General features: G+C 50.8%; 1 protein-coding gene and 1 pseudogene across 1 annotated transcript; both read left to right on the top strand.

The window, feature by feature from the left end:
- Positions 1-2,869: 2,869 nt before the first annotated feature.
- ERICH1 (glutamate rich 1) lies at positions 2,870-61,972 on the top strand. The gene is made up of 6 exons (XM_007961571.3): positions 2,870-2,965; positions 17,887-18,033; positions 37,503-37,637; positions 53,545-54,207; positions 57,065-57,259; positions 61,504-61,972. The coding sequence occupies exons 1-6, from the start codon at positions 2,944-2,946 to the stop codon at positions 61,575-61,577; spliced, it is 1,236 nt and encodes a 411-aa protein (XP_007959762.3). The 5' UTR covers positions 2,870-2,943; the 3' UTR covers positions 61,578-61,972.
- Positions 61,973-62,536: 564 nt separating this feature from the next.
- Positions 62,537-69,082, top strand: LOC119619280 (uncharacterized; annotated as a pseudogene).
- The last annotated feature ends 34,097 nt before the right edge of the window (positions 69,083-103,179 follow it).

Below are 103,179 nucleotides of genomic sequence, written 5' to 3'. Positions count from 1 at the left end.
GGAGGCCTTAGTGTGTTAACATGCTTACTGAGAACTGTGTGTTGGGGCTGGGGACATGGATGCCTTGGGTACTTTGACAGGAGCAGGTGCAGTGGAGTGGTGGAGAGAAAAGATGGACGGGGTCACAGAGTCCATGGAAGACTTCAAAGTGGAGACTGGCTTTGTGGTCAATGATTTCAGCCAGTTTGGGTGTGGGAGAGATTGAAGAAACAGGGCTGGAGAAAAATACAGATTTCCTGGGAGGATTTTGTTATGGGGGAGTCCACAGTGGGCTTGAGTGCTGGTGAGAATGATGAAGTGGAGAACAAGTTCAAGATGCAGCCTCATTACAGGGATTATTTCCCCTCCTGCATCACCCATTTTCAATGGCAACTTGATCAGGTCAAATTCTCTCATTCTCTCTCTCTCCTTCTCTCGCTCTCGCTCTCGCTCTCGCTCTCTCTGTGTGTGTGTGTGTGTGTGTGTGTGTGTGTGTGTGTATGTGTGTGTTCTGTCTTCAGAAACCCTCCAGCTATTGCCTTATTCGCATGATCCCACCAGAGAATGGTGTACAGTCAATGTCTAACTTTTCCTTGAAATTCTGTGAATTTCCATCAAGCTTCTGCTTCTACCACTTCAACAAAATTCCTGTAACCAAGATCACTGATGGCCCCTGCCCTTGACAAATGCAACCGTCCTCCTCTTGCTTCATCCACATCATTGGAGACAAATGGTTTGTTCTTTGACTTGGCTTCAGGACCTTCCTTTTCTCCCTGGCCACCCTTCATGTGCCACAGCTGGGGCCCCCTCATCTCCCCACCTCTCAAAGGCCAGAGCCCCTCAGGGCTTATTCCTTGAACCACTTTCTAAAGTTCATGCCTGCTCCTTTCATGACCTCATATGCTTACTCATGAGCACCTCAAACTTGACCTGTCTAAAACTGCACACTACCACCAAACGAAGATCCCCCCAGAAAGCTCTCCACCTCCTCAGTACAACTCCAGTCTTCCAGTTTCCAAATGAAAAACTTACAGCCGTTCTACATTTCTCCTTTTCTGTCATAGCTCAATTTGATCAATCGGAAAATCTCTTTGGCTTTACCTTAAAACACATCCACAATCCAACTAGCGCCCCCGACCCAGAACCTCCAGTGCCACTATTTGGATGTGAGCTGTCAGCATCTCTTATTGCAGCAGATGAAATCTCCACGCTTCCTTCCATGCAACTCTATTCCTACCACAAGGCTAAATGACTTCTTTAAAGTGTACATCAGGCTGCACACAGTGGTTCAGGCATGTAATCCCAGCACATTGGGAGGCTGAAGTGGGAGGGTTGCTGGAGGCCGGGAGCTGGAGGCTGTAGTGAGCTGTGATGGCACCACTGCACTCCAGCCTGGGCCAGAGTGAGACACTGTCTACCCCAAAAAGAAAGAAAGTGCATCAGATAATTTCACCCCTTTGCTCTATATCGTGTAACAGCTTTCCACCCTGCTTCTTGGAACATGCCAAGTTATCAGGCTCCCTGCAGACCCTGCTCGGGCCTAGGTCTCCTTTCCTCCTGTTCTGAGCTCCCCTTATCCTGGCCTTGCTTCTGGTCCCCAAACTCAAACAGGGCAGCCGTTCTCCTGGGACATCATTTCCTTCCTGTGGGCTCTCTTTCCCTGGGTACCCCTGGTCTTGCTCCCTCACCTACCTCAAGCGTGGGCCCATCACTCTCCAGTTAGGCCCTACCAGCTTCATTTTCCTCCAAAACACTCATCTCCGTGGGTTTCTCTCCTGAGACAGCCCACATGAGGAACAGCACCTGGCACACACTTGGGAAATGTTTTGGAAGAAATGAATTCAAGGAAGAGGGTCCTGAGGGGGTGGAGCAGGAGGGCAGAGGCCCTCAAAGCTGGACAGGGAGCCAAGACGGGGTCGGGCAAGTCGGGGTGATGTGGGGGCCGCTGCCCTGGCCACTCCCTGTGTCCCACAGGTGCCTGGGGACCAGGTCACTGCCCTGGCCACTCCCCATGTCCGCAGGTGCCTGGGGCCCAGGGGCACCATCCTGACCACTCCCTGTGTTCTGCAGGTGCCTGGGGGTTGGGGTCACCGCCCTGGCCACTCCTGTGCCCAGCAGGTGTCTGGGGGCCGGGGGCATCGCCCTGGCCATTCTCTGCATCCTGCAGGTGGCTGAGGTCCGGGGACACCGCCCTGGCCATTCCTTGTATCTTGCAGGTGCCTGGGGACCGGGGTCACCGCCCTGGCCACTCCTGTGTCCAGCAGGTGTCTGGGGGCCAGGGACACCGCCCTGACTACTCCTGTGTCCAGCAGGTGCCTGGGGGCTGAAAGTCACCGCCCTGGCCACTCCCTATATCCTCCAGGTGCCTAGGGGCTGGGGTTACAGCCCTGGCCACTCCCCGTGTCTCGCAGGTGCCTGGAGACCGGCGACACCGCCCTAGCCACTCCCTGTATCCTGCAGGTGCCTTGGGGCCGGGGGCACTGCCCTGGCCACTCCCGTGTCCGTCAGGCGCCTAGGGGCTAAGCGGGGACTGCGGATCCGCAGGTGCACGCTTGGGGCTGGGGGTGGGCGCGTCTCCTCTGGGGCTCTCTGCTCCCCTCTTCTCCACAGCGTCCTTCCTAGCGTTCGCCCCCAGAGTTCCGCCACCGCGTAGAGCAGGCGCAACCAGCGCCCCCACAGCGTCCCCAGGCTCCCCAGAGCCCGCGCCGACGCCCCCGCAGCCCTCCCTCTGCGCACGCTCCGCAGCGAGGCTCCCAGAGGCGGGTCTGGAGCCTCGCGACACGCCCACAGACTCGATATAAGCCAATCCACGGCCGTGTTGTGGTTAACTGACAGCCCGTGGCAGGGTCCCGTATTCGGATTGGGCATTCTTGCTGTTGTGGGCGGGCCCAGGAGGGCGGAACCCGGAAGGCAGGGCGCTTAGGTCGGGCCCGAGAGCGGTGGACTGAGGTCCGCGGCCGGGTCATGGCGGCGCACAGGAAGCACGGTAGGTGGGGGCGGCGCGGAGGCTTTCTGCCCGGACCCCAGACCCGGCTCTCGGCTCAGACCGCAGTATTGACTCGGGACCCCGACCTCGGCCCCTCTGCAGGCCCCACCCCAAACCTGGACCAACTCTCCACCTCCACCCCAGTCCCCACCCATCCCCCGCTCTTACCCCAGACCCCGACCCCGACCCCGACCCCGGACCGCGGCCCACCCCTCGCCCATGTTGTTGCTTGTATGGCTGCTGGTCGGGCCGGCCCTGCCAGGCCCCATCTGGTGTCTGGGGACTTGGACGGGGGCGAGCCCAGCCAGGGGTTCGTGTTCTTAGCAGAGCCCCTGTAGGTGAGTGAGTAGGGGCCGCTCAGCTCTTCAGAGGGGTCCTAGCCCGGGGCTCCGGCATGGAGCCGCAGGCGGCTCCGGCAGCCTCACCAAAAAGTACAGCAGAACTTCCCTGAGCCACTGTGTCCTCATCTGAGAGAAGTAGGTCGTGGCGTTTCCCTTCAGTGGACCTAAGGTGTGAGGCGCATCCTAGTACTTATGAAATTCTGTGATAGTATTAGGCAGTACCAAAGACAGGAGCAGACTAATGCAATTGGTTAACCTGGCCATGCCTTAGAACGGAAGTGTTAGAAAATAAAGCGTGCTCATTCCTTCTGCAAACCCCAGCTCATTAACCTCACCCTGTAATCGTCATTATGATGAAAAGAGTGGCGGTTTTTGACATGAATCTTGTGTTACTTGGATTAATTCAGACGCTGATGAATTTTTTTCCTTCTCTGTTTAAAACTGATATTTTTCTCTTTGAAATGAAAAGATAGTGGCAAACTGTAGTACGAAACAATTACTTACAAAGAAAAAATTTCTCAGTGAGGCAGAATGTGGAGGAAAATATGGTCTCAAAGCTTCCTTTTTAGGGAAACACTGCTCTTGGGCTTCCCCCTCTCCTTCAGGGCCAGGGAGTTGTCACCTGATCAGCTCACAGGTTAAAAATGACCTAATAGTTTTTAAGCAGTCAGATGTTAGGCTCTAAAATGGACATTCACATATGTTAATGAGCACCAGAACTACCTTGTTCATGACCTTCTAGGGCTGGCAGGCTGTGAATTCAGTGTCGAGGTTCTTAGGAGCAGACCTGACGGTGAACTGCCTGCAAAGCTGTCCCTGCCTTCGTGGTGGGGGGCTTCTTGCTACTGCGGGTTTTCTTCTCGTTTTAAACCATAGCACATTCTTCTCTTACATTCTTTCAAATGTTTGCAACTCTTCTAAGCCTGAAATAAATGTTTTTGTCTATTCAAGAAATTATAGCATCTGTAATGTACCTAATCAACTTAAAAAAAACCTTTCTCCACTCACTAAATTAAAGTGAATGGAAGTTAATTGTTTTAGTCATTCACTAATCATCTTCCCTTGAAACGGCCTTTTTTTCAAACTATTGGATATGTGACAGAATGGTCAAGTAAATTTAGGTTGTTTAAGGACATTGTGGTTGGAAGGATGGGTTAATAAATCCAAAAGTATAAAATGTAGCTGGGAGAGAAAATATTAGTTTTCTGTGTGTCTTCCTTGAGATCGTCTGAATAGCCCATCGGCTGAGTGGCACTTAGGCTCTGAGAGGCACTGAAGGGAGGATTTAGCTGGAATAAAACTTCCCAGCATTTGTGATCTGATGGAGCAGGAAACTGGGGTGTGCTTGCGCCGAGTGTGCCTCGGGAGGAGGGGATGGAGACATCCGCTTGCAGGAATGTCTCTTTTCCTGTGGTCCAGCTCAGGGTCGTGGGGTGGTTGCAGATGGGGATTGGGCACCATTGTTGATGGTGGGAGAGGAGGCAGGTGCCACGAGGCGCAGGTGTGCCTTCCTGGAGCGGACCCCACACAGAACTCTGACTTGGCGTCGTTTATTCACCGAAGGGTGTTGGCCGAGTGTCTGCTGAGTGTGGCAGGCCCCTCAGGCCCTGGCTGCAGCAGCGGATCAGGCACGGTATCCTTCCCTCCCCGAGCTAAGTGAAGCTCTGCTGTGCTTTGAGGCTGTGCTTGGGGTTAGGGCAGTGCTTGCTGACAGAGGACACATCCAGGGGCCCATACTTTCCCCTCCCCTGCTTGGCTCTGGCACAAACCAAGAAACATGAGGTGAAAAGGTTGGCGGTCAGGCTAAACAGTGATTCTAAGCATTTTTTTTTTTCCTGGAAGTAGATTGTTTTTGCTAGGCAATGTAACCTGTTAATGAGACAGTTTCCCATAACAACGTGTAGCAAAACTCCGCAGGATTAATGGGAAGAATGTGTTGCCTTTGAAGCAGCACCACTTGAGTACAAATTTGTCAAATGTGCTCTATGTTATGCTGGTGTAAGTATAGCACTAGAGGATGTTTCTTGGGCCTACTTTGCAAGCCTGAGAGGTGTGGTGCAGCTCTGACCATGAACCGCTCTCCTAACTGAAGAGGATCCCAGGAAGGGGAAGGGCACTGTGGCCTCCATTCTACGCAGGGAGATTGGGTGACTATCTGGCATGTAATTAAGTACTAGCTCCGGTCGGGCTGTTTCTGCATGTAGGGTAGTCAGCGGTCAGGGGAGCCTGGCGTGGGGTTGCAGTGGACTGGGGAGGCCCCCAGTGTCACAGATCCCCCAGGGGCTGTGTGCTTCTCGAGGAAGGGGCCTGCTGCGGTGGGTGAGGACCTTAGGAGCTGCCCAGGTGACTCCTGGCAGGAGTGACTGCGTCTGCTGTTGGCCAGGTTGAGCCTTGGCTGCCTCCTCCTCCCTGGACGGCTCCCAGTGCCTGTCAGGGCATCTTGTGTTGGTGAGCAGAGCCATGCGGGACCTTGCTCCTTGCTTCCTTCTCGAGACCCAACTTCACACACCAGGAATCTTTGGCGCTGTCCATGTGCGGGCCTGGTGCCCGAGTTCCTGCAGCTCTGGTAGTTGGGGAGCGGTGTCTGCGTGTAGGCGTGGGTCTGTGAGCTTGTGTGTGCATATTGTCAATGTGCATGCATGTATGTGTGCCGCTGTTCCTGTGTGTGCACGTGTCTGTGTATGCCTTTGTGTGTGCACACGTGTCTGGTGTTTGTGTGCATGCATGTCTGTGTGCATTCCTGTGTGTGTGTGCATCTGTGCAGGTGTGTGTGGTGTGTATCTGTGCACGCATGTGTGTGCCTTTGTGGTGTGCGTGCATATATGTGTACATGTGTGCATGTGTATATGCCTGAGTAGTGTGCGTGTGTGTGTGCATGCATATCTGTGCCTGTGTGGTGTGTATGTCTGTGTGTAGTGTGTATGTGTGCCTATGTGGTGTGTATATGTGTGTTTTGCATGTAGTGTGTATGTACATGCATGTCTTGTGATGTGTATATATGTGTGTGTATTGCCTGTGTGGTGTCTGTGCATGTGTGGTGTGTGTACATGTGTGTCAATGTTCATGTAGGTGTGTGCGCCCATGTGTCTGTGTGTGGTGTGTGTGCCTGTGTATGGTGTGCCTGTGTACATGTGTCTGTGGCATGTGTGTCTGGGTGTTCACTTGCGTATATGTGCATGCATGTGTGCCTGTGTGTGTTTGTGCATGCACCTGTGTGTTTTGTGCCTGCGTACGTGTGTCTGCATGTGGCGTGTGTGCATGCGCATCTGGGTGTTCACCTGTGTATATGTACATGCATGTGTGCCTGTGTATGTGTGTGCACCTGTGTGTCGTGTGCCTGCGTACACGTGTCTGCGTGTGGTGTGTGTGTACATGCGTGTCTGGATGTGTCCCTGTGTGGTGTGTGCATCTCCCAGCCGTACCCTGCAACTTGCCTGTGATACCTGCCTCTCCCTTGGAGTCCCAGAGCTGAAGGTGCCAGTTTGGATTTGTTTCCGTTGGAAAGAGGCTCCTTTTTCTTCTTGCAGCGTGTTGTTGTCTGGCTGGGTGCCTGATGCCTCTGTTGGGGCCGACTTTCATTCTGGCCCCGTGTATGGGACTCTGTGCAGAGCTGGACGGGAGTCATCGCTGTCCTGCAGGAGAAGTGGGGCTGTGTTCATTGACACGTGTGGCTTTGACATTCTCTACTCAGATGCGGTAGAGCCCTTCCTCCAGAACAGGAGTTGACACCTCTTTCCCCATCTTCAAGGAAGGACAGTGTGCTCAGGAGCGCTTCCCAAGTGAATAACTGAATGAGGGAAGGGAGGGAGGGAGGGAGGGAGGAAGGAAGGAAGGAACCTCATGGAACGGGGGAAAGGAAGGAAGGAGGGAAGGAGGGAGGGAGGCAGGAAGGCAGGAAGGCAGGAGGGCGGGCAGGAAGGCAGGAAGGCAGGAACCTACCTCATGGAACGGGGCGGGGGGGTGTTTAGAGAATCCTGGCAAAGCAAGAGGCGCCGTGCCAGCCAGGCCCTGCAGGAGTGTTGATGTGTGGTGAGGTTGGGGTGTGGAGGTTTGCCCCAGCAGGGGAGGGCAGGTGCAGTGGTGGGAAGGCCAGCGCACATGGGGACGAGGAGATGCGGTACTGCGGTGGCTGGAGGAGGGCTGCAAGAGCTGCCCGGATATGGGGGCAGCTGCAGTCTCGGCTCCTCGCAGGTTGGGAGAGAGTCGTGCTTGGTGTGCGGCTGGAGAGGGAAGTGGGCTGAGGAGGTGGTGGGTGCCGAATGCGCCCATCCCTGGTGGCCGGCGCCCCAGTGCACAGCAGGCCTCGGTCTCGAGGGGGACGGCCACTGAGGTCAGTCCTGCTGGACTGCTGCCTCAGAGCTCACTCTGCTAATGCTCAGGTGGCTCATCTGTAAAGTGGGCGGCAGCACCGTGAGGACCCAGCCAGGTGACTCATCACATGCAAGGTTCTGTTGGAGTCACGAGCTGGTTACTGCCGCTGGTTCTGTCCCTTCGGTGCAGGAGACACAGAGGTGGGGGACCCCTGCGCCTGTGAGAACAGAGCAGACGGGAAGGCGGAGGGGACAGCAGGTTCGGAAGCCTGAGAGGGGAGCAGGTACGGAAGCCTGGGGGGGGGGGGGGGGAGCAGGTACGGAAGCCGGAGGAGGGGAGCAGGTATGGAAGCCGGAGGGGGGAGCAGGTACGGAAGCCTGGGGGGGGGGAGCAGGTACGGAAGCCGGAGGAGGGGAGCAGGTATGGAAGCCGGAGGGGGGAGCAGGTACGGAAGCCGGAGGGGGGAGCAGGTACGGAAGCCGGAGGGGGGCAGGTATGGAAGCCTGAGGGGGGTACGGAAGCCGAGGGGAGAGCAGGTACGGAAGTCTGATGGGGGGAGCAGGTACGGAACCCGGAGAGGGGGAGCAGGTACACAAGGCTGAGAGGGGAGCAGGTGTAGAAGGCTGGGGTGGGGAGCAGGTACGGAAGCCGGAGAGGACAGTAGGTTAGGAGGCGTCACTGCATCAGGGCGTGGATGAGAAACCACAGCACCCAAAAAGGACCACATGGACCTTCTTGGCTAGCGCAGGGAAGAGGTGGGGTCCAGGAGGCCACAATGGGGCAGCCGTGGTTCACTCGTGCTCCAGGCAAGGCGGCGTGGGTGTAGGAGGTACAGCTGCTTCCCGGGTTCTGGATTCCACATCCTTGATAGCGTTCCTCAGTGAGCGCAACCTGCCCGTGCAAACAACACGGGGCTTGTCGGTGTGGAATCCCTTACGGGTTGCAAGTTCTTTGGGCTGAATTCAAGACCTATCTAATGAAAAAGCCAATGTGTAATGAAACTGGAAAAAATAAAAATGTTAGAGTAAAAGGTATAGCTTATCTGGTGTCTCCTGATCTTCATCAAGCAGCTTGATGAAGTGCCTTCCCAGTGACCTCTCAGCATGTTTTAAGCCCAGCCTTGTTTCGGTGAGACAACAACTCCGAGAACTGAGTGGGCTGCCAGAGGGTCGTGCCCTGTCGGGGCAGTGCCAGCCTCTCTGGAAGCCCCTGGGCTGCTCTGCACCCTGCTGGGTGTGTTTGCCAGTTGCTGAATGAAAACTGTTGCAGCCGCCCGTGAAGGTAAAAGATGTTTGTGAACGCTTCATGATATGACAGATGCTGGTTAAAAAACTACAAGGAAAACTCTGGACAAAGTTTGCGTGGAATATTTCCTTTCTTCTTTTTTATTTGTAGAGATCGGATCTCACTATGTTGTCCAGGCTAGTTCTCAAGTCATCCTCCTGACGCAGCGTCCTGAGTAGCTGGCCTACAGGTGCCCGGCTTTCTTCTTTGTTCAAAGGTTAGAGTTTCCGTAGAAAATGATGATCTGGTGTATTTTCACCTCCTCCGTGAGAATCCCACGTTAGATCGGTCATGGCGTGAGGTTCTAGTGACGTCCCATTCAAGGGTTATTTCTGGTTTGATGTCGAGTGCTTGTTTTTGTTCTTTCTTTTTGATATTTCAGAGCTTGCCCACTTCTGCTTAAATAGTAGCCCGTTATTTTTCCATTTGTTTTTCTGTTATGAAACTCCTCAAGAATCTACTACTCATTGAGTTAACATACTGAATTTTTCTTTCTTGTGAAGTGATGTAATTCTATTACCACTTTATTGCTTTATTTGTAGATTATAGTCAAAGGCTAAATACCTTGCCTCATTACAGGGATAAAATGAAAAAAAAAAAAAAATCCCACAGGGATTATTGTTTTAAAGAAAGCTGTGACCGGGCCAGCATATTTTCAGCAGGCATTTAAACATAGTTTTTACTGAAAAAAGAAAATTCAAACTATCAGATTTTCAAAAAATGCAATAATCCTGATAACTGTTAAATTTAAAATGCTTATTACAATGAGACAGGCAGATGTAGAAGGAAAAAGATCAGCTAGAGCTGCCGTTCACTGAGAGCAGAATTTTTATATTTTCTCTAAACTGATGAAATAATGTGGTTTCTGTGTGTCTTGTGGTTTTAGTGGAAATGTTTTGGGAGATTTCTGTAATATGACAGGTGAAGGAGGCAGGCAGCAAGCACCTCCAAGCCAGCCATGGTGGAAATTTCTACAGTGATTATCTCCAGTCTTGTTTTCCGTAGCAGTTTTTCATTTAAATATGATGTTAGAAGCCTGCCAACTCTTGTTTGAAAATCTAATCACTTTTCTGTTTGTAAATCTATTAAGTGGAAACTAAAAAGGAATGTTATAAACCAATTTTGTTCTCTAGGAGTATTAGTCTGTTCTGCATTGCTGTAAAGGAATGCCTGAGGCTGAGTAATTTATAAAGAAAAGAGGTTTACTGGGCTCATGGCTCTGCAGGCTGTACAGGGAGCATGGCGCCAGCACCCACTTCTGGTGAGGCCTCCTCGTGAAGCTGCGGCTCTTGGGGAAGGCAGAGGGGAGCCAGTGTCCTATGGTGAGAGAAGGAGAGCAGGAGAAGGCGGAGGTCCCAGCCTCTTAAGCAGTCAGTTCTCCAAGAGCTCATCACCATGAGGTGGGCACCAAGCCATTCTCATGGGATCTGCCCCCATGGCCCAGACACCTCCCAGCAGGCCCCCCTTCAACACTGGAGCTCACATGTCACATGGGATTTGGAGGGGACACGGCCAGACCACATCAGTCTGTTTTCTCCTCCAGTGACTTCACATTGTAAAGTCACTCATGAATATTTGTGGTCTCTCTTATTTTAGTGAATCCCTGTAAGCGTGTGGTCCTGTCGGTTTTGCAGCTTCTCCTGAGCATCCACATTTTGAAATAGGTCCTTTCGCACTGATCTCATTCTTCACATCCCCAAATAAGCTGTGCAAGTATTTTCTCTGAAAGTCACACTTTCCCAAGAGACACTAGTTTATAAGGGTGATAGCAAAACTTTTGAAATTTTAGAGAATCACGAATGATCATTATTTCTAATATCTTCCAGCACCAAGAGTTTCATACCCAACTGTTAGATTTTAAATTCAGCAACTGCGTTTAGGAAGAGTTTAGAATTGAATAGGTTCACTTCCAGGGTCAAACTGTGTTTCTTTGTGAGATACATATATTTACAGTTTTTTCTAAGTGTCTAATTTCCAAAGAACACTTTACTGAAAGATTTTATTGGTATTTGGCTACGTCTTTGACTTGAAATAGCAAGTGCAGGCAGCAGTCCTTTCTGAGGATTATACCAAAGTGACTTAATTCCCCCGTGAAAGGGGCTCATTTCTACTGGGTGTTGCGGCATGTGAATTTCTGGTGGGGTGTTTTTCTGGGCCTTGGCCTTTTGTTGTTGTGTCTCTCATTTCTCAGCGCTGATTGCTTGGCCTTCTTGGTAATTTATTTGTTTTCCTGCAGGTTATTTTTTTCGATTGGCATTAAACACTCAGTCCTCTGCCTTTTTATTTTCCGGTGATTGCTTTTTGATGGGCACTAGAGTTTCAAGTTAAAACTTGCTCTTGCTGCTGGAAGCGGAGCATGTTGATGAGGTGTGGGAAGGCGAACAGAACCAGCCTCAGGCTTCTGGCAGACATGGAGTTGTTGTGACCACCAGGCACTTTCGTTTGGGCCACACAGCGTTGGGGGCTCCCGGAGCTCCTGCCGCACCAGCTGGTCCAGCGCTGTTGTTGTGGGTTCTTTTGTTTTCAACACATTGTAAATTAAAAACAGGCTTTTAACCTCTAACTTGATTTTTTTCAGTCTCCATCTGTAGCTCATAGACGTACACACACTTAGGTAAAAACACATTAGATCAAAAAGGAGCATTTCAACAAACCAAAAATGGCACATGCTTCACTGTGTTCTGGTTATTCTGGAGGGAAAAAGCCTTTCATTATGTCCTGCTTTTGGTGTTAGTCACCAAGTAGAGCTGGCCCGTTGGAAGACAGGCTGTGTTTACAAAATCAGGTCCAGATCTGCAGGAAACCACCAACAGTTCGTGGGGTCCTCATGTCATTCCTCTGACGATTCCAAGAACCAGCAAGGGCATCAGTGCCATGTAATGTGGTTTTGGTCTAAAACAGCTGATGATTTCTGTGTCAATAAACAGTGTGAGCACTGGTGTTAAAGGCCCTGAGTGCCTGGGCCAGGTGTGACACTCGACGCTTGTCAGCTCAGATGCTAAACCCAAAGTGGCACTGTGTCCGTGGGGTCTCTCCCAGCCCCAGCCTCCATCCTCTCCTCTCCAGGGCTGGGAGGAAGTGACATTTGTCTATGCATCTGCCAGCAATATTAGCTGGTGGAAAGTAATTATTAATATTTAATTTTGCTTTTTAAACTTTGCTCTTTTAAAAACTGATTTTAAAAAGTTAAAAGTATTTTTTTAAAAATACTTTATGATTTATATTTTAGCAGCTGCAAATATTTAGACATATATATTTGTCAGCAAAGTTATTTTTAGATACCGGGATATTTGTTTTAAACTGGGTTAAGATTTGTTAAAATTCTTGTTGAAGACAAAATCTCCCACTTTATAATGAGATACCCGTTTTGACATCTATTTGAGATCATCTGTTTTTGTGCCTGTTTACAGGACACTTTATGAATAATTCATTGGTCATGCATAATAAGACACAAAACCGGCCTTTGCCAATATTTAATATCAAAATCATGCTGTAACTCCTGTCAGTGAAGCGTTGTGCGGCACGCACTCGCCTTTTCGGTAACAAGGCTTTTACCAGAAGTAGCGGGGGCCAGCGTGGCTTCAGGCTCATTTCAGCGACGGAGCAGACACGGTGACCTCCAGGAGTGTGTGGGCCGCCGGGAAAGATGTTTTCCTTCATGAGGTTCTAGAACACCCATGCAAGATGGAGGCCCTTCAGCCACAGGTTTCATGAGATACTTAAACCAGTTTAGCTTAGGCTACCGAAAGGTGTTCTTTTTGCTTTAGTTTTTTTGGACGACCATGCTCAAGTTTGAATTTGAAAAGGGACATTGTCTTTCCCATGGCTGTAAACTGTATGGACCTTTCTGTGTTGACTGTCGTGAATTCGTGAATTAGCACATCCAGATCCCTACGGCCATCTTTCCACTCCCCCCTCCATGTGAAAACTCAGGATTTAAATGTTAAGGACTAAACTTCTATATTTAAATTGTAGTATTTGCTTAAGATTTTAAGCAGCCTGTTTTCCTGCATTCTTAAGTAGTTGTATGCTCTTCCTGGCATCCTGATTTGTTATCCCAGATACCAGCTTTGTCATCCTGTGCGTCTGTGGCTGACACTGGCACGGTGCGAGCATGCATCCTCATCCTTCCTCGTGGGCACCTCAGCATTCCACCTTCGGTCATGTATGTGGGTGACGCTGGCACGGTGCAGGCGTGTGTCCTCGTCCTTCCTCGTGGGCACCTCGGCGTCCTGCCATTGGTCATGTCTGTGTGGCCTGCATTTCCCTCTCGGACATCTCATTTGTCTTTGAGGGTGTCCGGGACATTCCTCTTCCTCCAAGGCCTCATTTGTGCAGAGTAGTTGGTGATTTTCAAGGACTGGCATGATGAGATTTTGTGTTCAGAAGACAAGAGGAGAAAGGTGCATGCCTAGGGCCCCGTCCTGCTTTCTAAATATTGGGCTCCTTGGAGAAGAGGCTGGTTCCAGGCCTAGGCAGAGGAAACACAAGATGAGCCTGCGGTACCTTGTAGGGCCTTGTGTGCTCATGGGAGGGCCAGGTGGGCTGGAGGGCGCTGGGTCCACACTGCGGCAGACCTTGTGGCCAGTGCCAGGACTATTTGAGCAATAAAATATATGTGGGCGGTACAGGGTGATGGTCTTTGGAACAAATGAAACATCTACGAGTCTTTAAGGTATTACATAACCCAAAGGTAATAATTCAATATATGTGCAAATGCGGGCCGTTCTTCAGTACAGAATTCCACGTGATAAACACCGAAGGAGTGAGGAAAGGAAGCCACTGAGGAGCCCACAGCCACGTCTTTTGCCGGCAGGACCCACCAGCAGATGCCGGAATTAGTGGGTGAGATTGAGGAGGAAAAGGATCTAGTCCCACGGTGTCTCCTCCATGGTGTCTGTTGGTTATAAAGGAAAGAGAGTCGCTTGGCCAGTAGAAATCCAGCAGACCTCACAGCACCTGCGGGCGACCGAGGGCGTCAGCGGAGAGAAGCATCCCAGCCGGATGTGGGCGCCAGTGCCCATCTGCAGTTCTGCAGAAGTGAATGACCTCAGTGTCACCCTGAGAACACTGGACCCAAGTTACAGCAATTCCAAAAAATAACTGCTGCAAGAGATGTCACAGTGGTGAAGGACGAGGAAAATGGGAGGAAAGTGAGGCCTTGAGGGTGGATGGGGCAGGATTGGAGTCTGGTCGATGCGTGAGCCCGCTGTTGGATGAGGGGTCACACAACCAGGGCTGGGATGGGGCAGAAACCCAAGTTTTCATGTTGAAACGGCCTCCCTGAGCCTCGCCAGGCCTGGGGCTTTCGTGTGGCAAAGCCCCGAGGGTCAGGCTCTCAGCCCCAGCAGTGGCCCCAGGCCCTGGGCTCCCGGTGAGAAGTGAGTCCAGGACCTGCCTAGGTGATCTATGGGGAAGCTCCTTAGGAGGGCGTTGGGGCCTCAGCATGTGGCCTGGACCCCCTGGTCTGCATGGTTCTGGGAACCACCCTTCCTGAATCTGCTCGTGCGGCGCCTCAGCAGGCTTGCCCGGGAATTGCAGAAATCTTAGTGGCTGAAGACCCAGAGGCCTTGGGGTTCTGTGGGCCCTGCAGGCTGCGCCAGCAGATTGATTCCTGGCATTCAGGTCGTGAGGCTGGGACCATGTAAATCTCTTCCGAGAGAAATGACTGTGTTACAGAAGGCGGAGCCTGTGACTCCCAGGGTGGCCTCTTACTGTCAGTTATGCCTGAGAAACCCCTGCCAGCTGTCACTCTGAATTTAAAGCCAGCTGACTTTAGATTGTTCCCGCCTTCTACTTCCATTTTGGAATTTTTATAAAAATTCTGAATGTACTGTACACCTATATCAGATGTTTTCATTTGAAACATGAAATTTAACAGTATTGTTAGAGAACCACTGTTACTTAGGCTATAAATATAATTTATTGCAGGCACTGGATGGAATTGAGTGAAAATGCTCCCTACCTATCTTTTTTCTTTAGGCGCATTCTTATGTTGCTTTTAGCTGAGAAATCTGCCTCAGGAAACCTTGAAAGACTGTTACCTGGGGCCCAACTCAGTGCGTTCCGACCCACACCCGTTCTGCGGTGTCTCAGTGCGCTCCGACCTGTGCCCTGGTGTGTTCTGTGGTGTCTCAGTGCACTCCGATCCCTGCCCTGGTGTGTTCTGTGGTGTTTCAGTACGTTCCGATCCGTACCCTATTGTGTTCTGTGGTGTCTCAGTGCGCTCCGACCCGTGCCCTGGTGTGTTCTGTGGTGTCTCAGTACGTTCCGATCCGTACCCTATTGTGTTCTGTGGTGTCTCAGTGCGCTCCGACCCGTGCCCTGGTGTGTTCTGTGGTGTCTCAGTGCGCTCCGATCCGTATCCTATTGTGTTCTGCAGTGTCTCAGTGCGTTCCGATCTGTACCCTATTGTGTTCTGCGGTGTCTCAGTGCGTTCCGATCCGTACCCTATTGTGTTCTGCGGTGTCTCAGTGCGTTCCGATCTGTACCCTATTGTGTTCTGCAGTGTCTCAGTGCGTTCCAATCTGTACCCTATTGTGTTCTGCAGTGTCTCAGTGCGTTCCAATCTGTACCCTATTGTGTTCTGTGGTGTCTCAGTGCGTTCCGATCCGTATCCTATTGTGTTCTGCAGTGTCTCAGTGCATTCCGATCCGTACCCTATTGTGTTCTGCGGTGTCTCAGTGCATTCCGATCCGTACCCTGGTGTGTTCTGTGGTGTCTCAGTGCGTTCCAATTCGTACCCTGGTGTGTTCTGCGGTGTCTCAGTGCGTTCTGATCCGTACCCTGGTGTGTTCTGCGGTGTCTCAGTGCGTTCCGATCCATACCCTATTGTGTTCTGCGGTGTCTCAGTGCGTTCCGATCCGTACCCTAGTGTGTTCTGTGGTGTCTCAGTGCGTTCCGACCCGTACCCTGGTGTGTTCTGCCATTTTCTTGGGGGTCAGCTGCCGTATTTCCGCAAACTCTGTCATCTGATGCTCGGTGGGGCCCAGCGTCTCCTGGCGGTGGCTGTTTAGTCAGGGCCTGCCCCACTCCCTGGGACTGTCTTGTGCCTGCCCAGCTTCAGGCGTTCTGCAACATTGCCTGGCTCTGACCATCGCCTGGGATTTCTCCGTAGCATTTTCCTAGCTCCAGACACTGGCAGGCAGCTGGGCCTAGGGAGACGACTTCAGCCACATGTCCGCGTTGGCTGCCCCAGGCCCAGCAAGGCTTTAGCTCTGAGCGCCCTGTCCTTGTTTGCAGAATTGGGTGGCTGGTTACGGTTTTGTCTTCGAATTTGTTCTGGTTTGTGAAGATGTTGGATAAAGCTCATCTTATCTGCCCACCATCTCCTCTGCTCGTCACCAGGTCGGTCATCTGGCATAGGACATTTTCTTCTTTGACATTTAAAGGAAATGTGACAATTGGATTTGTAGCTGAAGTCTTGGAACCTTCTTTTGAACATACCTGGGAGCACTGCAGTACATTTTTAGAAGCATTTCACAGACCGCCTGTTGCTCCCTGAGAGCCAAGGTGTCTCCTCCGGGCAGGTGTGCTTGAGGCAAGCCCTTTCTGTAGGGGTGAGACCCGCTCACCACGGCCAGCAGGAGCTTTTGAGGTGTCCTGTGCTAGAGCACTTGTGCATCATATTCAAAAATTAGCGTATGGGGACCCTCTCATTGCCAGGACCTCGTGAAGACCCTGGGGTCTTAGGGATCACATCGTTTCAGTTCAGGTTTTCCACTTAACCGGAGGTCATTTCCTCCCAGCAAAAGGAGCCTTTGCGCTCACTTGTTGGGAGCCGTGGAGGTGCAGAGTCTCAGGTGAGAGCCCCCGTGTTCGTGTTCACACTGCACCCTGCTTCCACTGAGCTCTGTGCTCAGGGTTTTCATGGTCCATCCACGGAGGACACGGGGAGTTCTGGTGATTGTTGCGTGGAAACGCACACGGTGTTCTTAACAGCGGGGCCTGTAGGGTGATTTCTACCACGTGTTTGTCCGAGAGGCCCGAATTAGGAAGGGTTTGTGCCTTCAGCTACAGTGTCCCCATGTAGGGCCATGGAGCCTCCCTGCCTCGCCTAGAAGCCACCCCCAGCATCTCCTCTCAGGGAGCCCATGACAGATCCCTGCACGCCTCCAGTCAGGCCAAGTCCCCGCCTCCCTGTTCCTAAAGGCACCAGGTACTTGTGTCAGGAGTGCTGATTTCTGCGGTGTGACTTTTGGTTATTCCAGAGCAGCTGTCTTTTTTCTAAATTTTATGAGGTTAAAAGAATTCATTTCATTAACTTTTCCCCGCACTTTATCCACTATGCTATTTTGAGATCAATGGCTGTTCATTAACCACACTTAACTCAGGGCAGAAATATTTATTCATTATGACAGTTTGTCCCCACAGTTTAAACAACGTAAACAAAAACAAGCAAAGTAAAGAATCTCTGTTTAGTGGCTAAACCACGTCAGGAGCACGGAATTCTCCCCAGTCGCAGTTGTTGACACATTCAGTTTAAGGGAGAAAGTGCAGACCACGGGTTCCCAGAGGGCGCGGGGTGGTGCCTGCCCTGCCTGAGGGCCCCCCAGACCTGCTCCATTCACACATCTGGCTCCAGGCGCTGTGGGCCACTGACACCATCCACCCAGGACCACAGCCCCACTGATGGGTCACGGCCTGCGTGTGCCTCAACCTCACAGGGAGGAACCAAGCGACCTGGAGCCAGAGGTAGCACCTGCGGGCAGTGCACGGCCTACTGGACGCAGGGTGATGCCGTGGGGAGAGGGTCAGTTGATGGCAGGATGGTGGGGGATCCTCTAGGGCCGGCCTCAGGGGTTTCTCTGAGGGGCAGAGTCTGGGGGATCCTGGTGTGCAGTGCCCAGAGTGGGAGGACCAGGGACTTGGGTCTCCATTGGTGCTTTCAGGATGTGTGTGTTTGTGTAAAAGGCATGTGTGATTCAGGTAAACTGCATAACTGGTTCTTTTTCTTCCTTTTCTTTTCATCGGTTGTCCATACAGTGTTCGTTGAGAAGGTGCTGCAGAGACTTTTTCCTCGTGTCCCAAGTGGCCAAGGAAAGAGGGAACCCCAGACGCTGGCTGTCCAAAGTCCACCAAAGAAAGTGGCCTCTGAGAAAGTGAGCCAGAAACATGCTCAGCCTTTGACAGGTGAGGTTGTCTGCAGATGTGGGTGGGTCTCAGGGACTGAAGTTAACCTCTGTCGTCATCACTTGCCCTGGAGAATGTGTCTTCTGGGCCTCGGGCTTCTGTCGCAGGTCTGCACAGGGCTCGCAGCAGGTGGGCAGGGCAGGCATCACTGTCCACACAAGCTCTGCCAAGGCCCCTGTGGACTCCCCAGCCAAGGCCAGGTCAGGGTGCTGCCTTTTTGGGGTCATTTACTCGTGTGCTCTGAAGATGCCAATTGGACTATAACTCAGGTTTGGCCCAGCCTTTCTGTCCTCTGAGGAAAACAGGCACCTTCCCCACCACAACACCGTGTCCCCAGTCACTGTGGTGGCCTCCTTGACCCCGTTAGCTTGTGCCCACTCAGGGACAGACTTCTGATGTTCTTGTCCCGTGGTCTTTGGCAGACGTCTGTCCCATGACAGTCCCACGTAAGCTCTTGGTGGCTGCAGGATCATCCGCCGTGAGGGTCCCATCAGCTCCGATCCCTGCAGTGCACTCACTTGTGAGACTGTGAGAGACCCCCGCTGAGAGACACGGAAGAGACCACCTGAGTGCGGCATGTCCTACTGAGAGACGCGGAAGAGACCACCTGAGTGGAGTGCATCACACTGAGAGATGCGGGAAGAGACCCCCTGGGTGGAGCGCATCACACTGAGAGACAGAGGATTAGACCACCTGTGTGTGGCACATCATACTGAGACACCCGTGAAGAGACCACCTGGGTGGAGGACATCCCACTGAGAGACATGGGAGTAGAACGCTTGTGTGTGGCACATCCCACTGAGAAATGCGGGAAGAGACCACCTGGGTGCAGCACATCCCACCGAGAGACACGGGAATAGACCGCTTGTGTGCAGCACATCCCACTGAGAGACACGGGAATAGACCGCTTGTGTGCAGCACATCCCACTGAGAGACGCAGGAGGAGACTACCTGGGTGCAGCACATGTGGGCGGGTCCATTCTGTTGCCCAGTAAACACATAAGTCCATAAAGCCAGACGTGGGTTCCTGGGTGCCATTTCTGGGGATCTCGTTCGTGTTTCTTTAGCGGTGGTCTCTCACTGGGCATTTGTTTGCCACCCATTATGTTCCTGAGAGCTGCACGGTCTCTGGTTTTCACACACCTTATAATGGAGCCGCTCAATGGGATCTCAACAGGCAGTCCTTGTCATCCCACAGATCACCTTCCAGCCCCAAGGTCAGATCTCCGTTGACTGTGAACACATTTTCCCACAGACGTAATATTCTGTGTGGTGATTCCATTTCCAGGCCCCCTCAGAAATCCTGTCTAACCTGCGATGTGATGAGTGCCATGGACACCATTCTGGTCCAGGGTTGAAGACAAGTGAGAAGGAAAAAGTTTCTTTCATGTCTCCTAGATACGGGGTTACACTAAGCATGCTTTTCCTGTGAGACAAATCCATGTATTCCATGTTCCTTTCTGCATTTTTCCCACATGGCGTAATGTTTTCAAAGGGTACAAGCTCCCAGTGTAGTAGGGATAACATTCCAATTAAGGAGTAAGTGACTGCTGCTGGGCATACTTTTACCTTTTAAAGAATATACCTGTTAAAGGTTGAATTGCCCCTCCCCACAACCGCCACTAGCAAATTTGTAAGTGGAAGCCCTAACCCCCCGTACCTCAGAATGTGACTGTATTTGGAGATGGGGTCCTGAAGTTGATTAAGGGTCAATGAAGTTGTCAGGGTACGCCCTAATCCAATATTACTGGTGTCCATATTAGAAGATGAGATCAGGACACACATACATACAGAAGCTTGACCCTGTGACAACAGAGAAAACAGCATTTGCAAGCCAAGGTCCAGAACCAGCCCTGCTGAGACCATGACCTTGGCCTTCCAGTCTTCCGGGCTGTGAGAGAACACCTATAATCCCGGCTGCTCGGGAGCCTGAAGCAGGAGAATCACTTGAATCCGGGAGGCAGAGTTTGCAGTGTGCCGAGATTGCGCTACTGCACTCCAGCCTGGGCGACAGAGCAAGACTCTGTCAACAAAACAAAACAAAACACAGTATCATTTATATTACCATCACCCCCCCATAATAACATATTTTGGTGTAAATCTAACAAATGTGTACAACATATATATGAAGAAACTATAGAATTCTGATGAAAGAAATCAAAGAAGATTAAAAATTGAGGAGATATTCCATGTTCCCGGATAGGAAGACTCAGTATTATAGAGATACTCATTCTTCCTAACTTGATATACACATTCAATACAATCCTGATTAATATCCCAGCAAGTTATTTTGTGGATATTGATAAACTGATTCTAAAGTTTAGATGGAGAAGCAAAAGACTAAAAATAGCCAGCAGAATATTAAAGGAGAAAAATAAAATCAAAGGACTGGCATTACCTGACTTCAAGACTGACTTATTATAAATCTACAGTAATCAAGACAGTGTATTGTTGGCAAAAGAGCGGACACATAGATTAATGGGACAGAATAGAGAGTACAGAAATAGACCCACATAAATACTACTGACTTAAGTCATTTGATAAAGGAGCAAAGGCTATTCAGTGAATGGTCTTTTCAACAAATAGTGCTGGCACAACTAGACATCCATATGCATAAAAATATAGACGCAGACCTTAAATCTTTTACAAAAAAATCTTGTTAAAAATGGATCTGGGCCGGGTGCGGTGGCTCACGCCTATAATTCCAGCACTTTGGGAGGCTGAGGCGGGCAGATCACGAGGTGAGATCAAGACCATCCTCGCTAACACGTTGAAACCCCATCTCTACTAAAAATTCAAAAATTAGCTGAGTGGGGTGGCACGCACCTGTAGTCCCAGCTACTCGGGAGACTGAGGCAGAAGAATCGCTTGAACCCGGGAGGCAGAGGTTGCAGTGAGCTGAGATGGTGCCAGTGCACTCTAGCCTGGGCTACAGAGCAAGACTCCATCTCATAAGGAAAAAAAAAAAAAAAAAAAGGATCTTAGACCGAAATGTAAAATGCAAAACTATAAACTCTTAGAAGATAATATGGGAGGCAATCTAGGTGCCCTTGGGTTCAGCAGTGACTTTTTAGCTATGACACCAAAGGCTTAATCAATCAAAGAAAGAATTGATTAGTAGATGTCCAGTTGATAACTTGGACATCATTAAAATTAAAATCTTCTGTTCTGCAAATGACACTGTCAAGAGAATGAAGAGACAGGCCACAGACTTAGAGAAAATATTTTCAAAAGACATATCTGACAAAGGACAAATATTCAAAATGTTTCAAGAATTCTTAAAACTTAAGAAAATAGGCCAAAGATGTGGACCTCACCAAGGAAAATATGGTGCAAATAATCCTATGTAAAGATGTTTCACATCATATGTCATCAGGGAAATGCATATTAAGACAATGAGACACCATCATACACCTACTAGAGTGGACAGAATCCAGAACTGACACCACCAAATGCTGGAGGCACAGGAGCTCTCATCACTGCAGGTGGGAATGCAAAACAGGGCAGCCGCTTTGGAAGACAGTTTGGTAGTTTCTTACACAACTAAACATACTCTTGTCTGTATGATCCAGCAGTTATGCTCCTTTTCATTTATCCAAATAGATGGAAAATGTCAATAAACCTGCACATGGATGTCGATAGCAGCTTTATTCATAACCGCCAAAACTTGGAAGCAGCGAAGATGGAAGATGTCCTTCAGGAAGTGAATGAATAAACAAATTGTGGTGCATCCAGACAACGGAAAATTATTCAGGGCTAAAAAGAAATGAACTATCAAGCTATGAAAAACATGACGGGACCTTAAACGCTTACTGCTGAGTGACAGAAGCCAGTCTGCAAAGGCCACACGCTGTGATTCCAACTCTGTAACACTGTGGAAAAGCAGAGCCGAGGAGACCCTGAGAAGATCAGTGGCTGCCGGGGACTGGGAGGAACAGGTGGAGCCCAGAGGACTTGCAGGACGGCGAAACGCCCTGTACGATGCCGTCATGGTGGGTGCATCTCATTCTGCATTTGCTCCCACTCAGGATGTACGAGAGTGAACCGCAATGTAAACTGCAGACTGGGGTGGCAACAGTGTGGCAGCGTCAGTTTATTGATTGTAACGACGTACGACTCTCATGGTGATGGTAATGGGGAGCATGTGCACTGTCATGCCTTACAAGGAGCAGGCCGTCCCTAACATTTCCTGTTTTTCTCTGAATTTTACTGAATCAACATTTTTAATCTTTTCTAAAATTGTATCTTTAGGGTCGATTTGCTTTTTCTTTGCTCTAACCTAACAAAAGTTTTAAAGGTGATCGTTCACCAATAACATATCTGGTGGTAGGAAGATGAAATTAGGTGGGGCAGTTGAAGCTGTATGCATGGATGGATGATGGATCATTTCTAAGTGAAAAAATATTTGTAAATTCCAGGCCAGTTTCCTTCTAGAAGATATATGTTTTCTTGCCTAAAGTGATTGGCTTTTCACTTTTAAAATCACTATTTAAAAATAAACACTTCAAGACCTCCTTTTCTCTCTGAAATTGTCAGGAGACAATTCTTCGTGTCACTCTTCCTGTTTTATTTTACTAAGTTATGCACTCATGCAGCAGTGGCATATGGGAAGCTTACAATGTCAGGATGATTATTTCAAGTTGGTGTTGAAAGAGTTCTGATTTTTAACTGGCTGGCCATTGTGATTCTGACAAAGCACTTGCCCTTTGAAGTTGTTGGTGATCCTTTGGATGACATCTTTTCACAGAGCTTCAGCATTCAACCACTTCGTTTCGGTGGCATTTGTAAGATGCTGTTTAATACGCAGATGTTGAATTAAAAGTCAAAATACTGATGTGAGTTGACCTAGTCTCACAGGGTGAAAAATTGTTTTTCCAGGGAGCAAATGAGGTCGGGTGCACAAGCCTTTTGCTGAACCATTGGAGCCATGTCCAGGTGGAGGTGCCAGCGCAGAGTCAGGACTGGTGGGCACACCCCAGAGAAACAGACTATGGCCCTCGAGGGAGGACCCCACCAGGGTGAGCGTGCAGACGCTGCCCCTGCTTCGGTTCCCTTGGTGACATGGTCTCCCATGTGATTTCGGAGGGTTCAGACTCTGGTCTATCAAGTCTAATGTCCTTGGGTGAGTTCCCTGGACAGTTGAGACCCTTAAATTACTTGGCACTGGCTTCAAAGGGAATTTGTGATGATGAGGTCGTGTCACAAGGGCGAGATAGGTAAGGCTGCACCCCAGAAAGGTAACCTAAAATTTACCATTTCAAATTAACCAATTCAAAGTACACAATTTAGTGCTTTTTAGTATATTGACACTGTTGTACAGCCATTCCATTACCACCATCTAATTCCAGAATATTCTTACCACACCAGAAAGAAACACCTTGACCGGGCACAGTGGCTCACCTTGTTATCCCAGCACTTTGGGAGGCCGAGGTGGGTGCCTAGGAGTTGGAGACCAACCTGGGCAACATGGCGAATCCCCTGTCTCTACCAAAAAGTACAAAAATTAGCCAGGTATGGTGATGTGCATCTGTAGTCCCAGCTACTCAGGAGGCTGAGGTGGGAGGGTCACTTGAGCCTGAGAAGTCAAGACTTCAGTGAGCCAAGATTGTGCTACTGCACTCCGGCTTAGGCAACACGGTGAGACCCTGTCTCAAAAAAAAAAAAAAAAAAAAAACTCCTCCTCATCCCTTAACCACTCAGCCCCCATTCCCCACTCCCTCTAGCCTCTGGAAACCACTAATCTGTTTTCTTTATAGATTTGTCTGTTCTGAACATGTCATATCAATGGACTCATACAACGTATGACCCTTTGTGTCTGGGGTGTTTCATGTAGCATAATTTTTTAAAGGGTCACTCCTGTTGTCGCGTGGGTCAGAACTCACTTGCTTTTTTAAGGCTAATATTCCATTGTGTGGATGGGCTACATTGTGTTTCTCCATTCGTCAGCTGATGGCCGTTCGGTTGCTTCTCCTTGTTAGCTATTGTCAGTAATGTTGCTATGAGAATCCATGCACATGTTTTTGTGTGGCCTGGCGTGGACGTATGTTTTCGATTCTCTTGGGTTTATACTTAGGAGTGGAAACGCAGGGTCAAATGGTAACTCCAAGTTTATTTTTTTCAGAAACGGCTGGACTCTTTTCCACAGCAGCTGAACCATGTTACATGCCCACCAGCGTCGTACAAAGGTTCTCGTTTCTCTACATTACATGCTCACTAACACTTCTTTTGTTTTTGTTTTTGTTTTTGTTTTTTTTTAGATAATAGCCACCCTTGTAGGTGTGAAGTGGTATCTCATTGTGGTTTTGCATTTTTCCGACGACTGAGGATGTTGAGCATCTTTTCCTGTGTGTTGTCCTTTTGTATATCTTCTTTAGAGAACTATCTCTTTACATCCTTTGCCCAGTTTTAATTGGATTGTCTTTCTGTTGCTGAGTTGTAGGAGTTGGTTGTACATTCTCCATACTGAGTCCTCATCAGATACCTGATTTGCAGATATTTCGTTCCATACCGTGAGTTATCTTCTCATTTTCTTAATGGGGTCCTTTAAAGCCCCAAAGTTTTTAATTTTGATAAAGTTCAATTTATCTATTTTTTCTTTTGTTGCCTGTGTTTTTTATATCATATTTAAGACATCATTGCCTAATCAAAAGTCACAAAGATTTATGGCTAGGTTTTCTTCTAAGAGTTTTATAGTTTTAGCACTTATGTGTAGGTCTTTGATCCATTTTCAGCTGATGTTTGTGTATGGTGTGAGGTAGAGCGCCAACTTCATTCCTTTGCATGTGGGTATCCAATTGTCATAACACCATTTGTGGAAGACATCACTTCCCCATCAAGTGGACTTAGCACTCTTTGAAAATCAGTTGGCAGCCGGGTGCGGTGGCTCACACCTGTAATCCCAGCACTTTGGGAGGCTGAGGTGGGTGGATCACTTGAGGTCAGGAGTTCAAGACCAGCCTTGGCCAATGTGGTGAAACCCCGTCTCTACTAAAAATACAAAAATTAGTCAAGCGTGGTGGCGGGAGCCTGTAGTCCCAGCTACTCAGGAGCCTGAGGCAGGAGAATCACTTCAACCTGGGAGGCAGAGGTTTCAGTGAGCCGAGATCACACCACTGCACTCCAGCCTGGGTGACAGAGTAAGACTGTCAAAAAAAAAAAAAAAAAAAAAATCAGTTGGCCACAGATGTGGGGTTTATTTCTGGACTCTCAATTCTATTCCATTGATTTATGTCCATCCCGTGTCTGTACCATCCACCATCTTGTTTTGACTGCTGTAGCTGTGTACTAAGTTTTGAATTGAGAAGTGTGGGTCCCTCTACTTTGTTCTTTTTCAAGACTCAGGGTCTCTTGCAATTCCATATTAATTTTAGGATCAGCATGTCAATTTCTGCAAAAAAAATAAATCATTTGAAGTTTTGATGGGTATCGCCCGAGTTTGTAGAACACTGGGCAGTATTGTCTTCTTAACAATATTACGTTGTCTAGTCCCTAACTTCAGGATGTCTTTTTATTCAATTAAGTCCTCTTTAATTTCTCTCAACCATAATTTGTAGTTTTCAGACTGCAGTTTCTTTTTTTTTTGAGACAGAGTTTCACTCTTGTTGCCCAGGCTACAGTACAATGGCATGATCTTGGCTCACCACAATCTCCACCTCCCGGGTTCAAGTGATTCTCCAGCCTCAGCCTCCCGAGTAGCTGGAATTACAGGCATGTGCCACCACGCCCCGCTAAATTTTTTTTTGTATTTTTTTAGTAGAGATGGAGTTTCTCTGTGTTGGTCAGGCTGGTCTCAAACTCCCAACCTCAGGTGATCTGCCTGCCTCGGCCTTCCAAAGTGCTGGGATTACAGGTGTGAGCCACTGCGCCTGGCCTTATCTTTTTTTATATTTTTCCTTCCAGTACTTCCAGGACGTAGAAAAGTTTTACCCTTTTTTAAAAAGTTTATTCCAAAGTATTTTATTCTTTTTAGTGCTGTTGTTAAGTGGAATTGCTTTCTTTTTTGTTTGTTTTCTTTTGGGAACGTTTGGTGTTTGTGTGTGAAAATGCAAGGGATTTTGTGCATTGACTTTGTACCTGCAGTTTTGCCGAACTAGTTTATTAGCTCTTACAACTTTGTTGTGGGTTCCTTAGGGTTTTCTATATGCAGTCACACATCACTTAACAATGATAATGCATTCCAACAAATGCATCCTTAGAGGATTCCATTGTTGTGTGAGCAAAGTCTGCTTGCACACAGGAGACGGTGGAGCCGGCTGCAGCCCTGGGCTGTGTGGCACAGCCTGTTGCTCCCAGGCTGCTTGCCCGGTCAGTACATGCCTATGCTGTAACACGATGGTGAGTGTTCATGTATCCAAACGTTAAAGAGGTACGGAAAGTGCAGAGTTACCATCTTCAGGGTCCGCGTTATCTTGAGGCTCTGCCATCCCACACGCAGCCAGCCCTTCACCAGCGTCTTGTGTGGTGCATCACTGTGCAAGATGCTGTCATCTGTAATTTCAGGTAGTTTTACTTTTTCCTTTGTGAGTAAAGATAGTTGTACTTTTCCCTGTCTAGTCTGGATGCCCTTTGCTTCCTTTTGTTGTTGTTGTTGACTGATTACCCTGGCTAGGAGTTGTGCTATGATGTTGGCAAAAAGTGCCGCGAGTGGGAATCCTGGTCTCATTCCTGATCTTGAGGAGGAAGCATCCCCGTTTTCACCATCCTGTATGATGTTAGCTGTGGGTTTCATATGTGGCCTTTGTCATGTTGAAGAAGTTCCCTTCTGTGCCCAGTTTATTGATTTTTTTTTTTTTAAATCATGAAAGAGCAGCATATTTTTTGAAGTGCTATGCCTTGGAAATGTTAAAGGAAAAATGTTATAATTTACTTGCACCTGGAAAAAAAGAAGTCTTGGCCGGGGCAAAATGATGAAATCACAATAAAAAAGGTAAGAACCGTGGGTCACTTCTGCACGGGCCATCGCGCAGGGTCCATTGAGATGCGTGTCCAGGAGGAGGCCTGCTGGATATCAGGGCTGGGCCGAGTGGTGCCCTGTGAGGGACAGGAGGCAGCTGGATGAGGATCAGTGCCCACATCCATCCTTGGACATGAGACGGAGGAAAATGTTCTTGTACAGTTAGGACAAAGCATGGTAATTATGGCAATGATTTAACCAGTTGATTGATATTTGTTCACTTCACACGATCTGTTTCTTTGGTTCTAGAAGAGTGTTGATAATTCCATTTGTCCCAAAGAAAGACTAATTTGTCAACAACCAAAATAACCAGGGTGTGCGCATTTCGGTAAATTTCTTTCACTGAAGAGCCCATGTTGAACTTTATTTTTAAGTTGTCAGTTATATGTTGCATATATTTTAGATTCAAATAATTCTCCAGGAATTATTAAAAACAGCAGTGCCCCTCACTCCAGTCACAGACCCTCCAGCTCTGCGGCGGCTGCTCCGGGATAAACCACCCCCCGTTTCAGAGTCACACACTTACACTGTTGCTTCCTGTTTTCTTCTTTTTTGGCAGGGAAGGAGGGGATTAAATCTTATGGATTGACTTTGGAAACTAAGGATTTCTTTTTTTTTTTTTAGCACCTTCCCCCACCATAGATGCATATTTTTTACAACCCCTGTCCTTCCAATATAATTTTTTCAAAATGTTTGTACATCAGTATTGTTTACATGTTTATGTCTCCGTAAATACAGTTTCTTGCTGAGTCACGTAACACATGATTATTCCATTTTGTGAAACCTTTAGTGGAGTGAGCGGAGCTTTAGTAGAGTTAATAGTTTTCTTGGATTTTTACATTTTCTCCTGAATACTTAATAGTACTAATTTCTCCCCACACTTCCCTGTCCTTGTTCTATGGTCAGACACATTCAGGGCTCAATGAGCTTCATCTTTCGTGGCCTCTTCCAGACCGTTCCACCCCCAAGCGTGGGCCGCCCCCAAGTCCTTGCTGTAACTCCCCGTCTCGCCTCTCCCAGGGGCTTCCTTTGTTATCCTGGGCCTCAGTCTTTTCATTTCTTGGGTTTGCTTCCATTTTGTTGAAACACATTCCCTAGTAACCTCCTGAACAATGGTTTTTGGGAGATAAATATTTTAGAGATCTTGAAGGTCAAGTGTACCTTAATTCTTCTACTTAAAATTTGTTTTTTGGGGTGTAGAATTCTGGGCTAAATAATTGTCTCTCACACTTTAAGACTTTTAACATCCCGTGTCGCTGTGAGAAGGCAGTTGCCATTCTGGTCTCGATTCCTTTGGCTACAAGCAGTTTTCCTCCCTCGCGGCAGTTTGAGGTTTTGCTTCTGGCCTTCATGTGGTGGAGCTTGGTGCTGAGATCTTGAGCGTGGTCTGTTTTCATCTGTCGTGGCCTCCGTAGTCTGGGAACGTGTGCCGCTCTCTTGTTTCCTTGATCATTTCCTCCTCTTTGCTTTCAGTCTTCAGTTTACGGAATTCCTGTCATTCAGACATTGAGTCTCCCAATAGATTCCCTTTTTTTCTTACATCTTCTACCTGATTTTTTATGGTTTAGTGGTTTAAGGCCACTTTCTGGGAGATTTTCTCAAACTTCATCTTCCACCCTTCCTGCTGCACCCTTCGTTTCTGTCGTTGCATCTCAGAGTTGGAGCGGGAAGGAGGAGAAGGGTCTCCCACACTCTCGGTGGACAGGCTCTCCCTCCCTGTTTATCTTACGGGGTCTTCGCCTTCAGTTGTGGTGTCTGAGGCTCCCGGGGGCCAGACCTGGCCTTGGCAGAGAGTGAGTTCTGGTCTCCCACTGGTGGTGGGGAGGCTTCCACAGCCTGCCTGCACCCCTTTTCTGCCCCACTTCCAGGCTGCCTGGCAGCCCTACTGGAGCAGGTCTCGTGTCTGATGTGTTTCGGCTGCCATTGTAGGATTCAGTATGCCGTCTACTTTTCACCTTCCAACACTGTATTTTTCCATCTGTCCTTCCTTTGTCCTCTGTGTGTTGCAAACCCACTTACTCTCATTTTGGTGGGGCCTTGGGAGGAGGATGGGGTGTGTGCATTTGTTCTGTCCTGCACCTTCATCTGTATCTTACTGACGTGCCATTAACAGATAGGATGGGTTCATTTCTATCCCCTTGGCTGTGCTGAACTGCGGTTCCCACAGTTCCCTCCCCGAATGTTCCTGGTTACAGGGGGCCACGGGAGGCCCTTCTGCCTGAAACTCGGAAGGTGGACGTAAGTCCTTTTAGTTTCCAGCTCCTGGGGGTGGAAGCTCACGCAGCTCACGTGCACTGTTGCAGACTTGCTGCCTGCCTGGGTGCTGTGGGCAGTTATGGGCCTCCAGCTGTCTGCAGCTTCTTGGGCCCTCCTTCAGCTGACCCCAGGCCTGTGGGGTACCTGGCCTGGGTAGGACACCTGCTGCTACCGTCAGCAGCAAGGACTGAGACAGGCTTCCGCCTGGTTCCCTGGGCGTCCAGCTCTCGCTCCTGCGTTCTGGCTTCCGCCCTGCCCCTCTGCGTCCATCACCAAGGCTGTGTGGGCCGAAAGGGTCCACTTTGGCGGGTCTTGGCCGTTAGCTGCGGGCACCAGTGTTACTCCCACACAAGATGCAAACCCTCCTGCCGAGTCGTGACCGTCCTGTCACGGAACCTGGTGCTGAGTGTGGTGAGAGTGGATCCTGCAGCACAGACTGCACTGTCCGGCCTCTTTCATGTTTTGCTTTCGATTGTGCTTATTGTCCATTTGCATTTCTTCTAAGTGTCTGTTCAAGTCTTTTCCGTCTTGGCTGGAAGTGGGAGGTGCCTGCTCCTGTGGTTTCTGGCATCTTTCTCTGTCTTCGTGTGTCTGCACTTGGGGAGTTTCCCTGGGGTGTGTACCTAGAGAGGTGTTGGTTGTACATTTCAATGGAGGGACAGATTCCCAGCTTGTCTTTGAAGCAGCTGTGCCACTGTGTGCCTACTTGACTCACCTGGCGTTCTTGTTTCTCCAGGGCCCGGTTAATCCAGGTGTTTGCAGTCTCACTAATCGAGTGTGAGGTTTCTGTTTCTTATTCAATGCACGTTACCCAGCTAACGAAACTGGACAGCCTTTCACGCCTCCTGACCATCTGCCTTTGCCCGTGTTTCTGCAGGGCTTGTCTTACCAATTTCTGGGGTTCTTGAGATGCTCCAAAGCCCAGCAAACACCTTCTCTCATGGATTGCCTTTTCTTTTCTTTTTTTTTTTTTTTTGAGATGGAGTCCTGCTCTGTCGCCCAGGATGGAGTGTGATCTCAGCTCACTGCAAGCTCCGCCTCCTGGGTTCAAGCGATTCTCATGCCTCAGCCTCCTGAGTAGCTGGGATTTCAGGCGCCTGCCACCACGTTCAGCTAATTTTTGTATTTTTAGTAGAGACGGGGTTTCACCATGTTGGTCAGGCTGGTCTTGAACTCCTGACCTCTTGATCCACCCACCTCAGCTTCCCAAAGTGCTGGGATTACAGGTGTGAGCCACTGCGCCTGGCTACCTTTTCATTTTTAAAAACGTCAATGTCTTCCGTTGTTTAGAAGTTGATATAATGTGACTTCATCTTTAATTTCATAGTTTTTGTGTTTTAAGAAATCTTTATCTAAAATCTACCTCAATAGCAAAGATATTTTATACTTTTTTGCAAAAAAATACATGTATCATAGTTAGACAGTGTTTGCCTTGCAGTTGTTGTCTGGTGTGAGTTGGTGGTCTGACTCTGCGCTGCTCACCTGGGGCTGCAGTTTCCTCAGCCCTCCGTGCTGGGCCAGCCCCCGTGGCAGCGGCTCTGTCCTGGGCCGGCGTCTGTGCCTCGGCTTCCCAGCTGCTCTGGGGTACGGCATGCTCCCATCCGGCAGGGCAGACCCGTGGGTATGGCGTGCTCCCATCTGGCAGGGCAGACCCGTCCACCTCATTATTCTTCAGCCCTTGCTCTGCCCTTCTTGGCCCTTGGCTTTTCCATGTGTATTTTAAAATCAGGTCAAGTTGCAGCATTTGTGTCACTGGTAGATGGTTTGGGGACAGTTCCCATTGTCCATGATACTGCATGCAGTGTGGTTGGTACCTGCACTTCCTCTCCACTGCTTTTCCTCCTCCATTTTTGGGCCAGATTGCCCTTGTCTTGAGAGCTGGGCTGTGCATTTAAGGAAGGTTTGCTGTGTTTTATCTGGCATTGTTAAGTATTTTTTAGGAGAGTTTTTCCTATTATCTGCCATGTGGAAGCCTCTGATAAAGGAATATTTTACCAAGACTGTGATTAGCTGGGTAAGAGTCTGTGAAAGACAGCAAACCACATCTGCGCGGAGGAGCCCATCCGATGGGGCCAGGACCTCCACGGCTGAGCACCTTCTCGGAGCAGCCACGAGGCAGTGGGACCTTTTATGGCCCAGGAAACAGCTGTAAGGAGTTGTAGCTTGGAAGCAGGGTGGTGAGGACTGAGTGGAGCTTTTGGGCGTGTGCATGTGTGTAGGTCTGTGCGTGTGTGCGGGTGTGTGTGTACAGATCTGTACACCTGTGCGGGTCTGTGCACCTGTGTGGGTCTGTGCATGTGTGCGGGTCTGTGCGTGTGTGCGGGTCTGTGCACCTGTGTGGGCCTATGCCTGTGGGCGGATCTGTGCGCATGGGCGGATCTGCGCGCCTGTGCGGGTCTGTGAGCGGGTGCGGATCTGTGCGCGGGTGCGGGTCTGTGCACTTTTGCGGGTCTGTGCGTGTGTGTGCGTCTGTGCGCATGTGGGGGTCTGTGCGCCTGTGTGGGTCTGTGCACCTGTGCGCGTCTGTGCGTTTGTGTGGGTCTGTGCGTGTGTGCGCGTCTGTGCGCGCGTGTGGGTCCATGCGCGCGTGTGGGTCTGTGTGTCTGTGCGGGTTTGTGCACGTTTGCGGGCCTGTGCGCCTCTGTGGGTCTGTGAGTGTCTACCTGCTCCTGTGTGTGCATTCGCGTGTGTGCTGAGATCTTGGATGCTGGAGCTTGTTTAAGTATGATGAAAATAGAAGGGAAATGAAGCCGCCCTCCTTCTCCAGAATGCCCACTTTTGTGAGTCGCCATCTCCCCGAGAGGTGGAGAGGGTCTGGGTGCCGCGCACGGCAGAGATACCGGGCAGCATTGTTGCACTTGTCCTCGGGTTTTACAATGATTTCAGTTGATGTAGATCTAATTACTTGAAATGTCGTGGTACCAGGAGAGAAGAAGGCCGTCAGGACAGCAATCGGGGTGGCCTCCACTCTTCTGTCCAGCCGTCTCGTCGGGCTAGCGCTCCCTGCCTTAGCATTTTGCCAGTTATCCTTGCTGGTGGGAAATACCATTTTCTTTCGTTCCTGATAATAACCAACCTTACACATTTCATTTCAGAGTAACTGTGACCATATTGTAGAATGGAGCCAAATGCGCGGGGAGTTTCTGAGCTGAAATTTAGTGGGTTTGGGGTTTTTTTGAGATAGGGTTTCCCTGTGTTGCACAGGCTGGAGTGCGGTGCCTCTTCCCAGGCATGGTCCTGGCACCCATGGCCTGAGCTCCTGGACTCAACTGAGCCTCCCACCACGGCTGAGCTGAGACTTTGGAGCACGCACAGCAGATGTGCTTGGCACTTGCAGTTTCCCTGCAAGATGATCCTGGAGACCCTCCCTGGTTAAAAAAAACCCAGAGAGACTACTTAGTGCTACTTGGTGGCATCCTATGTGAGGAGGACAGAGGTGCACCATGCGCCCTGGTTTTGCCTCCAGCACTTTTTCCAGCAAAATGGACAAAAGACTTTTCAGGCCAAACACAGTGGCTCACGCCTGTAATCCTAGCACTTTAGGAGGCCAAGGAGAGAGGATTGCTTGAGCCCAGGGGCTCAGGGAGACGGCGAGCCCTAACCACGCCACTGCGAGACGGTGAGCCCTAACCACGCCACTGCGAGATGGCGAGCCGTAACCACGCCACTGCCTTCTAGCCTGTGCAGCAGAGTGAGACCCTGACTCTAAAATACTTCTTTAAAAATATTTTTCAAAAGTGTGTACTTTTTCAATGACCACCTTGTCATCGAGAATTCACGAAAATGGATACTCATCAATTGCTGACAGAAATGTAATTCAGGGCCGGACGTGGTGGCTAACACCCGTAATCCCAGCACTTGAGGAGGCTGAGGCAGGAGGATCATTTGAGGTCAGGAGTTCAAGACCAGCTTGGGCAACATGGCAAAACCCTGTCCCTACAAAAATTATCTGGGTATGGTGGTGCACCTCTAGTCCCAGGTACTCGGGAGGCTGAAGAATGAGAATCGCTTGAACCCGGGAGGCAGAAGTTGCAGTGAGCTGAGATCGAGCCACTACACTCCAGCCTGGGCGACAGAGTGAGACTCCATCTCAAAAGTTAAAAAAAAAGGGATATGATTTAGGATGGCCTTTCTTAGGGTAGTTTATAGGATGCATTAAAATATTAAAGTGTTCTCTCTTTGGCTGAATAATTCCCTTCTGCATGTTAAGTTGACTCATATCCACAACCCCTGCATGTGGGGGGGCCCAGAGCTCATGCCTCCGACTCCTGTCCACACCCACTCCCAGGTCCGATGGCTCCTGTGTCACAAGTGCACACGTCTGTGGCCCCCGTGAGCTCTCCAACCTGGGCCCAGCCCCAAACGCAGGGATTTTTGTCCCTTGTACCCCATCAGGCAAGCTGCCTTATTCCCCGAAACAAAGCTCCTGGTCCCTACACTCCTCATCTTGGGGACGGCCTCTCCCAGGGGCTCAAGCCTAGGTCACCCCACACCCTTCACCCACTCTGCCCTGTCTCTCGGACCCATGTGCTGCTGCTACATGCCCCGAATCTGCTCAGAGAAAACCTGCTGTGCTGACCGCTGAAGTCCCTCTCCTCCTGAGAGGGGCGCCTGTGTGGGTGGCTGAGGGTGGCAGGAGGGGGTGGGCACTGTGTGGCTTCTACAAGGGCTGTGCAGGGTGGGTGGGGGCAGGGAGACCAAAATGGCAAAGAGCTGGTAGAACCTGCCCTGACCCCTCACCTGCCCTGAGACATCTGGCTCCATGCCAGGTGAGGGGATGATTTGACAAGGGAGGCAGGAGGAGGGGTCGCCTGGGGCTGGGCACCTGCAGCCTGTCACTGGGAGTCTGAGCCAAGCTTCTCTCCAGGCACCCCCGAGGTGTGGGCATGCAGCAGGAGGCACCGTGGGCCCTGGTTTTGCCTCCAGCACTTTTTCCTGCTGATTCAGTTGGCCCGTGTGTGGCCAGCGCTGCACAGGCCTCTCCATCGCTGTTCAGAGAAGAGACAAGGCTGAGCCTGGACCTGTGCCAGCAGGAGGCTGGAGAGTGAGTGGGGTCCGCCTCGTCCCCTGGGGCCATTCATAGCTGTCAGGAGGGATGGGAGCCTCAGCACCAAGACAGGCCATGGGTGAAGAAGCAAGAGGCCGTGAGAGTTCGCTGCTGAATTCATTTAAAAGACAGAGGAAAGAACAAGATGTGTGCATCTGTGTATACACAGAGAGCCCTGCTAGCACATGCAGCAAGTGGTAACGCCAGCTGCCTCCTGGGAGGGAAGTCACGGTGAGGACAGGAGAGCCCCACGGAGGTCTCCAAAAGGAAGGAGACGAGTGGAGGGTAAAAGGAAAGAGCACAGGTGCAGGCTGATGGGGAGGAAAGAGAGGGAGGGAGGGTGAGAGGAACAAGCACAGGTGCAGGCTGATGGGGAGGAAGGAGAGGGAGGGAGGTGGGAGCTGCCGCGCTTTCTCAGACGCAGGATGGCTGGCCTCTGCCAGGTGTGCGGCGTAAGGATCGGTGTCAGATGTGGGCTCTGCTCACAGCCAGCATGGTGGGCAGGTGTCCGTGGCAGTCTTCTCTGATTTCTTTATTTTCGTGGCGAAGCAAGGGCAAGGGCTGTGGGGAGAAGGAGGAGGAGCTTTGAAAGATGGTGGGAGAGCCAGGAGGGAATGGCTGAGAGTCTCTTCCGCACAGGGCTGGGTGGTACCCGGTGGTCGCCTGAAGTGGGCCAGGGGCTGGCCATGAGCCCCTCCATAACTGATGGCTGCCAGGAGCAGCCCGGAGGAGCCAAAGAGAACGTGACGGGAAGAAAGGAGCCAGGTTCAATGACACCTGCGAAGGGGTGATGCTGGTGGAACCCGCAGGACACCCAACCGCCTGTCACCCCGGGCTCTGAGCCACCACACTCCTCTGCCTTTTCTGAGGGATGCTGGGGCCTGTGACTTGTCCAGCAGGGAGGTGGGGTTCTGCCTGCCCCTCTCTGACCTGACTCTTAGATGCCAGGTCCGGGGGAGCTGTGCTTCACAGATGCTGCATTCTCTGTGCGTCCGGCAGCAGAGATGATAGGACGGGGAATCTTCTCGCTGTCGCCCACCCCATAAAGTGTAACCAGTCTCTTCCTTGCACCTGATCAAGACATGTAACATCCAACTTGTGCAAGGCATAAATGTCCTCACAGTAAACCATAAGTTACCCAAAAGAATATAAAACGTCAGAACCAGAAGGTATTATGGATTACAAGGTCACCGTGATTCACAGACGGGCCAGCCTTGAGGCCCCTTGTGGTGCTCCTGTCTGCCTGGTGCCTGTGACTGTGGCAGGAGGTGCCACTTACGGCTTAGAAATGCAGCCCCGGCCCGCGGTCACCCCACAGACCGGAACCGTCTCCCTGGCGTGGTACATTTTGGACCCATCCTCTTAGCCGTGTCCTTGTTTTCTTGTTTTCTCTGCGTGAGTCATTGAGTGTTCCCTGATCCCTCCCGTGTCCATCCTAATGATTAAGTGAACAGTGACATTTCTAAGTTCTGTTTAACTGTCTTATTAAGAAAGATTTAGCTGATTAAAAGCTTCCAAAAATATTCTGTGAAAAATGATCAAATGTTGATTTACCCAATAGGGAACAGTGCACTTAGAAGCCATCTCCATCCGCCCTTGGCTCTGGCAGGGAATGATGTAGGAATTAATCAGCTGCGGTGAATCCGATTAGTTTAAGAACTAGGATTCTGGCACCCTACCTTCAAGACAGCGAAGCATATTGACGACAGTGGAACCTGAAAAGGCTTCAAGGTTTTTACAGTTACATTCTATTACATGTGTTAGCGATTTTGCTCAGTAGCTGTCATTGTTGTTTTCAAAATCAAATGCACATCATTTGGTGAAAGCCCAGCTGGGATGTCCACTTGTTTTGTCACCTGCAAGAGCGTCACTGCCATATTCTGCATGAAAAAAGGAAGACTGAACCGACAGAGGCTGCCTAGTGTCCGACAGTTTGAGAGGAAGTGGCCCGGCTGCCTTCCAGACAGTGTGCATGAAAAGCCGGCAAAGGCACCTGCCCCTAAACCAGCAGATCCCTGTGCAGGAACCAAACAGCCACGTGCGCAGAGGGGCACACAGCAGGGAGGTGCCAGCAGCCGTCCACGGTGGTGATGACCTCTGGTAGAGGGGCATACAGCAGGGGAGGTCCCGTGCACAGAGGGGCACACAGCAGGGAGGTCCCGTGCACAGAGGGGCACACAGCAGGGAGGTCCCAGCAGCTTTCTGCAGTGGCGACGACCTCTGGTCAGCTCCACGTGGCCATTGAGGAAAGTGGTTAAGTCCTGGTTATAATTCCATCACATGGGATATTGATGTAGCCATTAAAAGTATGCAGATTTAAGTTGCAATATGTCATTTTAATATGCTGTATTCACTCTAAATGATGTTATACATGAAAGATACAAATGTATAACTTATATGAATGTATAATAATAAAGTGTGTGACACGATCCCGTGAAGATGTATGTGTGTCTGTGTGTGCTTGTGTATTTGTGTATCTCTCTGTGTCTCTGTACATGTCTGTGTCTGTGTGTGTTTGTTGTCCCTGTGTGTGTGGTCTATATCTGTGTGTGTGGCTGTGTATGTTGTCTCTGTGTCTCTGTATTGTGCCTCTGTGAGTTGTCTATTTGTGTGTATGTATGTGTGTCTGTGTCTGTGTTATCTCTGTGTTTTCTGGATGTTGATGTGTCTGCACATATGTGTCTGTTGTGTGTATCTCTGTGTGCTGTCTCTGTTGTCTGTGTGTATCTGTGTGTGTTGTCTCTGTTTTCTGGATGTTTGTGTGTGGTGTGTGTGTCTGTGTGTGCACACAGCCACAGTGTATACATGTTGTTAGCACGTGTGGAGAAAAAGACCCAGAAGTCTGTGCACTAAAATCCCCAAGGACTCCTGGTGTGATGATAAAGGGTGTGTCGTGCGATGCTCATGAATTAGTTATGTTTTTGTATTGTATTACAAAACTTATTATGTATTACATAATTAATTTAATGTGAATTCAAATAATCACGGACAGTTCCTTTTTCTTGGCTGGATGTGTAGCTGACTTGCTTTTCTGGCACAATACTTGACATATTAAAATCAGTATTTATGACAGTGGTTAGGTTTTATTGAGCTATTTGATTTCACATCTTGAATGAATTTAGAGAAACAATGATGATGTAATCAAGGCAAATAAATGTATGACTGCATTTTGTGATATTTACCTGTTCCTGCTGTTTTCCTCCTGTGTTGCAGACGCTAGCTCTGAGACCCCGACTGCCAGACGGCTCTACACCGCCAGTGGGCCTCCTGAGGGCTATGTCCCCTGTTGGCCCGAGCCCAGCAGCTGTGGGAGCCCCGAGAACGCCTCCAGTGGGGACGACACAGAAGGTAAAATGCTGGGTGGGAGGAAAGGTGGACATCTTTGCAGATAAGCTCTTATTTCCCAGTTTTGAAGTATTATAATACCTTTATCTAAGTTTATACCTGGGGGGTAGGTGAGCATGTTCTTACACTGTATAATGAACCACATGGTGTACGTATGTATTCTATAGCCATTAAAAGTGATGCTTAAAAAACTCGTAATGACAGGAAAAAAGGCTTCATATGGGGGAGATTGAAAGTGGGAATATGACTATAGCCCATGTTCGTTAATGCTTTAGGAGTACTCTGGAACTAAATACATATTAAATGCCATTAAATAATTGTTAACAGTACTTGTCTTGGTTTAGTAAAACATTATTTTCTTGAATTTCCAAGTTTCTCAAAATTTCTGAGATTGTACATCAAATTTTTAATCAAGGAAATAACTTATTTGGAATCTCTTTTGGAAAAAAATTATTATAATTGCTGTTGTTACATGTCATATGAATGAAAGAACATACAATATTCTCTTAATACAGTTTACTGTTGAGCATGGAAAAGCTAGAGTTGTCCATATACTTTTTACCTTAAGAGGGATATGGTTCTTTTCCGCTTTACGTTGATCTTTTTTAAGGTGCACAAGAGGAATTTAGAATTTTCAAATAAAAGTTGTACCTAGATGATTTGTAGCAATATATAAACTAAGAAACTCTATACTACAAACATTAATTAATTTCAATGTCAACAAAATGTGGTTTTTTGACTGCTTTTGTCTTTCTGGCTTCCTAAAAGATCAGAAACCATCAAAACAAAAATGAGATAACTAGGGAATAATGGATTCATCCTTTCAAGTCCTGTTGAAAATCTTTGAAACACAATTACTAGATAAATAGATTATTTAACTAGAAAATTTAATTATGTTCTTATGAAGATAAATACTCTGAGTGAATATGCTTCATTGCGTACTTAATCTGTTCAAGAAGGAAGCGCGTCGGCCTTCGCTCATGCCCTTCCTGTTGTCCGCGGCTGGCTCTCACACCCTGTTGTACCCCGTTGTCCATGCTGCTCATGTTCCCAGGGCAGGCCTGTGCTGGACCCCAGCGTAGAAGGCTCACTTCGCCATGAGCCAACACTGCTTCCCAGGCAGGCTGTGTCAGGACCGAGCTAGGCAGTGTTCTTACAGGAAGTGGAAAGATGCTTGCACCACGTAGACAGGCATTCCTCTTCACAAGCTGCTGCTTGAGGACGTGTGTCCAGGAGCCCTTGAGGAGTCACTCCTTTCCTGTTGCCCGGGCCCCCTTGCCACCTCTTCCAGGCAGGCTGTTGGGATGACCTGGTGCCAGTGACTTGAAATGGTAAAGTTGGGTAAAAGGCAGCAATGCCCACCCTGTAATCGTGTTTCCTACCTTTGTTCTTCAAAATAAAAGAGAAAATGGCCAGAGCAAGCCCCAAGCACAGCCTTGCAACTGCAGAGCTGATGGAGCCTCCAGGGCCCTCAGGAGCCAGAGGCCGGGAGAAGCAAGGACAGGAGCCCTCTGTCTCTGACCCTCCGAGGTCAGTGTGGGAACACGGCACACAAGAAGCAAGAGCCTTTGAGCTTTTTCTGTTGCAGTTTTAAGCACAGAGGTGAGAACTGGAGCTGGAAAAGCAATGGCCAACGTTGTTGGAAGCACTCAGGTCGCTGGCTATCATTTTGAACAGGTGGGGCCCACACCTCAACTCCCAGGAAGCTGCAGAGGAAAGTGCTGTTTGTTTTTGCCTTTGCTGTGCCTGGCACTGGGCCCTCTGGGCATTCGCACTCAGGACCTTGAGCAGCCCTGCCCTGTGCCGGGGTGGCCCCACAGCTGCTTGGATCAGCTGCCCATGGCCCTGTCACCCAGGCAGGGGTGTCACACCTGGTGCTTAGCCCTCAGCCTGGCCCCTCCTGGCTGCTTGGCCTCTGAGACTTAGTTTCCACCCTCCTGGAGGCCGTCTGGACCCCCGCAGTAGCACTTGCTGCGCCTTTGGGTCTGCTGGTCCCGGTTCCGTCAGGCTGAGGCCCTGCCCCTGGTCTCGGGTCTGCTGGTCCCGGTTCCGTCAGGCTGAGGCCCTGCCCCTGGTCTCGGGTCTGCCGGTCCCGGTTCCATCAGGCTGAGGCCCTGCCCCTGGTCTCCGGTCTGCCGGTCCCGGTTCCGTCAGGCTGAGGCCCTGCCCTTGGTCTTGTCCTGGGTACCTGGCCACTGCCTTGTGATAAGTGGAGATTTAGTGCTCATTCACCATATCAGTTAGGGCCTATGTGTATTTGTTATGAAGACAGGCAGGCCTGTGCCCAGAAGCCAGGACAGGAAGACCCAAATACCAGCAGTTTGTCTCTGTCCTGTCTGTGTTCTGTGGGTAATCTCTGAATGTGACAAGCACAGACTCTGGGTGCTTTTGGGCTCACAGCTTGTCAGGAACAGGTGGAAGGAGACGGGCTGTGGGAAGTCTTGAATGGTGTTGTGTTGGATGTGGTGCTGGGACCTCTCCCACCTGGGTTGATGGGTCTCGGCTCTAGACAGAAACATGCACATACTCCTTCTCTTGTTGACGTGGGGTTGTGTCTTGCTCTCCAAAAGCTGGTAAACCCCTGGCCTGTTAGTGACAGAACAACCCACTATAGATTATGCCAGAAGAAAGCTGTCCTTTTTGGCAGATTCTCCATGGAAAATGCTACACAGCCGCATTTAGCAGGTGAACTCACTTATCTGGCAGGACACTCTTCTGCTCATGGTCCTTGTGTGTCATAGGAACACCGCCCTACCTGAAGTTACAGAGTCTATTAAATACAATGATGTGAACATTTCTCCGGGCAGCTGGGGTAAGCACGTTGTCCTCAAAATATCCCTCACGTCCGTCTTCTCCTGTGTAGACCGCATTACAGGACTCGGGGCCCAGCTGACCACTGGGGACACTGGGCACCTTCCCAGCGGCATGAGAGCGTGTCCCTATGCCACTGCTGGAAACAAGTCCAGCCAGGTAACTTATAGAAGAAAATGTCTACAGCGCCCCCAACATGCCCCTCCTCCCTGGGTTTTCCAGTGGCACACAGTGGCTGGCAACTTCCATGGTGGTGCACCTTCTCGCTCCTGCCAGACACCTCCAGGAGGAGACAAGCGGTGTGGGGGCACCGCCAGCATCTCTGAGCCTCATTCAGGGAACACAGGAATTGATCAGTCCATTAGGTTTTGGAAATGCTTACCTTACACCCAGTCAGGATCATAGGTGAGGCCAGGCACAGTGGCTCACGCCTGTAATCCCAGCACTTTGGGAGGCCAAGGTGGGCGGATCACCTGAGGTCAGGAGTTTGAGAACAGCCTGGCTAACATGGCGAAACCCTGTCTCTACTAAAAATACAAAAATCAGCCAGGTGTGGTGGCATGTACCTGTAATCCCAACTACTTGAGAGGCTGAGGCATGAGAATTGCTTGAACTGGGGAGGCGGAGGCCATGGTGAGCTGAGATCACACCACTGCACTCCAGCCTGGGCAACAGAGTGAGACTCCGTCTCAAAAAAAAAAAAAAATCATTCGTGAGCTCTTCACCTAGTTTATATGAGTCTACCTCTCTGGGAAAATATCATCTTGGAGTTTCACTTTTTATATTCATCTTTTATTGCAGATTAATCGAAAGACATGGAGAGTGTTGGCCTTCTTTCCTTGTTTTGGTAAAACTGTCCTTTAAAATCTTGTTCTTCATTCACTGTGCAGTCACTAGCAGTTCTGTAGAAATCCAGGTGAAAGGTATTCCCTTTAGAGTTCCGCGCCAGAAAAACGTTTTGTTCTTATGAACTCATGTACTTCTTGTTGGATAAGAGAGCGATTTCCCATGGATACCCTTTTTGCTTTGGCTGCCAGGAAGCCCAGATTTCAGCTGTTCATTGTTTTTATTCAGTAGCAGTTGTTTCCTTTTACCTCCATTTTCTGGTAGTTACCACTTTTCCCCACTTCTCAGCTGCTTAACTCATTCTTCTTAGATTAAGTTAATAAAACAGGGCTTGTTTTCTGAGCTACTTCTTTTCCTTTTTGGAAGTACACTGAGTAATCAGGGTTTACCAAGTAATTCACTGGATCAAATGCTTTTTAAACGCTTCTGTTGGGCGGTGTGCTCAGGCCCTAAGATTAGGAAGAGCTCCAGGAGGGCGCTGTAGAAGCTGATCCTACCTGGGGAGGCTCCTATGTGAGCCTGACCTACAGAATGGGCGCAGCGCTAAGGAAGCCCAGAGGGAAGCGAGCTGTGCGCCTGCGGAGGGGCGGGGGCCGTGGCCCAGGGGCGCGACCGAAGTGGACGGGTGGGTGGGGGGGCGGGGCGAGTTGGAGCTGGGGCCGGGGTCCTGCTTTGCGGGTTCTACGAAAACGTCGGGAAACGTGCGTGGACGGCTCAGGGGCCTCGCCGCGTCCTGCGCCCCACTCGCCACGGCCTTGAAGGCGCCCCTGCCCCACCTGGGTTGCAGACCCTCGCTCCTCTCCTGTCTCGCGTGTTTTTGCTGCCGGGAACTGCATGCGGTGCCTGAGGAATTTAACCGCGGGCCGCCCAGCGTCTCCCCCGCCTTTTCAGAGCCTCCTGCGGTCGGGGCTCGGGGCCGGGCGGGTCTCTCGGCGCCTTCTCGCCGTCCAGGATGTCCTTGGAGCCTCAGACCCTGCTCGGGAAACCCGGATCCCTCTCGGCTGGAAGCCTCGGAGACCTGCGCCGGTTCCGCGCCCGCTCCGTTCTCGGGGCTGGGCCGCTGCACCCGGGGCGCTCCGCACCTCGACCCCGATTCCTCCGTGGCCGCCCTGAAGTCCACCTGCTCCGGCCTGGGCTCGGGTCCGTCTGGCCACGTCCCGAGGCCGCCCTGCGGGCCTGGCGCTCCCCCTGGCGCCGCGGGCACTGGCCCCGGTTTCGCGGACTTCAGCCCTGGGTCGGGTGGGCGCCGCCTCCTGCCTCACCTGGGCCACCCGGGCGCTCGCTGCGCTGCCGCCTCCCTCCTGCGGCGCTCCACAGGGACCCGCCTCCCTCCTGCGGCGCTCCACAGGGACCCGCCTCCCTCCTGCCGCGCTCCACAGGGACCCGCCTCCCTCCTGCCGCGCTCCACAGGGACCCGCCTCCCTCCTGCCGCGCTCCACAGGGACCCGCCTCCCTCCTGCCGAGCTCCCCGCGCCGCCGCCTCTCTCTAGGGGTTCCCGCCTCTCCCCTGCGCGCCCTCAGCGCGTGCTGTTAGCGGGCCCCTTCCCTGCCCAGGGGGTGATAGTCGACCCACACGCTTAGCGTTTGTTGTGCCAGACCGTCTGGGCTTATTGCAAAGCTTGTGCAAACGTGAGCATTGCCGGCTTTTTATTCCCTGAGGCGCCTTAGCCTGGCGCCTGGTGGAATTCTGAAGTCAATATTTGGTGAACTGCGTTGAATGATTTTGTATTAAAACAGCCCATAAGGCAAGTGTCAGTATTTCCCCGCTTCATAATCACAAGCGGTGTTTGAGGCATTGACTCAGATTCTGTGCCCAGATCCAGCTGCAGAATCATGAACATAAGTCATTTCTGTGGAGAGCTATTGTGATGATGATTCCAGCAGCAAGCACCAGTTGAACTAGTTACTAACTTCACGGCTTCTGGAAGCATGCAGTAAATGCGCAGTTCTAATGTGGATTCCCTGTGAGTTAAACATCCGTCCATGCTCTGACAGAATCGTGGCTCTCTCCGCTTTTTGCCTTTGCTGAAGGAGTCCTAGCCTGACTTCTCTGAGGCCTTCCAGAGTGGTGGCTCCTGGGTGGGGGGGGCGGGTGGTGGGGCTGCCCCTGCTCCGCATTTCGCGCATCTCGCCCTCTCAAGGGCCTGTCAAAGTCAGAGCTAGCAGTGTTTCATTCTTGTCGTGCTGGTTTATTGAAATGAGACTTCACACATTCAGCTGTGTTCAAGCTCGCCTGATCCTAGAAGAGGGGAGGGGTGCCTTGCTGTGCGCCCACTCTCGCGCTCTCACTCTGGGTGTCCTGCGAGGGACATGTTGTTCGGCTGCCTTTACCTATGCACAAGTGAGATAAGAGCCTGGACCTGGAGGGCTCATGCATCCTGGGCCATCAGAAAAGGCTGTGATGGTTTCTAAAAGGCTGGCACTGTGTATGGTCATGTTTTTGTATCTTTGGCATCTCCTAGATTCTTCCCGGACTTAAGCCAGTGGGCATAGCATTGGCTGTTTGATTAAACACTGTGGTTGCAGGGTGTCCGGATTTAACTTTGAAGTAACTCACCTGTGGGATCTACACTTTTTGTTTTGTTTTGTTTTCCTTGCCTAGGAAGAAAGAAAAGAATGCATTTGTTCTGATTGCCATTTGTTTTCTTAAAACATAGTTACTTGATTTCCAAGCTGTTGTTGGCACATATGCCTAAGCAATTTGGACTAAAGAGATGTCTAGGTATTGGTGTATCTTAACACTACTTTTAGCTTGAAGTGAATATGTTACAAAAATAGAGTGATTATGAACATTTTACTAGATATTAATAATTGAAGTTAAAGAATAACTGAGAAAAAAGGTAGAAAATGATGATTATCATTATTATTTTGAGATGGAGTCTTATTCTGTCACCCAGGCTGGAGTGCAGTGGCGCAGTCTCACTGCAACCTCTGCCTCCTGGGTTTAAGCCATCCTCCTGCCTCAGCCTCCCGAGAAGCTGGGATTATAGGTACATGCCACTGCACCCAGCTAATTTTTTTTTTTTTTTTTTTTTTTTTTTTGATATTTTTAGTAGAGAAGGGGCTTCACCTTGTTGGCCAGGCTGGTCTTGAACCCCTAGGGCCAAGTGATCTGCTTGCCTCAGCCTCCCAGATTGCTGGGATTACAGGCCTGAGCCACTGTGGCCAGCCAATTACTGAAGAAATAATACATGAATTGCCCAAAGCTGAAGAGACTCTCAGGAACAGAAAGATGGCTGAAAGTCCCTACCACAATAATGAAGAAAGACCCTCGAGATGCCAGACACAGGACTCGGAAGAAGATGCTAAAATATCCCCAGGAGGAAAACAGATGTCTTGACAGAAATTGGAATTAAGCTGCGGGCTTCAGAGCCTCCTTCTCTGTGGTACCACTGAAAACCCGTGAAGTAAATGAGCGTTTTAGTTAAGTTTTCAACGCAGAAAGTCACGAGTCCAAGTCAGTGAAGAATATTTACAAAACACTTCATAGTTTCAGAGCCTCCCACAAATATAACCTCATTTTAACATTTTTTGAGGATACATTTACTCTACTTAAATTTACTATTTAAATTTTTTATTTACTATGGCTTTATATTTATTGAATAGTTCAATGTCTTTTCTTCATTTGTACTGTTTTAATTACTTTCCTATTATTTAAATTTAAAAAATTTTCCTTCATCTAAATTTAATGACTTGCCTCATGGTTTTGGCAGTTTTATTTAAGGGAATTTAGCACTTTATTGCCCTATTTTAAGCCTTTTATTGCTTATAAAGTTTTTATCATTTTGTTGGCCATTTTATGGAAAGTTATAGAAAATGACTAAATGTGAATTGTTTTTAAAACTGTCAAAGTGTTTTATGGTGAGACACTACTCACTCTTCCACTATGTCAGTTTTTAAGACTCAAACATGTAAACATGAAACATAACATTTTCTTGAGTGTGTATAATTCAAGCCTATTCAAAACTAACCTAGAAAATTTGAACATTATTTCGGTATCAAAGTCTGTCTCAGGGAAGAATTCAGGAACTAATCTTGTTGAAGATTATGAAATAATGTGTATTTGACCACATGTTTAGTAAGTATTCATAAGGCAGACATTTAGCTTAGCAGCAGATCACATCTAGAGCAAAACTGATCTTTCCTTTGGTGGTTCCTGATCACTGCCAGGCATCCAAATACAAAATGACAAAAACTTTAGCATCTAGATTGTTGTGTTTTAGCCCAACTCAGTTTTTGATAACATTGAGGTTGCGTATGTTCTTTCAGTGCCATTTGAAATCAAAAGCTAAATTCTGTCCTGCAGCTGGCTTGGAGTCGGGGGAGGAAGCCACATTTCCAGCTGTGAGGCTGTACCTCCCTTGCTGTCTTTGGAAATTACTGCTCCAGATTCAGATCCATTAAGAGAAGAGAGAGCGAGAATCCGTTTTTTTTAAGTGACAGGAAACTCTTCAAGTCCTCTTTATTCGGAGGGTGTTTGGGCACCTGCTGACCCTCATGGCTGACCCTGGAGGGGTGCTCCCTGTCTCACAGGCAGTCCTTGGTGGCCGAGGCCCTGGGGAGAAGTCTCTGTCCCAGGAGCCGTGTGAGCCACCTTCGTTCCCTGAAGCCCTGGCTGCTAGGTCTGAATTTTATCCTCAAAGGCCAAATCGAACATGAATTCCTCTCTCTGTGGCAGGTCTTCTACATGGAAAGCAACTGCCATGGTCCACCCCAGCCACAGCCACCACTCGTCCATCCCTGAGCCCCCAGGGGTCTCAAACCACCCTGCCTGGAGCAGGACATGCTTCTCAGCAGGCCCCAGTGTTTCCTTGGCTAAATGAGTACAATCTGTGTGTGTTATTACAAAATATTGTTCTGGATTTTAGGCAAACAACACACTCAGCAATTGGAAGATTTCATGTTACTACGGTTGAAAGGTCTGCTTTCACAGATAGGGGTTAGATCTGCTTGGTAAGAAGTTTACTACTTTTTATTTAGCACCTAGTGGACATGGGGAGCTTGATGGTAATTATCAGATGCAATTTGTAGCCTAGCTTTGAGTCTAGAATAACATTCATATTTCCTTTAAAATGCCTAGCCTACTTTCATGTAAGAAGGTGCAGCTGTGAGAATTAGAATAAGCTGAAGACTAGTTATTTTTGGTAACTATCTCTACTCCAGCAGTTCATCAGAAGGTAGGTGCCCAATAGTAGCGGAGGGATTTTTGACACACTGTGACTCTTTTTGAAGTGAGTGTGTCTGAAAGGTATGTTTTGGGGATGGCAGCTTTTCAGAGTGTGCTGCGCTCTGACTGTAAATAGCCAGGCGTCTTGTTCCCTCACATCGCTTTCAGCTGCTGGGTGTGAAGGGCGTGGACTGTGGGCCTTTGATACCCTGGAGATGTGGACATTCTGGAGTCTGTGGAGTGGTTCTGAAAAGTCATATGGAGGGTGCAGCATGAGTGGAGAAGTCGCAGTGCATCAGAGCAAAAGGGCCTGTGTCAGAGCCACCGGGACTCCAGAGCAGAGAGAGCACGCTCAGGGCTTCAGAGCTGTTTGGATGAAGCCTCAGTTGTTTTCCCCTTGACCTGTTGAGCCACTGTCTTACTTTGGATAATGTTCCTTAGGGTCTTGTGTTCCTCACTAGACCCGAGAAGGGAATGCTGGTCAGACCCCTCAGATGAGACTGCGGAGCTGGGAGGTTGTGACTGTAATTGGGTCACGGCGGTCAAGACACCTGTCGGACCACAGTGAGGAAGCCTTCGTTCAGGACATCGCCATAGGTACAGGGACCACCACAACAGGGGTTTGCACTGGGGCAGAGGGCCTGGGCTCAAGAACAAACACAACAAGGAAAAGTGGGAATCTGGAGCCAAGGAGCAGGGTGGGGGTGGATGGAAAACTTCTGAGAGGAGACATCAAAGGTGAGGGAGATTCTGGCTAAACCACCCCACCAGGACTCTTAGTGAAGGCAGACAGGGCGCTCAGAGGTCACCGAGGGGCAGTGGGGTGAGGAACCCAATCAGGTGTCAGGCTTAGCAGGGTTGTTGCTGAGACTGGATTTTGCAGGGAAGTGCACACACAGGTGGGCCTCAGAGGAGGTTCCGTCCGGAGCCTGACGACGTCTCGGCCGCGAAGAGGCTCTTCTGGCCATCTTCCCACCCAAACGTAAATGCGGCTTCTGCTTAAGAAATGGTTTCCGGCTTGGCAGGAAACTTAACAGCATAATGAAAACATCATTACAAAGAAACAGGTCTATCTGAATGAACCGAAGCTCAACAATTGCAAAACGGATGGGTTCTGTGGCTTCTGGTGGCAAGACCTGTGGAGGGCCTCTGTCTGAGTTAGGCGGAGGACACTGCTTTGCAATCCTGTTTGCATTTTCTCCCTCCAAGTTCTGATTACTCTTGCGTTCTTTGCATTAGACTCCAATCCCCAAGGAAGCTTTTCTCCATCTCGTATGTGAAAGTCATTCATAAACATCTTTTTTTCCTCAGTTGCCAAATTCGTGTGCCCCCTGCTGGGTACGTCTCACCACAAATGCAGGCACATGTTTTAAATAAGACAGAGTTAAAGGGTGGTGGTTTTTCTGCGAGCTAGGTTGTCAGCTATTTTGTGCAGTGCTCCCTTGTCTAGAAGCATCAGGAACTTTGAGATCTGGGATGGAGCAGCCACCGTGGACTCGGCCTCCTCGGGCCGGGCAGCACTGCAGCACTCGGCATGGGGATTCGCATGACCCTGGAGCTGCTCTCTCACCCCTAGTTGACAGCAGGGGAAGTGGGGTGCAGAGGCTACAAGCTGGTGTGGCAGAGCCTGCCAGACACATCCAATCTTTCTCTTTGGGATACGATGTTTTTTAATGGCCTTGGGCAGCATCACCGACGTTCAGAGTGTGCAGTTTCATGAGTCTGCATGTAGCATGACCCCAAGACCACTGTCACAGTTGAAATAATGAATGTGTCCGTCACCACCAGGTCTCCTTGTGCCCCGAGAGGGCCCCTTCCTCCCCTCTGCCCTGTCCAGGAAGCCCCAGTGGATCAGCTCACGGACCCCAGGACTCACAGAAGTGGGGCCAGATGGTGTGTGCAGCTGGGGGCGCGGGGCGGTCTGGGCTCTCACACACTGTCAGGATGTTGCAGCTCACGATGTGTGTGTTGGTGGCGTGTTCCTTTTTCTCCTGGGTAGTGACCACTGCGTTTGTAACACGCTCGCCTGTTGATGGGGTGGAGCCTGTGGATTTTCTTGGATTTTCTGTGTTTACAGGGGTGGCAGCTGTATTTCTTCCTTCCAGCTCTTGTACACTTTGTCTCCCTCTTGCCCTGCCCGGAGCCCTGGTGTGGAGGTGGCCACAGGGATGTCACAGGACCTGTCGGAGAAAAGGTTTTTGGCATTTCACCATCACGTATGACTTTGGCTGTGAGTGCTTATAGGTACCGTGTATCCGATTTAGATTTTTTCTTTTGAGGCCATTTGATTCAAGATTTTATCATACAATTTACATGACTGGAATCTCGTGAATATTTTGCGTGGAATATCTGTAGCAACATTGTTGGGAGAGATGGGTCTGTGCCGCTCCCTTCTTGCAATGCCCTTGTCAGGGGAGTGAAGATGCTAGGGGCTTCACAGAGGTGTGAGGGGTGGGAGCTGTGAGGGGCCGGTGACGGGTGAGAGCTGTGAGAGGTGGGAGCTGTGAGAGGTCGGAGCTGTGAGGGACTGAAGCTGGGAGGGGCCGAAGCTGTGAGGGGTGGGAATTGGGAGGGGTCAGAGCTGGGAGGGGTCGGAGCTGGGAGGGGCCGAAGCTGGGACGGGTGGGAATTGGGAGGGGTCTGAGGTGAGAGGGTCACTTGCTGGGAGGGACCGAAGCTGTGAGGGGTGGGCGCTGTGAGGGGTTGGAGCTGTGAGGGGTGGGAACTGTGAGGGGTGGGAGCTGGGAGGGGTTGGAGCTGTGAGGGGTGGGAACTGTGAGGGGTTGGAGCTGGGAGGGGCCGAAGCTGGGAGGGGTCGGAACTGTGAGGGGTGGGAATTGGGAGGGGTCCGAGCTGAGAGGGTCACTTGCTGGGAGGGGTCGGAGCTGGGAGGGGTCGGAGCTGGGAGGGGCCGAAGCTGGGAGGGGCCGAAGCTGTGAGGATTGGGAGTTGGGAGGGGTCCAGGCTGAGAGGGGTGGGAGCTATAAGGGGTGGCAGCTGTGAGGGGCCGAAGCTGTGAGGGGTCAGGGCTGTGAGGGGTCAGGGCTGTGAGGGATTGTAGCTGTGAGGGTTCACTTGCTATGAGGGGTGGGAGTTGTGAGTGGCTGGATCTGGGAGGGCCCAGAGCTGTGAGGGGTCACTCTCTCTGAGGGGTCGGGGCTGGGAGGGGTCGAGGCTGGGAGGGGCAGGAGCTGGGAGGGGCAGGAGCTGGGAGGGGTCGAGGCTGGGAGGGGCAGGAGCTGGGAGGGGCAGGAGCTGGGAGGGGCAGGAGCTGGGAGGGGTCGAGGCTGGGAGGGGCAGGAGCTGGGAGGGGTCGAGGCTGGGAGGGGCAGAGGCTGGGAGGGTCGGGGCTGGGAGGGGCAGGAGCTGGGATGGGTCGAGGCTGGGAGGGGCAGAGGCTGGGAGGGTCGGGGCTGGGAGGGGCAGGAGCTGGGATGGGTCGAGGCTGGGAGGGACAGAGGCTGGGAGGGACAGAGGCTGGGAGGGGCAGGAGCTGGGAGGGGCCGGAGCTGGGAGGGGTCGAGGCTGGGAGGGATCGGGGCTGGGAGGGATCAAAGCTGTGAGGGGCCAGAACCCTAAGAGGCCAGAGCTGTGACGGAAGTCGGGGCCATGAGGGCCCAGAGCCGTGAGGGACTTTGGAGTCGTCAGGGTTCGTTATCTTTTCTGCTTTCTGGAAACGGGTAAGACGTGTTGGCTTTTTCTTTTTTTTTGAGATGGAGTCTCGCTCTGTCGTCCAGGATGGAGTGCAGTGGTGCAATCTCCGATCGCTACAACCTCTGCCCCCGCCGGGTTCAAACGATTCTCCTGCCTCAGCCTCCCAAGTGGCTGGGACCACAGGCGCCGCCACCACGCCTGACTAAGTTTTGTATTTTTAGTAGAGACGGAGTTTCACCGTGTTAGCCAGGATGGTCTCAATCTCCTGACCTCGTGATCCGCCCACCTCAGCCTCCTAAGACTTTTTCTTTAAATGTTTAGTAAAAGTCACCGGTGAACCTATCTAAGCCTGAAGTTCTTTTGTGGGATTATTTTTAATTAGACTCATTTTTAAAGACAGATACAGGAGTTTTGTGATTTTCTGTTTCTTTGTGTGTCCATTGGATAAATTGTACTTTTCTTAGGAATCTGTTTCTAACGGATTAACTGATTTGCATGACGTTGCATGCAGTATCCTTTCATTACCTTCTTAACACCAACAAGACGTATCGGCTCCTTTGTGTTCCCGATGCTGGTGGTTCAAGCCTCCTCTCTTAAACTAGACTTGGAAATCAGAGAAACACAGTAGGGGACAAAAGCAGCCTATACTTAGACCACCCAAGGAGCAACCGCAGGGAGCATCCTGAGAAATGGATGTCCAGTCTCTCTTTTTAATGTATATTAAGTTTTCCTTTTCAAAAGCACATGCACACACATTTATGTGAAAAAATAGGATAAACTTACCATTTTATGGCCTTTTTGCCTCCTTCACCTTTTTAAATTACTGTTTTGTAGTCTTATAAAAACAGATCAATAGCATAATCGATCTCAATAGGGCAACCATTTGTTTCTCTTGTAGTCTTAGGAGGGGAAGCCGACCTCGGGGTGGGACACTGGTGAGGAGCTGCACTGACTGAGAGCTGGCGAGAAGGACGTGCCAGGAGGAACCTGCCAGGAGGAACCTGGAGGTTGATAAGCCCCCACACAGTGTTCTTGCTGGGTGATGAGCCCCTGTGACCTGTCACGCCCCAGATGGGCTTCCTGTGGGTGGGGAAGTGCTCTGTGTTACTTATCTCCAAATTAATGAAGGCAAGCATATTTTTAAATAGACACCTAAGAGGAGAGGCTTAATTTCATCTGTTTTTAACGGAACCTGGGAAATTAAAATGGATTACCTAGCCGTGGTTGGTTTTTAAACATCAGTGTTTTCAGAGTGGATCTAGGGGCAATTATTCAAAGACGTCTGGGCCAGGCTGCTTGGTCAGACCTGCACAGTGGACCCCAGTAGCAACACACACTCGCAGATGAAATTATTCAAACACCCGCTGGTGAGTGAGGAGCAAGACGAAGGTGTTGAGGAGACTCAGGCTGGGCGGCCTTCACCTTGCGACTGTGAGCAGAGCTGCTTCAGCCTGTGCCATGCTGTGGCGGCGGAGGCTGTGCAGAAGCCCATCACATCAAGACACAGTGAGAACTCTCTCCCACAAAGCGGCAGCGGCCTCATCTCACAGTTCCACAGGGGCGTTCCATTTGACGGAGAACAGAGCTGGGGGTGTCTACATCCGATGAAGACGGGAGGCTGGTGCTTGGTAAAATACTTCTGTATTTTCAGGGTGAGAGAAACCGATGCGACTGCTTCATCCAGTCGTGCAGTGGGACCAAATCACAGCTCCCGGTGTCCGCGGCTGGGCAGGAGCCCGGAGCTCGCCCTCTGCAGGGTTCCTGTCCGGCTCGCAGGCGGCCCTGGGCTTTGAGGGCAGTGTGCTCAAGGCTGTTGAGACAGAGGAGAATAGGAGGGCGCTGTGAAGAGATGCAGTGTGGAAGAGGAACTCATGTATTCTATCTCATTTCGGAGGTGAAGGGAGAGCGCCTGAGTGGAAATGATAGGGAACCTGCCTTTACAGTGTCTCACAAACTTCACTCACGTCGTTTCATCTTGATTCCTCACAATCTGTGATGGGGTACGCAGCCCAGAAAACTCACACAGGCACTTCCTAAAAATCAGAACTGTCTGAACCCCCGCCCCTGGCGTGGTGCAGCCGCAAGCTTTGTAGTTCTAGATCTGCTCGGGCAGCGCCTGGGAGCCGTGTGCCGGCCGTGGCACAGACGCCTGTGGTATAGACTTTACCCATCAGTGTCTGGACGTGGCTTGGGTGTGGGGCAGGGCATGTGTGCCACGTGCTGTCTGTTCTTGGCCTGCACACATCCTCTGTTCCCCCTGCCTGGTGCCAGTTACTCATCTGAGACCCTTCTGTCAGGGAGCAGCAGCATGGGCACCGCGCCTCCGCCCTCCCCGAGGGGGCCCCGTGCCTCTGTCCTCACTGAGGTGTTGGCACTGCCATGGTTTATCCATGGTGCTTTCTACTCACCCTCTCCCCAGTCGCCCGTTTCAACCCAGGCTGCCCCTCCCAGCCCGTGAGAATCGGTTGTGCTGCCTCTTCTGTTCCACATGTTCCGTATCACCAGAGTGATAGTTTGAAATCGGCCGTGGGGAAGTATTTACACCAGGGAAATTAGTAGATGGGAGGACTCAGGACTTTTCAGAGAGCTGGTTGTTAGCCATTTACCAGCACACCACCAACCTATGCTGTCTATAAACCACCTTCTGCCACCCTGGAGTCCAGCTTAGCCTTCGTGTCAAAAAGCACGAAGATGGGCAAGTCATCATTACTTTTTATTCTCACACACAAGTAACTTTAGAAAGGACCTAATTGTAAAATAAAATTTTAAAAAAATAAGAAATAAGGGTTTCCCGTCCCTCCCCCCCACCCCAAGGCCCATAGAAATGAAATTTTACTCTAAAAATGCAATAACTGGCCAGGTGCAATGGCTCATTCCTGTAATCCCAGCACTTTGGGAGGCCGAGGCAGGTAGATCACTTGAAGCCAAGAGTTTGAGACCACCCTGGCCAACATGGCGAAACCCTGTCTCTACTGAAAATACAAAAATTAGCCAGGCGTGGTGGTGTGTGCCTGTTATCCCAGCTACTTGAGAGGCTGAGGCAGGGGAATTGCATGCACCTGGGGGCAGGGATTGCAGTGAGCCGAGATTGTGCCATTGCACTCCAGCCTGGGCAACAAACTAAGACTCTGTCTCAGAAAGAAAAAAAAGCAACAACTTGTACATCCTTCAAAGCACACCATTTATTATGGTCATAACATCTGTATATACATCTAAATGAGTCTTTTATGGGGAAAAAAAAGTAGGCTGCTAATTTATATTATTGTTAATCCCAGGATCTTGGATGGTAAAGTTGAGAATCACCGAAGTAAATAGTGTAAACTCTTTTTCTACTAAAACTACAAGATCTTGATGGAAAATTTATTTAGCCTCATATGTTTGTTATGGTTTTGTTGTACTGAAAATTGTTATATTTGATTTTTTTTTTAACAGATCAGGATCCTCAGGACCAGCCAAAGAGAAGAAGAATTAGGAAGCATAAGTCAAAGAAAAAATTTAAAAATCCCAACAGTGTTCTTGTAGAACAAGCAGAATTAGAGAAACAGCAGAGTCTGTTACAGGAGAAATTTCAGCGACAGCACACAGATGGGCCCACAATAAGCAAAAATAAAAAAAGGAAACTGAAAAAGAAACAGCAAATTAAAAGGAAGAAAGCAGCCGGCTTGGCAACAAAGGCTGCTGGTGTCAGCTTCATGTACCAGCCGGAGGACAGCAGCAGTGAAGGGGAAGGCATGGGAGAGGCTGGTGAGGGGGGAGGTGCTGACGCCAGCGAGGAAGACCCGACACCGGCCAGGGAGGAAGACATTAAAGACGCCGGGGAGGAGGGAGGTGCGGACTCCTGGGAGGAAGACCCGACACCGGCCGGGGAGGAAGACATTAAAGACGCTGGGGAGGAGGGAGGTGCGGACTCCTGGGAGGAAGACCCGACACCGGCCGGGGAGGAGGAGGGTGTCGACGCCAGCGAGGAAGACCCGATACCGGCCGGGGAGGACGATGATGCGGACGCCAGGGAGGAAGATGATACAGTTACCAATGAAAAGTCAGATAGTGTTCTAAATTTTTTGAAGTCAACACAGGAAATGTATTTTTATGACGGTATGTTTTTTACTGTTTTGCATTGGGACATCCACTTAAAAGTTTATTGAAAGAAATATAATGCTTAAATGTGAAAACATACATTAAAAATATTCAATGTAAATGGTTAGTTATAAGGCAAAGATCAGAGTATTTACGTGCTTTCCACTGATGATGTGGACGGGCACATGCCCCTGGCACATCCAGAGAAGCGGTGTGGCGGCCGTGGCCTGCGCCAAGAACAGGCTGGCCCCATGTCCTCCATGCCTCAGGTCAGGTTTTGGAGTGTGTTGGCATCCAGGCTGTTTTTCTAAACAAGAGATAAATCGAAATTAGAGGTTTTGATGAGCTGAGCTCACCTTCATAAGCAGACTGAGAGGTGAAGGAAACACAGCTTGCGCCTTTAGGACAGATTTCATTTTCTCTTCCACGTAGAATGGATGCATGATTTCTCAGCAAACATTTTTGTGCAGTTGTTTGTATTGACATAAGGAAAGTAAGCACAGGTTTAATGTCACAGATGGCACTTGCTTACATCTGCACTCTGCTTTGTTGACAGCTGACCTAGGGACACGTGGTTGCCCCAGAACAAAGATGCTCACCAGGGGCTGGCTTCCTGGCTTTTTTCTCTTTAATTTTTTTAAAATACTTTTTAATTTTTGTGGGTATAGGTGTCTTTTTAATGATGTTACCAGCAGGTTCAGGTTAATGTGAGTTTAGCAGATCCAGATTTAAGCAGGGCATTTGACGGTGTTCTTATGAACAAGATTAAGAAGTATCAGCTATGTAATAATTTGGGAATTAAGTAACTGATTTAACAGTGATGCAGAAGTGCCATTTTTAATAGATGGATTTCAGTACGAAGAGCACTCGAGCCTCTTCCTCTTTAGCATGTTTCTCAGCAGACTATATTAACAAATTGAAAACACATCCAGATGGCACATCAGGAAGACATGACTAAGACACTGCAAAGTAGAGTAGAATCCGGAAAGATCTCAGTAAACTTTCTATTCTGTGTGTGATCGAGCACCTTGGGGCAGACCAGCAGTCATGCCAGGAGTAACCAAAAAGCCAGGTTGAGAAACACACCTATTGAAGGAATCAGCAAGCTCCTCAGGAAATCGGCTCATAGAAAGATGAAACTCCTGGAACCCTCACGGGGAGATTATCGTGGAGACATCTGCAGCCACTTGTCTTCAGGAATCTGCCAGTCCTGAGTGTCGGTGTTGGGTGAGGGTCTGGGGAAAGGACCTGGTGGAGCCCAGAGAGGCAGAAAAACCAGCCTCACAGGTTGAGAGACCAAAAGCAGAGCCTGGAGCCTGGTGAGCACGGACGTTAGAGCTGGGGCGGGTAGGCTTGGAGGTCGGAGCCAGGGCCGGTGGGCTCGGAGGTCAGAGCCTGGGGACCAGTGGGCTCAGAGGTTGGAGCCGGGGCCAGTGGGCTCAGAGGTCGGAGCCGGGGCCGGTGGGCTCGGAGGTCGGAGAACAGAACTCAACACTCTGCATGGCTTCCCTTAGAGCCTTTGCCCAATTCTGAAGCTGTGGGTGGAAGATGAGAAGCCACACAGAGAGCCTCCGAATAACGTAGGGGCCTCTTGGCTATCTTGAGGTGCTGATCAGATGAGGATTGACCTGACTCTGGAGCCCAGCAGAGCAGAGCAGCCCAGAGGCACATGACCCTGTCCCAAATGTGTGGCCACCCTGGAGTCAGCTCAGTCCCTGCACAGTCCAGGGGATCCACCTCTACTCTGCCTGGCGGAGCAAAGAGTGAGACCTCCAGAAGAAAACATCGCCATCCTAGACCTCTGCAGTCTTTCCTATGCATTCAGCAGCAGTTCACCAGGCATGCCATGAAACAGGACCACAGCACCGAAAACAAGAGAAAAAGAGCAGTAGAGCTGGAGCAGGAGATACTGATCAGACAAGGAGCTTAAAATAAGGGGGAAAAAAAGGAAAAAATTGGAGCATTTTGCCAGGTAATTTGAATCTACTAGAATAATCAAATGGAAATTTTAGGCCCGAGAAATATGGTAACAAAAATTCAGGCCTCAAAAGACAGGGAAACAGCAAATGAGGGTTCACCTAAAAGAGAATTAGTGACCGGGAAGACGGGTGAAAGAAAGTCTCCAGAATGCAGGGTGGAGAGAAAACAGATAAAAACACAGGAAAGAGCCCAGCAGACCTGGAGCGGGAAGTCCGGTGTCTGCAACAGGCCCAGGTGGACAGGAGAGGACGGAGCAGGGGCAGGACAGAAATGACAGTTGGGAGTTTTACACAATTGTTACGGGACACAGAGTCACAGGTTGAAGAAGTGCTGCCAAGTCCAAGCAGGGTTAATGCCGAAACCACCACAGGCGACCATGTTTTGCAGTCGAACTGCTGAACGGCAGCCAGAGAAACAAGACCAGCCACCAGACCGAGGGGAAGTCGGGGCTGGTTTTCAGTTCTCCTTGATTTCTTCTAAACAGCCACAGTCTGATTCTTTTTTTAACGCTATGTGACATAGAGAGCTTGGTTTCATCCTCTGGTTTATCCTGCTGCTGTTCATGGCCTTGAGTTGTGTGTTGGACAGGGAAGGCATCTCACCAGACAGATGCGTAGACGGGCCAGGGAAGGCGTCTCACCAGACAGACGCGTAGACGGGCCAGGGAAGGCGTCTCACCAGACAGATGCGTAGACAGGCCAGGTTTCCACAGTCGTTCCTACGGTGGTGGTTTATACTGAGCTCTGTTCTGATTCTCTCTTCTGGTAGCTTCTCATCTCCCAGACATCTCATTCTATGTGGAAGCGTAGGTTTGAGGCCTTCCTTAAGAGAGGAAACTTATCTTTGTAGAAATAAAAACAAAACTGTATTTCCAAGCAAAACTGACTTTATGTAGGTGTCTCCAGAGATGGAGCTTCAGCCGCCCTCGCCGATGCCGCTGAGGAGCTGCTGGACCGTCTTGCGTCACACAGCATGCCGCCCTCAGACGTGTCCATCCTGCACCACCTGAAAACACTGCTGCTTCTGCAAGATACTGAGAGATTGAAGCGCGCTCTGGAAATGTTCCCAGAACATTGCACGATGCCTCCTGGTAAGTACTGTACGATTTATTCAAGGTCCTGCTTAAGCTACTCTCATCGAGGTTTGCCTCTAAAAGACTCACATGCCACCAAAACAGCAATGAGTTGGAAAATATGACACTACACATATGGCGTGGGAGAATGGAGTCCCACCGAGAAACAGGCTTCCTGCATCGCTGCTTGATACAAAAATATTTCACATAATATATGCAGAAACGCATGTGCAGTCTGAGTTTCCAGACTTGGGAGCTGTCAACTCTTGGAGCCAAAGTTTCCTAAGTTTCAATAGAAGTGAATTCATTTCTTCCTCTTTTCCTTCTCCGCTACTAGTGTGGTAGATGGTAAATTTTTGCTGGCTTCCAACTGTCTGGTACCTTACTGAACCCCTGACGCGGTGATGATTTTTCACCACATTCACCGGGCATCCTTTGCATGCAAACTGTTGTGTGCTGGGGCGGCTGTGCTCATGCCTTCCCAATGCCATGTGTGGTGACACAAGCTATGGTGAGGGTATTCAGGCCACAGAAACCGGCAAATGCTGCAAATCTGAAGTCCAGGCTGTTGATCCATTGACCTGCCACACCACTGAGTGCAGAGCAGCACACCTGGCCCAGGGCCAGTGTGTGGCACCCGTCCCAGAGAAGGAGTCTCTGCAGATTTCGTGGAGGGAGTTTCAAAGTAAGTGTCGGGGGTGGTTTCTGTGCCTAGAAACCCACAGGGTTGCTGAGGGGTCAAGACCAGCATGTTAGAGAAGCCAGATAACGAGCAGCGTTACATCACTGTGGTATGACGACGCTGTGGCACAGGTGCAGGGAGCTGGGGGCTGCAGGGACCATCGGCATGCAGAGCATGTGGATGCCGGAGGAGCTGCCTTTATGCAGAACGCCCTCCTCCGTCGAGGAGGTGTTGGCTGTGTGTTGCCCTGCATGGTGCTCTGGGCTGTGGAGCCTGTCACTGAGGAAGCCTGGCAGGGACCCCACGCTGGGGCACTCGCTCCCTGGCTGAGGAGCTGGAGAAGAAGGACAAGAAGCCAGATACACGGTGAGATGTGTCGCAGAGCTCCAGGTAGATCCTGGAGATGAGGCTGTGGAGGAGTGGGAAGAGGAGGTGTTTTTGCAGCCAAGGGCACATGCGCTGAGGTGGGTGAACCCGTGTGTTTGGGGAGCTGCGAGGAGCCCGGTGGCTGGACCAGGGGATGGATGTGAGGTACACAAGGTGGAGAGGTGACAGGGCCAGGCACATGGGAGGAGCCCGGTGGCTGGACCAGGGGATGGGTGTGAGGTACACAAGGTGGAGAGGTGACAGGGCCAGGCACATGGGAGGAGCCCGGTGGCTGGACCAGGGGATGGGTGTGAGTCACAGAAGGTGGAGAGGTGACAGGGCCAGGCACATGGGAGGAGCCTGGTGGCTGGACCAGGGGATGGGTGTGAGTCACAGAAGGTGGAGAGGTGACAGGGCCAGGCACATGGGAGGAGCCTGGTGGCTGGACCAGGGGATGGGTGTGAGTCACAGAAGGTGGAGAGGTGACAGGGCCAGGCACATGGGAGGAGCCTGGTGGCTGGACCAGGGGATGGGTGTGAGTCACAGAAGGTGGAGAGGTGACAGGGCCAGGCACATGGGAGGAGCCCGGTGGCTGGACCAGGGGATGGGTGTGAGTCACAGAAGGTGGAGAGGTGACAGGGCCAGGCACATGGGAGGAGCCTGGTGGCTGGACCAGGGGATGGATGTGAGGTACACAAGGTGGAGAGGTGACAGGGCCAGGCACATGGGAGGAGCCTGGTGGCTGGACCAGGGGATGGATGTGAGGTACACAAGGTGGAGAGGTGACAGGGCCAGGCACATGGGAGGAGCCTGGTGGCTGGACCAGGGGATGCGGGTGACAGGGCCAGGTGCATTGAGTGAGTCTCAGAAGGGGGAGAGGTGACAGGACCAGGGACATGGGACGCTGGGCATGTGCAGCCTTGTGGGCTTCTATGCAGAGACAGGAGGTTCCTGGACGCTATGAGGCTTCTGGGCTGTTATCTTGAGGCTGGATGGAGGGTATGGAGAATGGAGACCAGGTGGGTGCTGCTGAGGACCTGCTGAGAGGTACCTGCAGCATGGAGCAAGGTGCAGCCACGGGTTAGGCAGCTGTAGCCAACGTCCGGGTGGACTGTGGAGGTAGAACCAGTGGGAGCTGCCGAGTGGCCGGCGAGGCACTGGGAGGTCCAGGTCACCGCGAGGAGGAGGAGGAGGGGCTCCCAGAAGGATCGGGTTTGAGCTGAGAGCACTGCCTGGAGCGTAGTGCTGGGTGGCTATGCAGGTGCCAGTCAGACCTCGGGTTCCAGCTGAGGCACAAGAGGGCCGTGGGGCCCGGAGTGCAGGGAGAAGAGAGATCAGGGACAGTGAGTACGGACGCCCACCAGGAGCGTGGCCAGGGGTCATGAGAAACGACACTGGAGGAGAACGCAGGGCCCACGGGCGACAGTGGAGGAGAGGGGAGGAGCCCCAGTACCTGTGTGTGCAGGAGAGGGCGGCGTTGGCCCCAGGCCGGCATCTCTGTTTCTGGTTGGTCGTCAGGCCTCTTACAGCAAGTACTTAACAAACTTAGATTTCCATAATAAGATTTATCTCAAACCGCAAAAAAGCCAATTTTATTATGTTAAACTGATAGGAGATTTTTATGAGAGATGAAAGTAAGCGATTTTTAATTTTTAATTTTTTAAATTTTTGTTCTGTTTCTCACACTTGAGGCTTTTCTGACATGCACCAAAAGAGTTTTGGCAATTCTTTTTTGCATCAGAAGAATTTAGCAGAACCCCCAATATTAAAACAATTGGTTTCTTATATTAAAGTCATCGGACAGGTTTTGTATACACACACATTTACATCAAGCCACTGATAGAACTAAACTGTGTGTAGGAATCTGTTTTCTCTAAGAAAGGATTCCTTTGAGTTCTGTAGGATATGTGCTTACAGTTTTTCTACGTCAGGCTATTTTATGAAATAAAATTTTATAAACAATGAAGCTTCATTTTCACACATTGTATTTGTTTAATGCAGACTTGGCATATAGTTTTTGAAATTAAGGGTTTTTTCCATAATACTAGCTTAGAAATTTAATTAGTCACTGTGTCTCTCACCTCCATAGGATGAGCACAGAAATCACATTTTAAAAGCAGGTGTGGGTGTTTTCCGCCGATCGTGTCTCCTCTCCCGCTTCTCTGGCTCAGCAGTTACTTTTCCTCAGTCGTGGGGGCTGCGTTCAGCTGGGATGCCAGCGTCAGGGCGAAGCTCCCCCGCATCTGTGACGTTTTATTACACACGCTCCTTATCAGTAGTAGCCGCCATTCCTTGAGTGTTCTCGCACATGCACTGAGAAGGGCTGGGGATTGTCACCCTCCTCTAACCCTCGGTAAGGGAATTAGATTTTTATCATCCTGACTGTTGGGGATTTCCAGAGCTCAGGCAATTTGCCCCTGGGCGGGATGGAGCCCGCCTGGGCCGGGAGCATGGATGGGCTTCTGTTGTCTGTAGCTTGGCTCTCTGTGGTTGGAAACTTCAGAAGCAGCAGATTCTAGGTGCAGCATTTGGTGCCCTGACAAGTTGTAAAACCTGACTTTGGGGAGAGCCCTCACTGGCAGCCAGTGTCCCGCTGTGAGCCCAGTGAGCACAGACATTAAAGCCGGGGCCGGCGGGCTCAGAGGTCAGAACCACGGCCCCCCTGTGGAAGCCCTGAGGGTTGTGATAACATCAGGGGTGATTGTGGTGTCGCGATGTGGTGTCTCGGCTGCCTTTGGCTGGCGCTGCCGCAGCCCTGGTTTCATGACGTGGGCGCCACGTGGTCCCATGTTGTCTCACTTACGGCTCCACTTCTGAATTTTTTCTACTTGTTCACCCTTGACATAAACTTCTATTTCCTTTTCATTTCAGTTTGTATGTGGGTTTTCTTTCAGATCTGATTTTAAGCCTGTAATATTGCACCGTAACGTTTTGAAGTACAGGTGTAATAGAGCCAGTGAACCAAGGGTTCATGCCCCAGTGAAATACAAATATTCATAACTGAGCCAGTGTGTTGCCATACGGATTACATAATGTGTGATTAGCAGGTGTAATGTGTCACTTTCAACATCAGTTTTATGCCAGAGTAGCATTTTATTAGATTATTTGGGAGTTCACTTTGGGCCCAAAGGCTCATGTCTACATAATAATAACTTACGATTTTTCTTTTTGTCTTTGTTTTATTTTTTGTTTATTTCTGTTTTTTGCTTTCCAGACCATGCCAGAGTAATCTCAGCTTTCTTTAGTTACTGGATCACACATATCCTCCCTGAGAAGAGCAGTGACTAAAATGGAATATCTCTTTAAGAAGAGCTCCTCTTTAATAAAAAAACATGAAAGACAAATGTGAAATGGGCCTAGAGTTAGTTCTCTGGGAACTTGAAAGACGTTTCTGCCGTATTATTTATTCACGTGTTGTTCCTGATGGGTAAGGTGCCATCTGAGGCTTCAGATGAGAAATTGGGGTAAAATGGAAATTTTTCACCGATTTGCAATTATATATGTCTTGAATTACTACATAAAACGTCATTCTGTTTTTCTAATTATTGTAAAAATTGAAAATGGACATTCTGTTAAACTGTATCATTCGAAGCTCATATATTTTTATGAAGTTTTGAATCACCTTGTATCTGAAAGTCTCTGTTTTAAGAATGCTTTCTGGGCATTAAAATGTTCTAGTTTAAGTTGTCTGATTACAGTTGAATTTCTTTTTTTCTCTTCTCTACTTTGTGAATCAAGTACCTGTTTTTCCTGTTTGACTTTCTTTTTTGTCATAGAAGCAGTCGTCAGTTCTTGGTATTACTAAGTTTTAAAAGATTCAGTCAGGCCGGGCGCGGTGGCTCACGCCTGTAATCCCAGCACTTTGGGAGGCCGAGGTGGGCGGATCACGAGGTCAGGAGATCGAGACCATCCTGGCTAACACGGTGAAACCCGTCTCTACTAAAAACACAAAAAACTAGCCTAGCTAGGCGAGGTGGCGGCACCTGTAGTCCCAGCTATTTGGGAGGCTGAGGCAGGAGAATGGCGGGAACCCGGGAGGCAGAGCTTGCAGAAGCCGAGATGGCGCTGCTCACTCCAGCCTGGGGGACAGAGCGAGACTTCCTCACAAAAAAAAAAAGCATCAGTCAATTGGTACAACATTTGTGAGGGCAGTGGGCAGTGCCTCTGTCTATGAAGAGTTTTATTGCAGTAAAACATACATAAAACTCCATTTTAGTCATTTTTAGGTGCATAATTCAAGGTACCACATGCATTTGCCGTGCTCTGCCGGGACCACCACGCTCGTCCTGTTTGTGGTGAGAGCAGCCCTCTGTGCCTTCCAGGACCCACGTGTGCCCTGTCCCACCTGTGAGCTTCCAGGACCCATGTGTGCCCTGTCCCGCCTGTGAGCTTCCAGCACCCGCGTGTGCCCTGTCCCGCCTGTGAGCTTCCATGTCCCAGGCGCTGTGTGGTGCTGTCTCCGTTCCTCTGGGCAGTGGAACTGCAGGGTCACCTGATGCTGGCAACGTTCTGAGGGGCTGCCAGGCGGGCTCTTGGGCCCCCCACACCCCCAGTGCTGATCAGGGCCATTCTCACGGGTGGAGGTGGTGGCTCGGGGGTTGCTCTCCGCTTCTGTCTTTGGAGAACATCAGCCCAGACCACCCCTGCCCAAAGCTGATGCTCAGGTGGGCAGCGTGGAGGGAGGGGAAGGAAGCCCTGTCGTCGTCCCCCTGCCACCCCCTGTCCTGCCAGTTCCCTCCAGGTCTCTAAGAGACGTCTCTTCCACAAGCTGGAACCTTCTGGAAGCAGGTGAAACAGGGATGTTTCTGGCTCTGGAGACGGTCCCCTGGGATCTGGTGGTCGTGCAGTATCCCCGGCCTGATGCATGTCGCAGGCCCCGGAGCACAGGTATGTGGCAGTGGATGCCACTGTTCCCAGCGTCGCCCGAGGACAGGACGCAGGCCGCTCCAGACAGGGCATTCCTGGGAGGCCACACGTGAGGCAGGAGCTGCAGGTGCTGCTGCTCCACCGTCTTTCGGCCTCGCCCTGCCCAGCCCTGCCCTCCCTTCTCTTCCCCTAACTCAGAAGTCACTGTGAGGCGTGGGAGTGGCCAGGAGCCGCTCGTTCCATGGTAAGAACCTGTGCTGAAGCGACACCAAGCCAGACTCCTGCCTCCACTGAGAACCTCCATGGTCTTGTGGAACCTGGGCTCTCAGAGGCACCAGCCTGCAAACCTCCTGTTTAAATGCTGCTTTTTTTTTTTTTTTTTTTGAGATGGAGTCTCACTCTTGTTGCCCAGGCTGGAATGCAGTGGCACCATCTCGGCTCACTGCAACCTCCACCTCCCAGGTTCAAGCAATTCTCCTGCCTCAGCCTCCTGAGTAGCTGGGATTACAGGCATACGCCAACACACGCAGCTAATTTTTTATTTTTTATTTCTAGAGATGGGGTTTCTCCATGTTGGTCAGGCTGGTCTTGAACTCCCGACTTCAGGTGATCCACCTGCCTCAGCCTCCCAAAGTGCTGGATTACTGGCGTGAGCCACTGTGCCTAGCCTAAATGCTTCTTAATTAATAGCACATGCTTTGCAAATATGAAAATAAATTCAATATTGGCAAATTCATAATTTTACTATTCTTAACGTCCCACTTGTGTCTTTTAATGATGAACCATCTCCACCTTCTCCATCCCCAATGGCGCAAGTGAATGCGCCATTGCAGGGGGTGGTGGGGAATGTGTCGGCCTTTTCCTGCGTTCCACGGAATCCCTGTAGGTTCCACGGAATCCTCTGTAGGTGCCACAGAATCCCTGTGGATGCCACGGAATCCCTGTAGGTGCCACGGAATCCCTGCCATTGCAGGGGGCGGTGGGGAATGTGTCAGCCTTTTCCTGCGTTCCACAGAATCCCTGTAGACTCACTTCTTGCTTCTGTGATCCTGTGGGGCTTTACTTTGTGAAACCTCCTGCATTCACTTTCCTGACCCTGAGAATATTGAGGAATAGGGGTACAGTGGAGCAGGGGGAAGTTTAGGGTTAATTCATTTTGTGTATCATTCTGATTCCAAAAAGGGAAAATGCATCTTCTACAAAACAAAGCAAGTAAATCTTGTCTCTAATATGCCAGCATAGATATGATAATCTGTTTATTCCACTGTGTTTGAAGTTAGATAATAATTAAATCAATTTATCTTCTACAATAGTGCAAAATATTCATTCAGTTCCTGTGATTTATTCTCTGTAAACCATGTCAGTTAAGACAGGCAGAGAAGGGAGCACTCAGGGGCATGAGGAATTGTCATCAGGTTGCTAATATTAAGGCAGTTGTGCCTAGAAGGAAAAAACCACAGAATTTCTGAGCCCGTCAATACTGCCTGCACCCTGGGACCTCCGCCTGTGTCTGCAGAGCCTGAGAAGAGAGGGCTTGCACGAGCCCGCCTCCGATTTGCTTCCTAGGCCCAGCTGCCGCCCGGCTCCAGGGCAGAACTGTGGTGGGTTCGGGAGACTCCAGGGCCCACAGGGTCGGTTCTGGGCTTTCTCTCTCTCTGCAGCTCTTGTCCCGAGCGCTGTCCAGGTGATGTATCCTCTCATCCAGGGCTCTTCAGAGAATCACAGGAATGGGTTCCACCCCCTCCCAAATAAGAAGCGTGCATGCCTGCGGCCGCCTCACTCCCACATAAGAAGCGTGCATGCCTCCGGCCGCCTCACACCAGTGTTGGGTACAGCTTTGAAGGGGTCAGAAATTCCCCAAAACCTATTCAACAGTGTATTGTGGTGCAGTGAGTTCCCCACCAGGCTACTTAGGCCTTTGTCCACTGCCTGAACCCTGAAGGCTGAGCGGCAAGCCAAGGTCACAGTGTCTGGTGGAGGAGCAGACATCCCAGTAACCTGGAGCCAGCCTGAGAACTGTCCAGGGCCTGGGGTAGGAGCAGAGGCATCCCCAGAACCTGGAGCCAGCAACCGCCCAGGAGAGCAGTCCCGTCGCTCGTGGCCAGCAGCAAGCCAGGGAACCCACACAGAAGCAGCTCGGAAGCTGCAGGGCTTCGTGCTGTCCTGCGGCTGTCCAGGCAGGCTGTCCCAGCCATTCTTTGATCTCTTGCCCCCTCCCAGTTTGGGCCGGGGCCGCGGATGGAGGAAACTGAATTCTAAAATTTTTATCATAACAAGTATTAATTAATTGTATTCTTCTGTGTAACAAACGACCACAGGCACAGTGGCTTGAAACACCACCATTTGCCACCTCACAGTGTCTGCACAGGGTGGGGATTCGGTGTAGCCATGTGAGGGCCTCTCTGTGGACTCACGGGCCGCCAGCAAAATGCTGTTCCTGTGACCACAGGACAGAGGCTCCGTGTCCTTGCCGGCTGACACTGTGGCCGCTGCCAGTCCTCGAGGCCCCAAGTCCCAGCCCTGTGGCCCCTCCAACCTGGCAGCCAACCTCAGGGTGGCAGAAGAACCCTCTGGTATGGAGAACCTCTTTTTAAAGCTCGCATTTGACTCCATCAGGCCTGCCCAGGTAATCTGCCTGGGCAGATTACCCAGGAGGGGCAGGTGACAGGGCCAGGCTAGGCCCTCCTGTCCCTGTGTTGAGGGTGGGTGAGGAAGTCCAGGAACCACAGTCCAGCTGCAGCCCCAGCCCTGGGAGCCAAAGACTGGGGCCCAGCCAGAGGCAACTTGGACACAAAGAAGGGTAGCAGCAGCTAGAGCTAAGAATGGCCTCTAGAAAGGGGCTGTGCCAGCGACTCTCTCAAACGTGGTCTATGGGGATGGGTTGGGGCCCCTCCTGGATGCCCCCTGGGGGCTGGTGGGCCCAGCCTTACATTTGGACATTAAAGACAAAGGAAACGCCCGCCAGTCAAACCACCTCTGCCATTCTTCCTCTTCCGGAGTGGCTGGGTTGAAGGCAGTGCTCGCGTTCATGACCCTTTCTCTACGTCTGTTTTGTCACAGATCCAACAGCATCTGGGATCTTCCTCTGAAAATCATTCTCATTATCGCAAGGAATTCCTGCACATTACTCAGTCCTTTAATTTAATGTGGCATGGCATTTATATCATTCTAGCCTCCACCCTCACTCCTGATGAAAAAGGGCGCACCTGGCGTTCAGCTGCAACCCATGCAGATGAACTCCATAATCAAGCCCCTGTACAAAATCCAGTGGCCAATGATGCCATTCCCCACAGAGACCCAGACTGGATTTACCATCAGGGAGACTGGCACGGTCTGCACTGACGGAGCAGGAGTGACGCCATCTTAGACAAGCATCACCAGTGTAAGTTCTTGTTTAGAAACTACCTAAATCCAGTCCCAAAACATCAGCCTAATGGCTAATGTCAGCATGATCTTAAACCACAAATGAAACCTCTGACCAGAGATGTGCCAACCCCGAGATAACCTCCCCTCCGACCGGAGACATTCCAATCCTGCAATAAGACTGTCCTCCACACAGGAACATTCCTAGCCTGTGATAAGCTGCCCCTCCCGGAACTCTTAAATACCCTTAGTCTCTAAGAGAAAAGGCTCCTGACCGAAATTGGGCAGAAGCCCCTCTCCGGTTTATTCTCCAAAATAAACCTGTCTTAGACTGTTGAGCTGCTTTTCGTGTTTCTTTCTTCTTTCTTCAACTCTTGCAGTATCTATCACCATTCCTGTTATGGTTTCCTATTCCACATTGCAACCAGCCTTTAAGAAACTACAGTTTGTTGAGTTTTGCAGTTGTATAAAAATATCCGTATTTATCTGAGAAAGCTATTAACATACTCCCCTCTTTCCCATTCTATTAAACGTTTGCTAATAGTAAAATTGTTTGCTATTAAAAATTATTTTTCACTAAAATGCGTTATTTAGGTTAACATACAAGGAGTGTATTGTTTATCTTAAATGAATTAATCCATAATGTTTAAGTTTCTGCTTTGGCTTCTAGGCTAGAGCGTGCTGTGGGGCTCCCCGGGGGGGTCTTCAGAGCAAGGGGGTCCTGAGGCCAGAAGTCTGGGAACCACTGCTGTGCACCGTTTGGCACAACACTAGCCAAGGCCCTTTGCAGAAATGTTCATCCCAGACCTGCAGCAGGAAAGACACAGCGTGAGTGGGGATGTCCTTTATTTCCAGAGGCAAGTAAGCCCCAAACTTTGACACTTGTCAGAGTGACAGGGTCCCAGGGGCGAGCTCTGGCTGATTTCAGCCTCAATGCGAATGAGGTCATTAATGGAGGACAGTGCATTACAAAGGGCAGCGTAATCCATGGTTTGTGGTCCATAGCACCAGAGCGCAGGTGGGGAAGGTCAGGAGGAGAAAGCTCTACTTCTCACAAAAAAGTGGGGCAAACAAACAGAGAGATGACAGAATTAGAAAAATGTTCATCGTCCGCAAGGGAATAATAACCAAACCCAACAAGGATGATCCAGATGCTAAAATCACCGGGTCAGATATTTTGGGGAAGGGGAGAGTCCCGAAGCCTCACCTTACCCCACAGGTGACTTGCGGATTTCGAAGGGGAGGAGCAGCTTTGCAAGGGGGATACAGCCACTGGCACTGAGCACCCGGATGGGAGACTCTTAGGAGTAAACAGAAAAAGGAACCAGGGGAGTTTAGAAGATGCCGTGGGGATGAGGGGCATGTCCCTTGAGGACCGTGCCAGCAGCGAGGCCATTCGGAGAGGACTTGAGAATGGGTGTGGTCACAGTCAGTTCAGGCCTGGTGGGCAGCTCTACAGCCTGATTTGGGGGAGTCTTCAGGCCACGAGTCTGCAGGCACAGAGACAGCCCTGCGGCGTCATCTGTGGAGGCTGAAGAGGGTGCCCCTGGTGTCCACCTGGGCAGGGGGAGGGACCTGTTGGGATCAGGTGTAACTGTGAGAACAGCACAGTGGATGGGTGGTCTCTGCACCTGTGTGCGTGGAGGGAAAAGTAAGACAGGACAGGACATGTCACGAAAAACATTGTCATGAGTTAAAAATGAGGCACATACAACAATAGAAATCCTGCAAGATTGTATTTAAATAATACACTGTCTACTGTGTGTGACTGTGCACGAGAGAGGAGTGGAATGGGAGTGGGGCACAGAGGAAAGAAGGAAGGAGTGCAGAGGACAGAATGGATGCAGATAAGGAGCGAGCAAGCCGGAGAAAAGCCACGCGTGCCCCCAGAACGATCCCCCGTGATGAAGGTTGCTGCGTGATCCACTCGGCCCCTGGGTCCCAGGAACTGACCACAGCAAAGAAGAAAAGAGGAGCTCCCGCGAGGGCAGGTGCCGGTGCACCATCGTCCAGACCACGAGACCCACACGTAGGTAAGAAGGTAAGTCTATGTGAGAGCAGGACAAATGAGAAAACAAGTGAGACTCCTGTTACCTACCGTCCTGGGTGTGCTGACGTACAGAATCCTCCCTGCAGGCTTAATACTATGTGCCGTGTTGGATTTGCTTACAACCTGCCTGTGGCATGAGGGCGTCTGAGCGTAAGAGGGAAAGAGAATTTTAGAATAAGCTGGACAGTGTCTGTCTCCTATCTAGAGACAGCCAAGTCCTTGCTGTTAGAAAGACTTAGGTGAAGCTGAAGAACAAAATCAAACGCGGCTATTCTTCCTAGTCCCGTGGGGCGTGACTTGGTGTGGGCTTGGCCTGAGGCCCCGTCGTGCATCAGGGCTCGGCGGAGACCACTTGAGGTTGGTTTTCCTTTTTGTTGTTCTCCACATCTTTCTGCGGTGAGTTGGGCTGAAGGGAATTTGTTACTAAAGATAATCAAAGTGCTCAAGTGAGCACCAGGGCGCAACTCCCCAGGGGGCTGGCATCCAGCCTGAGATGATTTGGTCACTGCTAGCAAAGCCGTTGTGACCCGCTGTCTCCAGCTTGGCAGGTGTTCCCACCCCGGGTCCCGCTGGGGGCACAGCAGCCATGGGGGGTCCTCTCCTGGGGCAAACCCATGGTGTATCCACGTGCACTGATACCACGGACACCACTGCCCGCCCCTTGCAGCAACGGGGACACTGGTGTCGGCCCAAGTCCTTGTGGGGACGTCTCCGTGGCAGCCTTGGGGGGATGTCACCGTGGTGGCCTCGGGAACGTCCCCTAAGCCATCTCTGGTAGCTGGTGGGAGGTTCCTTTCCATCTTTCCCTTCAGTGTGTCTTTACATAGTTGCCAATACGGATCCATAATTTTTTAATTTATTTAAAACTGTAGTCAACATTGTCTGATGTATAACATACATATAGAAACATACATAAACCATAATGTCACACCTCCTGGAATTCTCACAAAATGCCGAGACCCCTGTAACCCACACCCGGAACGGGAAACAGCCCTCCCCAGCGCCGCAGCCCCTCGAGGAGGAGGCCCCCTCCTAGCTCCGCCCCTCCAGTCACTCCAGGTTTTCTCTTACCGAGCTTCTGAAGGAGCTTCCTGGCCGTCCATCCTGACGGTAGCACAATATGCTAATAAGTTAACGGACCTCAATTAACTTAGCTATTCCTTTATTTGTGAACTGGTACGTTGCCTTAGGATGAACAGGGTCTTAAAGTCTTTGGTGTATTTTGCATTATTTTCTTATTTAGATTGAAAGAACTGGGGCTTTTGAGGCAAAGTCTACTACACTTAAAAAATACATTTTTATTGTGATAAAATACACATACTGTAAAATTTACATTTTAAAATGTAGAGTTCATAAACCTAAACTCTGTCCCTGTTAGACAGGAACTCCGCACCTGGCAGCCACCGACCATCCTACTTTCTGTCTCTGTGGCTCCGACTCCTCTGGGGACCTCTCCTCAGTGCCACCCTCAAGGATTCGTCCTTCTGTGACCAGCTTATTTCACTCAGTGTAACAATCTCAGCGTTCCTCGTGTTATAGTCTGTGTTGACTCCCCCCCTTTTTAAGGCTGAATCATATTCCATTGGTTAAAAGAAACACTTCAACTGAATTAAATTTAAAGGAGTTTAATTGAGCAATGAATGATTCATGAATTGTGCAGCGCCAGAATCACCGCAGATTCCGAGAGACTCAGGGATGCCTCATGGTCAGAACAAATATACAGACAAAATAAAAGGGGGGAAGTGATGTATAAAAATCGGCAGAGAGGTGCAGAACAGCTGGATTGGTTCCAGGTTGGCGTTTGCCTTATTGAAACAGTTTGAACACTTGGCAGTCTATGCGTGGTTGACGTATGGCCACTGGGATTGGTCAAGACTCAGCCACTGTCACAGGCATAGACTCCTGAATTAGGTTTTCAGTCCTGTCTGCTATTAAGGTGAGTTACAGTACGTCCACAAGGACTCAAATGTAGACGTCCTGGCGTCCTTCTCCGGCCATATTTAGTTCGTGTTAGCACATTGCACTGTGTTTGTTCATTTGCTTCATCTGTAGATGGACATGGTGCTGGTTTTGCCTTTTGGCTGTTGAATAGTGTTTCTCCGGACGTGGGTGTACAAGCACCTGTTGAGTTCCAGCTTTCAAGGTGGGGGTTTATGCCCAGAAGTGGAAGTGCTGGATCATACAGTAATTAAATTTGGGTTTCGTTTTCTGAGGAACTTTCACACCGTCTTCCACAACGGCTGCACCGTTTTTCATTCCCAGCAGCGGCACACGAGGGTGCTCGTTCCTCCTCACCCTCCCCAGCACTTATTTCGGGTTTGTAACAGTATATGATAATCATCCTGATGGTTATGAAGCAGCACCTCGTGGTTTAGATTTGCATTTCCGTGCTGATGAGTGGTGTCAGACGTCTTTCTGTGTGCCTGTTGACCTTTGTATATCTTCTTAGGAGAAATGTCCATTCCAGTCCCGTGCCCACTTTTGGGTTTTGTTTACCACGGCTTTTATAAACCAGTTCTACATCACATGAGCTGTGTGCCCCTGGTCTCTCCAAGTAGCTTACACTCTCTGAGCCTGAGGCATCTCCTAGGAATGAAGATGCCCTGTAAGCTCAACACCATTATTCACGCCCAAGACAACTAACACTGATTCCCCAGCTTTTGAGTGACCATAGGAATTATCACCAGAGCACGACACTTTGGAAGGTGAATGAGTTGGGATTAATAATTATGCCAGAATAGCAGGTGTGAGCCAGAACCATCCCAGGCAGAACCATGGTGGTCACTTTATGTGATATCAACTCCACTCTGCTCCCGTTTGGATTTCGTGGTCACTTTATGTGATATCAACTCCACTCCGCTCCTGTTTGGATTTCCCCACTGTCCCCAGCACGTCTTTCCAACCAGCAGCCAACAACAGTCGGGCTCTGCGTTTGGTTGCGGGCCTGTGTTGTCTCATTGATCTCTGTTCGCTGCTTCCCCAAAGGCGGGGACTGATGGGGCCAGGCCACCGTCTTGCTCTTGTGGAAAGGATTCTCCCTCCATCACGTAACCTTTCCTTCTGCCAGCTGCGTTTCCTGCCACCGGAAGTAAGGTCTGCAGGCGTCGGATTCAGAGGCATGTGGGTGCAGGGTGAGCTCAGGGAAGGCGTCGGTGGGTGGCATGGAGCACCAGGGCAATCGCTTGTCTGAAGAGGTGACTGCAGAGCCGTCGCTGGTAAACCCATGCAGAGATGCCTCAGCGCCCGCAGACGCTCTGCCTCCAGGTCCCCGAGGCCTCGGCAACTGTCAACGGCCTTTTCCTAAATCAGTGCCTTCATCTGGGTTGCAAAATAGTCGATCTAATTTTACCGTTCCTGCCACATTTATTGCCAAGCATTCTGTGAAAAAGGTATTTTCTCATCAAGAGGAGATAAAACAGTTTCTCTTAAGCAAGGGGGAACTGCTGAAGTCAATCCCTTTCCTCACTGATTTCCGAGTAAAGAGTTGACAATGATGTCGTAGTGGCCACTGAAGGGAAGCTAGATGCCCTGCCCCTCCCACTCCATCTCAGCCTCTCTCCCCTCACTCTTCTCCCCCAACCCTGCCTGTCCCCCTCTCTCTGGCTCTCCTGTCCCTGCCCCCAGCTCTCTGTCTCTCTCCCTAATCCCCCTTCCCACTTCGTGGACTCCCAGGTTCTTCTTTGGCCAGGGAGCCCCTCTGGGCTGGCTCGTGCATCTTCTCCACCTGCCCCATTGCCAAGGGCACTTTCTTGCTCTAAAGGCCCCGAAGCCCCAGGCTCACCTGAAACTTTCTGTGCCCCAGAGCTGGGATCAGCTGCTTCTCCAAGGAGCCCTGGGATGATATGTTTAAAGACAGATTTCAAAATTAGAATCAGTATTTTCAAAATCCCTTTCCCTCTTTTCCCACTCCCACCCACCCCAGGGTCTCACAGTATCAGGCAGGTTTAGGAGGTGAGGACCCTGTCAGGCCAGCGCCACTTCTCTTCCCAACCCTGGACTAACAACTTAAGCTGGACCAGACATGAACTTAAGCCCAAAACAACTAACATTGACTTGCAGCGTCTGATTCAACTTAACTGAAATGCGGTATCCATGTTGGCCTGAATCTAGCCACGGCAAGTGTGTGCGATAAGCCAGGGACTGTGGTTCCCCAACAACGCATCTTCCTGAAACCACTGAACCTGTGCAAGACTAGAGCTCTACCGTGCACGAACGAGGGCTGTTCTGCGTGGCTTCGATGATTAACATCTGCTGTCATTTGTAAACTGTTTACACACCGCCGTGGCGACAGGACCCCAGATCTATTTCCCAGTCACACTCTCCTGGGATCTCCTGGGATTTCACTTGGACCTTTCACCACGAATCGGTGAAGCCTCCTGCGGTGGCTGCGGCCCCTTGCTCTTGCTTTGCGAGGTCAGGTCTGGGCTCTGCAGGCCCCGGAGTCCACAGCAGAAGAAACCCTTTTACCAGCATGTGCCGTGGGGCGGCTGCACCTCCTCAGGGTCAGGGTGGCCTGAGCTTGCATCCCGCACCTCATGTCCTCCTTCTCTCCCTCCGTTCGGCTCGGCGCCGGCTCTGGAATCTGAGTGCGCTGGCACGGTTCCGCTGGCACGGTGCCTCCCTGGCCGGTGCCTGGCTGCTTCCCTCTCCATGCCTGGGGCCGGCTTCGGGGGCACCTGCAGTCACGGGGCAGCTGCTGCTGGGAGCTCAAGCCCATTTCATCCTCACTTTAGGAGGTGCCCATGTCCTGCCAAGGACGATAACTGATGAAAAGCGAGTTAAGGCGACAAGGGCCGCCCTGTCACTGGCATCCGTGAGTCAGGTGTCAGCCCCCAGGGCAGGAAAAGGAGAGCCCGTTCTGCCTGCATTCTGTCCTGAGACCGTCACTAAAGCTGGAACAGGGGGGCCCGGCGCAGACAGAGCCACGGAGCCAGACCCTGGGACACAGCGCTGACGGCCTGACAGAGGCCGGCATCGTCCTGGACAGCACTGAAGGGGAAGCAGCTCCCTCCCACGCAGAGAGGAACGCGGGCTCCACGCCCAGCTGCACCCTCAACACACGTTCAGCTCTGCGCACTCCCGGCATGGAGCGAGCACCAAGACCACACCCTGCCAGCCTTGTTCTTCTGAACGTGCCCCAAAGCCAAGCACAGGACGTGCAGGTCACACTCAGCAGGGGGGCTGCCACGTGGCCAGGTCACTCAGTGCCAGGTCACTCAGGGAGGCCCCACGTGGCCCAGGTCACTCAGCAGGGAGGCCCCACGTGGCCCAGGTCACTCAGCAGGGAGGCCACCCTTGCCTGGCCCAGGCCACTCGGCAGGGAGGCCGCCCCTGCCTGGCCTGGTCCTGGGGTGCTCAGGCCCTGCTGCCCTGGGTGTCGGATGTTGCAGCTGCTGCCTTCCCCCTGAGGCCCAGCACACGCTTCCCCAGGCCTAGTCCTGTCACGTCTCCTCCCAACCTGGGGCCACCGCTCCTCCCAGCCCTGACACCGATTCCTGGAAAGCTCGTGCTGGTGCCCAGCTGTCAGCTCACCTGCTCTGATGAGCCGTCCGCCCTGTGCAGCTGCTCTGTCTTCTCGTGGATGGATAGCACCGGGACTCATGGTCACGCTGCTCGGCCAGGGGCCACAGAGCCTTGGAGTCCCGTCTTCCCGCTCCTGCCTCCTGGAGGGAGTGCTTCATGATCTGAGCCCACCTTCCTGCGGGAAGAGCTCAGAGCAGCCCACGCTTGGCACCCCTTCCCCCCACCCTCGGGAGAGGTGCAGTCCTGACGTCTAACAAAGGTGACAACAGGGCTCATCTCTCCCCTGTGGACCCTCCCCCCAGGGCCAGGGGCTCTGAGCATTTCCACGATGCACAGGATACACCCACCCTGGAATTATCTGTGCTTGACCTTGAGGACAGCACAGAATAAAAGAAAACCCGGCTCTTAGCCAAGAAGCCAGTTTACCACACTCTGAGTGTAAAAGCCCTTTTGCAAACTCTAGTTGTTTTCAGGGTGAAATGCAAAGAAATAGGTATGTGTTATTTTAACTAAATACTTGGTTATTCTAAAGACAGCTCCACTGGCACAGATATGCCGTCTCTTGCTCTCCCTGGATGCTGGTAGATGCTGGTGGACGGGAGGAAAGCCTGGCCTCAGTTTCCTGCCCCCCATATCTAAATTCATCCAGGCTATAAAGTGCATCTGTGTCTGTACAGGCAGTAACTCAGATCAGCCCTTCCACAGTGGCACACGGTTCCACAGAAAATCCTGTTATCAATAATAGCATCTGAATGAATTTGGGAAATCACCCTGCTGAGTGTAACATATTTGCACTAGTACGCAAATACCCTTGAACACACCCATTGGAACTAATCCACTCAAAACTATGCAGAGATTATAGGCAGGAAAATGTCCTGGGTATAGATTTATGGGAAATGACAGAACTGCTCTCCATTTTTGCCTTCGGAAAATTAGATTCCCAGTATTATATATTTGAATCCACTATCATTATGCAATTGTTAAATTTCCTCTTTAATTTTCATCTCTGAAATGTGGCTTTTACCCAGTCATCAAAATATAAAATAACTGTTTCAATCACTTGCAAAGGAGCTTTCTTTCCAGTATTTTCAAAATACAAAACATGGAAGTAGAATTTGTTGTTCTGCATTTAAGATGCACTTTGGCAGTGGTGGGGCCAGGCCGGTGGCCACAGGGCTGCCCCGTGTTCACACGGAGTTCACACGGAGTTCACACGGAGTTCACACAGAGTTCACACAGTGTTCACACGGAGTTCACACGGAGCGCACGCTGGAGCGAAGCGGAGAACAGAACCAGCGGGCTCCTTCCTGGCTTCCTACTTGGGATTAAAAACCCCTTTTGTTCAGATGTCTGCTGTACTTTTTTTTTTTTTTTTTTTTTTGCTTTTGCTTTCCTCTGGTGACCTCGGCCACAGGCAGCTGTGTGATTTGTGTCCAGTTTGGGACACGACTGTGTCAGCCCCACAGGCCCCAGCACCTCCCCTACTGTGACCTGGACTCAGTGTCCTTGCCGTGGGCCTGATGTGTGGATGTGAGTGGTTTCCATTAAAATGCACAGGACGATGGTGAGAGTCCATGCTGGGCTGCTGTCACGATACCCGAGATGGGTTCATCCGTAAAGAAAAGAAATGTATTTCCCATAGTTCTGGGTGCTGGGAAGTCCACTGTGAAGGGGCTGACGTTCTGGGGAGGGGACGCATTCAGGCCATAGCAGCCTTCAGGTGAGCAGGGTTGTGCCTTTCGCTGTCTCTGGTCTCTTCACAGCCTGTTTCTAAGATGCACACACGTTTTGCTGTCTGTGCCCCTCACGGTGGATTCTAGCTGCTGTCTGACCTGCCATCGTTTGCATCGGCCACACTGTACGTTTCCATCGCTGTGGCAGAAACTAATTGTCCCCATGTCCATTCCGCCCTCCTCCGCTCACTGAGGCGGTGAGTTTTAACTGGCAGGTGCGCACGGGATGTAACTGTTCTGGCCAGTGAGGTCCTCAGGGAAAGCAAAGGCTGCAACTTTCAGGCCAGGCCTCTACCCATCTCCCATCCCTCCTCCCAGGAGCCGGAGTGCTGTGACGTGGCTGTAGGGAACCAGCTTCAGCCTCGGGGAGAGACCGTCTGCCAGCAGTAGAGCAAGACTGAAAGACTCAGAGTCCAGCTGGCCATGTGGGCAGGGCCCCATCTCCCCTGAACCTGTCACCCCACAAATGCAGCTCCCCTGATGACACTCCCTGATACCACAGAGAAGTCCTGGGAGCAGCCATAGGATGTCACCTTGGCAGACGGTGGGGAGCATTTCTGGGGCTCATCCAGGAGAGGGGGCCGGCCCAACCCCATGGGGGCTGCCGGACAGCTTCCCGGGTCGCCTGGACCCATTCACCAAGGGACCATTCGTTTGTATTTTCCCTCCTAGCAGACCCCCTGTGCTATCTGCTGCCTTTCCAGTGTTACTCACTGTTTCCTTTTCAAATTGCAAGTCCTTTTAAATAAAAATTTATTTTCAAATTGCAAGTCCTTTTTAAATTATCCTACACACAAATGTCTACCCTTGTGTAGGTCCGGTGCCAAGGTAAAATTCACTCAGACTCCTGACCCTTGTGTAAGTCCAGTGTCGTATAATTCATTCAAACTCCTGCCAGACCCTCCTCTTTGCCTAATTCTGGATTTCATTAAGAACACAGACTCAGCATCCACTTGGTAAGGTTCACGCATCTTGTCACCACTGCCACCGTTGTTAGTAACAGTTGTGGTTCAGGGACAACCAATGGCACGACAGGATTCACTTCCTGAGAGGTAGGATCCCTCCCCCTTGTGATCCAGAAACGGTTACGATGACCCCACCTGTCTCTGAAAGAGGGCATGTAACCGCCGCCAAGGGCACACTGAGGGCCCGAGCACGACTCCCACCACCTGCGTGGACAGGCTACCCCAATACACTCAGCCTTGGCGTCCGCACCTGAACACTGGGATGACGCTCTCCCTCATGGGATTTTGAGAAGGATTAAATGAGGACCCTGTAGGAACGTGGAGTGCTCGGTAGGCCCTCGGCACAGATGGACTGACGTGAATTGCTTTGCCACGTGACTTCTGGGATGAGCCTGTTTCCCAGCATGACCGGATGTGGGCAGACACTTCTGCACCCCTGGGGCACCTGGTTCGCTGGACATTCACCGGAGGCACCAGCAGGGAATTTGCAGAGGTCACGTGTCGCCTGTATTGTTCACAGCAGGCACCACCAGGCCCTCCTTTGCCGTCTTCTTCATGACAAGCAGGGGCAGGGGAAGGCGGGGCTCTGACGCGCCTCCCCGTGGACGCGGCCCTCAGTGAGAGTGGGGCTGCGGCTTGCACGGCTCCCTCAGCATCCAGCCTCGCGGAAGGGGCTCGGCCACAGGACCCAAGGACAGGCTGGTGCTGTCGGGACGTAGTTCATCTGCCTGGCACCTTCCATCAGTTCCCCCCGATGCCAGTTTTATTACTTGGGAATAAAATGCAGTTTCCAAAATGGATTTCTGTTCTGCATTTAATTAAACACCAGTTTCGGCAAATTTCCCAATTTTTGTGAGAGCTAAAGATTTTTCAAGGACTTAAATTGTTACTCTTGGTAGGATCATTTTTTTTAGTCTACAGAGAATCACCCTGAATACATACGGCTGCTGTAGGCAGGGAAAAATGTTCTTTTTTCTCCTTTTAATTAGAGCTTTTGAATCGCTCTATCAGTTTTTCTCAAAGTCACTTTAGTTTGTGACACTGGGAAGCCGGTTTGAGTAAACATGGTCTTCTCCTGCTTGAGTCTCATAACATTTGGTTCATGGAGACGTCATTAAACCTCTGCTGAGGAGCAGGCGAGTTTTGATCACTTTTGATAATGGCCGCCATCTTGCAAGGCCAATGCCAAACCTTCAGAGAAAGAATTACAACAGCTCCTGCTTTAAACAATCCGTTTCTCCCCTGCACGTCATCCTGGAGTAACTGCGTGTTGGAGACAAACGAGAGCAGCCAGTGCCAGAAACGTGCATCTCAGTGCATCTCACGGATGTGCAGACGTGGCACTCCACGTGCAGAAACGCCTGATGACCCAATTAGCGCCGGTTCCATTTCAGAACAGAAGGAGCCAGTGGGGGCCAGACGTGAAGTGGAGAGCAGGGCTGGAGCGGCGGTGGAAGATACCAGGAGCCGAAAGTCCTAGAAATTCAGATTTCTGGGCTGGGCACCATGGCTCACGCCTGTAATCCCAGCACTTTGGGAGGCTGAGGTGGGAGGATTGCTTCCAGGAGTTTGAGACCAGCCTGGGCAGCAAAGCGAAACTGCAGAAATTCAAATTCCCGCCAACTCCGAAGCCTCCACAGTCGCCTCCCTGACACCGCGGTCAACCACGCCCTGGACCGGTCAGCCACGCCCTGGACGGGTCGGCCACGCCCTGGACGGGTCAGCCACGCCCTGGACTGGGTCAGCCACGCCCTGGACCGGTCAGCCACGCCCTTGACTGGGTCAGCCACGCCCTGGACCGGTCAGCCACGCCCTGGACCGGTCAGCCACGCCCTGGACGGGTCAGCCACGCCCTGGACTGGGTCAGCCACGCCCTGGACCGGTCAGCCACGCCCTGGACGGGTCGGCCACGCCCTGGACGGGTCAGCCACGCCCTGGACCGGTCAGCCACGCCCTTGACTGGGTCAGCCACGCCCTGGACCGGTCAGCCACGCCCTGGACCGGTCAGCCACGCCCTGGACGGGTCGGCCACGCCCTGGACGGGTCGGCCACGCCCTGGACTGGGTCAGCCACGCCCTGGACCGGTCAGCCACGCCCTGGACTGGTCAGCCACGCCCTGGACCGGTCAGCCACGCCCTGGACTGGTCAGCCACGCCCTGGACTGGGTCAGCGCTGGGGGAACGACAGCAGGATGGCTGCAGATCTTTCACAGAATTCCTTCAGAGGAAAGATGAGGGTTGGGGGACAGCAAGGACAGCACGACTGTCTGCCGTCAGGTTCAAGAGATTTACCTTTTCACGCACAGCTTCAGGCATGCACTGTTTTCTAAATAATCAAAGCATCTTTTACATTAAAAATACCAGAATAAACCCTGCTTGTGTAATTTCAGGGGGAGAGTTAGATTGAACGTTTTTTCAACAACAGGAAATCGTTTTGGGGCAAAGTCCATGAGGCCCATTTCCGGTGGGGACCGGACGGGGTCTCCTCGCAGGTGCGTCCCGATGCAGGGACAGCGCATCTGTGTGTCACAGCTCAGCTCAACGCAGGCTCCAGTGCCAGCCGAGGGGAAGGGGCCTTCACTGCCAGGGGCCGCACCCACCTCCCTCCTGGGGTGAATGAAGCTCAGTTCACTGCTCTGTGTGGAATTTGCCTCTGAAATCCCCTCACCCTGACTCAGGCCTTTGATAAAAATTTCATTTTTCAGAAAGCAAAGAGGAGAGATAACAGCCGTGACCAGCCCGTGGGAGGAGGCAGATCTCAGTTCTTCTGGTCCTAGGCCCCGTAGCTCCCACCTCCGAGAGAGCGGACAGTGTGTTTGGGGCCGGCCTTCCGCGAGCGTTCAGCACGTGTTGGGCTTCTGGGAAGTGGGTGCCGGGCTGAGCCCGAAACGCACGTGGAGGCGTTGCTGGTAAACCTTGCCCCACTCACCCCAGGTCCACTCGGGAGCCCCAAGACCTGCTGCGGGGAGAGAAGTGTTTGGATAGGTGGGCGACACGTCTGTCATAGAACGGGTCAGGCTGGACGTTTTCCTCCTAAGACCAACACTGGGGCAGAGAGGGAGAGACGCAGCTGGGCCCTGAACGCCACTCATGCAGCGCCTGGAAGGCACTCGGGTCCCGTTAACCTGCTGCAGCTGATTCTCTACGTCTGTGGCTGGAGGTTAGCCTTGTGTCACGTTACATTCTCATTAGAAACAAAATGAAAATGAAACTTAAAGCATCTACCAGAACAGAATTCGGCCTGGAAAGCGTGGCCTTAGCTGACAAGTGAGTTGTGCTGTTTGATTATCATGAGTAAGCTCCTCTTTCATAGTAAAATCTCATTAAAGAATCTTCCTTGACTTTGACAGTTTTTCTGGGTCACAAGCAAGAAAACACCACCTGTGGGCCCCAGCGAGAGACTGAATTTACAAACAGACGATGACCACAGCACATGGAAAGGAGGAAGGAGCCGCCCTCCACAGAAGCCCCCGAAGCCAGAGCCTGCTGCAGGCCAGACAAGCAGGAGGCCAGGCACTCGCTTTAGGACGGGGCCAGGAGGCCACACAGTGATCCCTGCAGCAGTGGCCCCATGAGGCCAGGACTTGACTCATAACAGACACCTTCCCGGATTTTTGTCCCTACTTAAAATGTAAGATCAACTGGAGAAAGCCCAGTGCGCCCCCTCGCCGAGCCCACAGGACTCCTACTCCTGGAGCGCTGCCCCTGCCCCGGCAGGCCCTGTCCTGGTGCTCAGGGGGCTGCATCCCGCTGGGAGCACAATTCCGGGTGTTTCTCCGGGCGCTGAGTCCGTGCCTCCTTTTTCTGTCACGTGTCTTATCATCTTGAGTATAGCATCTAGTTATAAACTTCATTTTCAAATCTGAATCCTGCTTCCTCACTACAATAAAAAGAGACAAAAGGAAGTTGTGCCTACAACCGTCCAGACAGCCCTGGGGAGCCGCCCCGTGCCTGACACCACATCCCACAAGCTCCCGAAATCGCGGGTGGCTCTCGGTGATGTTCCAGACGCCATCCCACCGGTCAGAGTCCCCAGACAGACGTGGAGACCAAGTCCATCCCTTGAGGAAGGCTTGGTGGGAATGTGGTTTTCAGAGGTGTGGGGGTTGGGGGAGTTGCCAGGGCCCAGCCAGCAGGGGCAGGAGGGGCAGGGCTTCGACCCAGGGCCCTGCACGCTGGTGATCATCAGTGTCCCCGTCACCGTGACCGTCCTATCCCCAGTCTGCAAAATGCCCCCGGATGGTGCATCCCATGAGAGCCGGGCGATGGAGCGGCTGGAATGTGCCAGACTCTGAGGCACCCGGGGGTCAGCCTTTCCCTCCAGTTGGTCCCCCTGCACCGCAGCACAGCCTGCGTGGCAAACACAACCTGCGCCCTGCCGGCTTCCCGTCCCTGCTGCGACCCCATCACTGCAGCAGTGTTTCATGCCAGAGAACTCACAGGAGTCACACTCAATGTTTAACGAGAGGCAGGGTGTGGGCGCCAGGCGCGAAGCAGCCCCGGCTGTGAACAGGAGATGGTCCAGGCTGTGCCAGGCAGGGTGCCTTCCCCCGGACCTTGAAGGGCACCTGGTGGCCTGGGGCTGTGAGAGGCAGGGGTGCTTATCCATCGGGACTCTTCCCGTAGCAACAGGGAAGGCCCAGCAAAACCGCACAGTTTGCTTAGGGCCACGTTCCAGCGCGTACCTCAGCATCTCCCACCTGCACATTCAGTCAGGAGGCTGCAGTCTCCTGTCCAGCCCCACCAGCCTGAGGGATTCCTGTTCATTACCTGGAACTGCCTGCCACAGGTGCGAGGGCAAGAGACAAGCCACTCGACTTTCCGGCCCCCAGTCCTGTAGACGTCCTGGGTGTGCAGCACGCGTTGGTTGACTCACATCGACCCTCTGAGCCAGTGAGAACTCACAAGAGGAGAGCCAGCACCTCACAAGATCAACGCAGACCAGCGCGTTTGTGGGATGATGAAGACCTCCTAACAGACGTGCCAGTGGGCTGATTACTATGAAATACTCAACTGCAGTTTCTGTAACTTAAAAAAAAATAAATTCCACTTTGGGAGGCTGAGGCAGGCGGATCACAAGGTCAAGAGATGGAGACCATCCTGGCTAACATGGTGAAACCCCGTCTCTACTAAAAATACAAAAAATTAGCCGGGTGTGGTGGCGGCACCTGTGGTCCCAGCCACTTGAGAGGCTGAGGCCGGAGAAAGGCGTGAACCAGGGAGGCGGAGCTTACAGTGAGCTGAGATCATGCCACTGCACTCTTGCCCGGGCGACAGAGTGAGATTCCGTCTCAAAAAAAAAAAAAAAGTCCAGACCATGATATTCTTTTTAGGGACGTTCTTTGCAGCAGTTCCCCTGCTAAGATGAATTAGAGCAAAGCAAATTGCAGTTAGCAGTGTGCATTCCCGACCCGGGGCCCTCATGGACACCAGTGCCTCTGCCGCCCGGGCCAGTCGCGTTCAGTGCTGGGGTGGTGGGCCAGTGTCTAAGGAGGGTTGGTGAAGAATCTGCACACGCCCCTTCTTGTATGTGCTCACCCAGAGTGAAATCACCTCTGGGCTTTCCCTAAGTTCTCCTTGAATCAGGAACCTGCAAGGGCACAGTCTGCCTGGCAGGCCGTTTTCACACATGGTCTCCCACCGCTCTGAGCAGGTGGCAGCTGCAAATCTATTCTTTCAACATTGAATAGATGCCTCCTTGGAAAAAGCTTTGACCTGAGACCAGTGGAGACTGGAGGACAAGATGGGGTCAGAAGAAACGACTACATGCGGCCAGAGGCACCGAAGGGTTTTGGCCGGCATGGCGTGGGGGCGTTGATTCTGATGACTTCTGGGCAGGGACCGGAGAGAGCTTCATGGAGGAGGCGGCATCTGAGATGAGCCTGGAAAACACGGAGCAGGAGGGCAATCGTCAGGCGGGGAGGGTGGGGGAGGGTCCTCCGGGAGGACACCAGGCGTGACGGCCACTGTGTTCTCCACAGGTTAGATCACGCTCAGACACGCCGCCTCCTCCCAGTAAAATTAATCAAGAGATATTGTTAAGCTGTAATTTGAATAATCTGTGGGGAAAGTTCTTTAGCTGTGGAATGAGAGAGACCTTTGAGGAAATACATTACGATACAAGCTATTAACCTTTACTAAGCTAATTAAAGCCAGCCAGGGTTAAAGCTGTCAACGACTTCCTCGAGATTACTCCTTAAGGGGACTTGGAGATTTCTTTTTCTCCTTTAATTTTTAATTTTGAAAATGAGGCCCTGTAAACATGGCCTATATTTGGCCACTAAGGGGCCTCCTAAATGGCTGATTTCTGTTTAACGTATGAAAATTGTTGGCTGTGGCATTATTAATTACACACAGATTTCCTCCACTAGAATTAAGTCAAGGAAATTTGAAAAATCAACTCATGGTCAGACTCCAGCAAATGACCCATCATTTTCCACTGGCGTCTCTGTTTCTGTGTAAAACTATAGATTAAATGCCAAGTCCTCTGCCTCCACCTGTCCAGGGTAAGCAAGGAAATGCCAACCACCTCCAGAAGTGAGAGGCTGGGAGTGGTTCTGGGAGGTGCTGACTTGAGTTTTCTCCTAATAAATAGGGGTCGGTGAAGCATCCGGGCGAATCCCATGTGAGGTTGAAAAGTGAGCTGAACTGTCCCGGAGTGCTCTGTTGCATTCCACACCCCCCTCAAAACTCACTGACTCTGGAAGTCTTAATTGAAACAAAACTGAGATTTTTAAGAAAATTAACAATTTCTGGTATTTTCAGTTGTCTGGTGTTTCCAGCCTTTATTGGCTCTTGTCAAAATCAAATTGGAAGAACTTCAGTCCCAGCTGCACCCAACGTGGAAAAGTATTCCAGGCCTATTCCCAAGGAGCCAACACCTAAGACGTGGACTCAGGAATCTTATAACCTACATGGACTCTTTCCAGTCACACATTCTCGTGCACGTGCAGCTCATCACCTGGAGCGCCCAGATCCTTGCAGGGCAGCTCCCTGTGATCATTTCAGGTGATTCTCTGCATCTGCAGCTTGAGGCTGGCCTCATCTCACATTAGATTCTCACTAGAAACACAACAAAAATGAAATACTGGAAGCATCTACCAGAACAGAATTAGGACTGGAAAGCAGGGGTCTTAGCTGACAAGCAAGTTGTACCATTTGACACTCATGGGAGTAAATCTCCTCTTTCATAGTAAAATCTCATTACAGAATGTTCCTTGACTTTGGCAATTTTTCAGGGTCACAAGCAAGAAAAAAACATCAGGAGGCGGAGAGAGCTCAGGCTGCCACCTGGGGCTTGTGTGTCAGCAGCTTCAGAAAGGAACTGGGATGTGAAAAGTTCAGCCAAAATAGAAAGAATTCACATTTTTGCTATGAAAAAGGAGCACCTGCTGCCTTTTCATGAGGACCTTCCCACAGAGGTCCCTCGATTAGGTGGCATTCCACTCCGTTTCTTGTTTATCTGCTACTGACTGCTTCCATGTCTAAGGCAAGTATTTCAGCCCCCTCAGTTTCTTCCTCTGTAAAATGGGGATGACAGCCGCGTGCTACAAAATGAGCCACTCCCCATCAGGGCTTGGGGCACGTCATGGGCACACACAGGGCACGCGTGCAGCAGCTTTTAGGGACCATTATTCTCCTTTGTCTCTTGAGACTCTTACCTGGAAACACAAGCTCAGGAAATAAGAAACTTAATTAAGGCCAGGAGGCTAGTAAACAACAGAGCTGGGACTGAAGAACAGGGCTGCCTCTGAATCCAGGGTGCTCTGTGTGTCTGCGAACCGGATTGGCGGCTGACGACAGGCAGGCTGTTTGATATTTTGTGGAATGCCCAGAGTGATAGTCCAGAGGCTCCGAATTCTTCGTTCAAAGTGCTTTTCAAATCATCTCCTCATTTATTTCTCTATCACTTCTTCTAGGAAGATATTTCATCCTGATCCTATGCATTGAAATTTGCAGCCCGGGCAGAATAGGCAGCATGACCTGGGATCACAAAGAAGCTCAGTGACGGGACGAGTGGGAACACAGCTGACCCTGGGGTCACAAAGACCTCGGTGATGGGATACGTGGGAACACAGCCTGCGCTTCAGACCCAGATCCAAGTGTCTTCATCTGAGTAGAAAAAGCAGAACCCAAGACCAGGGCTTTGGGGCATTTTCAGCTTCCCCAGATGGGGAAGGCCAGCGCCAGGTGGCCACGCTGGGCACATTCACGACCTCAGCAGCACGGACCGTGGTCTTCAGTGAGGCCGGCTTGAGATACAGCTTCCTTTGCAGTGTTGTGGGCAGGTGGGGCAGTGGTGACTGGCAGGAGGGCAATTGTGAAATGCACCTGGAAGGATAAGCGTCTGTGGGTTCAAAACTGTCTTGTCAGGAGGGAAATGAGTGTGGGTCAGAACAAGGCCACAAGGCAGCGTCCACCGAGCAGTGATTGTGCACCAGGGCAGCGCGTGACCGCCGCGGCCTTGTTCTGCAACGACGACAGGCCGGGGCCAAAACGGGGCTTCTGGGTCAATGCTGACGCAGTGAAAGGGTGGAACGGCTTCCGGGATAAGCACGTTCAGATGGGTTAATTGCATCCTGTGGGAGGAGTGATTGCAATTAACTGTCATAAGGCAGGAGACACAACTGCAACTTAAATTATCCACAAGCAGCATCATGAGCTGTTTGCAAAGGGAGTTTCCATCGTAAGACAGTATCACTGTATTTAAGTGAGATCCTGCCCTTGTCCACGATCACAGCTCAGTGGACACCACCTCCGTGGCCTTGTGCTGACCCACACTCTGTTGCCTCCTGACAAGACAGTTTTGAACCCGCGAACCTTCCCAGGTGCATTTCATCAACTGCCCTCCCTCCAGGCACGACCAGCCCCCCTGCCCACAGCGCTGCGGTGGAAGCCGTTATCTCAAGCAGGCCTCCTCACGGAAGAACACGGCCCGTGCTGGCTGAGGGTGTGACTGTGTCCCGGCGTGGCTGTCTGGCACTGGGCTTCCCATCTGAGCCCCGGGAATGTTGGAACTGCCCCAAAGCCCGGTAAGCAAGGTCTTAGGACCCTGGGAGGCTCTGGAATCACAGATGTAAGCAAAAGATAAGAAACGCCAAGGCAAGGACCAGGCGCCCCGCACGTGGTGGGAGCTTCTGCAGGACGTTGGGCCCTTCCTCAGCAGGTGCTGTGCCTGGGTTGTGCTCCCGCAGCCTGACTGCTGCCCCAGGTCATGGACGTAAATGACTCAGGACCTCCTGGAGAACAGGCTTCTGTGTAAAGTCGTTGTTTTGCTTCCTCACCAAATCCTGCCCCCGCAAAGCACAGTCCACAGAACTTAGGGATGTGTTAAAGATGCATCTGTTGAATCAAAGTCCTCAACAGAAAGTCTGGCCCCTGCAGTGGCCTGAGCAGGCTCCGTGTTGAGAGCAGGGCCCTGGCCGCTCTGCCCTCGCACAGCTGGTGACTACAGGCGGGTGGGGACGTCAGGCAAACACGGGTTGGACTCCCGGCTGGTCTACTCCCCAACTGAGCGGCCGTGGCTCCTGTGGCAGGAACTGCCAACGCTCCCCAGCTTTGCTCCTGGGCACACAGTGGGGCTGTTTCCTACCCCACCAGGTTCTGTGGCCCTGTGACGTCGTCCTAACAGCAGAGCGCCCCACACAGCTTCCCTGCCCTCTTCTCTTGAATTCAGCATCTGCAGTGACCGTGAGCAGGGCCAGACAGCAGGAGCTGGGCCCTGGACGCCTCCACGGGAGAAACAGCCAGAACAGGGATGTAGAGCTCTGCTCCCAGGCCAGCCGGCTCTGTGGGGACACAGAAATCCACTCCAGGAGTGGCAAGCTGCTCTAGCAAAACCCCGAGCACACGGTGAGGATGGAATGCCAGGCAGCGTGAGAGGAAACACACAGGGCTGGAGGAACGCCCAGCCCAGAAGCTGCAGGATCAGGCACAGCCACGGCTTTCGCCCACTCAGGCCACTGAGGTCCCAGGGCGGCAGCTCTGGGAAGCAGCTGGGCATGCAGGATGCCGGGGACGAGGCTGTTGCTTGCAGAACCTCACCAGGTGTTTCACGGAAGGAGTGCGGCCAGATCCAGCCTGTTTCCAGCAGGGCAAACACAACTGCAGAGTCAGAAGCTGCAGCCCCGGCAGGCCCAGAGAAGCCACAGTGGCTGCAGAGAGAAGAGAGAAGCAGAAACGTGTCCTCAGCATTCAGGCGACAGGAAGCGGCTCTGGTGTGGTCACTGCACAAGGAACTGACTTGGTCAGGTGGTTTGGACGCCTTGGGTGCGTCTGGATCTGGCTTAAAGTCCTGAACCAACCCTCAGACACTGCAGAAAGTGCGCTGTGCAGTCTGGGAAATGCTGGGAAGGCGATTCCCAACACGTGGCCTGGAAGTCAGGGAGGACTCTGGACGGAGCAGAGCCGAGATCACCCCTCCTGGGAGCACGTCTGTGGCCTCATCAGGGAGCTGCCTGCGGGGGCCAGGTCTGCACCGCTGCTGCCCAGAGGTCGCAGTGTCGGAGGCTGCACAGCCACTGCAGCAGCGACCCTTCATTTGGACTGGGCTCTTGTTGCAGGCGTCCTGTCTGCTGTTCTGCATTTGGTGGGACAGGGCTGAGGGTTTGGTGGACAGGGCTGAGTGGAGCGCTTGTGCTCAGTGCACAGGCGTCTGTCCATGAGGAGACTGTTGGGTCCACGTGGGGCAGAACTCACGTAGATGCCCCAATTTCTGAGCTAACCCGGAGAGAGGAAGGCACTCTGGGCTGTCTCCTTTGGGAAAAGCTAAGAGTATTTTCTATGAGGGAGGAACGATAAAAAAGCATCCCGTGACCAGAAGCACAGTCTCTAGCAGAAACCATCAGTGATTTCCACACATCCCAGGCCTTGGCTCCCTGGTTCTGGCTGCACCCAGTTCCCAGCTGACATGCAACCCCACGTGGTCACGCGGCTGAGCTTCAGGTGGGCTGTGTGCGCCCAGCTCGGCTCAGGGCGGTGGAGGTGGCCGGGGCGCAGGGATCCAGGTCGGCTCAGGGCGGTGGAGGTGGCCGGGGCGCAGGGATCCAGGTCGGCTCAGGGCCGTGGAGGTGGCCGGGGCGCAGGGATCCAGGTCGGCTCAGGGCGGTGGAGGTGGCCGGGGCGCAGGGATCCAGGTCGGCTCAGGGCCGTGGAGGTGGCCGGGGCGCAGGGATCCAGGTCGGCTCAGGGTCGTGGAGGTGGCCGGGGCGCAGGGATTCAGCCTCCTTAGAGCGCACCAGACACTAGCCCCGGACGGAGTGTTTTCCGCGGAGAATGCTGTTAACAGGATCCCAGCTCTTGCATCCCTGAGGGACGGCATGAAGGAGCCCACAGCCTGTCTGCACCACGTGGCCCTGGCAAGGTGCAGGTTTGGGCTGTTCCTCCCGAGGCGGAAGCCTGCTCGCTCTGGTTGAACGGCCCGCAGGGTGAGGAATCACCGCACCTGCCCCGTAAGAGCCGCTTGCAAGTTAAATGGGGTGAACCCTTGAAGGGCCTGCTGCTCTTTGGATCCAGAGTTTCGGTTGACCGCAAACTTTGGTGAGCCCCGGTCCCTGCTGTGGGGCGCAGCTCGCATGTGGACTGCAGACTCACACGGACACACACACGCCGGGGGAGCGTCGGCCCCGCTGGATGGTGACACGTGTGCTCACACCCCGTTGCTGGAGCCTCCAGGGGCCCTGCCTGAGAAGCCAGGCATGACAGGTGAGTGTGGGGGCGCCGGGGCGGGTTGTGGGCGTCCCTGGGCACATCCCGCAGGGTCCTCTGGCAGGTCGGGGCGGGGCCGGCCGCCGCATCCAGGTCGACCGCAGCTGTGCCGCCTGCGGGCTGTGATCTGGGCTCCCAAGACCACCCATGTATGAAGGACAGGTCGGGGCTGGGTGGGGCGCTGGTTCAGGTGAACCCCCTAGACAGCCCCGCACACAGCCAGCCTTGGCCGTCACGACTGTTAGTGGGGCTGAGCCCGGCGGGACTTTGGAGGGAAGCTGAGGCTGGTCCCGACGGCCCGGGCTTGGCGTGCGTCTTTGCACCCAGATAAACCCGGGTGAGAGGCTCCACCACCGGCTGAGACGCCTGTCTTCTCCGTGGACCCGACACAACTAGAGGGAAAGTCCTAAGCTCGGACGTGCATTTCTGGCTCTTTCCTGAGGCTGAGGGACCTGTCCTCGGGGGGTTTCCTGGACAGAGGTCACCGGGAAATGTTCACAGTGAGAGGCAGAAGCGGCCACGCCCACTCTTTTTTAGCGAGTGGCTCCGGCAACCCCTTGAGTCCACGTCCCTGAGTGTCCAAGGCCTGGGGCATCCCCAGGTGCGGTTTGAAGCCACGGGTGGCTGCAGGAGGGACTCCGAGGGCCGCCTGATCCCTTTTCCCTCCTTCCTTCCCCAGAGGCACCAAGAGGGCAGCCGCAGCCCCAGCCCCAGCCCCAGCCCGGCCCCCGAGGTCCCTGCCGGAGGCTGCCCTGTTACCTGCTTCCTGGGACGGGAGAGGTTATAGAGCTGCAAAACGCTTAAGAGACAAAAAAAGAACATTTCCCTGGTTTTCTGATGCTTGACCTGGGCTGCTCGGCGGGGCTGGGAAGCGCAGAGGCTTCTGGACGCCGTGGTCATCCCGCGGGGGACTCAGTCACAGCGGCCCCCTCACACCCGGGACCAGCTAAGCGGGTGCCAAGGACAGCCTCCAACCCATCCTCAGGGCTGCTCTGCCAGCTGTCCTGCGCACACAGTGGGCACCTGCATGCCTGGCACTGTGCTTAGAGCTGGAGTGAGCTGCAAACAAACCTGCTGTTGAAGGTGCCAGCCCGATGGGCCGCTGGGCACGGGCGTGCAGACTATCCTGGAGACCCTGCTTTAGTGTTTTGGGTGTATCCCCCGGAGTGGAATTGCTGGGTCCTGTGGCAATCCTATGTTTACTTGTTTGAGGAACTTCCACGGTAGCTGCACCATTTCACATTCCCGCCAACAGTGGAGGAGGGTTCCAAGTGCTCCACGTGCTCCACGGACATCCCTTGCCTTCCCTGTGTTGTTTCCATAGCAGCCACCCCAACGGGTGAGGTGAGCACCGTTTCATGGGCTTATCAGCTCTTCGTGTGTCTTCTTTGGAGAAATGTTGATTCAAGTCCTTTGGCCATTTTTGAATCAGGTTTGGTTTTTTTGAGTTTTAGGAGTTCTCTATAGATTCTGGTTATTAACCTCTTACGAGATGCATGGTTTGCAAATATTTCCCCCGTTGTGTGCTCTGCCGTTTTACTATTAATGTCATTCGATGGACAAAACGTCTTTGTTTCCACGCAGTCCCGCTGTCTGCTTTTTCTGTTGTTGCCAGGGTCTTTGGTGTCACCTCCAAGAAGTCACTGCCAAATTCAACATCGTGACAGTTTTCCCTGTATTTCTTTGCGAGAGGTTTACAGTTTTAGGTCTCACATTTAGGTCTTTGATGTATTTTGCATTAATTTTTGTCAGCTGTAAGGTAGGGGCCAATTCCTGTGTGTGTGGATGTCCTGTTTCCCGCACCATCGGTTGAAACGGCTATCTTTTCCCATGAGGGGTCCTGGCACCCATGCCAAAGCCCATTCGACCTTGAGTGTCAGGGTTTTCTTCTGGGTCCTCACCTCTGTTCCATTGGTCCATACGCCGTCTTTGTGTCAGGACCGTGATGCTCTCATCACTTTGGCTTTGCACTGTTCCATTGGTCCATACGCCGTCTTTATGTCGGACCGTGATGCTCTCATCACTTTGGCTTTGCACTGTTCCATTGGTCCGTACGCCGTCTTTATGTCAGGACCGTGATGCTCTCATCACTTTGGCTTTGCACTGTTCCATTGGTCCGTACGCCGTCTTTATGTCGGACCGTGATGCTCTCATCACTTTGGCTTTGCACTGTTCCATTGGTCCATACGCCGTCTTTATGTCGGACCGTGATGCTCTCATCACTTTGGCTTTGCACTGTTCCATTGGTCCATACGCCGTCTTTATGTCGGACCGTGATGCTCTCATCACTTTGGCTTTGCACTGTTCCATTGGTCCATACACCGTCTTTGTGTCGGACCGTGATGCTTTCATCACTTTGGCTTTGCACTGTTCCATTGGTCCATACGCCGTCTTTGTGCCGGGCCGTGATGCTCTCATCACTTTGGCTTTGCAGTAAAATTTTGAATCAGGAAACATGAGTCCTCCAGCTTCGTTCTTTTTAGGATTGTTTTGGGCATCCAGGGTTCCTTGAGATTCCATATGAATTTAGGGTGGGTTTTTCTGTTTCTCTGAGAAACATCCTTGAGATTTTCCCAGGAAGATATGTTGTTTTGAGGGCTTTAAAGCTTCCTATAAATATTATTGTACTTTGGGGGCCCTTTTGTTCCCACACTGTGTTTGAGATTTACCCATGCTGTGAGTACCTCACTGAATGCAGCACGTACTACATCATACAAGTGCATCCTGATCCATTTCCCCTGGACAGATGTGTTCATTTTTTGTTACAGCAATGCTGCAATATACGTTTTTAGCTGTGTCTCCTTGGGCTTGAATGCAAGAGGTTTCCTAAGGCGTAAACCTCAGAACATGATCGCCAGGCCATAGGGTGTGCACAGCCTCTGATGGTCCTGAGTGGCACCACGCTGGCTCCACACTGGGTGTACGTTTCTCAGGCCACCAACAACGTCCAAGAGCTCTGGCCAATCTACCCCCCTCCATGCGTCTCGGCGTCTTTGTCTGGCACTGCTGATGGTTCTGGCTAAACGGCTCTTTGCCGTGGGGCGTCCTGCACACCGTGGGGCGTCCTGTGCACTGTGGCGTGTTGAGCCACATCCATGGTCTCCACCCACAGATGACAACGACACCCCCAGCTGTGAAACCAGAAATGACTCCACACATTGACAAATGTGCCCAGGGCAAAGTCACCCACTTGGGTGCTACGTTGCCTGCCGATGAGCTGAGTTTTGGTGCATTTCACGTGTCTAAGTTTGCATGTCTCTGAGCACTGGTGGGACTGAGCACGTACGTCGCTTGTGGCCACGCCTGCTTCCTGTTTGTGAATGTTATATTCATAATGTCTGCCCCTTTCTTTGGGTTTTTCACTTTATTCTTATTGTTTTGTATATTTCTTGAGTGTTCTGGATACTTATCTTTCATTATCCTATTCTAGTAGTCACTGTCCCCAAAACAGTGTTCATAAATTTGGTCTTATAAAGATGAGAAATATAAAACATTGAATTTTAGAGCTGCATACATTTTTCAAAACATAGGCTTTAAGAATCTTTGGTTTATTTGATCTTTTTTTTTTTTTTTTTTTGAAACGGAGTCTCGCTCTGTCGCCCAGGCTGCAGTGCAGTGGCCGGATCTTGGCTCACTGCAAGCTCTGCCTCCCAGGTTTATGCCATTCTCCTGCCTCAGCCTCCCTAGTAGCTGGAACTACAGGCGCCCGCCACCTTGCCTGGCCAGGTTTTTTTTTTATATATTTTCAGTAGAGACGGGGTTTCACCGTGTTAGCCAGGATGGTCTCGATCTGCTGACTTCGTGATCTGCCCGTCTCGGCCTCCCAAAGTGCTGGGATTACAGGCTTGAGCCACCGCGCCCGGCCTGGTCTATTTGATCTTTCACTTCCTTTTCATCTGAAACAAGAAGAGATCATTTTTAAACATTTCTTGCAGCCTTGGCATTCATTATTATTGTTTTTTACTGCTAATTAGAAATTGTCAGCAAGACTGGATGAAATCAATAGTTTTGAGAAAAACTATCTCAAAAGCAGATGTTATCAAGATAAACATGACAGATAATAGAAAACTGAGACCCCGGGACAAGTCATTGCAACATCAAAATTCAAGATGGAGGAAAAGTCACAGCCTCCCTTATTCATTTATACTGCAAAATTTTCCTCTCCTGAGCACAAAGGTTTCAGTGGGACTCGCAGCCCTGCCGGACACCTCCAGCTGGGACAAGTAGAGCCTGTGTCCTGGGGAAGCAGAGACGCAGTCTGAGTCTATTCTGGCTGTGGAGCTGTGGGAGTTCTAAGCAGCACAGGACGTCTGACCCAGCCCTGGAAGGACAGGGGCACCTTTGGGAAAAGAGGAGGGTTTGCGTTCCAGAGCGGAGCATGGCCTTTAAATCTTCCTCTAGAAACAAGTGCAGGATTGACTGAGCATGGGGGGCTGGCAGGGGGGCGGCACCTGCAAACCTTCACGTCACCCCACGAGGTCATCCTAGAAAATTAGTCGGTGCCTGTAAAAATGGCAGTTCTTGGGAAGATGAGAACGTTCTGGAGATGATGGTGTGGACGGCGGCACCGGTGTGAAACGCTCAGTGCCACTGAACAGCACACTGAAAAATGGCTTCGGTGGTAAATTTTATGTTGTGTATATTTTACCACGATGTAAACAAACAACAACAACAAAACTCCTAGCATTGCCCCCACTCCCTGGCAGTGTCTATTGTGGAAGGAGAGACCGAAATTCCCAGGACACACCCAGGCCTCAAGACTTCTCGCCCAATCCGTCACCACTTCCTGGTGCAGACATTGGACTCTTAAGGCCCCTCCACTTCCTGCTCAGGTCACAGACCCCAGGGCACATCCCCACCATCCCCACCCGCCTGCATGACCAGGCTGCCCCCTGCCCTGCACACCTTTCTCTGAGCAGCTTCCTCTCTTCCCTCTGGCAGCTGAGTCACCTTCACCACCTCACTGGGTCTGGAGCAGCCAACTCCTAACACTTTCACATTCACAGATGGGGAGCAGGGGCATGGGGTGGGCACTGCCAGTGTGTGGGCAGCACCAAGGCAGTAAACACAGAGGATAGCGCAGGCACCTCTGTTCTCCTCCCAGTGCCAGGCTTCAGGCCATGTCCAGCAGGGGAGGGTGTGAGTCAGCTCTGCCTCATGTGAGTGATCATGGGAGGGTGTGAGTTGGCTCTATCTGTGTGGGTTCTCACAGGAGGGTGTGAGTCAGCTCTGTCTGTGTGGGTGTTCACGGAGGGTGTGAGTTAGCTCTGTGTGAGTGTGAGTCAGCTCTGTCTGTGTGGGTTCTCACAGGAGGGTGTGAGTCAGCTCTATCTCATGTAGTTGGTCATCTGCGTGTTCCACCTGCATCCTGGGTTAGCGTGTCGGCAGTTTTTGCTGCCATTATAAAGCCCTGAGTGTTGCTGGGAAGGGGCTGGGACCATGTGATCATGTGTGCTCAGTCTGGCAGGTGCGGTCGTCATGTGACTGGGCTCACAGAAAGGAGCTTGGCCCTAAACTTTCCACTCTGACCCCAACCTTTGGACTGGCTCCTGGCCTGGCCTTTGGCCTCCTGGCTGAAATGGGAGGAACCTGGGAGGGGGCGAGGACCGTCAGAGCCTTAGGACTGATTCTCAGCCATCCCCTGGGCCCATCACTTTGGAGGTGCTTCGTGTTGGGGTGTGGGATGCGAGCAATGGCCCGAATCCCGCTGTCTGGGTTTGCATGGCCCCACGAGCCCTTCTGAGCAGAGAATGCTGCTGGATTCAAGCCAGCTTGGCGGGTGCCAGGCCCTCCCTTCCATCTCCTTCAGTCTTTATGTTGATCTTGAGCTGGGGTGGTCCTGGGACCCCGAGGTTTGTGAGGGGAGGGGCTTGCAGGAGGACACACAGGAGGGGAGCTGGGAGGGGGTCTTGTTTGCCTCAGCACTGGGTGAGCCCAGGAAATGTTCATGAAAGCTTCTGGAAGGGAAGCAGGAAGGGTTTTCACCCCAGGGCTGTAGCTTCAGCAACTGCGTGAGGGTGTGGGTGGGGATGAGGGGAAGGCCCCCAGGGCGTTACTCCCATCTCAACGTCTTCCTCTGGCTTTGCTTTCTGTTGTGCGGCCGCAACCTGAGGCTGACCTCCACATGTTAAGAAAGGCAGCCCTGAGCCTTTGATCACCCCAGGAGTTCCAGAAGACACCAGGGAGTCCTCTCAGGTCCCATGCCCCTCCCAGCCCCTGGTGGTCACTGATGGGCCTGGCCAGGGTCGCCAGCTGCCTGGCGTGGTTACCAGGGAAGGTGCAGGTGGAGGCCCTGCTCTCCATCACAACGGTCCTGTTTATGAGATCATCACTCTCAAGAGGCCAAAAGTTATGACCAAACTTCAACAAAAACTCCCAGTAAAGTAGAATTTCCACAGCAGACAGTTGGGACGCGGGTCCACCCACAGCCACCTCTAAGCTGACGCAGGGGCCCTGGCCAGGGTTCCACCCTGCTCTGCCTGCCTGGGGCCCTGGCTAGCCTGCAGATAACATCAAGTAATTTCGTAATTTCCACACACAGCACTTCCAGAGCCTCATAATGAACCATCTAGAAGGACTCTAGGCCCCGTGTTTCTTCCTCATGGCACCTGCTTTCCTTCCTCTGTGGTCTGGGGCAGGGACAGAGAGAGGACCATTTAGATTAGAATGGAAGGGAGGGGAGGGGCTGCTGGCTTCTCACTCCCCAGGAAGGCTGCCCTGCTGAGGCCCCTTGAGCTGGGAGTGTCCTGCACTGTGGCCTCAGCACGTTCCAGGCACCCCCAGCCCCTGTGTTCTCTGCTGGGCCTCCCCCTCCCGAGGGAACTAGGGGAGGAGGCTGGGATCTGCCCAGAGCTTGGTCCTCGCCTTCCTCTTCCTGGACTCCCCAGCCTGTCAGACCCTCGCTGTCTCTTTGCTATGACCACACAATTGGACAGAGGCTTCTCCAAGGAAAAGGCAGAGACCAGGGACCGGCAACCCCCCTGCGGCTGAACATGGAACTGTCAGGCCAAGAGGAGCCCCTGGGGCGAGCAACAGCCCCGTGGCCTTGCTGTCGGGTTCAGGCGGTGCAGGGAGGCACCACGGGCCTCCGTGAAGGCCAGTGAAACGGACAGGACAAGGTGCTTGACCTGTGGCTGGAGAGCCATCTTCTCACCCGCTGGCCGCGTGGCTCTGGGAAGGCACTGACACTCCGTAAAACTTGCCTGGTGTGGAAAATGATGGCGGTCATACGTCCTACCTCACTCAGAAGGCTGTGCTGGGAGTTAGATATAACGTAGCGCGAGTGCCTGACCCCTGGGGAGGTGCAGTGAGAGTTTGTTGAAGTTGGCATGTGAAGTCGAGGCTCTCAGTGAGGTGCAGACTTTTCCTGTCCAGGGCTGGGAGAGAAGGAGCCGTCATCCACTCAAGCACTTCGTTTACCAGCGCCTGCCATGCTATACACCCCTTTTTAATCCTGTAAGGTGAGTGTTCTTATCTCCAGCTCGATCTGAAGCTCAGAGAGCCTGGGCCAATGCCACAGGTCACACAGCATGTCAGTGGCCGCATGTGAGCTCAGACCTGGATCTGCTGCTGTCTGTCTTCCCGATATCCATGACCTTGACTGATGCAGGTGTTCAGTGATGCCTCCATCCCCATCCTGCTAGAGCCCAGAGCACGGAAGCCTGGCCCTCCGAGGAGACAGAGCGGGTGTCAGGCACCAGGACGAGAGCTTGGTGAGTATCAGGCTGAGCTGCGCTTTCCTCCTCCACGGCACAGCTGGGGTTGGGAATCCAGAGGGTCCCAACTGGCCCTGGAAGGCACCTTGCTCTAGACAAGAAAGAGCAGGTTCCAACCGCCAGCATTTCCTTAGCTCTCTCTGTACAGCCTCCCAGATCAAGAGACTAAAAACTCCATGATGTGATGTAAGTCAGCAAATATAAAAAGCAGAAAATCTTCACTCTGCAACCAAGAGACAGGACAGGAGTCCAGGGGCTCAGGGTGAGGATGGCATTGTGATGAGAGACAGACCCCAGCTGGAACACCCTCTAGGCAGGCCATCAACCACAGTTCCATATTTAGGAGGACCTTGACAAGGTCATTCATAATAAAATTATTCCCCGGCAGAGTGTCACTTCTTGGAGGGAACTGTGCCTCTGCAGGCAGCGCGTCCGTTCAGTTGTGTCCCGGGGATCTCTCTCTGGTCCTCACCTTTGTACCTGCAGCAGGTGCGCTAGGCACTGTGTTATTTGTGTCTCAGAGCTGAGTTCATGTGCATTTCTTCATCTAAGAACCTGCTCAGAACGACCCACCCCTGCCCCTGCAGACCTGGCAGAGGCTCAAACTTGGCTCAGGAGACAAGTAGGGTCTTTAGAGTAGCCCCCAGGTCACGCCCTTTCAAGCCATGAGTGCCCAGGTCCTCAATATTTGGCTCTGAGTAGAACTGTCAGAGAATGGGATTTTCTCAGCCATCACAATTTCCAAGTAGACTCAGGCCTAACTCCCAGCAATTTGTACGTCAAACTCTACAGATAATTCTGTGCAGTCTATTTTCACTCTTTTTTAAAACAGTCACAAAATATGCAGCTTCCTTTCCCTGAGAAAATGGCAAAGAAAATTCAACACAGAAGGCCAGGGAGGGTGCGTGGAAATGGTTCACGTGTTCAAAAGTTTTATATGTATAGAAGAAAGCTGTGAAGTGTGAAGTACATTTTCTATTGTAGAATGGATGAAAATGGAATAAAAATAATAATCTTTGCTAGGCAGAATAAATAACTTCTTTAAACAATTTTATGGTATGAGGAAATCTGGACCAGTTTCTTAAATGGGATTTCTGCCACAAACCTTTGAAGAATCACCTCGTCTTAGCCCAAGGTGAAAACTACGTTGCATAACAGAGAACATGACCATGATCCACGTACACATCCCCCGGCAAGGCAGGACACAGGCCAACGACAGAACACTTGAGATAGGCCTACAACTGTGCACGGTTCAGAAGCAGGTTTCAGCACACTTGCTGCTGTGAGATTCCATTTCTGTCTAAAGAAGATGTGTGAGTTCCATCCTTTGTTATTATTTTGAATGTCTTAAGACATAATTTGCTTACCATAAAATTCACTTATTTAAAGTGTGTAATTCAACAGCTATTAGTATATTCAGAGTTGTACAATCATCACCACACTGAATGTGAGAACACTTGTGTTACCCCCAAAAGACATCCGTGCTCTTTAGACCCCACCATGCACCCAGACCCCGTACCCTCAGCCCCAGCAATCCCGAATCTACTTCCTGTCTCTGTAGATTTGTCCACTCCTCTGGTCATGTCCTGTAGACAAGCACGACACTATGTGACCTCCTGTGTCTGGCTTCGTGGTTTCAGGGCTTATTCCTGTGGTAGCATGAACTGCTGCTTTCCTTTTTGTGGCTACGATTCCATTGTTGGAATAGATCTTGCTTTATCCATTCATCGGATAGCAGGCATTTGGGTTGTTTCTACTTTTGGGTGATTGTGAAGGACTCTGATATGGTTTGGATTTGTGTCCCCACCCAAATCTCATGTAGAATTGTAATCCCCGATGTTGGAGGAGGGGCCTGGTGGGAGTGATTAGATCACAGGGGTGGAATCCACCTGGCTTTCCTTGTGACAGTGAGTTCTCAGGGAGCCTGACTGTTTAAAAGTGTGTAGCACCTCCCCCTTCACTCTCTTCCTCCTGCTACAGCCATGCAGGATGTGCCTGCTTCCCCTTCACCTTCTGCCACGATTGTAAGTTTCCTGAGGCCTCCCCAGCCATGCTTCCTGTACAGCCTGCAGAACCATGAGCCAATTAAACATCTTTTCTTTAGAAATTACCCAGTCTCAGGTAGTTTTTTATAGCAGTTCAAGAATGGACTGATAGGCCGGGCGCGGTGGCTCAACCCTGTAATCCCAGCACTTTGGGAGGCCGAGACGGGCGGATCACGAGGTCAGGAGATTGAGACCATCCTGGCTAACATGGTGAAACCCCGTCTCTACTAAAAAATACAAAAAACTAGTTGGGCGAGGTGGCGGGCGCCTGTAGTCCCAGCTACTCGGGAGGCTGAGGCAGGAGAATGGCGGGAACCCGGGGGGCGGAGCTTGCAGTGAGCTGAGATCCGGCCACTGCACTCCAGCCTGGGCGACAGAGCGAGACTCCGTCTCAAAAAAAAAAAAAAAAAAAAAAAAGAATGGACTGATACCGACTCTGCTGTGAGCAATCACGTACAAGCTTTGGCGTGAATGTGTTTTTGCTTCCCTTGGGTCTGTGCCTAGGAGTGGAACTGCAGGGTCATGTGGTGACTCTGTGTTCACCTCTTTGGGAAATTGCTGGACTGTGTTCCACATGGTTGCACCATCTCACATCCTCATCAGGAATGTATGCGTTACCTTGGTTCCTCATCTCAGTGGTTCTGATGTCTTCACATCCTCTCCAATCTTGCATCATCTCTCTTTCTCATCTAGCCATCCTCACAGGTTTGAGGTGATGTCTCATTGTGGTTTCGATTTGCATTTTCTTGGTGGATAATGAAGTTGAACATCTTTGACTGTGCTCATTGGCCATTTGCATGACTTCTTTAGAATCATGTCTATTCAGATCCTTCACCAATGTGTAGTTGGGTTTTTTTATTATTGAGTTGTAAGAGTTATTTGTATATTTTGGATACTAGTCCCTCATTAGATTAAGTATATGATTCACAAAATTTTCTCCCATTCTGTGTGTTGTCTTCTTTATTGGTGGTATCATTTGCAACAAAAAATTTTTTAATGTAGCCAATTTATCTACTTTTTTCTTTCATTGCTAGTGCTTTTGGTTCATATCTAAGAAATCATTGTCTGATCCAAGGTCACGAAGACTTACACCTGTATTTTCTTCAGACAGTTTTATAGTTTCGGTTCTGACACTAAGGTCTGTGGTCCATTTTGAGTTAGTCTTTGTGAGTAGTGTAAGAAAAGGGTTCAACTTCATGTTTATACATAAAATCCACTTGTTCCAGCATCATTTATTTAAGTAACTGTTCTTCATGCACACAAAATGGTAATTCTGTGAGGTGATAGATGTGCTAAATAGCTTTATTGTGGTAATTATTTCACAATATACACATATATGAAAACATCCTACTGTACAACATAAATACATACAATTTTTATCATCGATACCTCAATAAACCTGGAAAAAATAAACATTTTTAAATTAAAAAATAGAGGACTATTCTTTCCCTTTCGAGTTGTCATAGTATTCTTGTTGAAAATCAATTGACCATAAACATAAGCATCAGGTTGAGGAGGTTTCCTTCAACTTCTAGTTTGTTGAGCATCCTTTTAGTATGAAAGGGTGTTGAGTTTCCTCAAATTTCTTTCCTGCATCTATTGGGAAGCCACATGGATTTTGTACTTTATTCATATGGTGTCTGTTACATTGGTTGTTGCTGTTACTTTGGTTGTTGCCAAACCAACCTTGAATTCCTAGGATAAATTCCATTTACTCATGGTGTGTAATTCCATTTATGCATTGTTTTAAGTTGTTTGCTAGTGTTTGGTTGAGGATTTTTGTGTCTGTATTCACAAGGAACATTAGTCTGTAGTTTTCTTCTGATGTCTTTGCCTGTTTTATCTCTGGGTCATACTGTTCTATAGAATGAGTTGGGAAGTGTTAAACCCTTTTCTATTTTTTGGTAGGATTGGTATTGACAGTATTGGTATTGATTAGTATGGATGTTTTATTTATTTATTTATTTATTTAGAGAGAGGATCTCCTCTGTTGCCCAAGTTGGAGTACAGTGGCACAATCATGGCTCACTACAGCCTTGAATTCCTGGGCTCAAGCAATCATCCCACCTCAGCATCCTGGGTTGCTGGGACCACAGGTGTGCATCACTATACCTGGCTATTTAAAAAAAAAAAGATTTTTGATAGAGATGGGGTCTCACTCTGTTGCCAAGGCTGGTCTGAAACTCCTGGGCTCAAGTGATCCTCCCATCTCAGCCTCCCAAAGTTCTGGGATTACAGGTGTGAGCCACTGTGCCCTGCCTTTTTAAATGTCTGATAGAATTTGCTAGTGAAGCTGCCTGGCCTGGGTTTTCAAGGATAGTCTGTTTGGACTATGATATCAAAATACCCCATACTGGGTACTTTATAAACAGCAGAATTTATTGCTCACAGTTCTGGAGACTGGACAGTCCAAGATCACAGCACCACCAGATTTAGTATCTAGAAAAGCTTCGTTCTCTGCTTCATAGACATGGTGCCTTCTCACTGCATCCTCACATAGCAGAAGGGAAGGCAGCTCTTGGGGGCCTCTTTTATGAAAGCATTAATCCTATTCATTTTCACAGGGCTGGCATGACCTAATCACTCTCCAAAGGCCCCACCTCCTAATAACATCATCTTGGTGATTGAGTGTCAATATATACATGGTGGGTGGATACAAACATTCAGACCATAGCAAAGAATTTATTTATTTTTATTTTTCTGAGAGTCTTGCTCTGTCACCCAGGATGGAGTACAGTGGCACAATCTTAGGCCACTATAATCTCAAACTCCTGGGTCAAATAGTCCTCCTGCCAGAGTCTCCCAGGTAGCTAAGACCACAGGTGCACACACCACCACGCTTGGTTAATGTTTTTTCATTTTTATTTTTTATAGAGATGGTCTCACTGTGTTGTCCAGGCTGGTCTCAAACTCCTGGCATCAAGTGATCATTATCCGTGGCCTCCCAATGTGCGGAATTACAGGCATGAGCCACCACACTCAGCCGCAAGGAAGTTTTAACATTATTAATTTAATCTCTAATTGTTTTAGATCTATTTTCTTTTGAGTTGGTTTGGGTAGTTTGTGTTTTTCCAGGAATTGTATCTAACTTTGTTGGCATATAATTGATATTGTTCACTTATAATTCTTTTTTACTTTTATAAGGTCATTATTTTACAAGATGTCCTCCCTTCCATTTCTAATTTTGGTAATTTAGTCCCTCTCTTTTTTTCTTAGTCTTTCTAAAGGATTGTCATTTTGTCAATCTTTTAAAAGAACTAACCATTGGTCTTGTTGATTTCTCTGTTGTTTTTCTATTCTCTGTCAGTTATTTCTGCTTTAATCTTGATTATTTCCTTGCTTCTGCTGGTTTTAAGTTTAGTTTGCTCTTCTCTATCTAGTTTCTCTTTCTAATTATTTAATTATTTTAAAAATTTTTATTAACATATAGTTGACAAAAATTACATGTATTTACTGCATGATGTTTGATATATGTATACATTGTTAAATGGTTATATCAAGCTAATTAACATATCCATCACATCACACACTTACCTTTTGTTGTGAGAACTTTTTCTAGTGTCTTAAGGTAGAAAGGTTATTGATTTGAGAGCTTCTTTTTTAACATAAGCATGTATAGCTATAACTTTTCCTCTGGGCACTGCTTTAGCTGCATTCTATAAATATTGGCATGATGTGCTTTTGTTTTCATCCTTCTCAAGGTTTTTTCTAATTTCCCTTGTAATTTCTTCTTTCATCCATTGGTTATTTAGGAGTGTATTGTTTAATTTTCAGATATTTGTGAATTTCCCAAGTTTCTTCCTATTACTGATTTTTAATTTAAGTCCATTGTGCTCAGACAATATACTTATGATTTCAATCCTATTTAAAGGTATTCAAGTTTATTTTATGGTATATGCACCATATTGTCAATCATGGAGAATGTTTTATGTGTACTTGGGAATATGTATTCTGCTGTTTTTGGTGAAGTGTTCTGTAGATGCTGGTTAAATCTAAGTTTATTTAAGTTTTTATTTCTGTGTGGATCTTCTGCCTATTTGTTCTATAAATAATTAAAAGTGGGGTATTGAAGTTTGTAAAAACCATTGTTAAATTGTCTACTTCTCCCTTCAGTTTCACCAGTTTGCTTTATATATTTTGGAGTGCCACTGTTAGGTGCATATGGGTTTATAATTGTTATATTGTCCAGATGAATTGACTCTTGTATCATTACAAAATGTTCATCTTTAGTAACATTTGCTGTTTTAGGGTCTATTTTTTCTGATGTTAGAATAGCCTCTGCAGCTCTGTCATGGTTGCTGTTTGATGGCTTATGTTTTTCTGTTCTTTAACTTTCAACTCATTTATATTTTTAAAAGCTACACTGGATTTTCTACAGAATATGAATACTTTTTTCTATAGGAAGCCAGTGTACATTGTAGATACTATACAGACACACAGACACACACTTGATAAGCCGGTTTCTTGTTTCCCTTTATTCAATCTGATAATTTCTGCCTTTTGATTGACTTGTTCAATTGATTCACATTTAAATATTATTTTTATTGATTATTGGGTTTATATCTACCATTATGCTTTTTGTTTTCTTATGTATTTATTTATTTATTTTTTGAGACACAGTTTCACTCAGTCGCCCAGGCTGGAGTGCAGTGGCGCAATCTTGGCTCACTACAACCTCCGCCTCCTGGATTCAAGCGATTCTCCTGCCTCAGCCTCCTGAGTAGCTGGGATTACAGGTGTGTGCCACCATGCCCAGCTAATTTTTGTATTTTTAGTACAGACATGGTTTCACCATGTTGGTCAGGCTGGTCTCGAACTCCTGACCTCGTGATCCACCCACCTTGGCCTACCAAAGTGCTGGGATTACAGGCGTGAGCCACCACGCCCGGCCCACTTTTTATTTTCTATATGTCCTTATTATTCCT

Source organism: Chlorocebus sabaeus, chromosome 8 (assembly GCF_047675955.1).
Source record: "Chlorocebus sabaeus isolate Y175 chromosome 8, mChlSab1.0.hap1, whole genome shotgun sequence".
Taxonomy (NCBI): Eukaryota; Metazoa; Chordata; class Mammalia; order Primates; family Cercopithecidae; genus Chlorocebus; species Chlorocebus sabaeus.
This window is presented reverse-complemented; position numbering and strand designations above follow the sequence as displayed.

Excerpts from the sequence above, each read along its gene's own strand:
- ERICH1 (XM_007961571.3), top strand. The coding sequence starts at position 2,944 with ATGGCGGCGCACAGGAAGCACG. Across the intron at positions 54,208-57,064 it reads GGAAATGTATTTTTATGACG|GTGTCTCCAGAGATGGAGCT; the intron begins GTATGTTTTTTA and ends GACTTTATGTAG. Across the intron at positions 57,260-61,503 it reads ACATTGCACGATGCCTCCTG|ACCATGCCAGAGTAATCTCA; the intron begins GTAAGTACTGTA and ends TTTGCTTTCCAG.